The sequence below is a fragment of the Zosterops lateralis genome, assembly GCF_965231275.1.
Source record: "Zosterops lateralis genome assembly, chromosome: Z".
Lineage (NCBI taxonomy): Eukaryota > Metazoa > Chordata > Aves > Passeriformes > Zosteropidae > Zosterops > Zosterops lateralis.
Genome location: NC_139800.1, coordinates 17,696,014 through 17,840,192, shown reverse-complemented (window position 1 = coordinate 17,840,192; position 144,179 = coordinate 17,696,014). Strand labels below are relative to the sequence as shown.

Below are 144,179 nucleotides of genomic sequence, written 5' to 3'. Positions count from 1 at the left end.
TTCCTGTAATAAATATTGCAAGAACACTGGAATAATTTTCTCTGAAAGACATTTCTGTCCTTGTTTTACTTTCATAAACTTTAATAATTTGGGTGGCCTAGAGTGAATGTTTACATGATTGTGTTGTTTGTATTTGTTTAGCTTCTTATTTTAGTCTCTCTTTGATAAGAAGAGGCCACTTTTAGGGAGAGTGGAAATGGTGTGAAAACATCAGAATACTCTCTCCGAGTACTTGAAGTCGCCCACTCCTTTACAATGTGCCTGTATGCATGAACTTAAAATACTTGATAACAAACTGCCATGTGAATAGTTATACTGGTTTCACTTGAAATATAATGGCACTTAGAGAAGTACTTATTGGCAGATGGCTTCCAGTATCAATTGGGAATTAGCCAGGCATCGTCCAAATGCAGCTATAGGATTGTTGTTGCAGAATCCAGGTACATAAGCCATGTTCTCTGCATTATTGTTCTGTGGGTTTTGTGGGTTGTTTGTGTGTGTGCTTTTGTGGTTTAGTTTGGGCTTTTTTGGTTTGAGTTGATTTTTTTGTCTGTTTGTTTTTCTGAAGACTTTGGATTTGTATGTTCCTGTGTGAGTGGATTAACCTGATTACCTGGGAGATCAAATGTTGGATTCTTATCTTCCTAATGCTGTTTATGTTTGAAGGGACTTACTGGCATTAGAACACAAACTCTTAGAATAAATCAAGATCTTTCCCTCAATTGCAAACTATTGCTTTATATAGCCAAGCAGGGAGTTGGGAACTGTGGGTAATAGACCCCCCACTTGAAAACTATGAATCCAAAATCCACAAAACAGATAAACTTTAATGGATTTGCCAGTCAATCTTCTAAATAACCTCCTTGTCTTTATAAGCAGAATCTGAGTAATTTGGTTTGTAGGGTTGTACAGTTTTGACATCACAGGCTTAACAGCTTAGTAATGGTGGGTTGCACAGTCTGACCCTTTAAGAGTGAAGGATTTCAGTGATGATTTAGTGGACTTCTGTCTCATTTATTAGTCTATTCCCTACAAAAGTATAAATGCAGCTAATTTATACAGTCAGCTTTAATTATTTAAGATCTGGTCTTTGTTTGATCCTCAAGGCCAGACCTTGACAGCAACTGGACGGTAATAAGAGAGCAGATCCAGATGGAGTCCATGGTTCTCAAAGGACTTCTCCCAAACACCAAGTATCAGTTTGCCGTGCGAGCAGCAAACTCCTTTGGATCCAGCTCTGCCAGTGCACCCAGTGATGTCATCCGCACGTTCAGTGAGTACAGCCACCTTCTTGTTATTAAAGCTAAGCTAAAATTAAGTATATCTGTAAATAAAGTCTATCTGGGCTAGCTGTGGAGGCCTGCAGGTGGAAGGAGTTGCTCTCCAGTCACAGTCACTCCTACACTCACACCTCTCTGTCTGTCTGAAGAGCTTGCAGCAAGCACCCTGTGGAAGCTATGAGCTATGAGCACCAGGCTATGAGCAAAGATTTGAAAAGGCCCAGGCAGCATCACTCTCATGTAATTTCTTTCCTCTGGAGGTCATTGACAGGTACTTTCAGATCGCTACTTTCTGAATTTTGTGCTGGCTTCATGCAGAACTAAGTGGATATCATGGGGAGAAATGAGAGAGATGAGTCTATTGTTCATTTTTTCTGTTCTTTGAAGCTGAACCATATGTATTACATTTATAATTTCAGCAACTCAGGAAGACCAAATCAAACTTGTACAGTTTTCTGAGGAGTAAGACTCTTAACTGTTGAGCCCAGTCATGAAAATAATGATATAAGGAAGTAAGCACCCCTTTTTGATCCGAAGCTGCATAGCAAAAATATTAGGTGAACATGACAGCATACCAACTTGTTAACTATTATATTTACATTTGTGTAGCAATATAGACCATGCACACTGTAATAACTGTTGGTCCAGTTGCTGCTGGGCTTTGTTAGGATGCAGTCCTCTGCTAGTACTGGTGTCTCTGCTGACTTTAAGGGGCTGTTGCTCCTTATCACAGCTAAATTCGTAGCTTGTGTGTGAGAATCCCAACCAAACCAACACAGAGCATATTTGGACTCACACAAATCACATCTTCTAACAGCAAAAAACCCAATGCCACAAAGACAAACAATGGAGGAGGCAGAGCCAAAGCCAGCAAGGTGTGGGGGCTAACTGAGGTATATCATTAATGTTCCAAACTTCTTCTCTAGAAATGTATAGCAGTGTTTTTAAGTTTAGTGCCTTTTTTTTTTCCCCTCACTCTCTCATTTGCAAAACATCTCTAATTGACTAGTGAAAAAGAGCAGCAAATATTCAGGTAGGACTGTGAGCTCTGCAAGATTTGACATGGTGCAAAAACATAAACAACATACTTAGTGATCCACCAATTTAACTTGATGAAGATTTATTTCTAAACTGCCTCTCTGTTGTAGAATCTGTTTTTGACTCTTATATGGCAGTTATCATTCTTTTTGTCTCCTCTGTCATAAATTAGGTCACTTGAACAGTTTGCATGTAGTTTGCTGTGGCTGCTGAGATCATAAGTTTAGCTGCTGAAGTAAATGTTTGTGAAAACCTAGTGCAGTGTACCCTGGAGTTCTCAACCCATGGATCCTCCAGGGTCAGCTCCTGCTCTCTCAGGCACACATATACTCCTTGATATCTTGTTTATCTTTGGATGTTAGCAGCTGCATCCTTTGGTCAGAGAAGATAAAGTGTTTAGCTCTATTAATAAGGGTAGAATTGTCTTCATGCTGTGCTTATTACTGCAGTGTTCCAGGGAAGGCACTTTGCTTTGGAAACTGCTTGTTCCGCAGAGGCCTGTCACGATGTCTCCAAAGCATGGGTGTCTGTCATTAGAGCTTGGAATCAAATTCACATCTAGTGTCTATAAACATTGATTTCTAGAGAGGTCCGTAAGGGACATGAGCATGGCTCTCTGTGCCTGGATCAGAGCTGAAAATGCAGTATATTATGCATCTTGCACTGCTCTTTGAATGAGCTTAAAAAGTCTGTGCTGGCCCAGGGTAGGCACTTGGGTGCTGCAGTGGCTGAGAGGTTGGTTTCCCTGCTCCAAGGGCTGAGAGGTTGGTTTTCCTGCTCCAAGTGCCTGGCAGTGCTTGACAAAGACCCTCATGACCAGGCAGAGCCCCTGCAGGCCAGGGCCATGTCATGTCAGTGATGTACTCCAGCTCTCCTCCAGGCCACTTGTACTTGGGGCTGCTTTGGCAGTCTGGACCCTTTGGCAAATGCAAATGTTCTTTTACCAGTGTGTCGTTTGAAAAAGTGGCTATATTCTTAAAAAGTGCATATAGCCAGTGCTCAAGAAAGGCAGCATTTTCTTGTGGATACTTGTCACAACAACCAGATTTGTGCAGAGCAAGGAGTGTTGCTCAAAAGTGTCAGGGATGCATGCCTTTAGAAATAAATGATTTGGTTTTCTGAAGGGAGAAGTGTAGTTGAGATGATAGTCTAGCTGATAGTAGCTCTCACTTGTCTTTACATGTGATGTCTGTGTAGGAGACTGACTTGATGTTAACCAGATACACAAGTACACTGTGCATTAGTAGAAAAGCTAAACTTTTGTTGGGAGAAAATTGTTCTTCATTGAAGCTGTGCGTAGCCTGAACATTTATTTTCCCCAAAAACATTAAAAACTTCTGAAGAATGATTTAAACCACAGACAAGTTTCAGAAAAAAACAGAAACAGAAAAAAACCCAAACTACACATTTTGTTCAGGGGCATCCAATTAAAACTTGCTCCTAATTCACATTATGTATCTGAAGGTACCCTCCTGCTTCTAGCAGCCAGAAAGCCTACTTTTTGGTCCAGTTGATCACTCACTTAAGTTGCTCAGGTGTAAGTGTACATCAGATTTGAGGTCTTTGAAGTTTTGTGGTTTTTAACAGTCCCTGCAGGAGGGCATGTGCCATTCCCAGGCACCTGATAGACTCCTGGGGCTGCCTCAGGTACACTGATGTATCTCAGGTGGCACCAGTTGCTTGACTGTCTCAAAATGTGAGCAGATACCTCTTAGTCAGCTGGTGTTTTTGTAAGGGTGTCAGACAATTGGCATCTCTGAAACTGAAGCACCTTTATTCTTCAGAGCGCACATAATAAGAATTCCTACCTTCCTTGTTACTGTGGTTCCTCCTCCCACCTAAGCAGTGAAACATGCTTTAAGCCACAGATTTTTGATGCTATTTTCTGCCTGCCTATGTATGTATTCTTCAGAAATTCCTGAAATATCATAGAAAGCTGGCAAAAAGTTCATACAATATCTGACTCCTCTGCATTACATTAGCTCAGATGGTGCTGGCACTAAGGTCCTTAGTATGTTTGGATTTCAAAAATGTAGTTTTACGCTTATATGTGCTGGATTTTTTATGCATGACTTCACATAAGTAGTGCTTTTTTGATGTTTATTTTAATTGATTAACAAATTCCCTACATTAGCTCAAAAGCATGGACCTTCAGGGTCCATGATGTCTTGCACAGATTCTCTTGCAGCTCTTTTAGGCAGGTTGAGGCAGAGATAAGTCCATGCTACTCAGGGTTGTTTTCTGTTGTGGTTTGTCTCATTCTCACAGGTAATTCACACATTTTTTAAATGTGGGGGGGGGGGGGGGGAGGGAGGGAGATTTGCAGTACTCTTGACTGCTTTGTTTCTGGTCAGCATAGGAAAACATCATCTTTGTGTGCTCCACTAAAGGGATGCTGACAGTATCACCTAATGTGACAGACCTCCCCAGGTCCTTGAAAATAGAACATGTGGCCTTGATTATAAGCAGTTACCCCCTTACCTAGTAAAAAAGGCATGCTTCGTTAATTGCTCCATTTTCAGGGAGGAAAGAGAGGGCAAGTTTCCCCAAGGGTTCTCTCATTTATTTGTGATTTCGTTTCATTAATTTTTTTTCTGGAGGGAAATGATGCAATAAATCAATTTTTTGTTGCCTTTCTTAATTATAGTTGCACATTGTGGGTATTTCACCTACATGGTTGTTGGGATTTTGTTGTATAAAATCTTTCAAAGTGTCATGGACAATTCACTGGAAAATAAGAGATTGCACATACTCAGTTTAGAAACAACAAAATAAACTGTCCCAAAGAATAAACCAAAAAATAGATGTCATCACCTGCATTGCTTAAATACCCATCTCCTCGGGAAACAGATGGAGTTTGCACTGTGCCTGCAAGGTCACCAGCCTTGGGCTTTGGCAGACCAACAGAGGAAGTGTCTTCTGTTAAAAATACCCTCCTGCTTGTCTCCACAGCAAGCGTGACAGGAGTGACTGCTTAAGCAGGGCACATCCCTTCCTCTGGTCCTGGCTGTCACTGCCAGGATCACACAGAGCAGGGCAGTGCCACAGGTGCTTATGTATTCTGCATGGAGCTTGAATGTGTCAGCTGAAGCTCAGGCACAAAAAAAGGGCAGTCTCTGGGGCCCAAACCTTGATTTTAAATGGTGGTGATGTGTCCTGGAGATAGTAGATGGAGAAGGTTTTCCACAGTACTGTTTCCCACACATCTCCAGAGACTTTACGAAAGTAATTTTAGGGACAGTGACAAAAAGTGACAGCCAGGCTAAGCAACAGGCAGTGTCGCACTTTGAGTCACTGAAAAACATAAAATGTATTTTAAAAAGCTCCTGATGTATTTTGGATTAAGACCTTTGGGAGGTTCTGGACTAAGCCAGTCGGTCTCTTAACACTTCCATTCAATCTGTCTGTGTTACAGTGCCCCCTGTTCTACTTCTACACTCTCTCATATCTCTTGGTCATTATGATGATGGCAACCTAATTAGCAAAACAAAAGTTTTTGTGGCTTTACAGTTATTTTAAGAAAGATTTCTTTAGTATAACTTAATCCCTAATTATTTGGAAAGAGCCTGTCTAAAGTTCGTGACCCCCACAAGTTCTTCAATTATTTGTAAAACAGGATTATGGAACCTAGTAGAAGGTCTTAATCAGACTTCATCTCCTTGTACACTGGAACACTGATTGAATTAAATATAGCCTGCTTATAATCTCTGCGGTCATTGTTTTGGTATTTGCAGAGTACCACTTTGCTTAATTGTAATGGTTTACCACCCATTATGAGGTGAGCTCTCCATGAAAGCAACACAGGGCACTTAACAGATGGGCTGATGTGGGGGTTTGTCTACAAAAAGTCCTGTGAATTTCTCTGCATCCTGTTTTGTAGTTATACTGCATCATGTCACACATGGCTATCATGTTATGTCCAATGAGCAAAGGCCAAATGTAGGGAAGAACAAGGCAGGTGAGAAGCCAGTGGTCTGATACCTCATCAATCCTGTGTGTACTCACCTGTATAAGTTCAGACATGGTCAGGAGTGAGTGCATTCAGCAGCTGCCTTGCTCCCAAGTGCATTACATCTTAGCAAAACTGCTCACAGATCAGCGGGTAGAGCAATGTAGCATGTGCTGGCTGAAATGCATATAGCTAGAGTCAGGAATGGGAAAAATTGGAGAGTATGAGGCCTGTGGATATTAGGACACCTTCTGAAGTCACACTTATTCTGATGACACCAAACTTATATAGTGAATCTCTTTGAAGAAGGGCCTCAAAGCAGTCCTTCTACCAGACACAATAAGCCATACCTTCTTCGTTCTCTCCAGGTTATAAGTGTTGTACCTGTTCAATAACGTGAAAGGAACCATTGTCCGGTTTAAAATAGTGGGTACGTTTTGTCTCCCGAGGTCTTCTGTGGACGAGCATGGAGAATTTTGATCTGCTGGATGAAAGAGGCACACCTGCTGTTTGGGGAGCTGCCAGTATCTCCTAAGGCAGCACATCCATTGTGTGCTGGTGGTTATTCATGTATTTCAGTGATAACCACTCAAATCAGGAGAGTTACATTTCTGTGAAACTGGCATGGCATTAAAATCATATCCATACCTGCAAATGTGTTTATCTAAATATGAATATGAGACTTTACCTTTTTCTATATATGAATATATAGATACTTCATTTTCTGCATTGCTTCACTCCTGCCATGCTTATTGAACTTACATCTCATTAAGCCAATAGAAAGTTTGATTGAAAAGAGAAAAAATGTGACAGCATTTTGACCATAACAGATGTTTATTTTGTAGCTTCTAACTTTTAAGTTAGAAAATGGAGTTTGAGTATCACAGCTTGTTTGGGTACAAATTAGATTGTTTCCCCTGATACATCATGAATTTTCCTTTCTTTATTCTCAAATTATCTTTGTGGCTTCCATTCCTCTTAGGAAAATTACACTTTCATACATTAAAAGAACAGAAATAGCTCAAAATACCGTCAGACACATAATATAAAGGCAGTAACTAGTACTGTTGGAAATGATACTAAAATTTTCTAAAGTTTTTAACTAACTTTAGTCAGGGATTTTGTTCATCTTTACCCGGGGTAAGAGAATGGAAATTTCTTTTTAAGAGACTGTTGCCTGGGCAAGCCCTGATGAGCTTAACATCTCAGTGGACTGGGAGCTGCCAGAAGATGCACATGAAATAAATAACCATTAACAAACCTCAATGCCCGATCATCTTTCCTGGTGTATATCTCAAAAAGCTCGCTGAAAATGCATGGAAATTTAGTTTCCCTGTATTTTCAATGAAAATTTGTGAACAGTGTTCAGTGTGCCCAGATGGCCAAGAAGGCCAATGGCCTGGATCAGCAATAGTATGGCCAGAAGGACCAGAATAAAGATTGTCCCCCTGTCCTGAGCACTGCTGAGGCCACCCCTCGAGTGCTGTGTCCAGTTCTGGGCCCCTTGGCTTAGGAAGAACATTGAGACGCTCGAATGTGTCCAAAGGAGGGCAACAAGGCCTGGAACACAAGCCCTGTGAAGAATGGCTGAGTGAGCTGCAGTTGTTTAACCTGGAAAAAAGGAGGCTCAGAGGAGACCTTATCACTCTCTACAACTACCTGAAAAGAAGTTTTAGTCAGCGACGGGTCACTATCTCCTCCTAGATGACCACTGAGAGAACAAGAGGACACAATCTTAAGTTGCACCAGGGGAAGTTCAGGCTAAACATTAGGAAGAAATTCTTCACTTAAAGAGTGACTGTGCACTGGAATCATCTGCCCAGGGAGGTGGTAGAGTTACCACACCTAGACATGTTTAAATAAAGGCTAGATGTGGCACACTGCAATGGTTTAGTTGATAAGGTGGTGTTGGGTCATAGGTTGGGCTTGATGATCTCAAAGGTCTTTTCCAACTAGTTAATTCTGTGATGCTGTGATGAGCTGTGATGAGCTGAATTTCTGCAATTGCTGGGAGCTGAGTTAGAGCTGCCCTTTCCAGCAGTGTCAAGGTGTGAGCACAATGAAGCCACCAGCTGCCAGAAGCTCATTGAAGTGGACAATGGGTACAAACTAAGAAGTGGATGAGAAGTGGATGGCCATGTAGGTCCTGGCTGATTCCCTTGGTGAGGAGTGGGAGGGATGTGTTGTCTGAATCAGTGGTGACAGTGACAAAGGTGTCCTGGATGTGTCTGCCTTCTGCCCAGCCAGGGCCATTCCTGCTATCACTCCCACGGAACGGGAGAGGAAAAGTGCAATTCCATTTGCAGTTGCATTGTTGATGCAAACTTGAGTGTCCTGACCTCTCTCATAGTGAGAAAGGGTGAAAAGGGCATTCTGGGCCTGACTGACGCAACCCTGTCATCTTGGTCCCAAGAGGATCAGCAGAATCCACAAGCTGTTCAACCTGTCTAAGAAGAATGACATTCTCCACTATGTTGTGAGGAAGCCACTGAAAAGGGGACAAGAAACACATTACCAAGGCTCCTAAGATCCAGTGACTAGGGATTCCTGCAGCATAAGCACAGGCATATTGCTGTGAAGAAGCAGTGCACTCAAAAGAACAAGGAGGAAGGAGCAGAATACAAAGCTCTTTGCCATGAGGATTAAGGAAGCCAATGAGAAATGCCAGGAGCAGATTGTGAACTGGAGCTGGCTTTCTTCGTTGAGAGCTTCTACATGTAAGTCTGAATCATGACAGAAGTAAGGACATTGTATGTGATACTAAAAAGATACTGTACATGGTATTACCAATAAATCCCTTTTGTGGTGAACTTAAAAAAAACCAAAAAACAACTCAACACTAAAACTAAAATAAAATCATCACAACACAGAACAAAAAATGAACAGTTTACACAAAAATCCACCCCTTGCTCCTTCACCACAATTACAACAAAAATTCCCCATGATCATTCAACTCTATAAACACTTAAGATTCTCAGTACTATTTTTGCTTGTTACTTCTCCCAGTTAGTATCCTTATCTCAAAATCCTCATGACTGTCTTCATTCTCCAATAAAAACACTGGGTTAACCTTGCCCAGATGCCAGCCCCCCCACCCAAGCCACTCTCTCTCCTCTCCACAGCTGGACAGAGGAGAGAAAATTTAATGGAGGGTTCATGGGTTGAGATAAGGACCAGGAGAGATCACTCACCAAATACCATCAGAAGCAAAACAGGCTCAACTTAGAGATATGAAGTGAATTTTCTATGAACAAAATCAGAGCAGGATAATGAGAAGTCAAATAAACCCTTAAAAATACTTTCCCCCACCCCTCCTTCTTTCCGAGCTCTATCTCCTACCCCAGCAGAGCAAGGAGACAGGGAATGGGGGTTGTGGTCAGTTCATCACCCGGGGCTTCTCTCGCTGCTGAAGGAGAGGAGTCAGTGCCCCGCTGCACCACGGAGTCCCTCCCATGGGAGACAGTTCTCCATGGACTTCTCCAGCATGGCTCCAGCTCAGGGGCAACAGCTCCCTGCAAATTGCTGCAGTGTGAGTCCATCCCATGGCAACAGCACCCCTCAAACTCTGCAGAGTGGGTCACTCTTCCATGGGTGCAGTCCTTCAAGGACAGGCTGCTCCAGCCTGGGAGCAGGGCCCTCTTCCCACAGGTGTCCCACAGGCTCACAGGCTCCTCTCAGGCACCCACCTGCTCTGGTGTGGGGCTCATCCAGGGGCTGCAAGTGGATCTTTGCATCCATATGGACCTCCCTGTGCTGCAGGGGCACAGCTCCTCACCATGGGCTGCACCAGGGGCTGCAGGGGAATCTTGGCTCTGGCACCTGGAGCACCTCCTGCCCCTCCTCCTTCACTGACCTTGGTGTCTGCATGTTGTTCTCTTCACATATTCCCGTCTCCTACTCTTCTCTGTCTGGAATTAAAAATGTGTCACAAACCTTGTTTTAATTTCTTCTTAAATATGTTATCATGGAGGCGTTACCACCATTTCTAATTGGCCCAGCCTTGGCCAGTGGCATATCCATCTTTGGAGCCACCAGGGATTGGCTCTGCCAGCACAGTAGAAGCTTCTGGCAGCTTCTCACAGAAGCCACCCCTGCAGGTCCCCTCTACCAAAACCAGGCCATGCAAAATCAATCCAACTGCAAATCATATTTGTAATGCATATATTCGTGGTTTTACTCACTGAAACTCTTTTGTAGAAATGCATGTCTTACAGAATCTCTGTTACCAAATAAGAGGATTCTGATGTAGTGATGGGTGGAAGATACAGCTTGACTAGATGATCATTGTAGGTTCCTTCTAGCAGAATAATTTTCTACTCAGCTCTGCTCTGCTCTACTGTACTCTGCTCTACTCTACTCTTCTTTAGTCTCCCCAGCGTCCTACCTGGAGTAAAATTATTCCAGATGATGATTAACCTGAAGGACTATAAAAGTGAATACTAAGACTAAGAGGTTTTATTTACATTTTGATAGTACCTATTGTTTTCAGCATGGTGAAATTCATTCCAGTGGTTGCAGAACTGAGACCAGTTCATAAATGTGCAGTCTGATTCTCTAACAGTAATTTGCCTGTGCATTCATAGTCAGTAGCAGAAATAAGCTGGATGTAGTTTGTCGTATTTGCCTCAAATCTTGTTACCAGTCATAGAGCAGAGTTCTCTGCTTAGCTAATTTGGTAGAACTTAGTGCTGAATAATTCTGTTTAATGTGCAGATAAACTGTATTATTTACAGGATGACTAGGTATGCATTTTAGAGTGGAAATACACACATTCTCTCCCTGTCCAGTATGCTTTCTTGGTTGCAAGTGTGTATTCCTCATTACCGCTATTCATTTGCTTCTAATTTTTCTGTATGCTGATGTGATGTGAAAAGCCCATTGATAAGTAACCCCTGCAGAGTATATGGAGTGTGGCCAGTTAGTCAGCCAGGGCACAATTCATCTCTGGTGCACATATGTTAGATTTCATGACTGCCTGCCAGGACTTCTGGGTTGCAATCACAGCAAAGGAGAAGACAGTACAAAAAAAAAATTGAGGTAGGTACACTTCAGCTCAGTAGAGAGACTTTGTAAACTTAAGGTTGCTTATGCTGTTTTTAAGTGATGGCAAAATACTGTATGGAAAAGGCATATATGAATCTGTTGTTTTAATGGTTTAATGGTATCTGTTCTCAACCTTGCTGAAATGACAAGTAACTTTAATAATTTGGTTGCTTTTACTATGTTTCTTCATGACCTGGTGAACTTTAATAGCTAAAAAGCAAAAAACATTGTTTAGGCAGAATTTGCTATGTAAAGTGCAGGAAAGTACAGATACTTCCTATGAAATAGAAATGAGGATCCCATTACTGTTTAAACCATCCATTCCCAACCCAGAGTCCTCCAAAGCACAGTTCAGCACTCCGGGAAGTGGCAGGAGTAGATTATGTACATGAAAAACACAAGATCATAGAATCATGGAATATCCTGAATTGGAAAGGACTAACAAGAGTCATTGACTCCAAGTCCTGGGCCTATATAGGGCAGACCCAATAATCCCACCATGTGCCTGAGAGAATTGTGCAAGTGCTTCTTGAACTCTGTTAGGCTGGTACTGTGGCCACTTCCCTGGGGAGCCTGTTCCAGTGCCCAGCCATCCTCTGGGTGAAGATGTTTGTGCATGTTTCTTCTTTCAGCTGCTAAAATGTATTTTCAAAAATAGTCTAGGAATACACATTGGACACTAACTGCAGGAGTTTTGGAGTCAATGGAAGTAGATTAAGTCGTAAACAGAGCGTATCTTACCTGTGCACATCTTTTTTGCTGTTCCAGTAAGGGAGATACAAGATTTTATTTCCAAAAGGGAAAAGTTTGACTTAAAAACAATTCAGTCATTAAAATTTTGTCCATGCCAAAAAAGTCTGAAATGTCTGTCCTGGAAAAATTATGAATACAAGTCAGTTTGCAGAGAGAGAACTGAACTTTGCCTCCTTTATTTGTTTAATCACCTGGTAGGTGACTAAATGAAGGTCTTCACTGTGTTTTAAGTTGTGTGTATATCATGTGGACAGCATCTACTCTCTCCAGATTGACAGTTGTGTTGTCTGTACAGGATGAGCATAAGCATCACTTCAGATTTAAGTGTTGTGAATCAGGGAGGTGGTAAAATCTGAGTTGCTGTGTGCAAAGAAAAAAGGCTATGTGAACTGAAAACACTATTTATGTCTTTTCAGGCTCTGAGGAATTAGGAAGTGGAAGCTATGGGCATCGGTACATCACAGACACAGTGACTGGTGATGGTGATGGATTTGATATTGATGATTCAGACTATGACATCTATATAGAAGAGGTAAATGTTAAGATTTCTCTTTGCCACTTCCATTTTCTTTATAGTCTGGATATTGTAAAGTGTCCAGTCCTGTCAGGAAGTTTAATATCTGATGTTAAATGCTTAAGATATAGTGATACGGTCACTTCACATTCTTTTTCATTCTTTGAATTCTTTTTCTTCACTGAGGATGATTTCTTTGCCTCAGATCTGTATCTTGAAAGGTATTAGTTTAACTTGTCCATAGCATTTTAGTTTTACTGAATTGGTGTTCCTTTACTTCCTTTCAGCTCAGACCACTTCCTGCTATTAAAGGAGGCAACAGAAAATTTCTGGTCGAAACTAAAGTCACACCAGGGTCCAGTTCCAGGCTCCTGTCACGGGTCCTTACAACCACTTCTGAACCCACTACTTCCATCACACAACCTTCAACCACAGTGAGGGGGAGCACCGTGTGGGCAGCGAGGAGGGGCAGCGTGTCCCCTGCCGCACGCCTCTTGGACCTGTCGTGCGACGAGGCTGTGTGCTCTGCCGACAGCTTCTGCATCAACGACTACGACCGGGGCGGCTCCCGCTGCCACTGCAACCTGGGAAAAGGAGGGGAGACCTGTGAGGAAGGTGGGTTTCTGTGTGCCCCCTGCTGCTGCTGGCTGCTCTTTGTCTGAGTCGAGGAGTAGCTTTGCAGAAGACCCGCCAATGTGTGCTTTGGGAATAGCCAGCTGGGCTTTGTGAATCCCTGCAAATCGCAGTTCAGGCATCACCACCTTTGCTTTTTTTCTTCAGTGAGATGGGAAAAAGTTATTCCTTAGTACAGCTGAATTGCAGAACCTGTGTGAGGATGCACAGGGGAAGTTAATTCTTCTTCCCCCACCTCAGAGTCAGGGGATGATGGAGCAGGTATGTTGTTGATCACCCTGGTGTGGCAGGATTCAGTCATGGCACCCTCAGCTGGAAGCTGAAGACATTCAGCCCCTCTTTGACATTTGCCTTTTGGCAGCAGCTAAGCCCTGAACCACCCTTATTTTCTGTGTGGTCCAGATGATGCTGGTCCCACAGCAGGGATGTGAGAACACTCCCATTGTAAAATATCTCCAGAAGAGACTTTCCCTATGGTCTGCAGGTCTGCAGTGCAGCACTCAGGTCAGGCAAACTGGGACAAGGGAGGAGCAAAATCTCATCCCCAATTCAAAAAGCATGTCCTGAAGACTGAGTCAATGTGAGGAAATGTGTTTGACTCAATCAGGACTTGCCACCCATCCTATTGCCTCTTTTCTGGGCAGCTGAGCTATGGCAAGAACTTGCTGAGCTGAAGAAGGCTGTCCTGCTTCTTCTTCCCTTGTCTTCCTATTCTTTCCTTCTAGAGACCTAAACTCACCCTTTCACTGAACAGATCACCTGGTGAGCCAGTCCAGCTCCCTCACTAGGCCATAAGCAGGTCACTTTTTTCCTCCGAAGTAATTTTTCTTCTGGTTTAGTGACTGAGGGGTCAGATGAATGGGGTCAGATGAATTTCAGGGCACACGAAAAGCAAATGTCCCCTTGGTTGTGGTGGTGCTGTTCCTCCAGCTAAGAGAGAATTGTCCATCCCTCTGCATGCTGATCTGATGTGCCAAGACCCCATCAGGGACCCATGTTTTTTCTGCAGGGTTGTATTAGATCTTCATGTTGCACAGTGTCATGCTTCAGGGATACAGACACTGAGGGTGATTTATCTTCTTTGTACTGGAACAAAAAGAGCTCCTTCTGAAAACAATCTGTTGTGACTCAGCGACATGGAACAGCTGCAGATGTGATTTTAGGCCTTGATCAAGTATGAAGAGTTGGGGAGTTATTTGAACTGACAAGGCCATATACAGCTTGTAAAGTGGTCTGTTAGCATGAGTCTTAACCCTCCATTTTTCACAGGGGAGCGTGTTATTCCAGAGTAAGAATCATGTGCCAATACTCCTTTGTACCGAGTTTGTCTTCAGCAGCCAATATTGTTAAATAATATGTTAATCTGAATGGAAACAGACATTTCTTCATACTCAAGAGCTGCATGGCGGTCTGGTCCAGTCAGTTCTGCTTGTGGTCAGAACATGAGATAATTGTTCTCTGAGGTTGCATTCAGATTTGTAGCACCAGTCCTAAAATGTACGCCTTGCAAGCCAAAACGCTGGGAGAACTCTACCTAGATTTAAAAACTGAGTGAGAAAAGCACACTCAGTATTTAAATGGGACTCCTCATCCTTCCATCCTTGTTAGAGTTAAATTCACTGTAAATATAAAAACTCAGGCCTGAAACTGTGTCTGTCCTCACTACTTCTTAGGAAAATAAAGCTGCAAAGGTAATTTTACAGCTGGCAGTGGCTAGTAAGCAGTAAGATGTCTCTGATTTTCATTTTCTTTCAGAGTCAGGGAGTAACACAAGACAGCAAAGCGTGAGGGCTGATAATGCCATTTGACAAGAGGAATAAGAAGAGCCATTGTTACAGCCAGGGATGGAAAGATGCCTACAGGGTCTCTCTTCTCCCCATCTCTCCTTTCAGCTTCTGCCCTGAGCTGACTTGAGAGAAGTGTTGGAAGCTGCTGGGCTGTTAGGAGGCATCCAGTGATTCTCCAGATGCTGGCTGCAGAACTACAAAGCAGCAGTGACTAAGGCTGCCTAGAGTCTGGCCATGTTTCCCACGTGTGTTTTTGTAATCCTGCAGAACAGAAAATTACTTTGTCCTCTTTTTCTTAAATGAATTCTTAAAAGAAGATAAATATAAAGTTGATGGGTTCTGTCTTCTATAACAAGGATGAAAACCTGGAGAAATTTTCTTTGAACGCTCAGATTAAACTATTGAGCATTATTTGGCCCTCAGTATCCTGCTTCTTTCCAAGTTCACCAGGTCCTTGAGAATAAAGGAATTAGCTGTAAAAAGTCGTGGGAGTTAAAGGCAATAGGTTAACTGATTGTTGACTGCTGTTGACAAATGGTTATCTCTGGAGGAACTCTGCCTTTCATTGCCACTTGATGTTATCTAGTACTAAATGTGTATATTGATTTTTATATGGAAGAAAACTAAAACTAAATAACGTGCTTCCCTCTTTGCTTTTCAGACATTAGTATCCAGTATCCTCAGTTCTCTGGCTACTCATATATCACTTTTGAACCACTGAAAAAGTCCTATCAGACATTTCAAATTACTCTTGAATTCAGGGTAAGTTTAAGCAATTCTCACATTGGCGCTTTAAGTTTTGTTTACTTACTCTGATGCAGTGGACAATAGAACAGTAAACTCAGCTCAGTATAGCTTCAGTGTAATTGTAGTGAGCCTGTGCATAACCTTCATCTGCAAAGATCTGGCTTAACCCTCAGTGAATGTAAATGAAGTTCGTAAGCCGCTGAAGGGTTTTCTTCCATTGTTGGTAGGCACTACATGAGAGAACCCAAGGGACTAGTAACTGTGGACTAGCAGCAATGTACATTGGCAAGGTCATAGTCACGTGGACGTGCTACAGGCTGAAGACCACACAGAATTTTTATGAATTAGTTTGAACATGGTATGCAGTATTTTTGTGGACAAGAGATTATGATCCTGTCATTCTTAGCAAAACACTGCCGTATATGTAGCATTCCTCTCCGACCCTACAGGATTTCAGTGAACATTATTTTCTCCCTGTGAAGTTTGGGACATGGGCTACTAATACATTCAGGATACCATACTACTTAAAATACAGTGGGGGTACATCCCATGCTGGTTTGTGTTAGTGCTGTCTGTTTATTATGGACAGAACATGCAGAGCTGCCCCTAGAGAGGGTGGCCAAGCTCTTGGATGCATCCCCACCCCCATATAAGGTAGACTCACCAATCTGGGAAGGAGACTGTTACTAAAGCAGCAGCAATCAGTTTCCTCAGTGGTGATCTTACACCCCTCTGGCAAGTTGTCATTTTAAAATGCAGGATGGCTGCAAAAAGCCACTGTGTCAGCTGCTACGAGCATATAAAGAAATGCTGCCAGCACATGTTGTTTGGCTTGAGGAGTGTCAGTTTTATGGAACATGTGAAGTTGGGTGTATGTATTCATGCACAGTGAGTCTGATGTGTCTACACTTACCAGGCTTACTAGGACATTCTTGCTAGACTTTTTCTCAGGAGTCTCATGTGGGATATGTCTGACAGTCTTTAATATTTCCAGGCTTATTTTCAGGTCTGATAGTATCACACTTTAAGAGATGGTCTTAAATTGTTTAACCATTAAGGTAGTGATTTGCTAGGTTTTTTAAATGTAGGATTCAAAACTGATCGAACAATTTCTGATTCTGCAGGTTAAAAACTCATTCTGAAAAATGATTACCCTTTTCTGGAGAAAAGTCCCCCACTGCTGCTTGCTTTTATCTGTAATTGCAAAGCTTTGATTTTTTCATGTTGACACCCTGATTGCAGGCTGAATCTGAAGATGGTTTGCTGCTGTACTGTGGAGAAAATGAACATGGTCGTGGTGATTTTATGTCACTGGCAATTATCCGACGTAGCCTCCAGTTCCGGTAAAACCTCCATCCTAAATCTGATGTAAAGAGAAGGGGCTATTGCTGACTCCTGGGACTGCTATATGTGATGAATATCTCCAGTGTCTTTGACTTCTGCCCCATACAGTGCACCAAATGGACAGTATAATTTCATTTAAGTGTTCTACAATTCCTTTTTCTCTCATCCTTCTTTAGCATGTGAACATGTGCCCTGTTGAGCTCTTTTATTCAGGTCTCAGTTTAAAGGCAAAATGATCAATTTTCTTTAAGGCACTTGTCTGGGGCTCTTAGCTATGTTACCAGAAATGCCAGTGAGCCACTGTATTTGCTGAGCTGACGGTATATTGATGGTATATTGAGTCAGAGCTTTTGCTTCACAGAAAAAGACTTGCAGATAATGTAGCAAAACAAAACAATGTAATGCCAGCAAGGGGCCAGGAACTTCAATTTACATACAGTCTTTAGATGATACCTTGTTTAGATGATACCTTGTTTGGGTTTTTAAATGGAGATGAAGAGTGTTTCTTGCAGTCTGATAGATACTGTAGCAAGTGAAAGAGTATTTCCAGGATCTCCTTACTTGGGAGGGTGAGTGCTTTGAAAGTGGGGAATAACAAAGTGGGTGATGTGCCTTAGTTGTGTTTCTGTTCACCTACACTTCATGACAGTCAGGGAAAATGGGACATTTTGTTCACATTCAGCTCTCCTGGAGGTCTTCCTGTCAATCAGTGCTGAGTTTCAAATAGGCTAGTGGAGTTATTAATGTAGCACTGCCTTTCACCAGGGAGCTAGAAAAATTCCCAGGAGAAATTACTGTGATAGCAGGAACTCAGATTGTAATACTCTCCATCTTGAAACAGTTTCAGCTGTTGGCAAGCTTAGCAATGCACTTGTATGGACAGAGAATGCAAAATCTTCTCCACGTTAGAAAGACAGTTTGAAACTTGGAACAGATCTTATGTAGACTTGATATCTGATTTTTTTTTTTTTTTTTTTTTTTTTTTTTTTTTTTTTTTTTTTTTTTTTTTTTTTTGTGGTGGTATTATGTAGTGTGGAACAGAGAGGTCCCTGAGTGCAGAAAGAATATTTGGAGTAAAAAAACAACTTTTGGTTATTTGGTTAATAGAAGATTATCACTTTGCCCTCTCTGTCTCATGCTCCCAGGTTCAACTGTGGCACTGGAGTTGGAGTCATAACAAGTGAAAACAAAATCAAGCTGGGGAACTGGCACACTGTCACATTGTTCAGAGATGGGGTGAATGGCTGGCTCAGAATGGACAACAACGCTCCAGTGACAGGAAAATCTCAGGTTGGTAATCCTGCCTCTGTGGCTCGATCTTAGGGTCTCTAAAGGTTGTGATGATGTTTCTTTTCTTGCTACCAGAAGCCTGATTGGATTTAAAAGGTGCAATTTTATTTGTTGGTGTTAGGACATTTAGTGAACTATGATCAGAATACAGATTACTCTTTCAAATACGTAATCTTGAAATCACAGAGATAAATATCTCAGAGCTGAATCCCATGACAGTTTCCTTCTTGTGCTCCGTGTTTGCTCTGCCACCCTTTCACTACCGTATGCCAGTCTCAAATACAGGCTGTTAGAAGTTTACTAAATTGTACAGCTGCTGTCCCTGATTGCTTTCTTTTTCAAGCCTTAGAGAGCTGCTCTGCTTCCTCAGATATAAAAAATTAGATGCATATGTGTATATGAGTATATATTTATGTGTAATATGCATATTCCCACACGAGATTTGTGTACAGAGATGTAATTACATGTAAATACATGTAATTAAATGCATATTCTGGACAAAGATTTAAGCAGAGTAATGGAGATAGACATTCTGCCCTGACTTATGTTAACACTACCAAGTTCATATAAGGCTGACAAGATAAAATGTAATACAGGAAGATGCTTTGACTTACTCATCTGATGCTGGGCCAGAAAACAAAATTAAGGCACTGGAAGAAATGGCAATTTAAAATTGTTTCAGATGTCTTTCCTTTGACAGCTACTATTAACATGCTTTCCCTAGCCCTGAAAGAAAGCAGCTTCTTACTACTTTCCACTTTAATGTGCAGGCACTGAAGGAAAAAAATTGCAGTGCATTGAGTTCTCATCAGCTGGAAATGACAGAGGAAAGAATTTCAGTGTGTCATGTGTTGCTGTTACCATTGCTATGAGGCCATGCAAGGGGCAGATGTGAATCAGGAGAGATATGTACAGTTTCTGCAGTGTACTGTGCAAGTGGACACCTGCAGATTCAATAACCTCAGCTTATTTAGCATGGTGAAATACAGACGATGGTGATAGAATAGGATTTATTGTTATAAACACTATGTGGGCAGGGCAGGGATGAAAAATCCTGAAAGATTTTAGGCTAAAAGTCAGTGCTGTCAATAGCACAGGTTGGTAAAAACTGGCCCTGAATAGCTGAGAATTTTGAATGTTTTCTTCTGAAGAATGTTTCTTCTAAAGATCTGTGGGGTTTTGAAAGAACTGTTGAGTGGGAGACAAGAGTTGTATTTTGATCAGTTTGTGAAAGGAATTTTGACTCAGTTGGCCACAGTAGCATGGAGTTTGGGTCAGTAATCCAAACAAGGTTCTGTTGGTTTTTGATGGTTTTTGTTCTTGCTTCTGCATTGTAGCAATTTTAGTAAGCTTGTAGGTTACTTGTAGTAAACTTATGTAAGTTTCTATAGATTTGTTGAAGAGATGGGCTGTACATTTAGCAATGGCAAAATGAACAGAATCCTACTGAAGTTGTGATTTTATTGGCTTTTGCCTTTTCTTTGTTTTTTGCCTCTTTTTTGTAGTTTCATTATTAATCAATACTGAACACTTGCTGGGTTCTGTCCAAAAGACAGTATCTCATTGGTCTGTCCCCCAGGGATTAGAGTATAGAAGACAAACAATTTTTGGCAAAAGGAAAGCAAGAAATTGCATCAAAAGACAGACCATGCTTTCTCTTCAAAACAGTGATTTTTAGTCTTTTTTTATTGTGCTTTCAGTAGTTCATGTTATCATGATGGGATGCAGGTGAAAAAGGTCGATTTCAAATGGTGGACTGATTTGGGGACTGACTAATGGGAAGGAATTACCGATGAACAACCTACATATTCCCTGGCAGAGTTCTTCGTGGAGGAAAAAAATTGATTGCAAACCACTGTGGCTTAATGATTTCTCCTGTGTTATATCTGTTACACAGCGTGCTGTGCTCTGCTCTCCCCCCAGGGCCAGTACAGCAAAATCACGTTCCAGACCCCGTTCTACGTCGGTGGCGCTCCCAGCGTGTACTGGCTGGTCCGGGCTGCCGGCACCAACCGCGGGTTCCAGGGCTGTGTCCAGGCCCTCAGCATCAATGGAAAGACAATCGATATGAGACCCTGGCCATTAGGGAAAGCTCTCAGTGGTGCTGACGTGGGTGAGTGCAATGGCGTGGGGTCTTCAATCAGTGACTAACCCAAGGCTGCTTTTTATTTTGTTGGAACAAATGGAGCGAAGGGCCAGGTTTGGGAGGTGGAAGGGGCAGTCTCTGTTTTTGGCCTGGTTTTCCTCTGTTCCTTTGCACATTGCTCTTGCTGGGTCTGGAGTAGGACAGTTCATCACACTGCACAGGGAAGCCCTTTGTAGACACACTTACTGTGCACAATAAATAGTAAGCCCATTTCCATGGGCAAACAGTAAGATCTGTGTTGCAGATATTAGAATTGAGCCGGTACTTCTGCCAGAATCTCTCAGGCCACCTCTTCATGCCCCTGACTGACACAGTCCTGTCATCAGAAATCAATAATATCTATGCTGAGCTTGCATTTGAAACAATACGGACCCAATAAAATGTGTTTTGCCTAAAGACATCATTGCACTTGGCCAAAGTAATACATGGATCTCTCACACCCATAGCAGTCCTGTGGATGTTAGAGAGGGCTTTCTGTCTTACACCCAACCACTGATGAAGCATATAGACTTTCCTATATACTATCCTTTGTTTTGCTATCCAAAGTCATGGTGTGATTTAAAAATAGCTTGGAACAAATACTTCCAGCAGCTTTATGAAGTGTTACTATAACATTGATTTCCCTTCTCTTTTACCTTCCCTGCACAGCGTAAAAGATGGAGAAGTAGGGAAGCTAATTAACTAGTCCTGTCTCATTTATTTGTCTATTTCATCCATTTAATGGGCACTTGAAAAAAGGCAGGGTAACAAAATCCTTGCTGTTATCCCAGTCTAAACAGTGTAAGAGTAAACCCCCAAGCCAGAAGGCAAGTGGTAACAGTGAGAAATAGATTCCATATCACTGAACTCTCCCTGTGTGCTTCAGCCACAAAGTCATCTTTCTTCTCTTCTGTGCATTTGACATCCCAAGAAGGAAATGATTTATGAGAAACTTCTTAACAATTGCTCTGTATTCTCTAGATAACATGACCAAACTTCTGTGCAGTTTAGGGGTAGAACAGACAGGCCCAAGAAACAGTTGCTGAAAAGAGTAAGATTTTGGAGTGTAATTTCACAATAGAGTGAGAATATATGGAATTTAGACAGATGAAAGCCCTGCTAGACTTCTGTAGCCTTAATCTCTGTTGCCTTTTGGGATGCAGCTAGCTTCATTCCCATCCATGAATGCTCCACATGCTACTGCATTAACAATCAACATCAATGAAAATAAATGCTCTGCTCTGCCATGTGTGACTTGAAGCTGACTGATAAAGCCTTACTGTCCTTGTGTGACTACACACATTTATATGAAACTGTACAGAAGAGACTTGCAAACAATAGGTCATGTAAGTACAACTTAAAATGAAAAAATTGCAAGTAAACTCCACTAAGGTTTAGGAATTACTTTTATCAGTCAGTCACTTGGAATTTTTTTTTCTGTTGGCACAGTGTATAAATCAGGAGTGCTGTGCTACATGGATCCCAGAACTGAGGATGGAAAGGAGAGGGGTCTCTCCATCTCTGTGCTCTCTCTTCTGGCTACAGGAGAGGTCCCACTGGACCATGAGCTGAGGGACTAAGAGAGGAGGCACTGCTTGCGGTTTGGAGTGGGCATAGCAGGATCCAGGACTCCTGCTGCAGCTTCTCTCCTTCTTCATCTGCCATTGCAGCCAAGCAAATGCAGCCACCACACTTGTGGTTTGCCTCTTCAGCATAGTCACCTCACCTATGCTGGCCCAAAAGCTGTGAAAAGTCACTGGGATACTGGGAGAGCAGCCTGTCTTTAAATACCAAGACTGCTTGAATTCAAGCTGTTTCTCAAACCAGGCATCCCATGACTGGTCCCATTGCTGTTGTCTTCCTTATTTTCTGTTTCTCAAAGAACAGATACTAACAGATGTTTAACTCTGATCTGTTTGAACATACTGCCAACATTGATTAACACTGGAGCAGATGCAGAAAAGATGAGTATTGTCTTGGTTTTCTGTTTGTATCTTCACAGTTGATGCATAGAGATCCTTGTTTACACATACCTTGGCTCTGTTTCCTTGCCTGTAAAACAGAGCTAGTGCTATTCTGTCAGTGTCATGATAATTGAGTGACATGAGTGTATGAGGGATCTGAGGGACAAGGTACCTGTCCTGCCTTGGTTCATTTGTGGCCATTACAGTGCAGAGCAGAAGGAGAAAAAATAGCTCAATGAGCACTGCCAGCACCCCAGATCCTGTGGCTGGGCTTGGGGCAGATGTAACTGTCCTCTTCCATGGAGAAGGAGCATTTTTTCCCCCTCTGGGGGATTTGTGTGTTTTGTCTGTTCTCTACAGGTTAGCCTGGAGTCCTGTGTCATGGCTGCTGTACTCAGACCTTCCCTCCATACAATAAAAAATGGTCTTGGTAGGAGATTTTTAGATGTGCAATAGGAGACAAATCTGGTCTATCAGGGAATTAATTGTACCAGACAACCTGTGAGTTGTTTCTTCTTCTGTCCTGTGTTAGTTAGAAAAGTTTGTTTTCCACTGTGGAGAGCAGTGTGATTGGGATGGAACACCCCATCAGCCATTTATATCTGCATGTTGGTTTGTGGTTTTCTTTCTGGCTTCAGGATGGGAATTCAAACTGTAGAGCTGGTGCTGTACAAACACCAGCGCCTTACTGAAGAAGTAGAGACCTGCTCTTGAAACTGTCCTTGCAATCAGGGTGCTGTGTTTAAACAAACAAGAAAGTGCATATCCCATTCTTGCAATAGTTTTTCAAGACTTCTCTTAATCACCTCAAATTGCAAAACTGTTCCCCAGTGTTTATGGTCAGAGCTGCCTCATGAAATCTTTGTCATCTCAGAGGTGATAGTTCAGTCACAGTCCCTCAAAATAAATGTGTAGTTCTTAGTTTGCAATAAAACACTAAGCCCCTCCAAATGCTGTGATTACCATTGTACACCACAAAAGTCTTACTTGGTCTTTCTTAATGTATGCAATCACTTTGTTACTATTGACAAGGAGACAGTTGATCAGAAACTAAAGAAAATAAATTCGACAAGAACTTCAATAAGATGTACATTTGACAGTTGCATAGTCTGAGAATGAGAATTTATTTGTTCTACAATAATTTCAGCTAAAATCCAGCAGGAAGAAATAACCCCTTTGTTATTTAAGTTGATGTGCCAGCATAGTAGAGATGCTTCTTAAAAACACCATATGTTGATGATATGGATCCCTTTTTGTGTGGACAAAAGGGTTGACAACCTCTTTCTGGCTAATAAGATTAGTTGATGATGATTAACACCTCCCATGCTCAGCATGGCATGAATTCCCAGTGAGCAAAGAAGCACTTAAGATAATTTAAATTAAACAAGGCATGGTGCTTGTAAACAATTCAGAGAAATTTGTATCTTAGGAGAAAATAGGAAGAAGAGCAGACAGTAAGTAATCCAGGGAATGATTGAAAGTTGCAGCTATCCTATCATGGTTTGCTTGTAAGAGCTACTTTCTGCTATTTATATTTCTTGCTAGTCTGATATTAAAAAAATACTAATAATCAAGTTTCCTTGTCTAATTGCGCACCATTTGACAAATTGAGAAAGAATCTAGGCAGAAGAGCAATTTGTGTTGGTTAGTAGCCACGATCAACAGCCAAATAAATCCTCTTTGACAAACTTCTCCAATAAATTGATGTTCTGATTCCTGTGTTTAGGTGAGTGTAGCAGTGGCATCTGTGATGAGGCAGCCTGCATCAACAGTGGGACCTGTACTGCAAGCAAAGCAGATTCTTATATTTGCCTTTGTCCTCTTGGATTTAAAGGTCATCATTGCGAGGAAGGTGAGTGGATGCTGGGATGCCTCTCTTTCTTTGTGTGAGTTACTTAGTGTTCAATGTGTTTTCCACTTGGAGACTCCGGAGGACATCTCATACTGTTACACTGACAGAAGGGTATACTTGTTACTTCATCTTTTTAAAGTCACATACTAAAAAACCCTTCCCTTACTGCTTTGGAGCTACATCCAGCTCCTGCATAATCTGTTATTAGATCTGTGATTAGCTCTCAAACCTCTTTGCTTATTTAAAGTAACTCCTCCCACTGTGTGCATTCTTACTATGTTGAAAGGCACTATTATTAATCACCAAAGAAAAGGTACACAATGCTTTATGAAATAGATCCCTGGAAGAGGAAGGGATTAAGTAGTATTGGGTAAGATTAAAAATATTTTTAATTTAGATGAAAAAGAAATCAGATTGTTTTGCTAAGCATTAGCTTAAATACTTAACACAAGGAAAAGACACTGGTTGGTAAGAGTCAAATCTTTACATTCGAGCCTCAAGTGACCTGCTTGTGATTTCTGGATTTCCAGCACTCACCTTGGCCATACCTCAGTTCAACGAGTCCTTAAGATCATTTGCTAGCACACCCTGGCCCTTGGAACCACAGAATTACCTTTCCTTCATGGAGTTTCAGCTGACATTTCGTCCAGATTCAGAGACTGGTGTCCTTTTGTACAGCTATGACACAGACAGCAAGGATTTCCTCTCCATCGTCATGGTGGCTGGCTACGTGGAGTTCAGGTTCGACTGTGGCTCAGGAACAGCTGTTATCAGGTAAATGGTGTTGCCTAAATGTTGTTCTGCTTCTATCCCAACAGTGCCATGGTCCTGATCTGGGACAGGAGTGGACTGGAAAGAGTCACAGCCTATGATGAGGTGTACAAGCCCTTTGGTCTCTAGTGCCTGCTTCTAAGGAAGCACAGAAGCACTAAAATTGTGGTCAAGAGGACAGGATGTTCTTCCTACATCAGTTTATGTTTCAAAGCTTTGTCCTTAATACAGATGTTAGATTTGTGTCTATATGGTATTGCAGTAATTCCCTTCTTGCCCCCATGACATTGCACCATATTTAGTTAGGGGATCTATAAATATTTTATATATGTACTTTCTAGCCACAATATTGACACTTATGTGAGCATCCTCATTTCTGGTTTCCAGTTCCAAGCAGGGGTGCCAGGCTGGAGGTGGCACAAGAAAATACACCTCCAGGTCCCTCCATTTCCTCATAGTGCTGTTTTTGGGGAGACATGAGGCTAGTATCTTATTTATACAATGTAAGCTGTCTAAAACATGAGTAGGTGGTTTATCCTAGTCACCAAAGTTCCCAGACAAACCTTCTGCGAGTGATTCATTGCATCCTAAAAATAATTCCTAAATAATTAATTATTAATTAATTAATTACTTATCCTCTAGGAGGATAGAAGCAATGAAATGCCTCAAAAACACTGCTCTCTCTCCCTGTGTAACTGAATGCCCAGTCACTGGGCAACTGTTCCTGGGCTTTCTAAAAGGGCACTGGGCTGAACAGAGGCACTCAGTATCTTGGATATGGCCTAGGAGGTTGCCAGTTTGACCAGGCTGACCTGGTATTTAGCAATGATCTATATAAAGCTTACACAAAATATGTACACTGTCTGCAAGTCTTGCATACCAATGATTTCTGTGGATGGACATCAGGAATTTTAACTATACTGTGATTAGGGAAAATGTACTGATTTTACGCTGAATGACGACTCAAACAAACAAACTCATTCAGTTTTGCAGACAAAATGAGATATGAAATTTCAAGGGAGCAAATGCAAAATAATGCACAAGCCTAACAATGCACAGCTGTGGAAAAACTGCTGGTGTTGTCAGACAGAGAAAGATCCTGGAGGCATCATGGATAGTTCTGTGGAAGCAACAGCAAACTGTTTAGAGACAAATACAGAAACCTAAGTACAATGCAGAGAATTACTAGGAATGGAGTAAGGAAGGATGTCTCTGCTGAAGCCCACAATGCACCTTCTCTTGAAAACTTGCTGCTATTCTGGTCACATCTTTTCAAAAGAAAATAACAAAATCAAAAAGGAAGAGTAGTTTTGACATCCAGGACAGGGAATGAAACATCTTCCACAAAGCTTTTCCACAGCAGGACCTTTCAGCTTAGAAAAGAAGGAGTTTGGTGGAAGTATGATAGAGGATTTAAATAACGAGTGGCATGGAGATTAATGAGTATTTTGTATTTTTTTCAATATGCAAAGAAAATAAGGAACCAAAGAAAATAAAACTTTTTTCTTTGGGATTGGATTTAGTTGTGTGGTTTTTTTTTTTTTTTTTTTTTTTTTTTTTTTTTTCAGAGGAGTGCATAAATAAGTTGTGGAAACTAATTGTCAGCAACAGCAAGTTACAGATGCCAAAACTATAAATAGGTTAAAAAAAAATTGCACAAATTTGAAGAAAGCTCCATTGAGGGAGATCAAAGACAATTGTACGGATGCAGCCTCTGACTCAGGAAATTGCTAAATGACAAGTTGCCGGAAGCTGGAAGGATATATCAAGGGAAGAATCACTTCATACTTGCCCTATTCTATTCTCTTGCTGAAAAGTGGCAGAAATAGCTAATTTTGGAGACCTTTTGTCCAACACAGAATAGCCCTTCTTACAACAGCCTTCAATCTTTACTGATTGCAGCCTTCTAATTCCTGTTACTGGCAACCATAAAATATTAAAGTAGAATTTATATTTTTTCTTCCTAGAATATTGTAGCACTTCAGAACACCTTGTACTAAAGTTTAACTGATAATGTAGGGTTATAAAATATAGCAAGAGCCATGAGCATATGCCTGAGAGTAGAAACTGCCCCTTTCCATTGGAAAGCAGAAGAGCAAGCTGGATGCCAGCTACTGCCTGAGCTACATGCACTGGAGGAAAAGAGTGTGGTGAGATGGCTGAGTAATGGGCGAGACTGAGGAGACCACCAGGCTTCACTGGAAGTTGTCAGGCTGTCCTGTTAGATCTTCTTCCTAGATAAAATGTGCAACTCACACCTTGTCATCAGCTCTGTCAGTGATTAAATAAGACAAATAGATTCCCTGTTTTTTGTTCCTGCCTGGTCAATGTCCACTTAAAAGTCTGTCTTAATCATACTACTTCATGCCTACTCTTTGTCTTTAATAGTGATATAGCTCTGGTCATCCTGCCATAGGACCACCAGGCTGTTAGATATTATAATATAATCAGAACATAGCCATAGTAACTTTATAATTAGGATGAGGCAAGCTTATTTGTGTAAGTCAGCAGCAGCAGTAGAAGAGCTGATGCTGGTGAAGGCTGTGATTTCCTGATGTATCCCAGGACGGAAGCAGCATAGTGCTCTGGGGGCTCCACGGGGAGAAGGGATGCTGAGTGGGTGGCCAGATGCAGAACCTGAACACTGAAATGTCTCAGAGAAGTTGTTGGGATTTCCCTGGTTTTTCCCTTGGCCAAGTAGTCACAGGATCGAGATATTCATGATCTGGTATATTTTTTAAGCTTTGATTTACATGGGGAAAAAGTGACCCCACAGCGCATGAAAAGGCAAGAGTGTTCCAATGGCAGAAGAAAGTGTTACCAAACTCATGCTGGTTTCAAAAAGCCTGTGATTACAAGAAAGAGCTTGCAGCTCTGAAGTGATGACTCCACAAGGCTTAATTGTAATTAAATTAGCAAAGCAGCAGGGTTAGCATGATGACGACCTAAGCAGCAGAGGAAATAATCTTTGTATTGCCACTTACTATGTAGCCAAACCTATCTGGTTCCTTTATATGCATACGTTGGTTTCTTCAAGGTGATTAGATTTCCTTAGCTATTGATTTATCTGAGGTAGTTAAACCCTAAATGGTGCTACATATGAAGGAGGACAAGTGACTGGCATTGCTTGATGATATTTTTAATGGAGGTTTTATGAACCAAGTGTCATTCAGAAGTAATACTGCCAGCATCATTGAAATAGATAAAAATGAGCTTTAAGAAAGTTTGAAGGATCGAAAAAAGCATGACAGAAAGATTTCAAAATTGATATTGATTGTTAAGGGAAAAAAAAGAGTAAAATATTATTTTCACATTTTCAAAATTATATAAGTTTTTAAATCAGCATTTGAATCACTGTTGACTCACTATTTCAAATTACTTTTTTTCCTTTTTTTAATTTCAAATTGGGGGGAGGGTTATTTTTAAATGTAAGTATTCTGAAAATACAAAACATTATTTCACCCTCAGAAATTCTGTATTTTTTCACTGAAGCTAGGAAGTCTGAGAGGTCCTAGATAACACAGTTCTGATTTTTGCAGCTTGGCTGGTAAATCAAACACAAGTTTTCAGTCCTCCTGGAGGAAAGGCTGCAACATGTCATTTAGACATAAAATGCTTTAACCAGTGTAGTAAAATGACATTTGAAAACAAGATACAAAGATCTACAGAACTTGTGGAGGGGAATGTGGTTTTGCCCTTCATACAGGCTGCTATTCATATTAGTCCTGTGCCAGTAAAGATTGTTCAAGAGCTATTTAAAAATACTTCCTTTGAGATTGGTGAATACTTTGCACAACTGGGGATTATTGTTCCTAGCCAAGACCTCATCACATCATTAGGATAATTTTTTAATTACTTCCCTTTTATGTACAGCATCCGGGCTGCATGTGTGTGTGTAGATGTCAATGTAACAGGATGCATAAATAGAGCTGATAAGCCAACACAAAGTAGTTCTGTTTTAAAAGAGGCTGAAGAATGTGGGGCTAGACCAACCATTAAGTGGAAAGCTTTTAGTGAAATGAGGATGTACAGCTGAGACCAAAATTCATTTTTACGTCTTAGAAATGACTGAGCAGAAAAGCTAGCACAGAGGTAGTTAAAGTGTGTGCTGGTGATAGTGTTTCATTTATAAATAAAACCAGAGCACTTGTTATTTGCTCTAGAAATATGGTTTTGCTGATGGGGCTCAGAGGATTGTTACTACCTTAAAAGGGAAAATCACAGTGGCTGATTTTTTTTTTCTTTTTTTTTTAAATTTAGAAAATCATCCCAGAGGACTTGACTTTTTAACATTACAGAGTATCAGTAAGGTACAGTGTTATATGCTTGAAAATTTTCTTGCCCTTAAAACAGGAGTGAAGAACCTGTCAGTTTGGGCCAGTGGCATGAGCTGCGAGTGTCTCGCACGGCAAAAAATGGCATCCTACAGGTGGACAAACAGAAGCCCGTGGAAGGGATGGCAGAGGTGAGTTTATGGCAGACTTCTCTTAAATGCAGCTGTTGGACTGTAAAGTGATTGTATGATGGACTGCACAGCCTGCTCTCAAAGCTCTTACTAGATTAAAACAGTATCCTCATGGGGGCAACATTTTCTTAAGCCCAGAGTTGGGAATTTGTGCCTAAGGTCTTCCCTCTGAGGATAAGGATACCCATAAAGTCAGGGATACCACTGGAATCTTAACTGTACCTGTTCCTGACATGTAACTGGACTCACATTTTTGTGTCTGGCTCATACATCTTCCTGAGATAAAGACCTTCCTTTTGTTGGTACTTGTTGCGGCTAAGTCTGTTGAGAAACCTGTGCATTATGAGAGGTGTAATTTGGAGAAGTATCGTGCTGAGAACTATGTGCCCAGTCTTTTTTTAGCTCTTTCTGAATATTGTCCTGGAAACATAGGCCTGAAGAGAATTGTTTCTTTGTCTTCTTGCAAAAGTAATTTGCAGGCCAGAGTAAGGGCTGGAACAAATAGACAGTTGATGACTTGTTTTTTGTTCTTCACTCACCAAGTGATCATAGTGAGTCAAATTTATAATAAAGTGAAGTTGTATTTGTACCAAGCAGAATATCATTCTAAGCACTCAAATGCATGCACAGAGGTACGTTTTCTGTCTTGATAAAAGCCGAGGCTAGACCTAAGAGAAAATGTCTTTTACCTAGTGGAGAGTGCAGAGAGAAAACCAGATTCCAGATCCCTTAGCAGAAAAATCCCATAGCAGGCTTTTCTGCAAACTAGGCAACTTTTATTGACTTTTCTTCAAAAATTTAAATAAATTGAAATTGCAGTTGTCTGTCAAGAAACAAATTGAGTGAGAAACATTTGACTGGAGCTCTCAAGACTTCTTTAGGTAGATGTGTTAAGGTGAACACTCCCATTTTTTTTCTCTTAAGTGCTCCAGTGCAGTGCTTCAGGAGGAGGGTGGCTGGGAGCTGCCAGCCATGAAAGCACAGAAGCTTCTGCAGGACTGGAATTACACAGTTATTCTGTCTTTAGCTGTTAAATGTCTTTCAGTTTACTCCAAGACCCTAAATATTCCCATCTGGTACCTGAGCAACTGCTTCTGGTAATTGATGCAAACTCAATGTTTCTTTCATTTAGCCCCATAACTTATGGTAGGTTATCTCTTAGATGTTGGAAATACTGAATGTGTCTCTGTTGCCTGAATTTTGCTCTGATTTTAGCTTTATGAACCTAATTCTGGTTGTAGATTTACATCAGCGTACCTCAAATCTTTGTAAATAAAGCTAGATGTGCAGTCAGAAAATACAATGAGTCAGTTTCCTTTCTTTCTTCATTCAGTATTGCCATTTTGAAATACTTGAGATTTTTCAGCTGCTTCTGACTGGGATAATGTAAAGCCAGTCAAGAGTGTCCTACAATGGATTTCTTGACTGTAGAAAGAAGAGGCATTGAAATAAGCTATAACTAATGCAGGGATATCACAACTCACGCAGGTTGATCTGAAGCATGGTTCCAGCTACTCTAATAAAATGTTATTCTATGTTTCTTGCAGGGGGCTTTTACACAAATTAAATGCAGCTCTGAAATATTTGTTGGTGGAGTCCCTAATTATGATGATGTGAAGAAGAACTCTGGGATCCTCAGACCCTTCAGTGGGAGCATCCAGAAGGTGTGTGCCCAGAGAAGCACACGGGGTGGGGCATTATTTCCTTCACATCTAGTGCATGTTTTTTGTGCAAACCTGCCCTTGTTTGACTGGAAATATTTAAAATAATCAAGGATTTCACCTCAGGATCCCACCATGAAGTGGGTAAATCATTATTTAGCAGTGAAAAGTTCACCTAGTGCATTCTTACACCACAATGGGGATGCACGCTGCACTGCTTTCCCCTTTTATAGACTTTATAGTGGTCTTCTGCTTCCTAGAAGAGGATAAGATTTCTTTGGATACATGGTGCTGGAATTATGCAGAAAAAGACATGATGAGAAACAAGGCCTGGAAACTGAATATAAGTTTAAAACCAGAAACAAAAGACATATTTTTATGAGTGGAGTCTTGTTAACCTCTGGAACAATCTAGTCAAAATTTAGAAAGAAGATGAAAATATAATGGAGTCTTCCCTGGTCCATTACATGACAGGACTGAATGTTTTTTCTGCTCATAGAGTTGTGTAGTGCCTGATGCAACCTCTTCTCTGGGTAGGATCCCCTACCGTGCATTGCCCCAGTTATGCAGGAGCCAGAGCAACCATTATCATTCTCATTTCTGGCCTTAAAATCTATTGTTTGTTAAGATGTACTTATTTTGATGTAGCTGAGATCAGGTGCTGTGCCTGCATGCAGCCTCTCTTGCCGAGATGTCAGCTGAGATTATACAAATGTTGGTTTATTTTGGAGAACATATGCTGCTGACATATTGGAAAAATTCCAGCATTTAGCAGCTCTCTTCCATTTATATACAGTTTTATGAAGTCACTATTTATGTTTTTCATTCATCTTAACTAGCTTCTTTCAGGCAAGATGAGATACTAGAAAGCAATAGAAAATATGAAAAACAAACTGTTCTGCTTAGTATTTCTGTTGTCAACACTCATCTCCTGGGGGGTTTTCTGATCTCAGAAATGCTTTTCCTCAGCAGTGCTCATCTAATTTTACCATCCCAGCTCAAGGTTGGGCTACAAAGCACTGCACCAGTGTTCAGGCACAGGCCTGGTAAATTCCACACAGCTTCACCCCTTACAGGGCTTGCCTAAGGCTTTTTCACAAGACACAAAAGAGATTATTCTCCAGTGGCTCAGGGGGAGCAAAAGTATGAGCTGGACCTCTGCAACTGGAAAACACACAAGAATAGGATTTGAGCCAAGTTTTGAGAGTTACATTTCTCTGAAGTCTTTCTGGAGGTTTTACAATGTGTTTTCACACCTTTTTTTTTTTTTTTTTTTTTTTTTTTTTTTTTTTTTTTTTTTTTTTTTTTTAAACCATATAGATTATATTGAATGACCGGACAATTGATGTGAAACAGGATTTCACTTTTGGAATCAACCTAGCAAATGCTGCCCACCCCTGTGTGACCTCACCATGTGCCAACGGGGGCACCTGTGTTCCCAAGAAGGACAGCTATGAATGTGACTGTCCCCTGGGCTTCGATGGGCAACACTGTCAAAAAGGTAACAATGGCTGGATACCAACCCACGGATCTGGAGCTGACCACAAAAATAAGGAAGATTTAGCACCTACAACTGCTGCTGTGCACATGCCTTTAAATAGAAGCCCCGGAGGCCAAAGCTCCCCTTTCATCTGTGCACTTTCCATGTATCTAGGGAAGAATTTGTTTTGTTATTTAGGAATGTGGTAACTGTTATCCCAGCACGGGGCTAGGATAGATAGCAACCTGGTATCTGGTTGCTTGTGGTGAACAATACTGAACGCTAACACTTCATACACGTCCCTAATTGTGCAGGGCTGTGCAAAGGGGGAATTCCTGCCAGGGTTCTTCAGCCAGCAGTTATCCTGAAGCATGAGCATGGATAACCCTTGTAATTTTATCCTCCATACAGCTGACAGCAAATGCTGTTCTTACACACAGAAGAGTCTGCTCCTGTTTGAGACACTGACTACTCTGGTGGAGATTTCACCATCTGCAGAGATCTTGCCTTGGTGGGGCAAAAGAGACCACCAGGGAGGAAGACTCATCCACATGCACATTACTCTCATTTCTTCAGAGCCACTCTGATAGTTCAAACTTTAGATTCAGGAAAAGAATAAGGTTGCAAGAAAAGTGTTTAAAAAGCGTGCTTTGGATTATTCCACTAGATGGAGTCATTTCACTTCTGTCAAGCTTGAGCTTAAAAAACTCCTGAGGGAAGGTTTTGTAATGTAACAGTAAACTCGGTTCAAAAGAGCTGGCTGACATTATTGTCTTCACCCACTGCTTCATTTCTCACAGTCATAAATTTCAAAGTTAAATGTAGTGGTTTTGGTTAAATTGTGATGAATAGATTGGCCTTTTCTTCAAAACAGACAATATCTTACAACAAAAGCATTGTATTAAAATGCAGTGCAAGAAACCCCTTTGCTTACGTTGTTGTGGTCTAACTAAGACCAGAAATGACATCATTTACCTTGGCTTTTTTGGAGGGAGGCAGGATAACTGGGATTTTGGCTTTCTAGGTATGTGCAGGGTGCTAAATTCCTGACTTCAAGATGGTATCTGCAGCTGTACTGACACATCTCCGGGGGCAGTCAGTCAGGGGAATGCTTTGCAGCCTGGGTGTGTGACTGCCTCCTGTTTGGTGTGCACTGCTAGGGCTGAAACTCCTCACCCCTGCTCAGCTCCTGGCCTCTGCTGAACCCAGGGAGGGTCTGAGCTCATGGTACCAGCACCACTTGGCTGGCATATCCTCCTTGTTGCCACCTCAGTGTGTCCAGGCTTTCAGAGACAGTCTGAAGCACCTTTTGCCTATGACTTGGACACATCCTGGGTGCTGCTTCCTATGTGAATCCAATCTTTGTTAATTTTTAGGAGTGTCCAAAAGCATGAGCCACCTGGTTTCTGTTCCTGCTACCTGTGGCTCCTGTTCAGGTACAGCTCAGCCTCCCTCCATTTGTGCAGCCTCAGCTGCCACTAAAAATAGAAGGGTTTTCTGATAGGTGTGCAGAAAGCATGGAGGTCACTCCTGAACCTCAATCCATGACAGCCTTTTTGAGAACCACCTGAAAACAGATTCCTCAAAATGATCCTTACCTGTTGAGGTGTGGGCATGGTTAAGGTGAGACGCACGTATGTGTCCACTTCTGTGTCACAGCATGGTTTTGGTTAGTGCACTCAGAAGGTATGTGAGGTGAAGGTGCTGTCTCCATCCTTCTTGGTGGTAGGCTGCTGTAAAGAACCCTAAAAAGCAAAGTGCTTGTGAGGAACTGCACCTCATTCTTCAAAATTACATACACCACTTAAAAACTCAAGTAATGCTGATATGAGGTATATGAGATATTGATTTGTATTGTAATGGATCATTAGCTGGCATTGCTAGGTTTTATGTCTTCTGTCCAAGCTTGGGGAGTGCTAAAGATATTTTTATACTTTAACTGTAAGATGGTATAGAACAGCAAACTCTTTGTTTTCCCTTGGCTGAAGCTGATCCCTGGATAAAACCTGATGAGTCACTTGGATTTGAGAAGCAGGACTAGCAGAAGGATTTGCTGCTGGTCCCACCTGTCTGTCTCTTTGTGTGTTTTGAGCAGACAAATATAGATACTTGGAGCAAACCAATAATGAAAACAGTGGTACCTTCACAGGTGATTGTAGTCACTTACACAAATGGTAGGTAGGAGACTACACATTTGCAGAAAAGTGGGCATGAAATTGGGCTAAAGGAGATTTTTATGCTTTAGAATAATAAACCCAGAATGTTCTTGTCTTGTTTTGTGCTGACTCACTGCAGAATGTGGAAGTTACTGCCTAAACAGTAAGTACTACAAATTATGTGAAAACTGCTCTGTCACTCTGTGTGAGTGTGTGTGTGTGTGTATGCTGTGTTTCCATTAGGCCTGGCAAGTTTCTGTCATTAAGCCAAATTATTTTCTAAGGTTATATAGTTCTTCCTTAAACATCATGCTGTTGATATTTCAAACTGCATCCAAAGCATTTGTCAAGCTCAGAACAGTGGCTGTAGAGCTGGTCCCTGTATTTGCAGAGCCAGAGGGGCCAGGCAGCTGGTTTTGTGGTGTGACTTCAGGCTATCCTGCAGTCCAGAGCTCACTCCTGCTTCTCATGACAGCTTTTGTGCTTGTCTGCTGAATTGTGATGAGCAAAGAATTGATGTGTTTAGTCCTAGATCTCCTTACCAGCCCTGCTCCCTTCCGGGTGCAAAGATCCTGGCTGCATCAAGGGTACTGCTAAGATTTGCTTGTTTTTCTGCACTCAGATTCAGTGAAACAAATGAAGAGCAAGCAGAGGTAAATGCCCATCACGCTCTCTAGAGGAAATCAGAGTACTGTGGCACAGGCAAGGGTTGCTGCATGACATGAGCACCTTCCCCTGCTGAAGGCAAGAGCAGTGGGGCTCTAGTGCAGGATGTGATGGGAGAAGAGGGGCTCTTTTCATACTCTGCTGCCCTCAGAGACTGTTCAGTGCAGGAAGTGTCAGACCTGGTGAGGAATATTAGGCCAGTGTATCATAGCTTTTGCAATTTTCCAGCTACACTGGGAGGCTGCAGGCTGGACATGGCCTGTGGTGGTTTCTTTAGACACATTAGGCAGCTTTCCTGATTTCACTGTGGATGAAAACAGTCACTCATCACTATCTAAAATTCTCAGTCTTGGCACCTGAAGCTAAATTTCATATTGCTGTTGCTGGCTGCCAGACTACACCAATTGTTGCATATCTGTGTCACAGTGAGCTCTAAAATCCCAGCCAGACCTTGTGTTGCATAAAGAAAGCAAGTATCTTTGCCCTGGAAAGCTTGAAATTTATATAGATGGGATTAGCTGTGGGTTGAAGGGATTATTCCTCAATAAGAAAATAGGATGAAGGCATCTATTTTAAGTAATTTATACAATTGGCTTGTATTCATGCAGCAGTCAATTATGGGAGATCAGCAACAAACTGTAGGATGTTCACTCAACAGAAATGTCTGTTTGGGCCAGTGCTCATAGCCTGGCAAAGGGCTCTGCATCAGGGATGTCCTGTGACTTGTATCACACAGCTGAGTTATTTTGCCAAAGTCTTCCCCATGGGCAACAGTGCACCCACTCCATTTCTGGCTGCAATGTTTGCCACTGTCCCAGCCATACTCCATAGGGAATTGCTATATGAGGGACACAGAAACAACCCCCAAGGCCACAGTGCAGTGTTGAATACAAGGGGGTCCACAGTCTCTGCCATGCAGCCTTTAGCATAGTCCCAGTTGTTCTCAATAGACTGAAGTGATCTAGGACTCTGTAACTCCTCCCTGGAGATAGTCTGCCCCCCACACTGCACCCCAGGGATGAGCTCTGAGCAGGCAGCAGCCCCTCTGTGTGGTCACATACATTGAAAGAGAGAACAGGGTGCTCAGGGGTTGTCTGTGCTGCCTCTCAGCCTCTCTTTGCAGGGTGAGAGGTCCCTGATGTGCTCTGCCTATGGTGCTCTCTTAGCAGCTGGGCAGCAGTTTCTTAGTCTATAAGCAAAGGTAGTTAATGCATAAGCTTTGGCAGGAGGGAGCATGTAACCACATGGAGAATCAAGGAATGTGGAAACGGGGGTAAAGAGAAATCTGCAATGTTTTCCCAATATTTCATAATTTTCTGCAGTAACATTTGTGGTGGAGCAATACATTAGGCTCCTGACATGGAGGCTGTAAGTAGAGGGACTATCAGCCATTTAAACTCTCTTAACCACTGGCCCTACATTTAGATAAAATCTGTCCAGTGCCTTTGTGCAGAGCAGTGTGGGCTCAGCTCGGGTCTGTGACACTGGCAGGTACCTGCCGATGCAGGAGTAGATCAATAAAAGAGTCTTCTCTCTTTTTTTCCTTCCATTTCCAAGTCAGCTATCTGACACTCATCTTCATTTTTTGTATTTACTTCTCAGCCATTACAGAAGCAATTGAAATCCCACAATTTATTGGTCGCAGTTACCTCACATATGATAATCCAGATATCCTGAAAAGGTAATGTATATCCTGTGGACCTAAGTGTTCTGTTTCTTAAATGTTATGATGCTGGGAGTCTTATGTGGGAGAGTCTAATATATTTACATGTTTTAAGCTGTATTTATAGTATTTCTAACTCTATTCCTGCCATATTTTTAAATTTCATGAAAAAATGCATTTTAAATGCATATCCTTGTGGCTTAGTTTGTTATATTTGAGCGTTTTGCAGCCTGTTAAGAAATAGTACACGTATGTCTAGCATGGAGCAGGACTAGTTCTTCCCTGAGGGCACAGAACAGACATACAGAGCCTGTGTCTCAAAAGAGACCTTTTTTTTTTTTTTTTTTTTTTAAATTCCTGCTTTAGCCTAACATTTAGATCCTCAGAGTTACTTGTTTGACTGCTCTGTACCCTAGAACATCCCCACATTCCAGCAAATTCCTCCATCTGCCATTATTTCAGCCACTGACTAGAGAAGGGTTCACCAGTGTCCTCACCTGACATTTGGTGCCTCTCAGCTACCAGGACTTTCTGATTTGCCTTTCTTGTGCTTCAGCCACTGGCTTCTGAGGGCATCCCATCTACTGGGTGTTCTCAAAATCTGCGTTTTGGGATGAATTTCACACTGGACTAGAGGAGAGAAAAGATTTTCTCTTATTTGTATGGAATAACCTAGCAGCTATTGTGTTTGGGATTCTGAAGAGATGAGTTAAATTCCCCTGTTCTGAAATGATGGAAATGGGGATGTGAACCAGAATCCTTCACAGATCAGCATGTAAATGAGTTGCAGAACAGTAGTCCACCAGAACAACAGAGAAGAAATACTGCATCATCTTTTATGGTTTTTTGAAAGAAGACTGGCACAATTTAGTGTTTTACTATTATTTCCTTCTTCTACATTAAACAGGGTATCAGGAACAAGAACAAACGTGTTCATGAGGTTTAAAACCACAATGAAGGAGGGGCTTTTGATGTGGAGGGGAAACAGCCCCATGCGACCTAACAGTGATTTCATCTCTCTAGGGCTTCAGGAGGGAGCATTAATATTCAGGTAAACTTTCTCTCCCTTGTTTGTGTAGCACACAGTGCTCAAAAGAGTTTCTACAACACATACAGTGCACTCACTTGTCTCTTTGCTCAGTGTGAGACAGTCTCATCCTCAAAGTTTTGTTCAATAATGGGTCCCATTTGCTGTCTGGAAAAGGATATAAGTAGAAGAGGTAATGTGCTGCAAGATTTACATCACTCCTCCTTCCCAGTTTTTCAAACATCAGAGCTTTATTGTGATTTTCTGAAAGATTTATTTTGAGGGGATGAATGCTGTTGGTAAGCCGCATGCATTCCTCTTAAATGTATCTCAGAGCAGGGTAGGGCTGGCAGGGGTCAAGGACAAACTTTGGTGGTGCCAGTGCTCACTGTGCACACAGAGAGCAAGACTTCCACCACTTCTGAGCCCCAAATATCCACACACAGAGCTGTCACCACACCTTGTTTCTGGCAACATCCACAGAATCACTTCATTAAGCAGTAATACTGCTGTCAAAATGGTGAAATTGGGGAGTATTGGGAAATGCTGGGGTGTTGGTGCAGAATATCTTTCGCCCTTGCAGACACTCAGGCAGGATTTTGTGTGGTGCTTTTAGGGGACTCCTGTGTTTTGAAAGCCTTTTGTTTCTCATGGTGCTCCTTTAGGGTGTGTAAGGCAAATACTGAAGCAGCAAACTACAGATGCCATCACTATTGTGGATTGTTGTGAGACACTATCGATCATGTGGGCAGAGAGTTTATTATATAAGCTTTTTTTTTTTACTTTACTTAACTGGCTGTTCTTTGCTATTGTGAGTGTATAGATAAAGTTTCTATTTAAATTAATTCCTTTTAAGCTTTTTTTTTTTAATGTTATTTATCAGTGGCTAACTTGGCAAAAACTCTTAGTTTCCTAATTTATTTATGAACAAGGAACTGACTCTGCAGAAGTGGTGTGTTTTTAAAATGTTTTTGGGAGGGACTGTCTTTCTAAGATGCATGATAGTAAATGGCCACTCTGTTCTGTTTCCGAAGCACAGTGCAATTTTTATTAGGTTGTTGCTCTTCTCCAGAGATGAAGATAGTCTTTAGACCAAACCAGCTGAATTTTACTGAAATATTTGTACCTTCCACATTCATTTAGGAAGGTAAAAAATTAAGCTACCAAAATAAAGCCCTCATAAACAATCTCTGCTTACTGAAGGGGAGCACCAAAGAAGATGGTGAAAGGACAAATGCAGAAAAAAAATCATTCTGAAAGGTTGATCCTCGTGCTAGATTTTCACCTCTTGAGAGGTGAGGTCAAGAGACTGTCAGGGCTGTGAATTGGCAGAAGAATTTTACTGCAGCCCAAGTTTAGATGTCTGTGTTCTGATCCAATTTGAAATCCAAAAACCACTTTTACTTTCCCATTTTCTATGGCCTTACTCCCTGTACAGTGTACCTGCTGCTATAAATTCTTCTGTTCCTCCCTGCTACTGTTGAAGGTCATTTCAATGTTGCAGGGGATTAGCTGTTGTAGAGGGATTCATTAGGGATATGAATCTCGTTTCTCTTGTCAAAGGTCTAATGTTTTGATGCAATCCTGAACACCCAAATCCTCTTCTTTTTTTGACCTACACTGGTATCGTCATCCTGGGTGAAAGGGGGTGCTTGTCTGAGACTCACATAAACACCTGGAAAGGAAACAAATTTAGGGTAACCAATTAGCCCTGAGCAGCTGACAGTTTAATGTGCTGGTCTCAGGGATCTCACCCTGGCCATGAGTTTGTTCCATGTTCAGTCTTTTTGTAGAGATAGTGATGTTGCCATTAATCCCTCCTGCTTCATACAGGCTGAAGTCCAGCAGCACCTAGTTCATCCTGAGCATCACTAGCCTGCTATGCTGTAGCAGCTACTTCTCTTTTTTCAAGGTTGGCCCAAGTTTCAGGGATGCAGAAATTAAGATGCCCAAAGTGTAAACATGATAGGGACATTATATCTGCTGAGTAATTTTAATAGAAGCAAACACAAAGAAATAATTAGAGTGGCAGCTGAAGCAGCTGCATTTATTAGATTTCATCTTTTCTAACATCACAGGTTTCAACTTTCCTTATATTTCAGATGATTTGTATGTCTGTTATAGGTCACATGCTTATTTGCTCTTGTGAAAATGTTTTTATTAATCACGTTTGCAGCTTCCTTCTGCTGTCTCCCATTAGGCCCAAGATCTGTAGATCACTGACTGTCATAATCCCCTGCTTTGGGGAAGAAGGGCCATGCAGAGACTCTCTTCTTGCTCCCATGGGAAGATGGTGATGGTACCCACACTGACTCAGGGAGTTTTGCCTGCTTGTCTGTAAGCCTGACTTTGCAAAATAAGAGCACTGCTGCTGGGACTCCAAAGGACTCCACCTGCCCCCAAATCTGAGCCAAAAGGGAGTAAGGAAGCCTGAGCAACGGTCCTTTCAAGGAAGCCAGTAACATTTCAATTTTTTTTTTATTTGTAGCTACAATTTGGGCAGTGGCATTGCTTCCATCACAGTGAACGGCTCATTCAGCGACGGCCGGTGGCACCGAGTCAAAGCTGTCCGGTGAGTGGGCACGCTTCCTCTGGGAGACACCTGGGAGCCACCCTGGCATTGGAGATGCTGGTTGGCATATCTGGGTGCTGGTGGGCTGTGAATCACTGACGCTCCACGCTCACAAGTCACTCAGGAGTGGAGCTGTTAGCAGCTTGGCTGTTTCAGGATGATGTACACAAAGATTACTGTATTTGAGATGACAGTGCCAACTCGGCACAGCTCAAGGCAGGCTGCCAGAGTCATGCAGGGCTATTCTGGGGCTGTGACAGACATTCTATTAAACCCTTACCATTTCGGTTAAGAGTGTTTTTCTTTAATGTCTGCATTTTAAAATTCCCTGGTGAGCATTTTGCGGGCTGGCACAAGTACTGGGGCACAGACAGTGTAAACCTAGTTTTTCTATTTAGAGGAGGTGTAGACATCTTGCAGTATATATATAACTCATATTTATAACTCATTACCTCATGGGAGGCAACTGTGTCCAGCAGGGAAGGCATACATTTCTCTCTCTTCGTGAGAGGTTGATTGCCTGGAAATCACAGTCTGACATTTAGCACAACTTGTTACCAAATTTAGTGAGAATAGGAACCAATTAGGTTTTCTGTCGATACTGTTATTGACCATATGTAAAATGGCTCTAGTGAGAAAACAAACAGCTTAGAAGTAAGTTTTACCATAGCTCGCACATTTTTTTCCCTGCTGTTGAAGTTTCTGCTGTTAACTTTGAACATTACATTTGATTTTTAGCAATCAAGTCAGAATGTGTCCATCTCCCCCTCTCCCCTCCTTGTCCAGTTTGATTCTCTTCCAACACTTTCTGCTCTGCAAATGTGTCTCGCACACTTTGCAGGTCTTTGACATCTATAAAAAAATCCTAAAACCTGAAAAGTCTGGGTTACCACAGTACGCTGTGTCTGTGGGGCTTCCCAGTTCCAAGCCTTCACCATGAATCCTGCTAATCTCTGAGTTGCCCCGGTCTCCTGGTGAGTGGAAGATGCTGCTGCTCCTCTTCCCATCCCATTGCAGGCTGGATGAATGAAACTGGTTTGCTTTTCCTTTCAGGGATGGACAGTCTGGCAAGGTAACTGTGGATGATTATGGTGCCAGGACCGGTAAATCCCCTGGGAAGATGAGGCAGTTAAATATCAATGGAGATCTCTATGTAGGTGGGTGCTAATTATTCACATTTGGGACACAGATGCAAGGGCCGCTGCAAGGTAGGGCTTTCCAGCTCTGTCCAGCTCCTGGTGGGGGTGTCACACAGCAGCCTCTAGTCTACCCACAGCCTGATCTTTGTGAGGAGGCCTCTCTGACTGGGATAAGAAGGGATTCCCTCTCTGGGGGAATAAGAAGGGATGAGCACTGTGGGATTCCCCAAAGTTAGTCCTGGCAGGTACATAGAGAAACAACAAGAGGCAGCTGGAAACACCACACTTAGGCACAAACGTGGTCAGCTCTTACTGATGCTACAATTTCTGCAATAAATAATTAGTGTCCTAGTTCAGTACTTCCTGCTTCCCCCTCTGTATTTTCAAGTGCTTAAAAATGTTCTTTAAAACAACACAGAGCTACCTAGAAATTAAAATTCCCTTCTGAGGTGCTCTAGGAATGGCATTGCTGGGTGTGCAGCCTGCCAGGCAGGAGCAGGTGCCCGTGTTGGTGAGGAGTTTCTGATGGCTGCCCTTCCTGCAGGTGGCATGAAGGAAATTGCCCTGCACACCAACCGGCAGTACCTGCGGGGACTGGTGGGCTGCATCTCCCACCTCACACTCTCAACTGACTACCACATTTCGCTGGTGGAGGATGCTGCCAATGGGAAGAACATCAACACATGTGGGACCAAGTGACAAGAGAGGAGTCCCGGTGCTGAGGACCCGTCCTGTGCTTGTGTGTGTGGCTGAGCGGGAGCTGGCTGACCCAGTCCTCTACAGCTGGACCATGTTTGCCATCTGGGAAGGTGACAAAGCCAAAGGGAAGCCCAGAAACAAAAAAAAGGAACATTTTTCCTCTCTTTCCCTCTCCTTCCCTCTCCTTTCCTGTCCAAATGAAACCAAGCATTTTGTGTATGAACCGTGCCCTCTACCCCTTAAGTGTTAGTGAACGCTAAAGGTTGTGCGCAGTGCAAACGGCAAAGTGTGATGTTATGAGTAGCTCAGTGACTGTGTTTTGTGGTCCTTAGGTTATCTTTTGTAGTATCAGAAAAAGCAATCTTGAAACACCTGCAGTCATCTCACCCTGCAGGAATACAGTGACTTTGCTGTTCAACGAATACACCATTGGACAGCATATTTATACATTCACCTGTAGGTCCTGGAACAAGCAGTTCTCCTTACCACTCTCTGATTTAGCTAAATTATGTTTCATCCTGTGTAACAGGATTACAGTTACACTGACTTGTTTAAAAATACTGTTGTCTGTTGGGGAGGAAAGTTCTTACAAGTCTACTTTTTTATTACAAACAACAAAAACAACCAATTTTGTAGAAGTAATTTTATACTTGTCTATTTTTTATAGCAGCAGCAGACCTGCTTACATGGCATCTACATGTACTATACAATTAGCTCTTTGCACACTTTCCTAAAAATAGAAAAGTGACCTGTGGCTTAATGTCTGTATTATACAGTTTTAATGGGGATATTTGTGAGTTATGACCAGTTTTACATTTGACTCTTTTTGTTCTGTAAATTTTGACAGTTTGAAATTGTACATTATGAAGCTTTCCTGTCTTAAACAGATTAAAAGATTAGGAAAAAAAAAAAGAGCAAATACTTGCTACGGTGGTATTACTAGTCACTTTTTTTTTTAATAAAAAATGAGAAAAGGGATTGCAAGAGACCTTGGTAGGTCACTGTCCTCTTAAGATGTTTGTTTTCTAGGCACTGGATCAGCACTTATGCAACCTTGATAGCCAAAGTATAATTTAAGCAGGCAAACAGAGTGCTGTTGAGACACTGAAAGAGTGGTCCAGAATTTCATAACTTGGAGTTTTTTCTTCCTTAATTCTTTGTTAATACTGGATGGGTGAGCCTTTGAGAGGGTGCTGGGGAGGAAGAGAGACCAACCATGCAGCAGGGCACCCCACAGCCTGCCACATGCCTGTGGTGGGGGGACCACAGTCTTCTGCAGGGGCACAGGCTCATCTGAATGCCTGTGAGCTGAAAGGATGTGATGTGCTGAAAGCAGTGGAGGTGAGGAAGTTTCTGCTGCAATCTTACTGTGCTCAGAATGCTCCTGGCTCCCTGAGAGCTCACACACATTCCTTAGATTCATGCCACCTACAGCAAATCTAGATAATGGAACAGGCAAATACCTGACAGGGACACCTGAAGTCCTGTCCTGCATGCTAAAGGTACACCCTAGTCTCTTACATGAAAGATCTTGTGGTCCTTGTAGATAAGGGAGCAGTGATCAAAAACAAATTCAGGCACTTACTAGAAACAGAAAGTAAAAGAAAAATACGTGGTGGTGCCATCATGTGATGTGCACCTGTGCTCTGCCCCCTGTTCAATTGATACTTCAGAAAAAAAGGCCTGTAGAAGACATGGGCAGCTTGCAGAGGATCTGGAGACACTCATGGTTCTCCTCCCAGGAGAAGCAAAGTTTTGTTTGGCTTCAGAAGCCCCATGGGGAAGGAGAAACCCTCTGTGGCTGGGAAAATGCAGAATAAAATATACCAGATCAAGATGTGCCTTTGAAATGAAAGTAAATGGAATTGGAAAATGTGTAGAGTTTGAAAAAGGGTGAAAATTAAAATCTCTGGAGGCTGAAGATTTTTCTGTGTGCTCAGTGTAGCCCTGTGGGAGTGACCTGACACAGCCTGTGCCTGGGTCGCATCTGAGCTGCTGGCTGCCTGAGAGGGAAAATTCACATCTTGTGGGCTTGAGGGGTTTTCCAGATGCTAGTGGCCTGTCCTGACCTGGCACACAGTAGGGAGATTTGACTGGCTGTACTCCTAATCCTCTGGACATGTGCTGGTGTTGACGAGGCTCTACTATGGTCCACAAAGGGCATCATCCTCTGCTCTGACTTACGTGCCTCGCCTTTCCCATCCTTTCGTTTCTGTCACAGGGTTTGGAGACCAGTTCCAAGATAAACATCTGGTGGGAGAGGTCTCTATTTTAAGATAATTTACTGCAGAATACCGGGCACTTTGGTACAAAATAAAAGCGCCTCCTTTGAAATGCCGGGTAGGGAGGGGGGCGGGTAGGAAATACCTCTGTTGTTGTGGAAAAAGAAGAGCAGCAAACGGCGGCTTCCCAAATGCCTGATTCCAAGTGTGCTTATCACCGCGCGGGAATTCGGGGCTGGCGGCATCACCTTGCAGCGGTGTGGGCTGAGCAGGAGCAGCACAGCTGCGCCGCCGGCCGGGGGGGAGGCGTGCATAGCAACGATGCTGAGCGTTTTAAATAATTTTTAAAAAGATCCTTTCTGCATACTTTTAAAGATAATCTGAGAAACATCCCTCATCTACGTCTCCACTCTTCCTGGTAAAGATTGGGGATGGGTTTCTACTATGGTTTCCACTTCAGGGGCTGTGCAGGAGATGGGTGCCAGAAAATCAGGAGCATCTGACCACGTGTAGAGGCTCTGCCCCTCCCCACTGATGCTGGGTCAGGGAAGGAGAAAGTAAAGGTGGACAGTGCATGGCAGAGTGATTAGTCATGTTCCCAGGAACTGGCCTGCATGTGCTGCTCGCTGTCTCCAGGAATGTTTATTAGTCACATTACTCATTGCTCCGGCTGACTCAGATGCAAGGCATGACCCCAGTGCTGAGCACGGTAAGTTCTTGCTGGCAGAGCCCCTGTCCCTTTTGCTGCAGTTACCTGTGCAAGCCAGCAGTGAAGGCAGCAGCCACAAGAGTTTATACCTCTCTTTGCAATTTAATCTCCTTCCTTAAAAGGCAGTTGTTTTTTTTCTTACTAGTTTTCCACATTATTCCCAAAATATGTAACATTCCACTTAGTATGGCTAAAGACCTGCCTCGATGCCAGCTTTGGCGGGCTGAGTCAGGCTTTGTGCTGAGCACTGGCTGCTGGCCAGAGCTGCTGCCTGGTTGCCCCTCACTCTACCCAGGGCAAAGTGTGTTTTGCTGCTCTCCACTACCCCTCCATCTCCATGGGAACCAGCTAATGGGAATCAGCAGTTAGATTTAATCTGCTTCATCCTAAAGGAAAATAAAAAAGATGAAGAAAGCAAGTCAAGGGGTTCTAAAGCCAAGTGAGACTTAGCAATGCTCACTCACTATGGCAGGCAAATCCTTGCTGCACTGGTTTGTCCTGGGTCAGCTAGCAGCTCATTTCCATCCCAGTCCTCCCAGCCTGGCCCCAGGGAGCAAAAGACTGAAGAGGAGGAGAAGGGTGCTGCCAGAGTTGGGAAGCTGTCCATTCCCTGATGAAGTATTATGCTGCAATAGCTGCCTGGTAAAAGTTACTATTTTGTCAGCCAGGCTTTCCTTTTGAGAAAAAGTTTTCATTCTGTTTGCACAGGAAAGTAAACTGGGTGGGAAATATATTCTTACAGCTCTGCATGTTCAGCTCTCTCCACAATATTTGCCCTTTTGAGGGGGCAAATCCCCTTCTTTAAAGGACTAGATAAGGTACAGTCATGGTTTACTCAGGGAGAGCAATAGCCACATTCCATCAGACAGATATATCTTTTATTACCATTTTATTTCTTAGGTGGGAGGAGAGTCCCTTCCCCAAGTCTCTCCCACTCCATTTTTTTGTTGGTTTGAGTCATTGTGGGCACCGTGGGGCAAGGGATGTTGTGCCCTTGATTCTGCACTTGGGCATTTCATTCCTGAATAACAGCCTGGTGCCAGCACCTGTGGTCACTGAAGCTTTCTGCAAGGTCGTGGCTTTCTGTCCCTGTGGGCAAGACTTGCTCATCTGTGAGTGCCCTCTTATCAAACCCCTTGTGATGGAGACTGCCTGGCAGTGCTGTGACCGACTGCCCTGATTTCTTTTGAATATCCATTCACTGTCACAGCATTTTCCTTTGTTCATTGTGCACTAGGACAAAGATGACATTGTTACTCTTCCTCTGCTCTTTCTTTTTAAATCTTCCCTCAGTCTTTCTTTCTAGGAAAACAACCATGCCAGTTCTTTCAACACCATCCCCACAGGCCATGTTTTTCAGCACTTTTTGTTACTGAGATGTATCGAGAAGTGTGGAAGAAATGGAGCTGCACAGACACCCTGTGTTCTGTCTCACTAAACAGCAGCTTTCCAACCCAATTTTTTGTTTTTCAGACTCCTAAATAGTTTCTATTGGCAGTAGTGGCAACCTACATCATCACTTTTTGTAGACATAGTGGAATTTTCCTAAATTTTTCTGTCTTTTGAAATCATGGGAGGAGCAATATCTAGTATTTTCTTTACCATTTCACTTGTTTCCATTTTTTCCTCTCTACAGTTTTTAGTTTGGTGTCAGCAAAGCAGAGCTCAAAAATGGAACCACCAATTTATCATCATGTTTAGGCAGCTTTCATTTGAACAGATTGTTCTTACCAAAACACAGATTTCTTTTAATAGCTAACAAATGTTTCATACAGAGGGACTTCATTTATGTTTTGAGAGAAACTTTCTGTGGTTGTAAATCCAGGGGAGTGGTGTACTTTAATGCTTCAGCCAGTGCCACACTGGGAACAACCAGCACTGGAAGCACAGGGAGAGTCAAACAGAAGATAAGGATATGTGCTGGAACAGGGCAGAACAGGGCCAGAAAACATGGATGATTTGACTCCCGTTCTTCACCCTGACTGTGATGGTGACATATGGGACAGTTCATGATCCCTGCGAAAAAACCCTTCTGCTTTCATGGTCCTCTGCTGCTGCCATTGTGTGAGTATCTCCATGATGATTGTCTCTGTACTAATTCCAGCTGCCCAGGAGCTGTGTTAAATATCCAGCCCAACTGGATTAGCCTGGTTTTGCCAAGGATTGAATGACGTATATCTGAACGCTTGCAGTATCTTCAAAGATGTTACAAAGTCATCATCCTGTTAGTTCTTTTAGATCCAAGACACAGATGATGGAACAAGATCTGTCTGGAAACCCTTCCCTGGTGTCTGTGCTCTGACCAGAGCAGTAGCAAGGCTGGAGAGGGCAGCTGTGGGTTTCACTTTTGGAACAATTAAGCCTTCCCTCATTTCCACAGCCCTAAGTGTTTCAGTCTTTTCAGAGCAGTACCCTTCAGTCCCACTAAAAGACCTTGATACCACACCTCCCCAGTGCTCAGAGGAGCTCCTACACCCTGCCTCGTTGTTGTCACATTAAGCTGCACTAATCTGCTATTGTGAGATAAGGAGTTGATTCTGACTTTCAAGAATGCCTCCAAAGAGATGGAGAGAGCACAATGCCACCATGCCACGATGGTTTCATGTGACCATGCTGTGATGTAGTACTTGTCATCACACACATTGCTAAGTTCAGGTGCCATTCCCAAGTAAAGGTGTGGGTTAGATGAGCCACAAAATTCTTTGGCTGTCACTAAGACACCAAATGACAAGACAAATAGCCTCAAACATAAGGGCCATGTTACAACTACCATGTTAGCTGGTCATCTCAGTTCCACTAAAACATGCTGAGAAAGTGTCCTATGCCACCCAAACCAACCCCACAGTGCACAGCCTAGGCCCCTTCATCCTGCCACTCTGCCCTTCATCCCAGCACAGGGATGTCCCTCGTGCAGAGTCTGCCATGGCTGATGTCTGCATCCATCAGCCCAGGCATGCAGGGGGATCACACATCCAACCCCAGCTGTGCTGGAGCCACAAGCCAAGCAGGACACAGGTAAGTGACCTGGACTTTGTCCTATTACTGCATTGTACAGAAAGAACAGCAGGGTTTCAGAGGGCTTTAGACATGCTGGGGTCTGCTGTGCCGAGGAGAAGCTGCTTGGGGAGTATCTGTTACTACCCACTCTGCCTATCAGGAAGCCAAGGCTGTGCTTGCTAGATCCTGTGGTTATTTATTCTGGCCCAAAATTCAAATAACTCTGTTTGTACTGGAGCATAAGCAGAAATTAACTCTTACTTAAAAATAATTAGAAAAGCAAAGAATATGAAGACATATAAGAGTGTAAGAAAATATATTTATTAAATTTCATGGCAATACTATGGCAAAATTGTTAAACACATGCTTACTTTTAGACACTCAAGCAATACAACAGGAGTTACAACGAGCAAGCAAACTAGATTTAAATTGTATGCAAAATTGTATCTTAATGTTAGGTTAGTCTTAAATGTCAACTGCCACACTGAAATATTATATCCCCAACATGATCCCATGCTTCCTTTTTTAAGCATGCATTTGTCTAACTGCTTAGCTGATAAATTTTCATATTGATACACTTTGTTGAAACAGTATTTTACTTGGCATGCTACAGCTTCATTAAAGTGCCTTGTGATGATTTTGCTAAAATTGTGAAAGAAGTAATTTTTCAATAGCAGATTTGGAAGCTGGAAAATTTCAGTATCATTCAGCAACAAAAACATGTTGAATGACTTATCACATTTAGTGTGTTATGAAGACCATTTTTGTCAGCTCAATACATTGATTTATTCCCAGAATTAACATCCATAGATTACTATATCAAATTGGCAAACAATATTTTCACTAGCATTAAACAGAAGTCCATTAAAATCTTCATAAAAACAGAACATAAAAAAAATCTCTAAGCAAATTACTTATGCTGTAAAAAATATGGTATAAAAAGAGCTAAAAAAACATTGAACCTGTTCACAGTATATGTTTTAAAGTTACAGCATTATAATACGATGGCATGTGGTTTTTTTCAGGTGACCTGTATGATTCCACCAGTTCTGATGTTTTGTGCGCCACAACAGGCTCAAAGTCCAAATTACTGTTACCTTCAAGTAGGATTTCAGACATGAGTCGATTCAGTTGTCTTCTCTTTTTGTTATCCCCAGCTTTACAAACTTTTGACCCACTATCAAATGTAAAACGTTGTTCATCCAAAGCCATTCTTAAGCTACATTAAGAAAACACTGACAGAATGATGTTCAAGGATTCTTTTCTTATTGTATTACTACTAAAGAGTGTGACCTTTCTACTTTACTTTGCCCTACCCAAGCTATTTATTTTTTAATTTTTCTTAATCCAAGTAATGAAAATGAGAATATTTCACTTTTTGCTTTGTTCCTGGGTTAGTTTTACTCACTACCTTTTTCACAACATGAGACCAAGTGAGTGGCAAAGGTATTGAGCCTTCTAGTGAAGTTGTGCATGCACCTCCACAGAAGCTTGCTTTCAGTCAAAATTCAGATTTAGGACTGTCCTAGAGATTTTGTCAGGTATCACATTGAAAACCATGGATTCCATCTGCTCTGGTGCACCACAAATTCACCTAGACAGTGCTGTGGCAAAAAGAGGGTGAGACTGGAGAGGGGTTAACCTAATCATCTCATGAAACACCTTGCCATTAGACCAGCTTACCTGCATGAGGATGCTGAGCCTCTGCCCTCCAAAACCAAAAAGTCCTCTGGAGGTTTTTTTTTTTTTTTCAGTTGTAAAAGCAGAAGGAATTAATAGATGTTTTTGTGGGGGAGAAGTATTGTCATGCACCCTGGGACAACTTATTAAGTTACAGAAAGCCTGCCAATATCATCTGAGGTTTGTTTGTATAACATGCAAAAAGGAAACAAACACTGGCTATCTTAGAAACACTGGGGGAAATCCGGAGTTATATAAATTGGGTAGGGAAAAAAAATTGTAGTGGAAGAAACTGTTTTCCATCTCCTAATGAGATATCCAAGACAGTTTTAAACATAAGGGAATTAAACACTCAAACATTTCTGAATCCTTGTCTACCATTCGGGGTCTGGGACTGTGTTTCCAGGCTGGCTAAGGAAAAGGCAAGGGAAAAAACCAACAAATACTACAAACTGCCAACAGCATCTTTGAGCATTGGCCACACAGGGCACCACTTAATGCACAGCACCACAAGTGCTGCAAAGTGTGTTGGGAGGACCACAAGATGGCAGGTGCTTCCTCTAGACAAAACTGTCTCAGAAGGTATATTCATGTACAGGACTCCAAAAAAATCACTTTGGCAATTGCAAGCCGACTTCCTCTGCCATATACACCTAGGCACATTCTGATGCAAGCACATGTGTGCATAAAGGGTTAGGACTTGGTGTTATAAATATTAAATGTCATTTGCACTGAAGTCTTCATCAAAGTCTGTGGCAGGACAGAAGATGCTATTTACATGGGAAGCTCTTCATAGATTTAGGGTACACAGAGCTTTGTTAGCAATCTCATTCTCTAAATGTTACATTTTTCTAATATATTTCAGAATCTTTTACTATGTTTCTATCTACTTGTAGAATACAAGTATTCTATTTACAAAGCAGTATTTATTTAAAACAGAGCACACAATTTATCATTGCCTTTTCAGAGTGATATTTAAACACCTTCTCTCTCCAGTGCACCCCATTGCTTTCACTTTTGCTCCTATTCATGTTCAACTGAGTGCCCTGTAGAACATGACCACAGGAAACACCACAGCACTAAGCTTTACCCAGCTGAACCTACCAACAAAAACAAAAAACGTGGCCTGAAAAATGCTTCTTCAGAGCAGCCTAAAGCTCGAGGTCAGCAGCAGTGTGCTGCTGCTGCCACGCTCCTAGTAAAGGAAAGTTCTGGTCCCCCACATAAACCAAAGATGAAGAAACATGGCACATCTGCCAACTGTGCCATGACAAACAACACAGCAACTGGCTCCCTTTGGAAATGGCTTACCCATGAAAGCAGCAACTAGAGATTATAAAGACAGCAAATGTCAGTTATCGGGTTCTAGATCTGCCTATACAGCCACTGCATAGCAGGGGAGGTAATTCACTGCCTGCCTGTAATATTAGCTTACTATTTTGCTGATATATTAACTAGTAGTTCTGTGAGGTATATCACATGCAGAGCTACCATCCCAAAATCTAACACACAAGCCTGAGATCCCAGATCTTATGCATGTCAGAAAAACAAAAATAATGAATGTGTCAAATAGGAGAGTGCACAACAATACAGCAAATGTGACTGATGTTCCACACATACAGTGAACAGTACAAAAACCCATTACAAAACTTAAATTGTCACATATGACAGGCATGGCTCAAAAATAAAAAGCAGCAGAACCAACGACTTTCTTCAGAAAGCAACTGCTTGGCACTAATACCCTACATCTCTGAACACTGATCCTGGAGGACTGAAGCACTGAGTTAGGCATGACAGTGACTTGGACACAATCCCTTCTGCTCATATCCCTTTTGAAAGTTGTTGGGTTTTGTTGTTTGGCTCTTTTTATTTTTTTTTTAAAGCTGCAATTTCTACTCTCCTAAAAATGAAGTAAAAAGCCAAAAGAACTAAAAATAAATGTTCAATAAAATGATGGTAGAGAAATGTAGTTTAAGCTTTAGGATTCCTAAGATGTTTTTCAGAAAAAAAATTCTCCAAAGAGGCTCAGCAGGAAGCTAGAAGGCACTAGTACAAAGAATCTGATCCCCTCTGAAGCTTATAATTGTTAACAAAGCATTTAGAGGCTATGAAAGAGCACCATGCTTTGAAAGAGTATTTGGTTCAAAGACATTCCAAAAGATGCTTTACTGGTTTAACATGGCACTTGGGCTCAGAAAGCAAGTCTGTACCCGGGACTGTCCTCCTCATTCACCCCTACTGCTCCATGCACCTAGGGGTGGCTGATCACATTAGCACAGCACCTCTCTCTATGCATCTGAATTCACTGCTGAAGTTCTGAGATAAGCATTTGAAAGGCAACACTGAATAAACAGGCTCTAAGGAAACCACAGAAGTGAAGCAGCTGAACTTTCAAGTGCTGGAATGACAACTGCTTACTGGCTCATCAGCATTAAGCAACAATGATGCTAGAGATACTGCACAAGCCTGTGTCGCCTCTCTCACATCTGCCCCACTCTTCTGTTACTGAAGCCATTGCTGTGAACAGGACCTTTCTGACCTGCATCCTGAAAGTCAGAACACCAGGTATACAGTCAAGAATTAAAAAGAAAAAAAAAAAAAAAAAAAAAAAAAAAAAAAAAAAAAAAAAAAAAAAAAAAAGGGATGACTAATTAGGTAAGAGAGTTTATAACATCGAGGCAGAACACGCATTTGTGGAGCTTTTCCTTACCTAACCACTAAGAAATGAAGCAATTTAAAATGTTGTTTTTACTGAATAGGAAGAGCAGCACACCGGGAAACCTGAGTATGTGATGGTTATGTCTAAGTGATTCACCATGTGAACACTGAGAATGGTCCTAAACAGCTTTCTTGTGAGCTCTGTGTTTTCTCTGCAGCTGCCCTGATTTCAAGTCTCCAAATTAAAATTTGCTAGTACTCTCAAACTGCAGTTTGATTTTGTTTGTTTCTTGCAATACACAGCCATATGAAAAGCACAGTTATTCTTCATGGTCAGTTGTTCTGCTACAGAGGTTTTCGCGTTTTTTTCATTTGGATCACCATACAATACTGACTGCTCCTCTGCACTGAGAAACTGCTCTATTAAAAAAAAAACACCCAAACCACTACCCATACACACTGTCCATGACATCATCTGCTTTCAATTAAAAGCATATAGCAGCAAAACTTAAATTCATCTCAGGAGTTGGACACATTAAGCCAAATCTACACTAGAGAAAAGAAATATTCTAAAAAAAGAATTATTATGAAAAACAGTTGTTACTATTAGGATTTAGCCTCCTCCCAGCTATCAGTCACAAAGGGCTTAACTGCTTCTTTTCATGTGTTAGTCTAATGTTCTAAGTAATAGGCTATGACACTTCCCTTGTGCCTGGTCACAAATGGACCTTAGCTTTTTGCACTGCCTGTCTTTTCACGAGCAGCCCTGCTAATCCAAAGACTCAACAGATGATTCCTGTGCGCACTTTCTGTTCTTTCAGAGACACCTTGCACCCTGCCAGGCATGCAGACTAAACTGTTTTTCACTTTTTCACTGTTCACTCTTCCAGGAGGCAAACACAGGAACTTGTTACCTATTATTGTAAGTATTCAGTGCTTTGCCCTTATGTCAGTTTTGAAACACCTCTATATTTTTTGTTCGATGAAGATGGCAGAGACATGCCAGCCTCTGAAACTGAACCATTCATTGCTGTGATTAACCTTATGCTTGGTTTTATTTTGATGGCCAGATCATGTGGTTTGGAGACCAAATGTCTCTCAAAGTAAGTCATTCTCCCAGTCTACTCTCACACCCTTACAACCAGCAGCCTAGATAATTCAGTCTCCTTAACTGTTTTATTTAGAAGACTATTCCCATGTCTTATTTAAAAACAAAAAAACCAAACAAAAACCCAAATCAAAACAAAAAAAAACAACCAAACCTGTCCCCCACAAAAAAAAACCAGCAAAAAAAAAAACCCCAATGAAAATAATCCAACAACAAAAAAAAATCCAACAAAAGCCAAAACCAAACTCTAATCGAAATACAAAGTAGCTAAGGAAATGGAGATTAAAAAAAAAAAAAAAAAAAGGTTAGGACTTTATGGAGACCCTTTCTGATCAAGCTCTTTTAACATCTGATTCCTCCCCACTAGTTTTACAGCAAGAAACAGGTAAATTTCTCAAAAGTTTCTCCTGTGAACTAGTGAAATTCATGTATGCCACAGCCTGAAATTTACACAGTGAAATGTTACAGTTACAGTTGTCTAGAGATGTACATGTGAAAACAAGCATTTTAAAAGATGATTGTTCTAAACACTCCTTTAAGCACACAAAGGTACATAATTTAAGCTTTCTTTGCATCACATATCTGGTAAAGGAGAGGTAGAATTAGCGGCACTAAAACCTCCCTGGGTTTCTCCCTGCCACTAGAGAAATCCTACCTTGTGCTCCCAGGTAGGATTCGTATAGAAGGTCCTGTTGGGTAGACACCTAAGATAAGCCAGGCAGCAGGTAATACAAAGCTGATACAATAAAGACCATCCAAAGAGCAATTTCCTCTCAAGGAGCTAGTCCTATTACCTCTAATTTCATGTGCCAAACTGCTTCAGCAGCTAAGGTGAGTAGACAGAGATTTCCCCATGGCTTACATTACTGCATAGTGCAAAGACTGCTGAATACTGAGGGTGAATGGACTACTGTACCACTTCAAAGCAGGAGATCTGGAGCAGAAGCTATGAAATACAAAATGTATTAGTGCAATACATTAGGAAAGATTAACTCCTTAACCAAAAGATAGAAAAAATATAGAGCATTCGAAGTTTTTTTTTAAAAAATGAAGTTTTAAACTTTATGCAGTTCTTGTTGAGGTTTCAATCAGTGTTACACTTCTTTTCCCCAAGTTTGTACCCCTGAGTCAAACAATTAATAAACATTGTACAGTAGGTACAGAAATTAGTCTAGTTAAAAAGCAACAGATTTGAATGGCCATTGCTTTGTAAGTGTTAAACAGTGATAACAATCTTCCATAGAGGAGAAGAAAAAAAAATAGCACTCTCATTTGTTCTTAGTTTATAACTAGGTAAAAGATCTCAACAGTTTCCCACCACATTGTTTCCATGTCTTAGGATGAGATTTGCTATAAATTAAACCTTCAGTAAGGAAACCTGTTGGCGCTGCATCATTTGAGTCGGCATGATTGAGAACAACTACAACAAAGCAAAGCAATCTTTCCAAGTTATAAATTGCATGAGACCACGTTAATCTTGGAGCACTAGGTGAAGGTAGGCAGAGTTCTTTGACTATAATTATCAGGGGCTGTAAATTCAAACCCCCTTACATCCAATATATTTTATTAGAGTAACAACTAAATTGCTATAATTTTGGCCTCTCAGCCTCTATTACAATGGAATATTAACACTTTGACTAACTTAAACACGGTAACATTCAGCTCACTAAACTGCTGACTGTCTCCAAGAATAATTCATGCCTTTTGCACTTTTTTTCTTCCTTTACAATATCAGGAATAAAAGCTTATTCAGAAGGCAGGTTCACATGCAATGAGGACTCACTGTTAATCATTTGGTTTGTTCTGAAAAAAGTGTGTGAAGGACCACCCTGTGTTAATGGGTTTAGGAGAGTCTTCATCATCTTTTGGGGGAAGCAGAAACTGTCGGGAATTAATTGAACATGGGCTCCCAAAAGATGCATTTTCATTGTTGCTTTCAACTGATCCAGGAGAGTCTGGAGTGCCCATGTTCCAGGCATTTGTGTTTGTTTGAGGTCTGTAACCTGCAGTTTTATCCAATTCTTCTTCCACAGGTGAATGACCTTCTATTTTCAGAGCACTGATAGACAGCTGCATTTGGGGCTTATAGCCTGCTGCAGTCACTAAGTCTATTTCGGGCTCCTCCTCTGGTTTAATTTGAGGCTGATACATTGACTGGATGTCAATGTAAACCACCTGAGATGACCCCCCAGGCTCATCCGTAGGGGGATTTGAGATCTCCTCTTCAATGATAGGGGGACAGTAGGACACAACAACGTGGTTCTCCATTTCTGAGTCAGAGCCATCTTCAGGCACAGTGGTCTCTGCTGCTGGGGACATCATCTCTGTGTCTGCAATCTTTGGAGCTGTAGGCTGTGTTTCCACCACTTCAACACTGTTCGGGGTGCACGGGTTCATTTCCAGTGTTTTAAGTGTCTTATTCCCCTGAAATGAGAAAAAGGAGAAGAGGGAGACACTAAGCTAAAAGATCTGGAAAACCTGAAAGCAACAGCATGCCAAAATTACAGCAGTTTGGTGGCTTGTGGATTGTACTCATGCCATGGCTGCTAGTACAGTACAATAAAAAAAGAAAAAAAATGTGTTCATCATTTTCTGTCTCACATTCCTGTTAATGCTAGAAGTATTTTATGCAAATTAAAGAGACTTGAGATCTTGTAGTAAGTGTTGGAGAACTCCCCCCAAATCTCATCTTTGTATAACCCATTCCTGAAGGCTGTTTAATTATGCCCATCTCCAACTAATGTATCTACCAGGAGGATGAGATATGGCAGATCTCCATACTTTCTGCTTCTTCTAACACTTTGACAAAGATGGGTGTGTTACTCCTGTATTATTATCAGGTACTGACACTTCTCATTAGCTGGAAGAAGAGAAATGCAGCAGTCCTTTCCTAGTTCAAACATTGCAAGTAACTACATTAACAAAAACAAAGCTGTAGATAGCACCTGACAGAAGTTACTCAGTAAATTGGCTTGTTTCACCCTGCCACAGAGGTTTTTCTACAACTGGAACAGATGAGTCAAAGTTTGCAAAAGAACTCTTCAACTTGTTTTATCTTTCAGAAGATTAAAATGCTAGATTTAAAATAAGGGTTACCTCACAGATGTTCCTCTGAAACTGAAGTGCCTTACTGTTTTCAGGATTCGGGATTTCTGGATAAAATGTTTCTTTAATCCTTTAAAGAGGAAAGAATAAACTATTATAAAGATAGCAAGGCCTGAAACAGATTGTGAATACACAAAAGGAGTCAGGGCACTTCCCTTTAATTCAGAATACTGAAGACATCTGGTGCAAAGATTTAGTGTGTTGAAATTTCACTGAGTATAATGGAAAAAACCAGCAACTTTTTTTTTTAAAGTTGGGAATTTAATATGCCACATTTACTAGAAGATGAAGATGGCATATCTACCTTTGTTTGTAGAGAGCACACAAATTACAGTATGTCACCAGCTTATTTCCATTTGGGAACTATTCATAAATGGTGCTCATTGGAAGACAGGCTCCTGCAAAAACTTTTTGCATTCCTTCCTCTGACCTCTCTGCAACTCAGTTTCTCCTTCATCTTCCACAATGTTTTTTGCCATCCACCTTTAAACAAAGCCCGCTAATATCTTTGGGTGTTTAGAGAAAACAAGGTGTAACTAAAACCATGGAAAACCCTATCACTGAAGCAAACACTTCCACGAAAAGATGAGAACCCAAGGCAGGCATTTACCATTCCCTCTTTCGGTAGCAGAAGATGCTGGCCAGCACTCCAAGCAGCACCACCACTGCCACGGGGATGAGAATTGCAATGATTAATCCTACAGCTGAGGGATAAGAAAAAGAAAAGACAGTAAATATATATCCAATATTACCAGCAAGTTTAATGCCTTTTCTAACGTTTCCAGCAATTAAAGACCATTCCATTAAATCAGCTAATGCAGTTGTCTGCAGTGATCTACACCACCACCCTTCCCTTTTGCTGGAAGAGCAAAAGTTCACCCATAAACAAATTCAGTGATAACTACAGGAATCAGCATATATTTCTCTCTGATTGTTTAATTACAGAAGGCCTTGTGTGCAGCACAAGACTCATTGATACTATGGTTCTATTCTCACTAAACACTGGCATTACATTTTCATGGTACCTGAGCTGGCCAAGTTTTGGGTAATTACTCTTCTAGGCTAACAACTAATTGCATAAACAGCATTGTCTTTTACATGTTTTACAATACTTCCAATCCCTGGGCTTTATCTCCAATACATCCCCACTGCCTTCCTCCATTGATATTAAATTCCTCAAGCTTGATTTTTCATGTATTTTAGTTGCACCCCAGTGTTTAGTCCTTCATAGGAAATACTCTTTTTCTCTCGTTCTCCAAAGTCATTATCTTTTTTGTTTTTGTAACTGTCTTTCTGTGTTCGCTTCTGTCAAGGGATCAATAAAACTGAATTAAAAGCAGAGAAGCATCTGTTTAAACTCTGAAACTGACAAATAGTTACACGATGTCTTTCTTCCCATTATGTATTAGAAGATATTCATCATGGGAAACCTGACAAAAACAACTGGCTGTTTCAGAAAACTAAGCTCAGACTCCACTACATTTAGTAGCAGGTTAGAAGGTGTTTTTAATACATACATTACCATGAACTGCAAAGTAGTTGTAATAGGAAAGGATCTCTCCCTCACTCTGAGCTGTACCAATTTTTGTTTATAAACAACTAACCAAATAAAGGGAAAAATTAGAAAGTAGGCCCAAACTACCTAAAGAACCAGAAAAAAAAACCACCAAACCAACAAAATAAGCTCAGCTTTATATACATCATACAGTCCCTGTGTTAGAGACAGGGAAGTGTCTGAACAGGGGTAATCAACTTACAGTCCTCCTTTGTCACTACGTAGAGGCTGTTTGGAGGGCTCAACCCACCAGCAGTGTAAGCTTGCAGTTCCAGCTGGTAACTCGTTTTGCCTTGAAGATCAAGTATTTTCATAGACTTCTTTGTTAAGTCAGTGATATTGTTAACTTTGAGTTCTGGATTCCCTGTTTGTTTGGAAGAAGTTAGAAAAGCATAACTTTGTAAGAAAGGATTCAAAAAGACAATCTTATCTTTAGCAAAACTTTCTTGAAGTGAGCAGATGAAACTTGAAGACAGTCCATGTACAGGAAAACTGAAATAAAGAACCCTAGCAATGCAGCTTGCTCACACAGCACCACAAGGACAGGAGTGTGGTGCTGCTGCTGCAGATTGACTTAATTTCCTTACCCCCCACCCCGCTTGCCCTCTTGTGAGTGTGAGTCAGGCTTCACTCCTGACAGAACAGACACTGGAAGAATATACCCTAATAAATATGTAACCTCCCCATCTCATCTACCCAGGGTATCTGAGCAGAGGACAGCATGACACATTGCCACTTAGTCACGGCATTACTTTATGGCCCCAGTGAGACAGGGTTTTCTCTAACTTTGCTTTATATTAAAAAACAATTGTGCTAATCACAAAGGGAGCTGATTATTTTAAATGCCTTTGTCACATATCAGGGGCCAATTATAACAGTGAGTAATGTAATGGAATTATTATTAAAGCATCATTTTCATTAAAGTGAAATTAAATTATTAAAAAGTAAAAAAGAAAGATGTAAGCAAGAAATTTTCAGTCTATACAATTAACTTACCTGATTCTGAAAGTCTAGGCTTTAAAACATCTTTTTCACCTTTTGCAAAGGAAAGAAGATATCCTTTTAAAAACCCTCGGCATTCATCAATAGGAATGTCTTCCCATTTTACCAGTATAGAATCTGAAGAAGTTTCTTCAACAATAAAATTTGGTGCAGTTTTTGGAGCTGTAGGGAGAATTATGAATGAAGAAACCAGTAAGAAATAAGCTTATCATAAAATGCTGAAACCATGTAAGTGTTTCATCAGTTTTATTTCGGATCTAGCATTTTCCAACCTATTCCTCAAGACTCCTCACTGTAAAGTACATGTGAAAGACTTAGCAGGAGGAGCTACAAAAATACAGCTATGTTGAACTAGTGGTTAGTAATTACTGTTGTATTAGCTGCTAAGAGATGCTAAAAGAAAAAATTCTCTTTGGTCAGCCTTCTTACAGACCCATACATGTGAATGCCCTTCTTCCTGTAACAAACCCCAAAAGATTGTATAAACATTCAGAGGATACATATTAGCTTTTACAGGCTTTAACTCCGTGACTTCATTGCTCGTCTTAAAATTAAAAAGACTCCACATTTCTACCATCTCAGCTTAAAAGAACTACTCTTAGCAGTTTACACAAGTCCTTATTAAAAATACCTGAAGCTTACTGAAAGTGTTACAGCAGATAATGCATATGATTATGTATAATGTCAGGACTTAGCCTGACATTTGGCTTTGATCCTGCAGGCTGAACTCATGTTTAAGAACACATCCATTTTTCTCTTGATGATTATCTGTCCAAAGGCAAATCTGAAGTTTTGAATGAATCTGTGCTCTTCTGCATTTCTCAGTTTCTAATAAGTTTCTTCTGTACATCCAGTGCATTTTTAGTTTCTCAAAGTCTTTATATCTTGAAAGCTTCTGTCTGATTTGTTCATAATACACATGGAAAACTCTTCTGGGAAACCTTTCATAATTTTTGCAGATACAAATGGCTGAAAATTGAGTTTCTGGTAAAATTGCTTTAACCTAACCTCAGCAATGAAATAACGCCATTTCCAAGGACTCAGATTATGTCAGCAGCTCAAGTTTTCTAGGCAAACTGTTTTAGCAGAAAACACATTAAACTTCAAAGTGAAATGAGTGCTGTAGTTACAATACAATACAGCTGTAGTGTTAAAGGGTAAGGTCATGTCCAGACACCTGGGAACCGAAAGCATTCAGACACTAATGTATCTTCAGGCAGCAAAGCTCAACACTGGGTCAAACTCCAGCTACCCAGACAGGGTTGGTGTGGGATAGAATACAAGTGCAATTCTCAAAGTGGTTTGTGCTCTAGGATCTAGTTTGGATCCAAAAAGTGTTTTCAGACAGAAATGTTATGGATACACTTCACATTTGCTGAGCTGTACCAAATGTGCTTAGAAGTTTACTGGGACTTGATGAATTGAAAAGGTTGCCTCCTTTTGTGTAGAAGAGATCACAGCAATGTGGTTCAAATTATGGCTGTGCATTGCTGTGACACTTTGTGCCACCACACAAGCTGGAAAACACAGGGTTTTGCATATGCTTGGAACCCAAAGTGGCTGGAGACGTGTTACAGTTATACACAGAGAACAAACAGAAGTCAGTAGTACTGCACGGGGATTCTGGTGTCAGTCTTCTTCTGCCAACGCTGAGTTAAAAATAGACATGGACTAAGTACACTTTGAAATCCTGAATAATAAAAGTGTACTTACGCAGCTCTTTCATATACCCAGTTACGTTTTTCAACAACTGATAGCCCATGGATTTGCAGCCATACAGAGAAAAGTTGTATCTCACACCAGGTTTGAACAGAGCTGCAAGAGAAAACTGCTGTTAAGAATATTTCACTTCAGAAGAATGACGCTTTTACAGTTCACATGACGCAGACATATAAATATGTATTTAAAAAATTACAGAATATAATAGTATAAATACCATCGCTTCTTGTAATTTCTACAAAAGCTATGGCATCAGATGTGGTTTAGAAGCAGTAACCAAATCTAGCTCCCAGAGAAAGTTTAGTACTAAACAAAGAGGATTCAAAACAAGCTACTCAAATTGCATAAATTGCCCTTTCCATGGGGAAACACAAATTGAAGTTACCAGAAATAATCCCCTTCCTTTCCTCCCACAGCAGCCATGTACATTCTGTCTCCTCAGAAACACAAATGCATTTTGAAATAACCATTAAATAGGTTTAATGGAGTAAAAGGACAAAAGATATGCAGGAAATTCTCAGAAGTGACAGTGAAGCAACTTAGCAATGAACTTCAGGTCTGAACTGACTAAAAAACACAGTCAGTCATCAAATTTATGCTTTCCATGTCTTTAGTGGCAGCATAGGTATTTGATGCTATAATGTGTAAATAATTTAGCACTTTCTGGGATTTTCTCAGGGCTGCACACTACTTTCAAGACTTTTTCTAAACAAGATACCACTGTGAAACTACACAGAAGTCAGCTGGCTTTTGCAAGAGTTCAGGTCCAGCCTGAGAGATTCTCCTAGCAGAACTAAGAGCAGAAGTGAATTTGCCAGCTTGAGGCCAGCCCTAGCAGCTGGAAAATTCACACAAGAGTCACATTCTGCAAGAACCATCCCAGTGAAGAGCTCAGGAGTAAAGCAGTGCATCATTGGACAGACACAGTATTGTCTGCTTAAAAAAACCCGATCTTCAACTAGCACAAACGGAAACAACATGGACACAGTGTTACAGACAGAAAAACATATTGCCCCCACCCTCCCAGGTCTCACTCCCCTCAACTTTCCTATGTACACAGCTCCAAGTGGTTTTCTCGAATGGAGACTTTAATACTAATTCTTGTAAAAGGCAAATACATATCCTTATAGACAGCAGAGGAAAAAAAATCCCACATCTTTAATGGCTTCTCTCTTTCCTTTTCTGCTGCTACTAGTCCCACCACAGCTGAATTTCATTTCCCTGATCTGCCCACCAGCATCTAGAGACCTGGAATGTGCCCTGTTCCAGGAAATTTCAATAGTTGACAGCAAGCCAACACATGGAGGTCACACTTAAAAAAAATCTGCCTTATGTAAAAACAACGGATTAGTCTTCTCCCATCCTGAGCAGCACTGTTTATGCTTAGAATCCAAATAAAACCCCAACCTCTAGATTAACCATTATGCATTAGGCTGAGTTAGGAAATTGTGGGGAACAGCTAGAAGAGGTAATTTCAAAACAGTTAATAAACACAGGATGATAAAAGTTAAGTGAAGACTGATATTTGGATTTGGCAAGACTGTGTAAGAAATTAAAATAAACACAGTACCAAGAAGAATTTCATTTATTTACACAAGTACACAGCAATCAAACAATCTGCAACCTATAGCTTCATGCTGCTTATTCCACTTGCAGCTCAGGATCTCAACCAGAAAGACTCACGAGAAATCATTTCTGACTTACCAGATTTTATCACTGCATTTGTTGTATTTGAAGGGAATTTCTGCCAGTCCACACTACAGGGTTCAGACCCAGATGAATGACACCATTTTACTATATAGCCACATGTCATGTTGGGGTAAGAGTCCCAAGAAATATTAATTCCATTCCCCATTGCCATGGCCTGATCTGTTGTGACATTGTCTGCAACAAAGATGACACAAAAATCCATCAAAGAGCAGACACTTATCTATAGTCCAAGATGAAAGAAAGCCTTCCAGCCACAGCACAATGGCTTTATAAACGGTAGTCATTTCTATGAATGAGAGGCACGAGTGAACTGTGAAATTCGAAGCAGTGCACTCAGCTGAGCTTTCTGGAGTGCTCAAAATCAGACATAGCCTGCAGCAAATCCCTCAGCCAGCCTTAAATATGATGACGAGAAATGCAGCAGCTCAGGACTGGCTTAAAAAGCACTTTTTCAAGGTAAAGATTTACAGCAGATGTCAGGTTCAAATATGAATTGACACCAATCTGGCAGGAGCCTCCAGCTATAAATTCCTGCTGTCGTTTCATCCAATGGTTTGCTTTGTGTTTCTTTCAAAGTGTTTTGCTGTCACTTGCCCAACCACCGACATTTTTCATGAAGACCATATTTCATGAAGAATCAAGAGCAATAATCATGTCCCTGATGAACTTTAGGGAGGCTTCAGTCTACCAAGGGTAAATTATACAAGAATGGGGAAAAAAAAAAGAAAAAAGCTTTGCCTTTAGTCTATTTTTCTTGTTTCTAATTATCAAAGGTGTAGCTGCCCTTGAAGTGATAAGATCTGGGAACAGCTTCTGATTCCTGCAGCTGTCCTCCGCATCTGTCCATCAGATGGGACCCTGCAGAGCTAAGAGATAGTTTCCAAAGGCCACCACAAGAGTGGTGGCCCCATGACAGATCTGCAAAAACAATCTCAGGGTTTCAGTTTTCCTTTTTCTGTGTTCTCATTTAAGCTCCCCATGGAGACTATTATTCCATTTTATTAAAGCCATAAACTATGGAAGGCTGAAGGGCAAGGAACATTTTTTAAGAATTAGTGCTATGAAAACTTTACTCTCACAGATGCGCTGGGAATGTGAAATTACTGTCTATTTCTAAATAATCTTAACATACAGTTAAGTGTACAATTGTTTTGCAGCTTGCTCATGGCAAGAAAAAGACACACACACAAAAAAAGCAAATCAACTTCACAAGGGCTTTGAAACTGTCTGCAGAAAAACTACTATGCACCTATGCAATATGTAGTAAAACTATATTCCTATGATGCTGGAAAAAGATCATATTTCTAATTATTCGACTAATTTTTTTCTATTTACAGAAAAGTTTTTTACTGACAATAATTATGTACTCTCCAAAAAGTTCTTAAAAACTCCACACTCTATCTTATTTTCTGAACTAAATGACCAAAAATTCACCATGGGCAGGACTGCTCATTTTGATGTATTTCTGTAATATGCATATATTACACTATCTACATACATACAGTCTGCAACTTAGACTAGAAGAACAAATAAGTACTAGCACTAGAGCACTAGTGTGGTAGTGGAGTCTGGATCAGCCAGTTCACACGCCCCAACTCTCTACAAAGCACTTTTCAGAGATAGCAACAAAATAATTATGGCAGTGTATCCTTTGTTTGTGTTTTTAGTTTTCAGAAAAACCTCAGCAGATCTCCCCCCTCAGACCCTCTGCTCTCTTATGGACATTAAAAGCACTTACGACTGCACAAAGGAAGCAGCCAGAAAAGATGTCTGGGCAAAAAAGTCATCCAGTTCTTTGAATGAGTCATCTTGTATGACTCCAGTCAGTGACTCAATTCCTATACCAACTTGGGAGTGAATCTTTAATGAGAACAAGTTGGGTAACACCAAAGGGAACCTCAGACATCTAAGAGAAAGCTATAAATAAATGCAAAGCTCTAGCTGCCATCAGCTATCCCACACCAGAAATCTATTACAGAGACCTCTTTGACTCCCAGAGTCTCACTCTTTCTCTGGTGAAAGAGAGCCATAAAAGCATTTCAAATCAACTGTCCCATATGCTTACTTTTCCCTCTAAAGGGTAGACTAAGAATATACTACCGGGTATTTAGCACTGGTGCTGTGCTCAGTTCTGGGTTCCTCAGCACAAGAGAGACATGGAGCTCCTGGTATGGGTCCAGTGGAGGGCAACAAAGATGCTTAAGGGTCTGGAGCATTTCTCTTATGAGGAAAGGCTGAGGGAGTGGACCTGTTCAGCCTTGAGCAGAGGTGACTGAGAGGGGACCTTATCAATGCCTGTCAGGGTCTGCAGGGAGGGGTCAGAGAAGGGACCAGGATCTGCTCAGTAGGGCTCAGCAGTAGGACAAAAACTGAAGCACAAGAAGTTCCACCTGAACATGAGGAAGAACTTTCTGGTGCAGTGACCGAGCACTGGGACAGGTTGCTCAGAGAGGTCGTGGAGTCTCCTTAACTGGAGATACCCAACTGCCACCTGGACAAAATCCTGTGCCCTGTGCTCTCTGATGGCCTTGTATGGGTGAGGAAGTTGGACAGTGGGCCCTTCCAACCTGACCTATTCTGTGATTCCTTGTTTTGGAGAAGCACAAGAAACATTATATTTGACATGGTTTTTCTTCACACAGAAACAAACTTGTGTTTTCATCTCACTGTGAATCTCAGCCAGAACACATTTCTTCCTATGAGAGATGCCCATGTCTTATCAGAACCTGAGCTGCCAGACAACCAGCTGTGACACCTGTTCTCCAGGTGAGCAATGTGAAGCAGACCCGTGAATGCTCCTGGTAAACAGGCAGAGATGGCCTTGCTGCGTAAATCTGTCCTCCCTACAGAGCATCAGCCAGATCTGGAGCTAAAGGTTTGGGCTTTGGGAGATTACACTGTCTGGTGTGCAGGGACGTGTGGACTCTCAATAACTGCTTTGCAATATTATCTACCCTCCAAGCTCAGTGTTAGGAGCAGAAAATAATTATCTGGCTTAGCTATTTCCCTTTACAAAGCCTTCAACAAGAGTAGCAGTGTTTTAATTGGGAAGCTAAAGCCCTACCTCCTTTTCAAACACTGGCTCCCTAGCACAAGGATGCCAACACTTTACCAACCAGTCCAATTAATATTCTCCTGCAGAGCTCACAGGCAGTGGACTGACAATTCTTGTCTTAAAAAGCCACATAACACCTCCAAAACTTCTGAATCTCTTTAGCACGTAACACTTCTCAGTGTCTCAACAAGAACACACAGAAATTATACTAAGCTCCCTAAATATCAGGGATCTACATCAACACTTTTAAAGCCTCATTCTTGCTCCTGAAAAGTGCAAATAGCTGTAAAGACTGCACATTATCATCTTTATATTATGTAAAGAACACAATTAATTGGTGAGACACTACTCTAAAAGCAAAGCATCATTTTTTTTCCCCACCCAGCAGATTTGTGTGGGGAAATTAACACAAACAAACAAAGCATTATTTTTCAATAAACCAACTCTCCTCCGTATTGTCCAAGCTTTGAAGGTGTTTAACTCTCAGCTGGGAGGACTCACCACTTGGAAGTTCCACGCTTGTTATCCTTGAAGGGGGAGATGAGCCCGCACCGTTTCTGGCTACAACTCTAATTTCACAATCACTTTTTCCAAGTTTTATCTCAGTACTGTTTGAGGGTTCAGGGACTGTTTTACGCTCCAGTACAGTCTCTAGCTGGTGGCAGGACACTTCATGAGACACTATTTTTCCATTGGTTTCAGAAAGGGATAAGGGCTTTGAACAGACAAAGTGCACATTAAAACCAAAATTCAATATAAAGAAGACATGAATTTACTATTCCTATCTAGTCTGATGACTGTGTAAGACTATAAGGCAAAAAAGCAAGTCAAGTGTGACTTTGAGAATTAACATGAAAGTTTCTAACTTTTTAATTTTCAACTGAGACGTATAAAACACTTAATTCTTCATGTTAAATGCTTCTCAAAGCAATGTTTAAACTATAAAACTTTAATAACATTCTTATTTGGGGAAAAACATTTGTCTCACTGAATGGTTCTATAAAAAGTTAAGAAAAGCAGGCTGTTTTATTGACTATAAATTCCACTAATTTATAAATGTGTAAGTAAACAGTTTTTTGTACAGTTACATTACATGTTATTATATCGTCCTATCTACCTTCCAGAAGACTCTTAGGCTTTCACCAGAAGGACTTCTCTCTCTCCAGATATCTGGTCCTCTTGCAGGAGCTAAATAAAAAAAATAAGAGTGTTAGTTTTTTCCCCAGTTGCACAGTAGACAATTTGCCATCTATTGAAAAGTTAGGGGTTTTTCAGATGACTAATTTTTAAATATCTATCTTCACAATTTAACATTTTATCACCAAGAGCAAGATGAACTTACGGGCTTCTGATGTTGTCTGCTCCACCCCCCTGCTCCAGTCACTCCACCTCCAGAAGTGGTCAGCAGCCGAGCAGCGCACCCTGAACTGGTATTTGGTGTCAGGGTGCAATGCATTCAGCTCAGCTGTGTAAGTTGAGAATTTCCGACCAGGCACGGAGACATTGTGCTGTTAAAAATTTACAGAAATTGACGTGACACACATATTTTTTTTCTTCTAGATTATGCTGCTAGTCAACACCTAAAAAGGTTGGGGTTTTTGTTGCCCAAAAATACTGACAATGTCAAAGCTGCAGTCAAGTCCTATGAAGAAAATAGTGGGGAAAAAATGTCCCATGCAGTCACCCTAAACAATGAAAAACCCTTCAGAGATCCACTAAGATAAAGTTCTATACAGACAGAAATTGAAGAATACAGTAGGCAGCACCTTTGAGATGTAAAGTGTGAAAAGGAGAGGCAACACAGATGATTCTTCAAGAGGCTGAGCTCTGCACACAGTAGCAGAGAGTTGTTTTCACTCTATCCCATTCAGTCCCTCTCTCTCCCATATGCAGCCAAACTGTTCACATGGGGAAGGCAAGGATTTCACCTCTGGTGTTCAGAGCCCACACTTCCACTGAGCACATGCACATCAGACTGTGAGGACAAAGGCCTTTTTTCTATGAGACATGTACAGAAGCACACTAAAGACAGTCTGTTTGAGCAGGATGTTTATCATGCAGTCTGCTCCCTTCATTTTTCCTTTAAAAGATAGTATCCAGGTCTTACCCAGATGATCTCAGCTCACAGCTCTCATGACAGGACTAGTCTCTCTTACTATTCTTGAAGTGGTGTGAGTCTACGGAGCATTTCAGTTTCACAATTTCTTAAACAAACCCTAAGACTGGGAATATTTTTTTACTGAATCTAATTATAACACATGTGCATCGCAGCTTGCAAAAACTGGACTCCAAGTGAGTCTAAGATGCAACTAATTGTGCATTTCTAAAGCCAAATGACAACTTGAATAAATACTAGAAAAGCCAACAATCTCTCATACGGATGGAAATGCTTCTGAAAACATCCTCAAAATGCCATGTAAAACCTCATAACAATTTCACAGCTACTTTTGTGACAGGGAACTCCTGGAGTTTTTTTATTAAGCAACCAGCAATGATATAACAAAGCTACAAAAGCTTCTACCAAGCTGTTTGTTGCATACAAAATATCTGTGGGTAAGGGCTCTGATACAGGTGAAGGGAATCAAACGGCTGTGGAAGTGTAAGTCCTAACCCTCTCCCACCATCCCAGATGACTGGTGCAGTAGCAGGGTTCACAAATGAGTGCATTGCCCCAGGTTTTGAGCTGCTTGTTGTTTGTTGCATACAAAATATCTGTGGGTAAGGGCTCTGATACAGGTGAAGGGAATCAAATGGCTGTGGAAGTGTAAGTCCTAACCCTCTCCCACCATCTCAGATGACTGGTGCAGTAGCAGGGTTCACCAATGAGTGCATTGCCCCAGGTTTTGAGCTGCATGTTCCAAAAATATCTGAGTTCTTTTTGCAGTACCTAATCTCTGGTATTACTTAACACATGTTATTACAGAGAAAATATAAAAGCTTAAGGATTCCACACTCAGTAAGTGCTTTGAAAATATTTAAATACTCTTACAGAGCATGCACCCTATTATTTTGGAGGCATGTACATAACGATTATCTTCAGTCTTAGCTGCATCATTTCTGTGGCTTGATTTGCATTATTCAAGGCTGTGCTCAACAGCTGTGCCCAGCTGGCAACTAAGTGCAGAGGGTAACAGAATACTGTTAAAAATCAAACAAGCATTGCAAAAAGAAGTCTCTGAGGTTAATGCACTCAAATTAAAAATTCAGGCTCTGTGAACCAAGACCTACCTGAGAATTCACTATGTGCCTACTTGAAATGGTCAGAGATATGTATGCACAAAGAAACTGGGGGTAAATCTCATGCCAGCTGAAAATGCACTTCTCATTAGGCTTCCCCAGTGAGACAGGTCACCCCATGCTAAGTCAGGCAATACAAAAGAGGATATATTCATATCACCTACACTCAGTATCTGATGCTGGTGTCTAAATTAGTATTCTAAGCTCCTCTGACAGTCAGCAGAGTAAATATGCAGTTCCAGTCTATGATGCAAAGCACCAGCAGCAGCTGGACACTTGACTGGATGAAAATCTGAACCTCACCCAGAAATACCAGCTTCTGTTGTGCTGCTGAGGTCCTCACTGGATAGATCCCATGGGAGAATCCTTTCCTATCCTGCCTCTACATCACTGACATATGAGCAGGTTTAGCAGCTGCCTATTACGGCCACATGGATGTCAACTGCTGACAGCAAACAAAAAAAAATGTTATCTGAGGGAAAAAAATAAAGGGAGAAATTCAGATGCAGAATTCAAGATCTGAAACAGCCAGTGTGGGAGTCTACAGGGCAGCAATGCATACTGGAACAAGAGTGTGTTAATACAGCTTGCACCAGGAAGAACAAAGCACAAGGAGTGTTACCTAAAAGACCAGCATAAAGCACTATCCAACCCTTTTGAGTACCAAATAATACGGTGCATAATTTGACTTTTCTTTAGTGTTCAAAACAAAACAAAAACAAACCAAACCAACCAACCAACCACAACAACAACAACAACAACAACAAAAAAAAAAAACCCACCAAAACAAAACAACTCCAAAACCCCACAAAAAACCCCCAACCAATCAAAACAGGCAATAACAGAGATGAGTAGATTTTTTTCTGATTTTAGTAAATGAACTTCTACTCATTACTACAGTAATCATTTAATAAGATTGTCAGAATGAAGCTCTTGATGAGAAAAGAATTTGAAATGTGTTTAGTTCAGTGAAAAAGATCAGCATTTGTTCCAAAAAAATTATCTTTTAAAAGCAATGCTTACCAGTTTTCTGTCAGAGTGACTACTTGTAATTTCAATTTGACACAGAAGCCTGATCTCAGCAAAGCTGCCATTTATAAACCAACGGAGTTGGATGCTTGTGGAGTTGTTCCCAGTAACAGTTAACTTTTCTGGGGTTTTTGGACGAACTTAAAAGAGAAAGAAAAAAATCTTCAGTTATAAGAAAAAAAAACCATTTACTTTAGTTCAGAAAAATCTTATTTTAGAAGATCAGAGAGAATCAGAAGGATAAGTGTTTCAATCAGCAACTCGAAAAACTGGTGCTGGGAAAGCACCTATAAACAGTCTCATTCCTGACTCTCTTCTCAACTATCAAACATGGAAACAGATTTACTTAAGACTGAGTGTCACGCACATATGATAAGGAGGTGAGACACAGAAAAACGTTTTTCCTCCTACTAATTTTATCAAAAATGTGAAACACCAGCTATTTCAGATGACCACAAGTGATGGATTAAATTTACTCAACTTTGCTCAACTTCAGTGATTTTTTTTAGATAGGACTTAAAATCTGCAGCCCAGGACAAAGGAGGATTCCTAAACAACCCCATCCCAAAACTCACAGAAGTTTTCAATAATATTCAGCACTAACATTCACAGCTATCAGAGAAAAAAATATCTGCTGGTGGATTTAGTCCAGATATTTCAAGGAAATATGTGCTATGCTTTGGAAATTAAGTGGACCGTGCAGGAAAGAAAGAAAAGGAAACAAATAGGAAATAGCAGCATATCACCTGGGTGTGAAACAGCCCAGTTTACAATTAACATAAACAGATTATGCTTCTCAACTTTGTCAATTAACTCTGACAATTCTAATCTCAGGCTAGTTGAACTGGGACCTGAACAAAAAAAATTGCATTATTCTCATATTTAATTCAGTTTCTTGAAGAACAGAAGAATACTCTAACCAATAGGAATCCCTGAAATTTCAGCCATGATTGTGGAAGAGAAAAGGGTGGTGAAGGCAGTGCTGGAGAGGTAGTCATCTTCCTTTCCCTTTTTAAACTGGAGGTCTAATGAGACAAGTTACTTCTTCCTCCAAACCCTGACAGCAGATGATCATGGCTATTACCGATAGCATGCAATAGTCCTGATATTACCTCTGTCTTCATGTTTTTTTTTAATGCTCCAAATCCTGCTGCTGTAAAACTGTTTAATATTTTGCCCTATGAGCAGGCACTGAAATACAGGGTCATTTACATAGAGGTTCATAAAGTTACAGTTAAAATTTAATTGTGGACGTGTCATAGAATATGAAGCAAAACATAAACTTGCCCAGAGAAGTTGTGGATGCCTCATCCCTGGAAGTGCTCAAGGCAAGGTCGGATAGGGCCCTGAGCGACACGATCCAGTTCACGGCAACCCTGCTCATGGCAGGAGGTGAGGCATGGGGAGTGTGTGTGCTGTCCTGGAACTAAATGATCCTTAAGGTCAGATGGCTAATTATTAGATCACATATTAGCCTTTATCATACAGCACTCTCTCCAACATGGCAGCACTGCTGTTGAGAACTGGCATCTCCCTGTACAGTTCATCATTGCCTCATGACATACCTTGAGTCATTTACAAGTTCAAATTATTGAATATGGCAATAATCTGGTCACTATTAAGGAAAATAATGAGAAGTATACCATGTCAGAGCTCTTCACACCCAAAACTAACAAACAGCATGCAGGAAACATCTTTTTTCCCTTTGTAAGTCATAAATCTTACCTCTTTGAGTTATATCAACCAAAAGAGATGACTGTGCTTGCCCAATAGGATTGGAGACACCTAATATGAAATCATAGGGTTTTTGATCAGGCAGTACTGGAAAGCCACAGACATGGTCTTTGTTCACTTCACTGACTTCGCATGAAACATTTTTACCAGATGTTCTACAAAGTAAAGAGGGGAGGGTAAAACTTAATTTTTGAGTAAGTTAATTTCTAGCAACAATTCAGAAGTCTAGACTGAAAACATAGTACAGAACAATGGATTCAGTTCACATGGCTTACAGAATGATTTGATTGCAGAGGCATATCTAACACCACAACGCAGGTTAAAGTGGCATCAGTCACTTGCCCTGTTCTCATGTGAAACTCTCCTCTTCCACTAGCTTAACATTTCCATACTTCTCAAAAGCCTGGAAAACAGGGAGGTCCTGTAAAACCACCTCACAAGTCACAGCTAAGATTCTGATTTAAAGTATCTTTGTTCAGATCAGCATACATTTGCATTTAAAGAACTTTCTTAATTGCTTTCTGAACTAGTGAGATGTTACGCACATTGTCTTTCTATCAGCCCTGTCAAATATGAACTAAGGTTTGTTACCTGGAATACATCCACTAGTCCCAGTTGTCTCAAGACCAGGAGAGGCAGTCTGATAACAGACAAAAACAGTGGTGGATCTTCAGGGAAAAAATCTAAATTGTGTATCTGCGTGTATGTACATATGTCTGCTTTAACTACAATCTGTGTAAGCCACTCATTCAGTAGCACAATTTTAACTTCTTCAGGCATTTTTGCTGTGTTCTAGCTGAGCTCTGAGCTCATTGCACCCTGTGCTCTACTTCAATAGTTCATGTGGACTGACAAAAAGGATGAGAGTATCTCAAAATGCATCACATTAATCTCACAGCTTTGCGTTGAGCAAAACAAGACTGGACAATGTTCTTACTTATAAGATGAATATGGGCAGTCAGTGACTGAAGATCCTTTCCTGTGAATACCTGCCATGCTTTGTCCACCTCTCTGCACCCTACCCAGTGGCTTTTTTAGCACTGGCACTCTAGATGACATCTGTGACTGTAACTCAAACCTCACTGCCTCCGGCGTGCTTCTGAGCCACCATGAGATTCCATTTCTCATTATTTTGTGTGACTCAGGCCTCTCCTGGCTTCTTTCCCTGACTGCTCCTTTGGAATGACACAAGAGCCCTCCTCTCACCATGGGAATTTTGTTAACTCCTCACTAACTTCTAATCACATTCCAATGTTTCTTCTTTTTTAAGGCTTCACATGGCCTGTCCTTAAAGACAATGTAGTAGGACATTAGTTGACTGCCTCCTGAGGGTGAAACCAGCTTTATTTGTCTTTTTCAATGTTTTATGGATAACATTTACTCTGCTTGTCCTAATTCTTAACAGCAGGAGAACAGGCTAACTGCTATTTTCCCCAGCGGCATTTGGGAACACGACCTGTCTTACAATTGTTTCTCAGGGAACTTCTGTCATCCTGCTTAGCAGAAGCTCAGTACATGTCTGAAATGATCTGACTCAGGTTTCATATAAAAAAATAAAAAATTCTTGACTGACTCCTAGGATCTCCCTGTATTTTCATACTGGGCTTTGTCTACATGTTGGCAGCAGCATGATACACTAAGCCCTTTATCTAATTGTGGGTTCATAATGGTATAAACCTTTGGGAAAATTCACCTTTAATTCCCATTGGAATTTTGCAGGGCTAGACAAGGGTTTTCCAAACTTAGTTTAGGTGCAGCTTCCTGAAACTCTTGGAAAGTATTTTAGGCTCTAAGATATCACATTTAAATAGGTATGGTGCAATAAGTCCTAGGCAGCAATGAAGTATTCCAGCTGTATTCTTTTATTCCTTGTAGTACTGATTAATTTTACCTTTCAAACAAACTGTACGTTGTTCTTCGATCTCCATACAGTCCACTGGGCCTGCCTGGTTTCCAAGTGCATTTTATTATCAGAAAGTTGGGTGTTTCACAGCTGAGGTTTTGGGGACTATCAGGAGCATCTGTAGCATGAAAGGAAACCAAAACAGTTAGCTGATGTTTTGCCATTCTAGTGTGACATTTGGGTTACTGGCTTCCTGAAAGCATTGCTCTTTTGTTTTGCTGGGTCTAGATTGCATGCTTCACAAATACATGGCAATAGTTATACCCCAACCACAGGAGTAATATGCTTCAAAAAAAAAAAAAAAAAAAAAAAAAAAAAAAAAAAAAAAAAGACAATAAAATAATTATCAGCCCCATCTGACTAACACTTGACTCCAGAATTCTAAGTGAGTGGGTCATCTGGCAAATCACATGCAAACATGTTCACAAGCTCCAGGCTCTGACCTGGAAGTGTTTCACTGAAACTCTGCCAAGAGTTTTCTGAAATTCTGAGCATCAGTTCAGCCACTGAGCAATGCAGGAATGCTGTTGGCTGTGCGTCACATTTTCTAACATGCCAGCCCCACCACTGCTTTGAATTCTCCAAACAAGTCGTGTCAAGGAAATGCTCTCTTTAGGATGAATTCCACACTGAATTTGAAAATTAAAGCAAGCCCTGAATGGCTCATTCTCTTCACCATGGCTTTGGAAGTGTCCATCTTTTCCTTTTAAGTCTTGCTCTTTGTTCCCATACTATAGCAGCATTGAGTGCCTTGCTGGAAAAATGGGCAGGGCTCCCAACAGAGAGATACCCTCTGGTTACCCATGCCAACATGAGACTAGGGCAGAGCACTTATTTCAGGTCTTGTACAACTGAGGTGTATGAAAATGGAAGGGTGTATGCCAAAGGTAGAGCAACAATACCCACATATCTTCTTCTCTCTGCCCTACAGAAGGGGAACTAAAACACAAGGCCACATTGCGAGGCATAGTTCAAATTAGGAGCAGTGAGCCAGAAAAGAACAAATGTTTTGCTAGACCTAGGCTTATCCAAAGTGTTGGGCATACATATTTACTCCCCCCACCTTTTCTTCCGCTCACCAGCAAGAGGGCCATAACAAGACCTGTCCCCCCTAAGCAGGTACTACAAGAAGCACTGATAAGAAACAGACTTGGCATCCCATCTGTTTAAAAAAAACATGAAGGAAAAACCTATGGGATTGTCACAGATTTCATTCTTGAACCACGGACTTATTTACCTGGTAGATTTTCCCACAAAAGCAAATTCTGCATGAATAATGTAAAAATGATATATCAGTGGGAAGTCATAAAAGGCTGAATTCTGTTTTGCATTTCCTAGTGCACACTTAACAGACCAAGTCAACGACAGGACGCACTGGCTGGAGATCGGAAGACGCTTTCAAAATTCCAATTTCTCCTGTCCTTTTCCTCAACTCCAAGGACTTCAAGTTCAAATATAGGCATTTGTAATGAGAAATGGGATTCTAATGAGCAGCTATTGAAAGATGATAACTCTCAAATCCTTGTGAAGAAAAACCACACAAATCTTTAAAATGACCAGTTATGGGGAAGAAGAATGAGGCACATTAATTCACTTGTTTTAATAGGTATCTGTTTCTGGAACATATGTCTGAGCCCTGCATGGTTACACAGAGAAGATACACAGTGAGTCAGTATCTTTAAAGAAAATACTGAAAGGATGTTTTACAAGAATGTCCAGGAAAGAGGAATTATTGCCTAGTTTCCTTTGCTGCAATTAGCTCCCAAGGAGCTTCTGCCTTGGATGAGTATCTTTTGTTGTTGCAAATTTAATTGTTGACTGACTGATAAATGAATGTTTGCACTTACAATTCCTGCTCTTACTCTTACCTAGTCATGGACTATACTAGAACAGATGTAAACCTAAACTGATAGAGACTGGCAGAGGCAGGGGTTGAATATCCATATGGCAATAAAGTAGTTGGCATTCCAGATCAGGAAAAAGTACCTCTGAAAAAGAGACCAGTGAGAGAAGCACTGGGCCAGGTACTAAAGAGGGCTTATATGTGTACCTTCTCATCCTTCCAGACTTGGTGTCTCCTTCATGAGCTGGCCTTTCTACAGTGAAATCAAACAAGTACAATCCCCAGTTCAACTTCAAAACAAGGGACAGGAGGGAAAAAACCCACAACAGTACAGTACAAAAACAATACAACAGTATTCTAGCAGAACCCTAAGAGTCTCAAAACAATTTTGATTTTCCTAAAGTTAGTAAACATGATACATACATCCTACAAACGCGACACTTCCTTCCAACCCGTTTTCGAGTCTGCACACTACATTTGTCCCGCTGCTATTTGAAACACTGGCATTTAGCACTCTGATGGCATGGCTTCGACTGCTCAGTCGCATCATTTTGTAGGATTTTGATCCATAAGTCATATTTGTTATGCGCTGGTCTTCTTCATGGACACAACAAAACGTCAAATCTGAACCTACAGCCACCACAGGGTCCAGAGGAAACACTCCACTCTCACCGGGCTCAGTATCTTTTCCTAGCAGAGAAGGAAGAAAACGAACAAACAAACAAAAAAGAAACCTCATATGAACAATTTGCTATAAACACAGTGCTGATCAGCTAAAATGTGACTGAGGAGCACTCCAATGCATATGAATAAATGTTTGCTAGGTTTCATTAACTAGAGATTGCATTATTTCTCTAATCAAAATAGTCTTAAAGAAAGCAGCCCATCACTGCCTAATGCTCTTCCTCTGACCTTGGCTTAGTTCTTGTAAGAAATAAAAGTCCATATGGTTGCAAGGGAGCACACATACCAGGGATCACTTTTTCTGGGCTCCAGTCACTCCAATCCTTGGGGCCAAGAAATTGTGTTGCATTAATGTAACGGCGAATCTTCACATAGTGTGATGTGCACTCCAAAGGCATATCTGACGTCCAGTTCCAAGAAAGAATGACATCTTCATGAGTCAGTTTTGAGTAGTAAGTAACCTGCAAAGTTTTTGCACCAAGAAATCAACTAAGAGCTTATGAATACCTGTTAATAATGACATATAATCTCCAAAGTGTCAACAGAATGACAAATCAGGTGAGGTAAATAATAAAATCCTCACAGATTATTGGAGTGCTCTACCTAACTTTCAGTTGTGCTGTGAATTTACCTGGACAAAAGCCTAAGTTGCTAAACAGTCCACCAGCTAGGTATCCTGTCAGCCAGAAATAACAGAGGGCAGACGTTTGAGGGAGAGTAGGGGGATTCCTAAGCATTTAAAGAGGTATATTGAATCCATAGGCAATGAAATATTCCAACTTCTCCAAAACAGAACTCTTCTAATATTAGTCCCAGGCTGCACATTTCATCTTTTTTCTAGTATTAAAATTTACAGCACAGAGCTACAAACAGGCCTGGAAGAACTCTGGTTACAAAAAAAAAAAAGAAAAAAAGCAAGCTGAGCATTCAGAGATGACCAAGACTGGAGACACTGTTGAAGATATAGAGATAAAGGTGTAAAGTATCTGCCAAATTTGTAACTAAGTTCTAATTACAAAGCCCCTACACCAGAAAAAAAACAACAAGCTTGCTGTGAGTAAGTTCCAACAGTACAGTAGCCAGTGCTCCCAGTGAAATTTAATAAGAAGTTACCTGCCAGAAGCATGACTACACTCAGGTCCTCCAAAGCTCTACTGTGTTCATCATTCCCAGTCTTTTTCAAGTGACCTCTCAGAACATCACCAAGGGCAAAAACTGTACAAATATTTTTCATAAAAGAAGAAAGGGACTTACTTGTGTGACTACTTCCATTGCTTCTTTTCGGAGTATCTGAATCTGCCAAAGGGCATCCAGTCCATATGGGAAGTCTGATCCATTATCACTCCACTTCAGATTTAATGTGGAAGTCCGAAAGTTAGGCATTAAACTAAGAATGTGTGGAGTGTCAGGAACAAAGGCTTGAAAAAGAGGCAGAGGAAAAAAAAAAAAAAAGCCATGTTCAGGTCATTTGTCAGCAGCATCAGCCCTACAGTTTAACAGCCACATCTCTCTGCTCTGAACTGGCTAGTACCAATACAAACATGTAACTCATCTTCTGTAATTAGAACAAGGCTCTGTGGTTACTTGAGCATGAGAGTTCTCAGGAAAGCACAAGTGTTGATGAATCATCAGGTAGGATTCTCTTTTAATACCTCAGCATGTATATGAGTGAGTAACTGATAGTGAATATGACTCTTCGCAATGCATAGTAGGGAAGATATCCCATCTTTCCCAACCTTCCTTCAATAGCACAGTGATAAAGGAAATATGGTGGCAGTCTTTGAAGGGTGTATGAGAACACTTCTAGGGAGAATGGTGGAAAAATATCCCCAAAAGACGTATGTTTTGGAGACCAGTAGGGAAGTGGGGACTGTGGACTTGCAACAAAAGGGAGACTGACGAGGAAGGAGAGAAGCAGCACAGGATGGAAGAAGCTCACGTGAGGTTCTGAAGATCACAGGGAAAGTGATTTTAAGGTACAAGAAGTATTAAGGACATGAGATCCTGATGGGGAAAGGACAGGGAGATTAAACAGAAGCATCTCTTCTACAAATGTGATGTGGTAAAGCAAGAGATTGAGAAACAGGGAAGAAGAACCTTGGTAATACAAGGGCTATGGCAGTTCATTTGGGCTGGTGCAAGCTAAAACATTTTAAAAATGTGTGTGATATATCCAACTTCAGTCCTAACCAAGGATCTTCGAGCTTGCAAAGTGATCAGCACAATCAATACACTGCCCACAATAACCTGTGATGAACCTGAGACTCATCGTGTTGACCAAATATATTTTGAATTGCATTTTGTTTAAGTTCTTGAGCTGCTCTTGACTGTAAACAGAACCATGGATAAGAAATGTTACTGACATTAGAATTTGACTACACTGAAGGAGTAAGCAGGTCAAGATTGGAATAAACTAGACCAAGATTGGCAGATTGTGTCACTGCCATTTTCTGTTTACAATTTTCTTCTTTGCCTGGAAGAAGTGGGAAAAAGTCTAATTTACTTGTGTATGTAGATTAGTAATTTGTTCAAATGCTTCCTAATTTATAAGTAGGACTAAAACAGGCAAAGAGTGATGGATGTAATATTGTATTTTGTTTTCTTCCTGACATTCTGCCCTTGATTTTTTCTGCTATGAACTATGGGTAAGAGGAGTATTCGTCCTCTTCAGGGGTTAGAGAAAACAACATATGATATATGGAACCTTCACATGGAGTCAGCATATCAACATTCTACATACAGGAATGCTGCCAAATAAACCTGCAAGCATATACACATCTGAAGAGTTGGTAAACATAGCATAAAGGCTTTAGGTACACACACTTACGACCTGATACTTACAGATGTCTTTCTGGTGAATTACAAATTCTTTGGTAGCAAAAGCAGTTCCAGAGCTTTTGATTGTCACTGTGATGGAGCTCTCTGGGATTGGAATCTTCATTCTTCTCTCCTTAGTTTCAAAACACATTTGAGGGGTAAGGTCACTAAAAAGAGAGGATTAAGCAGTTATTTCAACTGATAGGAAGCTAAGGCAAGTTAAATCCTATTCTTGCACACTAATAAAACATAAATTCTCTGTAATAAACAGAAAGCTCCATATCAAGTTTGCGAAGGGGTGAGACTTGCTTGGTCTTTGGTTAATCTTAGATTAATGGCATTCCCTCATCTTTCAACTCACTTTTATCATAGTGGTGGGTTATGCACTCGCTGCATAATGCAACCAGCTGGTTGTTAAGAGAATACTTCAAAGTGAAAATCTTGCTTTTAACCAAAATCATAGAATCGTAGAATTGTTCAGGTTGGAAAAAGCCTTCAAGGTCATCAAATGCAACTGTTAACATAGCACAAGCATTATGTTCACCATTCAACCATTTTCTTAAGTGCCATATCCACATGTTTTTTGAACACTTCCAGGAATGGTGACTCCACCACTTCCCTGGGCATTCTCTTCCAATGCTTTACAACACTTGTGAAAAAAAATTTCTTAATATCTAATTAAACTTGAGGTCAACAAAAGACACGTTTCTGAAATCTAGTCACCATGATCAACATTTCAAAATAAGGAAAATAAAAACCTCCAAACCAAACCTAATTGTATTGTTCCCTCCCTTTGTGTTTCCTGACTCACTCTCCCTCCATTTCTTTCCAAAGTGAGGGCATATGTGTTGAAAAAACAGGATTACCACTGGTGTCCACATCTTAGAACAAATCTTTTAACTCTTCTGCTGCTCAGGTCACAGAGAAAGAGCAGAGCGCAGGGCAGAGGATTCCTAAGATCCCAGGTGAAAATGTAGCCTGTGCTTAATGTTTGTGCAGTGCTCAGCACAATGTGATCTGGCTTTTGTCTTGAAGATGTAGATATATACAGGAAACAATAATGCATAGGTCAAGTCCCTTTGCTCATTATCACTGATATGCAACTAGAAAGGCAGAAAGTTTGGAAAAATCCAGACCTTCCTCTTGGGGGAATGACGGCAGGAAGGAAAGCAGAGAGAACAATGCCAGACTTCCTGCTGAGGGACTGTTACTCACTTATGAACTGGAACAGGACCCTGGAGCTCCTATCAGATGGAGTCAAGAGTTTGGTTTGAACTCTTAAGATTCATACAAGACTCTGGGCTAGCAAAGGACAGCTGAGACTTGAGTGCTCAGAAAGACTGTTCCCTCTTTGGTACTGAGATATTATTAGAGGACGCCTGGGCAACTGCAAAACAAAACCTCTTTCTCTCACGGATGTCTGCACCAAGCTCATCTCAGACTCTCTGCTTCAGGGACCCCAGCCCGTCCTGCTTTCCAAAGGAGAAACAGCCGCAGCTACATGACAGTTCTTGTTCAGAGGGCAGTACCTCATGAACTCTGCACTTCTGAACTCTGGCCACAGAGTCATATATATGCTGTCTTTTAAATAGAAATGATAGCTGGCAGTGCAGCAGGAATAATGAGACACAGAAAATCAAGCATGTAGGTGGACTAAGTGCAGCCAAGCCCTGGGACCCCAAGGAAAAGTCTGGGCTGCCTGCAGAATTTACAGGAAAAAAGACAGTACAAATATCTGGACTAAGGGCAGGATCAAGATGCAGAATGGATTTGAACTCATCCCTAGCACATGATAAGTATTTGGCAGACACACAGCATGGGGAATTGAACATGTAGTTCTCATTAGCGAAAAAACACACAGAAGATTTAAGGGGTTTTTTTAAAACTTTTCTCTAAATTCTCAACTTGCATTCACTTCAGAAAAGCTGCTTCAATTATGAAATAATTTTTATGTTTCCTCTAATACAGCTTAAAATTTATGAAGGTTATAAGACAGCTGCTGAGAGATTGTTCATGTTTTTCCACACGAAATCCACGTGAATCTCAACACTTGTGTCATATATTCTACTGCTTTGGCCCACAGCATCAAGATTCATTGCTTCCAACTCTCATTTCCTTTTGGACTGAACCTGTTTTGAAGACATCCCTCATGAAAACTCTGAGCAAGGGATAGGCAGACACACAAAGAAGTCTGAGTAAACAAGAGCATCTTCCAGTCCTTTGAAAACAGCAAAATGATTTTGGCAGGCAAACTGTTAGCATGGAACAACTTTGCCAGAAACTCTGCCATTGCCTGAGTTAACGGGGCCTAGGGGGAGCACCACCCAAGGAAAACTGATGGGGAGATGCTAGGAAACAATAGCATCACAATTTCCATGGGCAGTGACTAAGGAAAAACTGTACTTTCATCACAATTTGGTATTTTTTAGCCAGGTATGTGGGGGGGACTTACTTGGTAGTGTAGCAAAAGTCAATTTGTCCATGTCTTCCTCTAGAGGAGAAGTCCCAAGTACAGAGCATTTCTTGTAAATTGTGCGTTACACATTTCAGATTGTGGGGGTCCCCTAGAGAGGCTGAAATCATTTAAGAAATACAGTCAAAAATTGCAGGTCAAAAATAAGCGACTGTAAACCAACTGCTATTTTTAACATCTGTAGCCATTCTTCTTACATCTTTATTGCATGTATGTCTGGCCAGTTGTCCTGGGTTGCAGTGTAGGATGTACACAAAGTATTTATTCTATCACCATCTTCATGAACTGTTGAAACCAGGTGGGCTAGTGTTTTCCCAAGCCCCCTGCCTTTTCTGCTAATGGCCCATTAACGCCTTTGGGGTGTTTTCTGCTAATGACTTCTGGGGTGTCTCCTGCTAATGGCCCATGAGTCACAGGTAACTCCCTTCAGGGGTTATCTCTGTTAATGGGCCATCAAGGACACATTTCACACTTCTCATGCTATTGTGAGGTGCTCTGCCCAGGGGGAGGAGCCAAGCATTCTCACCTGGATATAAGCTGGGATTTGGGACAGTGCAGTGGGCATTTATCCACTGGATTCCCTGAGGACCAGAGCTCCCAGACCTCTCTACAGGATCACTGCTTCAGGAAGAGCACCTCACCTGGACTGCTTCCACCATCCTGCTCAGGTTGTATTCTGACTCTGTCAGTGATCCTTTGTGTTATTGTATTTATTTTATTTTACTTTTACCTTTTTACCTTTCTTCTTATTAAATTATATCTCTGACTTGGAGCCTCTCATTCATTTTGCTTTCAAAACCACAATACCAGTATTTTAAAACTGTTGAATGATTTGTGTGCCTGATTAGACAACCACAGACTCACAGATTCTAGAGGTACTTGAGATCTGAGTTCATACTTATGTGTATAACAGAGGCAGTTGCCTCTTTCCACAATATCCATTCCTTGCCTAGCCTAATAAGCAGGCTTTGGGCCAATGACAAAACCACAAGCTTTGATTTTAAACTAATGAGATTTTTGCTCTCCTTCATGTCATACACGGAGGGCAATTAATGACAGAAGGGCAGTTAATGATAATGTGTGAAATGGTTGAAGAGAGCCAACATATACAGCAAAAAGGTCTCAGTGCAGACATTTACACCAGTGCATATGCAGACCATCAATGGCACTATGGAGAATTTAACAACCAGTTTTGCACTGGTTTGCAAGATACTGCTGGGTGCTGGACAGCAGAGACCAGGCCTGGAACCACCTCCATCCCTAGGATGGTGTGGGGCAGAGAGGTGACAGGTTTTGAACATACATATAGTAGGAAAGCAACACAATTACAAGGTACAGAACCTACAGAGAAGAAGTAGTTAGTGCATTACATTGCAATAAACTTACCTATCTCTTGGCTATACATTAAGCTTCTTAAGCATAAAATAGCTAGTGCTAAAAGGCAGCGGAGGCTTGAATTCTTCCACATTCTTCTACTGTTTGTTTTAAGAATAGCAGCTTTAAGCAGGAGTAAACATCATCTTCCAACAAGCTGGTCAGTTCTAAAATTAAATACAGAAATTTAAAAAAAAGACCAAAGTTTTAAATTCTGGACCTGGTATACCACAAATGTCACTTTTTGTTCCATATACTTTTCTTCTTCAGTATTGTTTCCAGGTATAGCAACTCCTTTTCCTTCATCTGACAAACAAATCTTTTCTCTGTTACAAAAACTCCTTGATTAATGCATTTTCTGTAAGACATTTCCTCAAGAATCAGACATATAACATTCTACAGTTCATAGGTACTCTTCAGGACTAATAGCAGAAGAGAACAGACATGACAGAGTATTACTCTCCTAGGATAAGCCTCTTCAACTTAGACGAAATGTCATATCTACAAAGGATATTGTATATTGTGAATGGAAATGTCCTCTGATTCATTTATGCACTTAAGACCAAACACACCATCTGTTTTCCTCTTTCCTCTGCTCAATTTCCAAAAAGCTGTGATTCAAAGCTATGGGATGCCTGAGACATTGCAGAACCAGATCTGATCACCCAGGATCACTGGTTGAATCCAGTGTTAACTAATAATCCCTGGAGGAAAAATAATGGGTAAAAAGAAGAGAGCTATTTCTTTATCAAAAAGTACTTGTTGCTGCAACTACTGACCTTAGAGTAAAAACTTATCTGGAATATTATGTTTAGTGTGTTCACTGAAAATTAACAGGTTTCTTGTTTTAAAAAGAGAAGCTCAGCTGTTCAGCAGGACCCTGAGAACACACTCAGTTCCACTCACACATCAACCACCTTCGGATTTTGTTGTGAAAGGGAAAAACTGAAGGAAAATCTATCCAAAAGTTTAGTCAATACCTGGTGCATGGTTTTCCTGCTACCTGAAATCCGTGAAGACATAAGCACCCTTCCAGAGACCATAACTCTCATGTAGCCAGAGGTCTTCTCTCAGCAACCAACAGCAGGAGCTGGGTCAATCTCATGTGAGAATATGATCAAGCCTACCTGTCCTACAGAGTAGCTCTGTTGCCATTTTGTCTAGGCTCCTACTTTGAAACGCTCCTGATCTTGTCCCAGAAATATCTTCGAAAGCCAGACGAACATCATCAGACTAACAAACTTTGTCTAAAAGCCTCGGTAATTTTCAAAGAAACCCCCTTACACTGCAGTTCCCTGCACCACTAGGACTGTGCTCCCTCATCCCTGCAATACAACCATGTATTTTTATTAGTTTGGTTTTTCATGCACTTGGGTTTTTTGTTTAAGGAATCTTCCCTTAGCGGATAGCTGGAAATGCATTAAATGCTCTTCTGTCTGTTACCAATTTTCACTGCACAAGGAGAAACACAGCAGCACTACACCAAATAACCCAGAGCTGCTCACAAAAAGCCATTTCTCTTCTTTCTCTTGGTCTGCAATAACCAGGTTAAAGGAAAGGTCCACAGAGCACAAGAGATGAGAGAAATACTATGGTCAAGACCACTGTCACATATGGAGGGGCACTTATAAAGCTTAGTAATTAATTTAATTTCAGCATGTTGTCAAATTACTTGAAAACCTCATGAAACACATACTAATTTAAGCTACACAGCCCCCAGAGAGTCTCTTTTATATACTCCTTATTTGTAATCTTCATGCAGTGCAACAAATTAAAAGCCAAATCGGGAGCAGATGTTGACAAATCCAGGTAAAAATGAATAAAGAACCAACAGACATACAAAATATACTAATCTCTGTGCCAAATTCCCCCTCTGCATTCTGGTGTATCTCAGGGTATTAATGTGTTTCTCCATATTATTAATGAAAACATGAGATGTTAGCTCTAGGTTTAAACTTTGCTCACAAACCCTTAACTTTGTAAAAAGCGTGAAGATCACTCAGACAGGCCTTGAGAGTTACATGAATAAAACGGCTGATTTTTATTTTGGTCTATGAAGTATATGTAAATTTTATCTGTTTCTGAGGACTTCTTCAAAGGCTATTTCTGGTTTGCAGAAAAGTCCAAACCCAAAATTTCAAGTTCTATAGCACAATCAATTGACAGTCCCCTATCACGTGGCAAAGTCAAGGAAAGAATAAAAGGCACTGCCACTTGAAGGAGAGAGAACTGAGCTGTGATGTTAATTAAATCCCAAGCCTCTCATATTAATCCCAAGCCTCTAAACTCATTACCTGCGTAGATTTGTGCAAAACCTGTTTAGTCATGCCAGGTTCACGAGGTAGATTCATAGATATATTCTATGTATGTGTGTGTATTTAAAGAAAATCTGATGTTCTGCACCTCTTTCAACACGTAGCTCACTGACTTGTCCTCTTACTGCAGAAGTTTTAAGAGGAACATCATAGCAGTGCTTTACAAGAAATCTGAGTCATACCGAGTTCTCCTAACTCAAATACACTTTTAATTTCAGTTTCAGAGCCATACACAGAAGTGAACCTATGTAGTCTCATGCAGGGTATGATGAGAGTCTTGTAAATCACAATCTTTCTCATAAGAATAGACTCCCTAGCTCTTGTGTTCTTATACACATTTTATAATTTGCTGAAAAGCTGGCAATTAGAAGCCTCATGCCACATAATTAAATGCCACTAGTCAGGAGAAAAGATTCTCATTTTTAGGCTTGTTTCAATTAAAAAGTTACAAAACAATTGAAATACTTTAAAAATAGGAAGTTTGCTTTCTTTGGATGAAAGTTGCCTTCCATCAGTTCAAGATTAACTCAAACAAGGCAGGGTTTTTCCTTACTCTGACAGATATGAAAAGCGTATAATCCTTTAGACAGAGGCACTCTTAGGAGCAGGGATATCTGTTTAGGACAAGAGAGCTCAAAGCCTTGACCATGTTTGCCTGGAGTACAACAAGAACGGCTGTTACTAAATGTACATGTCTTTATACTGCAGGTCTTTGTTTTTAAAAACAGTATGAAGGGGGTTAAGCCCATTTTTCCACCACAAAAAGCTACTAGAATTAAATCACTTTTAATAGCTGTCCATATTAAAAAATACTAGCAATAGCACATCCCGTAACAATCTCATTTCCTTGGGCAATATATCCATGTCACTTCACTGGCACTATCATCAGTGTTCCAAATGTGCTCCACAACTATCTCTTGCTCCATTTTAAGCACAGTACTTTGTCCTATCTCCAGCAGACAAAGAACAGTTTATCCTCTGCCTTGCAGCAACTTCTTACATGGAAGAAAACTGATATCAGATCTCTAATAGCTCCTCCCTTAAAAACTCCAATTTGTTTTCACCACATCCCAGTCTCAGTTTTCAGATTTCCAATCATTCCTGGAATAAACATTTCTCCGTGAACCAAAGCTGCTGTATCCACAGTTTTGAAATATCTCTGCCCTGAGGCCTGAGCATTATCAAGAACAATGAAGGAACTTTCCTAAGACAAACCTATGTGTTTACATAGCCCGTGCAGTATTTGCTTTCTCCTACATTCAGACCTTGTTGACTCAAATTCAGTGTGTGATCCAGCCTCAGATGCTGTACCAAGCTGCCACGTAACTGTTTATTTAGTACTTCAGACTCCAATCTCATCCTCAAATGGACTGCAAAACCTCCTGACTGAGCGTGAGGGTGTTTGCACAGCAAATTCACCTTAAAGTCTTCGCCTGAAAAGGTCTTTCACTTTTGAAATTTTAAAATAGGGAAAGAACTTCCCATAAATCTATGCTAAGTAAAAAAACCTGTGGGTGCATAAAAAATGTATTCAGGCTATAACAACAGCAAAGGCTATGTTATGACAGACTCCAGTGTAAATTGCCCTTTTTTAAGAGCAGCTACTACAAGAAGGATTCCATGTAACTGTTGAAAGGAACAGCACATGGCAATGACCTGACTTCTGCCTAGGGCTTTATGTCATGCAGAGGAACTACCCTTGTGCCAGTGGTCAGAAAAAATCAATTCTGAATTTCTTTTTCTGCAGACAAAGTAGCAAAAGAACAGTTAGATTTAGATTCTTAAACACTGAAGCCAGCAGTTGGTGGCTGATATTTAAAAGAGCTCAATAGCCATCATGGACTTCTAAATTACTTTTAAAGATGTTTTGACGTAGTGGTGATCAGATAGATCAGAAAAGGAAAAGTACTCCAAGACAACAATGAGAAAATATGTGAGGACAGCTTTGCTTTAAAACCTTGTCAGCTGTAAAGAAGATTAAAGGTTGTGGTGACAAACTGAGAAAATAAGGGCAGCTAAGATATTACCAGTCTTTTTAGACTTAACCGCTAAATGGGGAAACCAGAAAATAACTGGTATGTCTCTTTTTGAGTGTTTGTTATTATGTATTCCTTGGCTTAACTGGTTCAGTGTATCTTTTTTTTAGCATAGCTCACCAAATGCTCAATTCTCTTTAAAAAAAAAAAAGAAGTGTTTTCTTAGTCAGTTGTAACAGGTCAGTTCTCTAAGCACAAAAATTCTGCAAAGCTTTGTTGTACTTTTGAGTTTTCTGGTCTCCGAATGTATTTCATTGTCAAGTGCCTGGAAACCACTTTGAAAACAAACAAAAAACAGCTTAAGGAAAAAAAAAATCAATAATCTTTCCAGCCTGCTTTGTGCCTGCAGCCTGATCTGACAGTCACAAGCCTCCAGATATGTTTTTTAAAAATGTCTATGAATTGAGGATTAAGTGCCAGAGATTTTTTATATATAATTCTGCTCCAGAAGCAGATACCTGAAAAGAAATGGTTAAAAATTCAGCTTATACAGATGGTTTAGGAAACCAAGTATAGAACTCTAGATGAAACCATGAAATCAATAAAATATATCTAGTAAATGCAAATGAAGAAGTCTCTTTGTCAATAAATTTTCTCAAGTTACAATTTATATTTTGCCTCTACAGCTAAAGGTATCATAATAATTTACCAACAAATGGGATATTAAAAGCTCTCAAGGAAAGTTGTTGAATAGCATATCACCAAAATACTGTACAGAATGATGAGAGGCTGCATTTATGGGAATACTAGACAGCCATCATCCCAAATACTGTCAGGCAGAAAGGCAGGTGCTAAGTATGTGCCTAGATCAAACCTTGCAAGAAAAAAAATTACTTAGTAGGTAGAGAAAGATAATTTTACTTGTCTCTGCTGAAGGATACTAATTCAACCTTCAAAGTGAAAGAAAACACGCTCACATCCAGGTAAAAATGCATAGATCAAATTACACATTCTACTGTTGCCAACTGAAAGCTTCCAAAAAAATTCCCCTATCTGAAAAACCATGCCAGAAGTACACATTTCTGGGAAACCAAGCAAATGGCCAATACAGCTGACAGTAAAGGCAATGAGCACAGAAACAGAAGATGAACTGCCTTTCTTTAGGACAGCTGATCCCACAGGCTTCGGTCTTTGACTTTAAAGCTAGCTGAGTAATCTAAAAAAAAAAAAGAAAAAAAAAGAAAAAAAATTAATAAGATTTATTTGAGGGAGAGGGAGCTTGGCTGTTTTTCAATAGAGTACATTCTTCCACCTCCTTGAAAAAATTTCCAGAGTTGAGACAAAAATCTCTAGTAATCTAGATGCAGGCTTTCCCTCTCTGTTTTATAACATGGCACCATTCCACTTTCTAAAAGATTTGCAGGACATGAATCATCGAAACTCATTTATAAACGGAGATTGAGTCCCATTTGGGAATCTGGCTTTCCCCAGTTCTGAGGAATTAATTTAAAAATCTGCTATTTCTCTTTCTGAAAGCTGATAAAATAATTCAAGTTTCCTATCCACACCAAATGTCTTCTAATCTGCAGCAGAAGAAAAGAAAACAAAGACAGGGTGTTAATATATTATTCAGTAAATGTGCAGGAGTACACAAGGCCAAACTTTTAGTCCTATGAGACATTTGTTTTGTTGGGGTCTATTTGCTGTCAAGCATAAGAAGAAAAATTCCCTCCTCACTGCTTCCTCTAGCTGCCAAACAGCAGCATCACCTCAGAGATACTGGAAAGCCACTGCAGTTAATCTTGTAGGCACCCCAGCCTGCCTCTGCAAGGAGAAGTCAGGCAATGACAGAAGCTCAGCGCAAGGATCAACACTTCAGCTTTTAATTTTCAAAGTTCCTGGTCTCAAGCACCACCTACAGAGGCAAGCATTTTAGCAAGAAATTTTACCAACAAGGGTAAAAGTACACCCCAGATGGAGTAACTATGTCACCTGTCTCACTTTCTAAGGCAAACTTGCAATTGCACCTGCATTACAGTATTTTCAGTTCTTCCTTTTTCATTTTTTTTTCTTTTTTCCTTCTGATTCCAGGACTGTTACACTCTATGGAAATACAAATAAGCAAGCTGCAGACTGGGAGAGTTGCAGGGTATTTGCAGGTAGAGATTTGCATGAGAAGCACCTCTACCTGGCAAGCACATGAGATGACAAATTCATGAACAAGTGTGACAACTCAAGAATGATTTTATGAAAGCATTAAGTACCTGTTGTGTTGGACAGCACAACATACACACACACACAGAGATACTGAGACCCCCAGGACTTGCCTTTTGAAAGAAAGGAAAATATGTAGCAGAAGCAGATATCAAATACTTTGATCATAACAATGTATACAATTTTGAGGTGGATTTGGAAAGTAGGATGGAAGACTCCATGTTACTCATGCAAAACAAAAAAACAAAAAAACAAAACAAAACAAAAAACAAAACAACAACAAAAAAACCCAAAAAAACAAAAACAAACAAACAAAAAAACCAAACATACAAAACAAACAAACAAACAAAAACAAACAAAAAAACCCCAAACAAACAACAAAAAAAACCCACCACCAAACAAGAACAATACAGAGACCACTGGGAAGAATACCCCTGCTGGAACTGATGAGCTGGAGAGAAAAAAGCACAGTGATACTGAAGAGGTGGAGCAGTCAGGCAGAGCAATGGACTGAAAGGGCAATACAAAGCAAAGAAAGACTGTAGGAACTGATGATTTTTTTCCTATTAGAATCAAAAGGTACCTTATTAGGAGACTTCTCTTGTTTTTCAAGCAAAATATCCATTTTGCACACTCTGCCTTTTGCTCTCAGTGATTTATGTTTGTTTTCAATTAAACTGTAGGCTAATTTAAAAACTCAGTCCTACTAGAAAATTTTTTTCACGCATTGTTCAGTGTACCCCACACAAGAGTAGTCCCCAAACCAGACATTGCATTTAATGTTCGTAGCGTGAGATTTTCAGAAGAATGAAGACACATCCAAAGGAAAATTTGGTGTCTTACTCGTGATTTTGGAAGTCCCTGCATATCAATTAGTCACCAAGTACATGCTTAAATGCAAGCACACCAACTGAAAGGAGCACAGCACTGCTCTCCAGATGGTAACAACAAAAAACTCTTCTGAGAAACACAGCGAACCCGAATACTACCAAAAATAGACTAAATATGTTTCGGGATATTTGCAAGCCTGTTCATGATTTATTGTCGTTACATATTAGGACAATATTATTATAGATTACCCCTAGGCCTTATTAGACATCAGAAAAAGCATGCTACAAAGGTCTGGACTGCAGTACAGTACAGGTTGATTCGACTCTGCAGCCATTTCCTCAGCAGGGTTTCTCCATCCCGCTGCCAAGTATCACCAAGTTTGTAAGGACACGGTATACTGAGACTTCACCTCCTCCTCCTGACTGAAGTAAACCTGAGCAGTGTGTTCAAAGGTTACTGCAAGGGTGAGGGGACAGACAACACATTATCAGATAAGCCCAGCTTCCTTAGGAAGTCAGCTCAAATTAACAAGCACAGATTCTTCTGCCATAGAGGTGCAGATGGAAAACACCTAATCAGCTGAACAAAGAACAAAGCAAAGGGGTGAAGGTTAAGGGACGCTACTGGCCAAAAGAGAATTTTTGATTCTAGGTTATTGTGCTGTGCAGAAGGAAACAGCTCAGAGTCACTTGCACACTTGGGTTTTAACCCATTCAAAAATTTTCTTGATACTACAACTGGCAAATTAATATTGTACGGAGATGAAGGATGTACTTTTATAAATCTGGTTCGGCTACACACATTTCCTGATATGCTTGAATTTGGTGACCTCATGATCGACACACTTCCTTGAATTCTTGTGGTTTGCAGCACAGCATGGAACAAGCGCAGCGAGCAAATGCACAAGTCTGATTACTAAAAAATACCTCTTACCATGACTCCAATGACTACCCACTATGCCTTTTCAGTACCTAATACAGATGCAAAGCATAGAAAAAAATGCATCCACTTTTTTTTTTTTTTTTTGCAGTACATAAACCAAGAATCCAATGAAAACACACAGAGAGGTTTCCCATTTCTCTGGTGCTTATTGCATTTTACTGACACATAACTGGAAGAAAACATAATCCAATTATTTCAAAGCACATTTCAGTTTTGGAGGATACTGTCAGCCACTGTGTAGTTCTCAAAGCAGCATGTCTTCAGAGGAAAATGTCATTTGCCCACGTTGTCAACTGCACTTTACCCAATGTCAGGTTCAAGGGCCAGACCATATCACTCAGACTTTACAAAGACTGCAGAATAAAACTGCTGTTCCTTAGAGGAGTCATGTTATCTGCATAATTCTGCCCCTGCTAGTTCTCTTCAGCTCATATGGCCTTATGAACTCACAAACATTAAAGAAGTTAACTTTATTAATGAGAGTTTATTTTCCTTTATCTGGAAATGTACAAAAACTTATTTTGAACTATATGACCTTTAATCTTCTTTCCATCACAGGAAAAGCCTAATTAGTTTTATAAGAGAACACTGATAATTACTGAAGCAATTCCAAGAGTGTTTTTTTTAAAAACCGGCAATGACCCAAGGATTGGACTCCTTCATTGTTTACAACAAAACCTGTGGTATTCAAATTATTTTTAAGATACAATGAACCAAATCCAAAGAAACTCTCTCTTCATGTGTTCTCTCTTCTCAACTTCTCAAGTTCTCTCTTCTCCTCTCTCAAGGAGCACATAAATAGATCAAACGCTGAAATGCAGCCTTCACATTAAATAATATATTGAGAATAAAGAGCACCAGTTATGTGATATCCTTTTAGAGTGAATGTAAGGAATGAGAATCACTTACGAGAAATAAATTGATTTTTTTTTTTTTACTATCAAAGGAAACGGCCAATTCCTGAAACTATAGATCTATATTTTCTGACAAATTCCTGTTGTACTGATCTTTATTGAGACTAAAAGCTCTCATGACCTGCTGTAATTCCTCTCTTAATAAGTATCTGACAGATCACATGAAGACATACTGCAGCATGTTATCATGTATGACCACCCTTCCACTGGGGTGGGCAAACACTTTCCTCTGTTCCACACACAAGTTGCCCCCAATGCTGCCATTCCCCCTCCAATCTTAACAAAGGAGGAAGGTGTACAACATAGTAGGACATCATCAGAACAAGTCAGTCCATGTGTAATTAGATAGTAGTTGTATTTTAGTTTATTTTCTTCACATGCTGTTTTAATTGTACTTTTTTCCCCCTGGACTTTTTCACTTATGCACATTTACATGCACATCTCTCCTTTTAAGGTGGCAAAGTGTGGGAATTAAGTACTCAGAAATACAAATATAGACTTCTACAGTTGATATAAATCAGAGCTGGTCTCTTTCCTAATTAACCCATAGACACAGGCTATAAGAAATTAATATGAACCATGCATTTCATGTACATACATGGACTCACTCTCATGCCTGCTTATGATACAAGTGCTCCCTCATTCTCTTGCTGCTCACAGCTTCCACTGGAGCCAGAGACCCAAAAGACATGCAGGCACACTAATCCAGCTTTCTGAGGGCAACACAACTCCTTTTCTGCTGTGCCCCTCTCACCGAGGTCCCTGCAAAGGGCTTATGGTCCACTTGTAGGTCTTGTAGCAGCACAGAAACCCAGTGCCTCAATATAAACTGTGTCTTTCATATCATCCTTTCTCATCTAATAGACTTCGACGCTGCCAAGAAACACAGAGCCTCACCTCAGTTTTAGTGTGCTCCTTCCCATAGCACTTCCTTAACTGTATTGCCCTAACTGAAACAGATCACTTATTGTAATGCCAAAGGCACAAGAAGTAGCTGTTTTAGAAGTAAATTAACACCCAGCTTTCTGTTTCCAATAATTTAGACCGATCTAAAGTTAGGCAGCATATTGTCAAAAAATAAAACATGAAGCAAAGTTCAAATTTTGTTCTCAATTTTTGCTAAATGACTGCAAATAAAATCCAAAGATAGACTGAGATCCCTCAGACCACAAGAAAAGATGCTAAAAATGACAACATTTTTCACAATAATCTAAATGAGAAGATTATTTAAAATATTTTCTTAATAATATAAATCAACATTTTGTTGTTGACTAGGTTTTAATATCTTAGAAATTTCTTTATTTTCCTTGATGTAAAAAAATCTAGTAGCCCTTTAGGTGTTTCATGGAGGGTCTCAGAATAGAAAATACTGCTATAAAAGTACTTTGCAGGGATGTTGTCCTGGTTTCAACATAAATAAACTGGATAAAATAGTAAAGCAAACTCTGCAGCATTAAAATAATGCTCAGAAAAAGAAACAAAGCAATGAAGGTATGAACATTTTAAAATAATACACACAGTGGCTAGGATCCATGATTTTTACTGCTGTAAAATGAAACAATTTCTTTTAGAAGTTAAGAAAAGCAGAGAATTGAGTCCCGGTAAATAAGCCACCAGCAGGTGCTGAGACAGCAGCATCTGCAAGGGTAATGATGTTGAACCTCATTTAAAATTGAAAGCAGCTCATACAAAATTGAGACTGCTACTAATAGGACACAGAGTAAGTCAGTTCCACAAGTCTCTTCTTACATGATTCATGCTTAGAATAAGAAAACTAAACAGATATTTTCAAGGCTGCGTCTCACATCTTCACACCACTTTCACATGATCATCAATACTGCATCTGTAACTTGCATCTGCCTCTTCCCCTTCACTCCTCCCTTGAAAGTGAGATTCACCTCCTGAAGTTTTCTATTTTTTTTTTCTCTTCTGAAGGGTGATTACAACAAAGGGCTGAGGAGAGGAAAAAACAACCTTGGATTTTACACACATAAGTCATTCCAACTTTTCTATCTATGTTTAACAGGGTTCTTCCTTCCTGCTATTATTAGTAAATCTCAGAGTTTACTTCTCTTGGTATTGAGCTGGCAGATAAAGCACAAAAGAAGAAGCATTTCTTACTTATTAGCTTCTGACACCAATAAATTCTGTATACCTACACAGTAGAATGGAAAAATCTCTTCCTGTGGAAGGTTGTTCATCACATTTTTCATGCATTGTTGCTGATATGTTTAACTTCTTTGTTTCACAAGTCAGCAAAGAAGCAGCTATTGTTTCCAAAGTGCTGAGCAAGTCTGACTGCGGGAGCAAGAGACGTGCAACAATTCTCAGTGGTCTCTCTGGTGGCTGCAGATTGAGGTGGCCTGACATGAAGAAAAGGCAGGGACAAGGGGAACCTGAAGAGTTGGGGAACTGGAGAAATCAAGTCTGAGTGTAGTTATATGAATCATAAGTTCTGTTTCAGTTTCTTTTCAGTTTCTATTCCAGTATTCTATTCCTTAGGAAAAATTCTGCTCTTCATGAATCTAGCCAGGTCTATCCAGACACACAGCACCCAATCAATGCACAAGGCCAAGCACATCCTAACAACTTCACCTGTCTAAATCCAGAGACTGGCAGAACCCTTAATTCTATGGCATGGAACACCAATGAATCATTATTTCTTCCTTGTGTGAAATATTCTTCTACAAAAGCTCATGCCAATCTCACCACAAAGCAAGTTATTATAATTCACTAAGCATTATACAAATAGCACCACCCCAAACATCTTTGAAGAGTACTCTGCTTTTCCCATTTCTGCAACTTCCCATACTAAAGAGCTATTCACAGAATCAGTACATGGACTATAAATGCAAAACATATTTTGATGCCAATATATATGCCTCAGGGATATAAGTATTTTACTTTAGAATATTATATACAGAAGTATTTGTAAACCACAAGAGAAGAGCTTAAAAAGATCAGATACCTATGCAGGTACTAGGAATGCAAATGACAAATAGCTTATTTTATCAAAAAACAAAACTTTAAAAAACTAAAACCAAACCAAACCAAATGACTATCATTAAATAGGGCAAAAAATAATGGTCATTACTTCAAAAGAAGAGATAGAGTGGAGGCATTTTTTACCAATACTTGTTAAATTCTTAAAGTGATCAGCTCATCAAAAAGCTGGGTTTCAATTGCAGCATCTTGTTCATCTTCTGTTCTCAGGTCTCACAAAACAAGCTGCTAAATGCTATCAGAGATCTCCTGTGTCCCCTGAGGAGAGGGCATTTCACAGCTAAGGACTGCTGCTCATGACTAACTCACTTAAGCCAGATAATAAGCCTCAGTAACCACACATATATACATATTACTCTGGAATTTGCAAACACAGAAGTATATGACTAGTTCTAACTTATGAATGAAGGTATGCACAAACTCACATTTGCACTGTTGGCAGAAGCCCAACTGCAGGAGCTCTTTCCTTCGGTACAGGAGAGCTGAATGGTGAACTGGGCAGTCACATGAAGCACCTGAAGTTGAAAGATTCATATATAAACCATTGCTAAGAATGCTACACTCGAGGATCACTCAGAAAAACGTGAAATTTTAAGTATACGTTCTGTGTTTGAGTGTGTGGAGAGGAAAATTAACACTATTTTGCTGAAAGCCTGTTAGTGACCTAATTCTACAGCAGCTATTGTAATGCTGAGTGCTTGCTCCCATTTCTGTCTGCAGTAATCACTGTCCAAATTCCAACCCAGAGCTACCTACTGATTAGCAAGCATGCATATACCGGGGCAAAAGGATAGCAGACAAGAATCTAGCGCTTTCAAGGATACGTTTTTTGCATATTAACTCCAGCTGCATCACTTACTAGTTGAAATATGAGGAAGGAATAGGAAAATGTTCAGTTTTCAAAGTATCGGTTATCACAGCTCAAGCAAATAAATACATAAAAGATATTGAAAATAAAAGTCCTAACAACTTTTTCTGTATGGATCAAGCTATCTTACAAAAGCCGTTGATCCAAAACAAAGAGAAAAACTAGACATTCATTAGCAATGGAAAAAGTTTCATCCAGTACAAAGTCGATTTATACTCAGGATCAAATTAATACTTTGAACAGTTTGGGTCTGTTGTTGCAAAGGCTAACACAATGCAACTATTTAGTTCAGAGAGGTAACTTTGTCACAATTCTCAATTACCTACAGAGAGAAATTATTTAAACTTAGCCCACCATAAAAGACGTGAGAGGAAATGCCATGTATTAAACCTCCACTGAAAAGTGAACGCTGTGAAAAGTAAAACTAATTAAGCATTGGCAAAGGTTTCCACAGGAGGAGTGAATTAGTTGAAATAAGATTGGATATATCACTAAGAAATTCTAAATAAGGGTTCAATGCAAATTCTTCCTATATTAAAGCCTTTAGTTCACATTACTCCAATGTAAGACTAGATCAGCACAAATCATGCACAGATCTCACCTTAATATGGATTTTAACGGTGAAGGAAGACAATATGCAAAGGACAAAATACAGACTTGGAGGTAAGACTTAAAATAAGGGTCACATAACAACACCTTGCTGGGTTTACATCCAGAACTGACCCTGTGTCTTTTGAAATATGTGGCAACACTTGGTCAAAAAATTTCCCATCATCTTGATAAAAGAAACAGACCAATCACATTTAATTTGGAGAAGGCTGTTCTATATTGGGAATTGTGACAATGCTGCTCCAGTAGATGAAATGTAAGTTACGTGCCTTGGGACCTGTGCACTTACGACTTCCCACAGCCATGACCTTTGGAAATGTGTGGAGCAGGGGGAAGGAGGACAAAAGGAAGAGGAACAGGTAGACTCTGGGGAACAGATATTATTATCCTCACAACCAAGAGAAGTCCTAAAAGAGTTTGACATTTATGTTTACCTCACACACACAGTACTCCAGTTCTTGTTGCACATAATCCAAGACAACATTGAAGTTTGCAATAAAAATAAATCAATCACTTGTTCTTTTTTTCTTTTCTCTCATCTACTCTCTTTTTGCTGCCTAGGATTAAACATTAGAAGCTCATCTCCTTGGTTTTAGCTCCAGAGTATCTGTGAAAACCTCAGAGGTCACACATCTCCTGCCACAAATGCTGAACTTGATCCAAAACATGAATTATTGTGAAAATTAGTTATAATTGGAATACTTGTAACTTATGTTCACCCTCTGGGCTTCAGATCTGCAGAAGCTCCACCTATAATACTGACCATTATAATTTTCTTCTGAAGTTCATTTGATTTAGAAAGCATTTTTTCCCTGCAGTAATGTTAAAACCAATTACTTGAGAAAGATATTTCGAAGCTCTGTCCTCACTGATTTTATACTTAAGAGAGGCCATTAGATCACCCAGTTCAAGAAGGGCAAAACCATGGTCTGCCATACAAACATAGTTACATCACATGACGAACAGCACTGCTGTCTTGGCACAAGAGCTTCTGGATGAGTGTGCAAAGTCCTCTTTGGAAAGGAGAAGGGCTGCCAGCCTAAGGCAGATACCACCAAATAACCCAAAAAGGCAACTGCCTGCCCAGACCTGCCCCACGCTGAGCAGAGCCAAGACTCTTTCTCTTGTCCAAATTTCCCTTTTCTCTGGATTTCTCTGGATTGATGTGCAACTCTCAAACATGCATGTAATTTGAAATGCAGCTAATAAAGGTACAGAAAATATGAATATCAGATATTCTTAGACCACTCTGATGGACTGCAGTGTGGAGGAGTCTTCACCCACAGACCAACTGCTGCAGATGGGCTCACCACACTGTTTGAGACCACTCTGGGTCTGGATAAGACAACAGTGCAGCAAGTGCCTGGGTCACCATCTGGCTACAAACAGCTTTTTCTGTGCTTCTGTGCTCAAAGTGTTTGAAATGAAGAAACAGCAATTTTTAAAGCTTTAGGCTGAAACGTGTGTCATGCCCAAGGGCACAATGTGGGGGGCATTCAAAAGCATCAAGCCAACTGGGAAGAGCTGGCTCGCTCTGCTCACCACCCTAGCCAACCTTGCCATAGGCCATAGCCACACCATCCAGAAAAAATGTTTAACAGTGCCTGAGTTACATACAGCCAATGAGCCTGCATTTCCCCTTGGAGGGAAGTAACTGATTTATTCAGGGAACAAAACTAGCTTAAGTGGATGGCTGAGGCCCAGAAGTAAAACATGGACTATTTCTGAGCCAGATTGACAGTGTAAACCACCCTCAACCACCCCTGTTACTTGTACTTTTATTATACCTTTAAGCAACTTGTGCAATAATGACAAAATTATGCAAGCATAAGAAACATTCCAGCATACTTTTCAGACAGTGTTTATCACCTAAAGAAAACACTCAAATACATTGCTTTATTTAAATTTCATGATTACGCACTACAAATTACCAGGCAACCTTGATAGTAAACTATCAAGGTTCAGTAAATATTATAAAGCTGTTATCAGTGCAGCTCTAGGTACAAAGCAAATACAAATGCATACCTCTATTTTTGCAATATACGTATATTCCAAAAAGAAAGTACTTTTTGACTGATGATCAAAATACAGTAAGTTACACTGGCAGAGAACACTAGCATAACATTACTCATCAATACAGAACCATCTGCCTCCAAAACAAAACAAAACATCCCCCCCCCCAAAAAAAAAAAAAAAAAAAAACAAACCCAAACTCAAAAAACTCCACCAAAAACTGAATAAACACCCCACAATCATTTTCTAACCAATGATACTGTGTCACTGAAACTGGCTGACTGGGGAGAGAATGCTGCATCATTCTCTCAAGAGGACCTACTTTATCTACCTAAGGAAATTTCAGGAGACTGAGGCTGGCTGAAAGGCTGTACTTTGGTTTTGCAGAACACTGCCCCTGAACTGCTGGGTATACAGATGAGAAAGGAGACTGCCCCCTGACAACACATGGCCCAACAGAGGGGGGAGGTGGCACTAAAACCAACCTGCCAACACAGCCAGCCATCCTCTGCTGTGGGCTGTGCTGAGGGTCTGATTTTTGGCAGGGTAAGAAGTGAGGAAGAAGGAGCAGGGAATTGCCACAGTGCTGTCCTTGTTTCCATGACATGCGCTTTTATAACTTGTGCTCCCTGAGGTAAAAGGCACAATTTGGACTCAACAGCTGACAACTCAGCAGTTCTCTGCCTGTGGGATAAGCTGGTTCTGTTGTAGCAACAGTTGACCTCACTCCAGTGCCAGCTCCAGACAGTGCACGGAAAGGAGGGGGGACATATGCCTTTCAAAACCTTACACCCTGACCAACATTCATACCAATGGCTTACGAGTTATTTTTAGCCTAAGCACTTTCTGCTTACAGTGAAACCTGCTACTAGGAATGATTCCAAGAGACAGCAGCAGGGAAAGGCAGACAGCAGCTAAGTGGCAAAAGCCTCTGTTGAGTTTCTGGTGCTTGCAGGAGTTCAAGGACCTTATGGACACACAGAAGCAGGGCTCCCACAGTCTGTAAATGTAGGGTCTGCAAATTTTCCAGAGGAAGGAGGATAGCAGCAAGCAGCAAAAAAATTATGATGTGTATGAAAAACAGACCCTTGATATATTTCTCAGCGACAGGTAAGAACTTCCAAAGATCATTTACTCTAATTAAAATCTGTTAGTTTGTAAGTCAGTAAGGAAGGAAGGCAAAGAACACAGGGGACTTCTGTGTTTTCTAGTGATAGATATCCTAGCTGCCTCTCAATCCCTCAAAACACAGGTAAGAAAATAGGTCTGTTCATCTAGGAATTTATATGGCCCTCATCATTGCCATGCTAGTGACTCTGGAAAAAATCCATACGATTCTGGAAAATGATCCCTGAAGACATTTAAGCACGTACAAAACCCAAACTTTTGATGCTTCAACCTAAAATCTCACTTAGCTGCAGGTAAACATTAGAGAAGAAAAAAAATAAAAGGAGAGGTGATGATAAATTTCATAGCATCAGCATGCACAGATGCAGTCTCATCTTTGACAGGGCCACACCACTTGCCTGATGCTTAAACACTCAAGATTCACAAAGCAATTACTCCCTGCTTGTATCTGCTGATAAAATGAACACAGAACCAAAGAATCCAAAGAAAAAAGCTGTTGCTTTTGTTTAAAGACATAGGAGAAGAAAGCAGCAGGAATGTTCCCCTTTTTGAGGCAACCCAAGTCGCTGCAGCATTTGCAGGAGAAACACCTCAGGCTACTCAAAATGACAGATGAGTCAGGATGAAGACTACAGCCCTTCTGCTGATGGTATTTCTCTCTTAAGCTTAAGTAACCACTGACTCAGTGTAACACTCATGCTCATGTCCTTGTGAGAGGGCACTTCACTGGAAGTGCAGGATCGTGGTCTCCAGATCTTGGTCCCAAGGATCTTTTTCATCTTTTACATTAAATTGTTTATGGCACAAAATGTATCAACCAGCTTTGGAGCATAGAACACTTCCCAAGTCTTATCTAGAAGTAATTTATTTTTCTTATTTTTAGACAGAAATTTGATGCCTACCAGTCAAGAAGTAATCATAAGTATATCTCAGGGAAAAAGAAAAACATAATCCATCTGCATCAGCCTTGTGATATTTGGCACTCTGCAAGATAGAGTCAGAATTTACAAACATCTAGGTTTTTTAAATACATCTTTAAAAATACCTTTTCATAAAGCACAAAATTTGCTGTCAGACACTCATTGGATTAAGCAATCCAACATTCATACTCTAAAAGAGCTGTCTCTAACATATTTAGAGATTCTGGGCTAGGATTACCAATGCATGGTAATAAATTCAGATATTTTTTAAACATTTTCTAAAGCCCTGAGCTGCACGACGCTGAAATAGTTGTGACCTTGTAGCCAGAGATTGTAACTCAACAAACACTTGAAATTAAAGTCATATGAATACCTGCTAGAGTAGCAGCAGCAGCTTTGCCACCTGTGAAAAAGCATTCCTCTCTGAGAAGAGCATCTCCACCCACATGGCAGTTCCCGTGTATTCCTGATTTGCCTTCGGCAAGTCTGTGAGCATGCCCTCACCCAAAGGTTAAGTCTCTCCCTTTCCTCAGCACACCTGTAAAGGGATTTTTCACAATCTAACTCACAGATAATGCTTGCCACTGGTTGCTCTAGGTGACTAAAGTGGTGTGTTTGGAGAGTGCACAATAGAAACTGTTATCATTTAGTAATGCTGATAAAAGTTTGAATAGGTGAAACAGCGATAAGATGAAAGGATGCAAAGACTTAGTAAAGCGAAAGAAAACAAAATCAGGTGATCTACTGAATCCCTAAAAGTTATATTCCAAACCAGCTCTGACTTTGTGATTTTCATGCTTTCCTTTTGTGAGCTTCTGCAACATTTTCGAGGGTAGATCACAGCCCTGCAGTCTACTGACACTAGTCTGTCCTTTCTTAGACCTCTCCAAAGTAACCTGCAGACCCATCTCCAGCTAATGGCCAGCAACTCATGCTGAGAAATAACAACCAAGTGCAGGTATGATGCTTGCTGCTAATTCTGTGGATACACTCATTGCATTTGCTCCTGTCTCTTCCACATCCAAATCCTTCCCCTCATCAAAGATAATTTTTGTTTTGGTCTTGATTCAAATTGTGGCTGAACTCTGGAGCCTTCTGAGTCTATTCTCACCTTTATGTACAGAAATCAACGGAAATCAAAGTTTATCTTTATCACCAAAATCATGCAGCATAAAATGGTTAATAAGCTAAGGATAACCACAGACTTTTTGCAGATCAAGGCATTCACGCATTCTTCCCTACAGGATGTGCAAAGCTTTATATATAAAACACGTGGGCACTGATGGATCTACACCAAAAAAACATACTGTCTCAGCTGGCACTGCCACATGCTGATTTGAGAGGGAACATAGCATGACACAGAGTTTAATCTTTCTCACAACTACTAAACCTGCTTAGTCTTATTAGCAGTCTGGGTTCATGCTGTGGGGTTGAACTAAGGGTTCCGGAAGAATTCAAAGAATTCTCCTACAGTTAAGGAGAAAAGGCAGAACGGACTTCCAGGTGAGATGTCAAAGGCAAGTCACACTGCCTTACTGAGGTAACAAGCAGAGTTTCAAATACAGAAAAAATCAACCCAATTCCCAGGCTTTCCTGAAGGAATTTTGACAGAACATGGCCTTGATAATGGAATGTAAATATTTGACTATTTTTGCAATAGTAATTTTAAGTGTGAAAGTCTGTCAAAAAAATCAGTGACAATCCTTACACAACAGCTCACCATCCCACCTCTCATCAGTATTAGGTGATTATAATACCTATCCAGATCTTCACTTCCATTCATAGCAAACTTCTCAGGCATTCACCACCGATGACAAGTGAGAAACAAACCATGCATATAACCAACTCCTACCGAAGTAACACACAGCGTGCCAGCACGGCGCAGTCGATTCAAATTTACACGCTGAATTTTAACAAGGGAATAACGTTCTTTTCAGAACTGCCTCAAAGGTTCTGAGAGATCGTTTTCAAGCACGGTATCTGCACACATTAGAAATTCAATCACTCAAAACAGACACACTGTGCCAGAGTCCCCGCACAGCCCGGCATGTCTGGATGCTCCCCAAACACAGAAGGGGCTCTGGAGTCCCCTCTTAACATCCATTTTTCAAAAGGCTGCTATTTATTTAAAAATAAAACAACAAAATAAAATAAAATCACAGAAAGAGGCATAAATAGTATTTACCCGCTGCTCAGTCCTCGAGCCGGCCAACCTGCCGGCCAGCAGAATGAGCTGTTGACAAAACACAGCCTCTATTTAAGTCGCAGGCTCCGGGCAGCGGCGGAGAGGAGCCGCCGGTCTCCCCCCGCGGCCCCGGGGGAGGGAGGCTGCCGGGCTCTGCTCCCGCACCGGCCCCGGCCCCGGCACCACCTGTCCCCTGTCCCCAGCCCCGCCGAGCCCCGGCCGAGCCCCGAGCCGCACGACACCGGGCGAGCAGCCGAGGGGCTCTCCCAAAATCCCGGCCACCGCGCTGGGTCCCGGCGGGGCTGCCAGCCTCCCCCTCCGCCCCTCCCGGCCGGCACCTCCCCGGGGCGGGCAGAGCGAGGGAGGGATGGAGGGAACATCCATCATCGCGCCCCTCGGGCCGCCCCCTCCCAGGTGCGAGCGGCCGGCGCAGTCCCGCACTCACCCGGCGCCGCCCGGCCGTGCCCTGAGGGGGCCGCATGCCGCGGGGGCGCGGGCGGTGCGCGGCGCGGCCCGGCCCAGCCCGGCTCAGCTCCGGCGGCAGCAGTGCGCAGCGCCGACAGGAAGGAGGGATGGAGCCGCGGAGGGAGGGAGGGAGGGAAGGAGGGAAAGAGAGGGAGGGAGGGAGGGAGGGATGGAGGAGCGGGGCTGGCGGGCTGCCCGCGGGAGGAGCCTGCGCCGCGCACCGCCCGCCGCCGCCCCCGGCCCTGCCCCGGGCACCGCCGCCTCCCGCCGCCCGGCACGGCCCGGTTCCGCCGGCCCGGCTGCCCGGAGCTGCGGCCCGAGGGGCGGGGGCCGTGGCCGAGGGGCGGGGGCCGTGGGCGGGGGCCGTGGCCGGGGGCCGGGGGCCGAGCGCCGGCGGGTGGCGGGTCCCCAGCGGGCCGTGGCGGGGGTGCCGCGGGGGGGGTGAGGGCGCGGATCTCATCTGAGCCTTTCGGGTTTTCTCTGCGACACGGTCAAATACCCTTTATAGAAAAGTACCTTGAACACTTCCAGCTCTGCCGGACCTCCGGGGTTGGACGCGGTGGGCCTGGCCCCACAGACCCAGGCGATTCTCGATTAATTTTATCTTTGTGTTTGCCACTAGTTTTTGAGGTCTGAGACTTGACCTCCAGCGTTTCTTTGAAGCCACAAGTGTTGCAAGTCAGCCTCTCTTTTAAATTAAACTTGAAATCCTCACAATCCCACAGTCTCAAGGGTCGGACAATTAAAAAAAAAAATATGCCGCGAGACCCATAAAATCAGAAGAGCTGGCAAGCCTGTGGCTCCTCTCTTGTGCCCCAGTTAACCACAAGAGAATGGGGAGAAAAAGTGAGTGCTAGATTTTCTTTGTATTTTTCTGCCTATATTTTTGTAATGAGATGTTCCAAATTGTTGTAGTTTGTTTGTCTCACAACCCAGATGACAGAGAGCTGCAAATACCTGCGTGGAATTCCTGGTCCAGGCTTGTGTCTGGTGATGGCTAAGTAGAAGGTTTCAGGTCCCCAAATACAGACTCTCCTGCCATCCTGCACATTACCTGCACATTGCACATGTGTTCACTTAGACTGCTAAGTGAACACAGGCTGTTCTGCAGAGAAGAAATCTGCCACTGTTCTATCTCCTTTCCAGCATTTTCACTTGTGCAAACAGAACTGAAGCTTCAGCAGACCAGCAAGATGCACGTGAGCCTTGTGATTCAGTCATGTATCGGATCAAGATATGTGACTTCAGATCTGTTCTACCTCAAGAATTACACTTGACTTCAGGCCTTGAACCCTGAGACACTTGTCTGTGTTTTGGCTTGTGTCATCTCAAGAGGAAGGACTGAGTCTCCTTATATACCTACCTATCATTCCTGGATTATTTTAAACCTGATTTGAAGAGAAGCCATGGGCTGTGAATCCCAAGCAGAACATTAATGCACATTGAAACACTCACAAAAACTCCAAGGATGGACAGACTTTAAGAAAAGACCCCTATTAGGGATCTTCTACTTAGTAGGTTTAAGCAGTTGCCTTTCCAGCACATCAGTCAGCCTTTCAGAGTACCAAATCTCTCCTCACTGGAAAGGATGTTGGATGGCTGATTCTGTGGTGAAGACTTCACTGCCAGTACAAAGAATTTTGATATTTCAGCTGCCTAAGAGCATTTTCCCATTAGTTCCCATTTTAGCCCAGAAGCCCTTCTACTTTCTTTCATGCAAAAGCAGCCAAATCACAAGGAAACTGGGAATACACATAGCACCACAAGGTTTGAGCGGAAGATGGACATTTCATTGTGCACACCTGTTCAAGGGAGGACTGCCTCTGTCTTTGTTTCCAGATCCATTAACTGGAGCCTGGTGCCCTCTCTAGAGTCTTAATTTAAGCTTCATGAGGATGTAGCATGCACTTCGTGCCATGGATGACACACACAAATGCAGGTTTCCAGCCATGAAAATGACACAAGAACTGCCTTTAAAAGGCAGTGAAAATGTTAAATGAGATTGTACCACCTTCCTTTTCTGCAGCTCATGTGTTTTCAACTTTTAATAAAGACGCACAGGCATCTCACTAGTCAGAAAACTGTGTACCATGTACGTGATACCATCAGTAGTTGCAGAGGACTTGGCAAATTTTCTAGATGACAAAACCAAGCAAGAGTAATTTTTACTATTTTCTATTTTTAATTAGCCAGATATCTTCCATGTATTTCACAGACATTTCATACAGGAGCTGTGTGTGTTTGAGGGTTTTTTAAGCAGAAAAGTGTGATTGTGAAATTAGAAGAGGCTTCCAGGACAAAACAGAGGTAGGGAAGGTTCCTGAAGTTGTTTTAGTGTTTTGATATTGTAATAATGAGTCAATTTTCAGTGACTCAGTTGGAAGTTGAGTTCAATTTACGACAAGTCTGTGTAGCACAAGTTTCAAGATGATAAGACTACAGATGGTTGGTATCAGTTATCTCCTTTTTTTATACAATGAAATATGTTAATTTTAATATAAACATCCCCTAGATAAACGAGTGGCCTAATTGTCCTGCTACTTCTGATCTACAGTAAATATGCTATGCATGCATCCAGTCTCATCATGACATCTTCTCCATAAAATATCATAGCTGTTATATTTTGTGAGGAAATTTATCTGCATAGAGTGCATACATGAAGACCATTTATTTTGTTTCCTGCCTTATCTCTGTTTTCCAGAAAACTGAAGGACAGATGCTGGAACGCACAACTGTGTCTTTATATAGTCAGTGTAGGATCTTGTCATTGATGTCAACAGCAGCAGGGCTGTGCCTTTCAACACTAATATTTTGGACATTGAGAGGGAGAGGTTTAAGTCTCTATGGAAAGTAGGTTAGGTTCAGTTTATCTTAGTAATACTAAGCCCTGAGATAGACTTAGAGAACAACAGATCTGCTGTCTACGTCAGAAAAAAGTTCCTGAGGCATGTAATTCCAAATGAAAGTGAGAAGTCCAGCTAGGACATTTTTATTAATGAGAGTTTCCTGGAGCCATTTAGTCTTGTGTTTAAGGGTGTGTTGGTTATTTATGGCAGAGAAAAGAAACGGATGTGTTGATGTTCTGGAACTTTTCCTTTGTGCATTGTTTCCCATTTCACAGTTGTATTTGGCACCCACTTTCCTCCAGCCAATAAAGAATATTAAAGAACTTCCTTTGCTGAGAAGTTGTGTGCACATTTTACAAACCATACAGTTTAACCAGAAATTGAAAGGTAGCACTTCTACCAGCGTTTACAGAAGCCAGAAATTGCAAATATATAGTATTGCCAGCAAAGGTCTGCCAGTGGTTGTTTTTATGGGCTATCTGTTCCTGTTTTCTTGAAAACAAAATTATATAATACAACCAACAAAGCAAATTTGGGTCTGACTGAATGTGTTCAGGAAGGCCAATAACAAAACTCAGATTGGCTGTGATAAACACAGGAGTAACCTCTGCTCATGCCAAGAATAACCTCGAGTACTGGGGATAGTTCATGTATTTTTGTGCACTTACAAAGCAACTGTTCTTTCCTATGAAGTCTCAGTGGAAGCATCTCTTGTTGACAAACTGACACAGAGCTTTTCTTGGAAATGAGGACACTGACCCCAGAGAAATAAACTCTTGGTAATTAATAATTTTCAAGTACAGAGCATTTTCTTCATCATTAAAGACCTATGCCTGTAAAACCAGGGACATGTTGGCAATATGTTGCTAAAAGGCTTCAAAAAATTCCCTGGTCTCTCTTGTCTGCAGGAAAACCATGTAGCCTATTGTGGTTTTTGTGTTTGCAGGGAGAAGCAATGAAGGACTTTGATCTACTGACCTGCACTAACTTTGATAGTGCCATGAATTTAAAAAGAAATAGAAAGAAAAATACTACTTGCCAAAACCAATTAAATTTAATGCGCTTACATTCCTTTCATTGGGAAAAAAAATCTACCTTGGATGCCTGGGAAATACATAGTGTTGAAATCCTGGATTCACTGCCAGTAATAGGACCCTTATTGTTGGCAGTGAAAGTAAAGCTTCTCCCATGCATTACAGAGGTGATAGGAGATGGATTACATTGCAACATGTTGCCAAGTGCCAAGATCTTTGTGTCTAACCGGGCAGTTTGTGTAGGATGGAGGATGAGGGTACCAACTGCTGAGTCTTCACTGAGTACCTTGTGTCTATCTTCTCTGGCAGCTACAAACAATTATTTTGAACAGATCTTTTGTATCTTCCTGAGTCAAGCAGCCGTGCAATGATCTTGCATCAGACCTTTCCTTGCCTTACTCTACAGAACTTTTGGAAAAGTGTCTGCCCATCACCTTATATCCTCATTTTCACATCTTTAAGACTACTGTCTGCCTTCCTGTTGTGAAGATGTCATCTGAGCTCATGTTATCAGACCACAGTTTTGGGAGGGTGGTGAGTAGCCTATGCTAAGGGAACTGATCTTTTGGTCTTACCTTGTGATCTTGATATAACCAGCACATTCCTCACCATTCCTCCATTTGAGTACAGTAGTTCATGCTGATTCATGTCCAGTAATGCTTATGCTTTCCACTCATCCTCTAGTGTGGGTTCTGATGTTCCCACAAACATTTTCGTTTGTATTTCCTTCAACTAAGCCTTGATACCTCAGTTAAACATGTCTACAAGGGCTACAGTGAACTGGTGCCTTAGAAGGGACTTGGTGCTGAAGTTCCCCTGCTACAACAATCTCCATGCTCTAACCAATTAAAGCAGGCCTGCTTTTCAATCTAAGCACTTGTGGTATCCTGCAGGTGGTTATTATACTGCCTTGTAAAGTACAGCACATGCTTAATCATCACCTTGGATGCATCATATTGCTGAGTCTAATACAGTAGCATGAGACAGTTGTTGAGACAGTGATAGGACACAGAATTGATTATTGGGAAGGAATAAAGCTAAATATACGTTTTTGAAGAAACACCAACAAATGGTAACAATCTTGCTGATTGTGGAAGAGTTGGAGTAATCAGTCGTAGAACTAAGATTTATAGATATTAAATTGAAGAGGCATATTTTGTACAGTAGTGGAAGGCCTTAATTACATAAGAAAAAGGAGGATTTGAGAGTCAGAAGCAATTTAGATTTGTAATAGCCAGAGGAACACAGAAATCTGAAAATAAAAGATACCAAGAACATCTCAGACATTCATATGCTTGTAATTTTACAAGACCCTTCACTAGTTCCCTGACAGCAGCATATCACATTCCAACATCCTGTCATGTTCTGTGCAAATTTCAACTATGTTCCTTATTTCGCAACTCTTTGTCACTGTTGTGTTGGCTCTTTTTCCAGTGCAGTGCCTTTCCCGTCAGTCACACTTTTCTGATCACGAATTTATCACCTAGCATTGCCATGCTTTATCTATTTTTAAGAGATCTCACCGAGAAATGCCTTCTGCACTACGAGGCTTAGTAAGTTGTTGCTTCAGATTTTCTGTGCATCAGTCCATGGCCTGAACATGTCTGATGAATGTTGGATGAATTTGAAGTACTCTAAGCTGTTATGAACTTTAGATGCACTCCAGAGCTGATCTCCACATCAACAGGAGCCATTCAACCAGAATTCATGTAAATTCAAGCTGAGCTGCCAGTTTCAGTGAATCCCAAGTAAGTCGCTAGAATTTTCAAAATTCTCCTTGCACATAGCTTCCAGGCAGCAACACCCTCTCCTCACATTGGACTGTATCCAGGGAAAGAAATATGACTTCTCCAGCACTATCCTTGGACAGAGCTGTTAGCCCACTCACTGCTTGGAAGCAAACTTCTATGCATGAGCATAGAAATAGACAAAGAGCTCAGCTAGAGAAGAGGTAAAGATATGTAACAAATTCTGGGCCCAACTTAAATACTGGCTTTTTTGTTTGTGTTTCATTTATCCTTGTTAACCACAAGTTCTCTTGTAGGCTAATAAAAGGTCTGCATTTGAGCACAAAGAGAAATGCTAACTTTAGTAAAGCAGGTAATTCCAGCATGTTTGGAAGTCGGGTTGAAAGAAGTTTTCATAAAAGCAGGCAATTGTTTACATGAGGTTAATTTTTGCAGCAAATTCTGTATCTATTCTAGGAGTTTCCATCAAGGTGGACCTATTTTTGTTCCCAGCTTTGTTTTTATTATTGTACAAAAATAACTCTATAATGGCATACAATTCTAACCTAGTATCAACTTAATATCTGTGAGCATCCTTATATCCTGCCATCTGGTGTAACAAGCACTTTTGTTTTCAGTAGTTTGAAGACTAATGGCAATTTTAATTTGCTTCTGCATAATCTGGTAAAGCCAAAGGAGCTTCAGAGCTGCAAGACTGAGCTTCTTCAGGCAGAGAACAATTTTCTGCAAAACACTTTAGAATACATGTGGACAGGAGTGGAGACAACAGAATTGTATGTACATGTTGAAAATTGTGTGACTTAGCATGCTTTGTCTTGTTCCCATTCTTGGCCAAGAATGGGAACAAGATTGGATGTCTAGGCAGCTTCATTCCCCACTGGGGTCCCATGAGATGCAGAACAACCAGGGGTCACAGAACCACATTTGTCAGCACTGAGCTAAAATGGATTCATATTCACACTTGTCTCTGTTCTGCCCTTCCTTTTCTGAAACACAGCTCACCGAGAGGCTGCAAAGAACGTTCTTCAGACAGGTGCTGCGAGTGCATGAGGCACAGGCTCATGCATGTTAATAAGTTGATGCATGTGTTGGCCTAGATTAGGGTTTGGCAGGTACATTTTCTGCTGTCAGTATGAACTTCAGCATCCATCATATGTCTCTTATTCTGTGATCTTGCATAGTGTTAACATAATGCTTTGTGTACATCCACGCAGTAACACAGATTGAGGAAACAATCACATCCCTTTTTTCATCTTTTTTCTCTTTTTTTCTTTCTTTCTTTCTTTTTTTTTTTTTCCTTTCTTTTTTTTTTTTTTTTTTCCTTTTTTCAGAGTGGTGGGGGTTTTTTTGTTTGTTTTGGTTTAGTTTTTGTTTTGTTTTTTAATTAACCTCCCCTCAATTTACTTTTTAACTGAATAGATTTCCTTCTGTGAGCTACACCGAGTGCAAACATCGAGCCTCTGGAAGGCTGGTAGGAGGTAGGAATAAACAGCCAAGGGCAAAGATTAAATGACTATAGGGCTGGAATTAACAAGGGCAGAAGCTGAAGGAGCACTCCTGCTGTGTGTCAAACCGCAGTCCTGGGCTCTAGGCTGACCTTAATCTGGTGGAGGTGATGAATTCAAACTTCACCTTATGCCTTAGCGATTAGGCTGGAATATTTCAGGCACAGCAAGCACACTTTCAATAGCCAGGATGAACTGATAGTAGGAACCTGAAGTAAAAAGGGAACTTGCCTTCTGTCCATTGTCTGAAGCACCATAGTTGAGGGAAGTGAGTTGTGTCCCTAGTTGCAAAGATCATCTGGACTCTGCTCTTTGTGAGCCTGCATCTGAGCATGACAGCAGTGCTCACCATCCACAATACTCTATTATCAACTCGCGTGGGTGCCCACTGAAACAGGGAAACTAGCTTGCTTGGGAGGAGTACCTGACTCTGAGGAGAACATACATGCCAGAAACTTTTTTAAAAGGAATTATTGCTCCTAACTGCAATTTTAGAGGTAGTTCAGTGTACGATGTGCTGGCTGTTGCAATCTCTAAGTACTGAATCCCCCATCAGCCTGTGCCTGTATCCTATTTAATGCATGGGGCTGCTGTGAAGTGCAGCCTGGGGCTGAACATGCTGAGTTATAGACACTGCAGCACTTGGCATTTTGATGTTCCTCATACAGGAGGAAGCTAGGATAGGCTGCTAGCTCTCCTTCACTTTAATGAAAATTGCAAGCTTAAAAGTCAAGGTCCTGACACACTCTCTGTTGAACCTGAAATGTATAATAAAAAATCCACACAGGCATCTAGTGGACAGGGGAAAAGGCTCACAGGAAGCAACCTGCTGAGCACAGAGCACTTGTTCTAGCCAAAAGGAAATTCCTGTTGTTTCATTTGTTTTCTCAGTTTTGCTTTCCTCTACAGAGCACTGTAAGCTGAGGTTTTGTTGTCTTTCGACTTTTGTGTACCAACAAGCAGCAATTCTACCATGCCTTGTTCCAGACCCCTGGTCTTACATGCAGTCTTCCCTCTCATGCCTGCAGCTGGCAAAACTGATGCCAAGGAGGACTCTGAAAGTTTAAGCTTTAGAATATACACATTGTGTGAAGTCACATTTAGACAGAGTCTCTTCTGGCTTTGGACATGATAGTATTGACATCAATCTTTTGTGTCACGTCTTGCCCTAACTACTCAACAGTTCTACTCAAGCCTCACTTAATTGCCCTGAAACCCTCTCTTGGATTTAAGCACCAGGGAATTTTTTTTCTCCATAGCCACAATGGAGAAACAACAAATGACATCATAAATGTACATACCGGGTTTAAAGGCTTGATTGGGAAGTGGAGGAGCTGGAGTGCAATGGGAAGGGGTACTCCAGAGGCTTTTCCGTGCCCCCAGGGTGCTCTGGCCGCCTCCTTAGGCTAGAGGGCACTGTCCACTCTGATTTTGAGGCATGGACATCCCTTTAGAAGCAACAGGGAAGCAGTGGAGACAGAAAGGACTGAAGCAGGAGTGAAGGTGGTTGTGCAAGCAGCTGTGCCCGGGTAGGGAGCGGGAGGTGCAAACTTCTAGTCCCTGCTCCAGGGCATGCTTTTTTTTTCTTTCTTTCTGTTTTTTTTTTTTTTTTTTTTTTTTTTTTTTTTTTTTTTTTTTTTTTTCTGTTGTATTCGGGTGCAGAAACCGTGCGTCTTTCACGCAGAACGGTGAGGCTTTCTCAGAAAGCTGGGAAGAAACTTGTATTTGCCCGTAACAGTCACACTGTGATTCACCCTGTCCCTTATTACAGGCAGCAACCTTGACAACTCTCTTGTGCAATCCTACCACTTTCCCGGACTTCACGAGAACACAAGCCTTTGTGTTGAGCTATTTCAGAATGGCCTGACTCCTCCCACCCGCAGATGAGAAAGTCTGGGCAGAAAGACTTGCTGAAACCCCTACATCTTCGACACTAACGTAAGCTGTGCCATTAACATGTTTTCTTTTGATGTCCAAGTGGTAAAAGCTTCTCCCCAGCCCTTCCCACATCCAGAGGAGGCAGGAGTTAACAGTAGCCATGGGTGTGTGCCAACCAAAGCTGCGCAGCAGTGGGGAAAGGTGATTCTCGGGAATTAAGGGCTGGGTTATTCTGTTTCCAGCTGGGAATACAGAGCAGCACTGTCCTGCAGTGATAGCAGAGCAAGCATCTCACAGCTCTAGTGCCTACAACCCCAGACAGAGGCTCTGGTATGAGGAGATAAGCTTATGTGCTGCACAGATGACAGTGGTTGCATAAATCATTGCTTTTTTTTGGCAAGAAGTGGTTGCCAGAGAGACTGCAGGCTGCTGTTATTGCACATGGATGTGAAGTCTGTTTTGGTAGTGCAACTGGCTCCGACTCCAGAAAGAGGGAGTGTACCAAAGGCTTCAGGGGGAATTTGTACCAGTTGGCCTGTGAGATAGGTTCTCACAGCTGGTAAGAAGTACAACAATAACTTTGCTTCCAAAGGGAGCTACTCAGCACAGTCTCAGATTGACCCAGAAACAAGCATTTCAGTTTTAGAAGGGAAAATCTGTGGGGAGTCACACTTTAAACACTAAAAAATGTTACTTTTGCTAACTACTACAACTGTCTCTGCAAATACCTCCCTATTTCTCTCCTTGTTTTGGTTGGATAGGTTTTTTTCTTTCTTGTTCTCCCTTCCTCTCTCCTTTGCTCTTTTATTTCATTATTCTGAAGCTGGTTAAAAGCTACTCTAGCACTTTCTTACAAAGGTGCAAGTGTGATGCTAGTATCATAGAAATTTCCAGGGAGCTAGCCCTCATTCTATCCTGCAGCAATCATTGACCATATGTGATGCTATTCTTACCTTTTGAGATAAACCACAAGCTGCAGAACCAACCCACTAAATAGCCTCCCAGAGATGCCTTATTTTCTCTTCTAATTTCAGCACTGTACAGAGAAATAACTTTCACAGGAAATCTCTGTACTAGAAACAAATGGAAAGCATGGCAATCTAAAGATTAGAGAGGAAGGTTATCTTTGTGTTTAGCTAGTAATTTGCAGCTTGGAAAGATAAAGCTAAATGTTATTAAGGGACATAAACCAGCTCCATATTTACTAGCATGTATGTTTATTATCAGATCTGGCCAGGCAAAGTGACAAATTCCTTGTCTTTGATGTATTCAGGAACATATTAGGCCTGTGCAAACCTTTGCTGTCAATTTTAGTGGGAAAAGAACTCTATACCATTAGACCTATACCTTCACAAAACTTTTCCTGAAAAAGATGAACAGAGCAGAGAGAATAACTGTAGTGACATTATCACTAGAAAAATTGTTACTTTACCACTATGACTTTTTTTTCCGACTAATCTTATTCTGAAAAGCCAATTAATGATGTTTAAAGTGTGTGTGTTAATGTTTGCTTTGGAAACAAATGTAATTAAAACATCATTTGAGATTTTGCAATTTTGTTTTTGAAATTAGTACAACACCTGAATAATATTTGCAAGTTTCAAAACTGCTAAAGTTTGATTTTTCTTCAGGAGGGGTTTTATGCATGAAAACTAACTTTGTTAGTCAAAAGAACAACAGTATTGAGCAGCTTCTGAATAATCTTGATAAAATTGTAATAATTGCTTATCAATTTATATCCAAAATGCAATCAATATCCAAATTTCACATATCACTGCTGTTAAAAAACTTAGTTTTCTTTTCGTTCCAGGCTGGTAAACTTTCTGTATTGTTTTGATTTATTATTATAAAAGTATTTAGTTTGGTTTTACAAAACTCAGAAAGAGATGCAACAAATGCTCTACCAAGGGACTATATTCCACAACATTTTACTTTTCTAGGCTATGTTTTTTGTGACCCTCAGAATCTCCTATTTAGGCCTAATAAGTTCTGAAGAATGAACCTATAACATCTAAAATAATACAAAATTTTTTAGATAATGAAGAATCTGCGACATTCTATGAACAGAAGAGGACCTCCATGACACTATTTTTACATGACTCCTTCATCCAGCAAAATCCAAGGTCTCAATGGCTTCTGAAAACCAAGAGAGGTTATGCAGATCCAGACCTAGAGAAAAGAAAACATGCAGAGCTGCCTTAGGCAGCTGTTTCTACCTCCCTGATGCTCTTTGGAGTGTGAGCCCCTTGACTTGGTTTTGATGACAGGTGCTTGGAATGTCTACAAAGTACATCTTTTGGCACTGATCTCTCAGGTTTGCAAAAGACATATAAAATACTGTGTTCTTGGTTTCCCAGTGAAGTCACAGGACTGTCTTGAGTGTTCCAGTATCCTTAAGAAATTTACCCATTTTCCCACTGCTTCAGAATAATGAAACTGAAGCAAATATTTGTCCAGGGAATGTGTGAGTCTATTGGTATTCTGTAAAAAAACTAGGAAAAAGTGTTTTCCCTACCCCAAACTTTTGCTAGGAGGACTTTTCTGATACATATTTGTGAAGGTCTGCATAGCCAACAAACAAATAAATGAGCAGGAAGAGAAAGTAGCATGGAAAAAGGAGAAGTCACTGCAGAAGCGCTTGTCATGAGCAGTAGAAAGTTAGATGAGAGGTCCTATGAGTGCTGGCTGAAAGAAACAGGGACTTAGGAGCAGTGAGGAGAAACCAACTGTTAGAGGCTGATGTACTCAGGAATACAGGTTTACTGATGTCTTTGCATGTAAACTAGGGTACATCACAAAAGGTTTGACTCTGTCACTACCACCTTCTCTGAATATGAATCAGCTACAACAGCCTAAATTTTGTTAGTTGCTCAAATGAAGTGGGAGACCCAAGAGGAAATATTACCTGTAGAGCTATGAAAAACTACCAGGAATGATAGGATACATGAATCTTAGGAATATCCTAGATGCAAAGTATAACTCCTGAACATTAAACATGTGCTCAATGTCATGTTTTGCTTTCAACCTGAATGATTACTCTGACACCCAAAGAGTTGGCAACTGAACTGAAAACTTAAATACAGAGTGCCCAGTCTTCATCTACAAGTAAGTTTGTATAAGCTGTTTTGAAGAGATTTTGGAGTTTTGCTCTGTTTCACTCAAATGATTTAGAAATGGCAGCATATATGATATGAGAAGTAATTTTCACAATTTCTGTATTGGGAACAATAATTGGAAAGCATGGGGCTGTAGTGGTTGAGCTGCAAAGGTGAAAGATTACTCACAGGACAGTGGCCACAGATTTACAATCCAGTGATTACTGAGTTCTGGCATGAAATATTGTTGTGCTTTTGCCACTGAGCTCAGCCAAACAGGATAATCACTGTAAAGACAAGAAGATAAATTTTAAAATTGATGAGCTCTCACTGCTGATTTTTGTTTCTGCAATCTCAAACCAACAGTTTTGAGTTGAGATCCCCCTTCTGAAATAATGCGCTTAAACAAGAAAACGAAGCAAAAAAACCCACCAGAGGGTGAGTAAAAGAGAGACAAACACACCCAAATGTACCTGTCACCAACTTCTGAATACAACTGTTTTCATCCTATAACAAAGAAAATGTATTTGAAAATAATTTTAAACAATAATCAAATGTCCATATTCTGTTACAGAAACTGTCAAGATCTTGATGTACCTCTGGAAGTTTCAGTGCAGAAAGAAGGCTAAAAATCATCTGTAAGAATGAACTGAGGTGCTTTGGCCAGCTTTTCTTTTCTTTTCTTTTCTTTTCTTTTCTTTTCTTTTCTTTTCTTTTCTTTTCTTTTCTTTTCTGCAATAATCCTACTTTTTATGTCTTCTGCTTGTGATTTTTCAAGAACACATTGCAACAGACTTCTCTGAGTGGCATAATTTGATAATTATAGACTTGAGCATTAAGTATTTAGTGATCTCTTATAATTTTCATTGGAGTCAAATAAAGAAATGCACTGGTGATTTTCATAGATAAAGGCTTAGAATAAGATCACAAGTTTTGAATGATTTCATATTTAATAACACAGACAGGTGCCAGCTTGAATGTCTGAAAAGCCACATGTGAAGATATGCAAAAAAATGCCTTTTAAAGATACTCATATTATACATGAAGATTATCAGCAAGATTGTTAAGCCAAAAGGTTTATTAAATTATGCTTTCATTGTTTAGTTCCTATTAAAAATAGAAGTCTAGAGCATATTTCATTAAAGTCTATCAACTCACACAAAAATGACAATGATAATATGACCTCAAACTTTTGAGGGGATGAAAAACCTTTTCTGAAGTCCTTGATCTAAAAATTGGGAGCTGTTAAAAGGTCATTTGTTTGAGAGATGATGCTTGCTGCAACAGATGGAACCTCCCAAGGAAGCCTGAGTATATTCAAAAGCTTCTGAATGATTCCAGTAAAAGTCCTTGTACAGAAAGTTCCAGCTCACTTCTTGTTTACTTGGTTAGCTGCTGTAGAGGAGTCACATAGGATTTCCCTAACAAATCACATGTTCTCATATTGCAGCATCCTTGAGCCAAATGCATAGAAAACCTTGGGTAACCTTTTCTTCTTCAATATACACAGGGAGACATAATCTGTTTTCAACATTTTTGGCCTCTGCATTACATAGACAATGGCCAAATAATGACCTATTTCAGAATATTTCCTCTTGCACTCTAAAGAGTATCTGTATAATTTTCTGTCAGTCTCATCCTTAACAAACTGGAATTTATAAGTAAGAGGGTCATACATGTGTAGTAACATATCATGAATGTAGGTTTACAATTTTGAGTATTAGTTCACAGGAAATTACTCTGTTCCAGATGCTGTGAGCTATTTTCTTGTGCCTATTGAGAGACAAACAGAACTGAGGCTGGAAGAGGCTTTGAAAGAGTTTTTGGAAAGTCTGGGTTCCAATATCTTCTTTCTTAGGCGCTTCAAAGTCACACATGGCCTCGCCCTTGAGCATTTGGCTTTCATAATTAATTCTCTGAGCACTGAGTGCAAGTGCCTTCAGTCAGTGTTCTTATTGCAAAAGATGCCTAAAGATAGCCAATACAAAACCAGAATAACATGGATTTCTCCAGATTCTTACTAGAATGTGTTAAGTTGAATATTTGTCAGGAGAAGGGAAGATCTGAATTCTAACCCCTGCTCCAAGGACTGTGCCCTGAATCCACCCACTTTAACATAAATAGCCCCTTAAGCAGGACCAAAAACCAGGGTTCCATTAGTCTATGAAAGTGCAACAATTACTGAATTACTGCTGTCTTTTTCCTGGTTGGTGAGACCTGAAGGCTTTCTATAGAATGACTTGGCTTTCACAGATGGGGTGAAAAAAGACATTGATTGCCTGTGTCACAACCATTGTTTAAGGAATACCTGCCCTGGATATGCAGTTTCCTATCAAATGTGTAGAACACTTTAGGTCACTGGTTTCTTTACAGTTTACACGAAAGAGAGCTGCACTTACACTTCAAAGTACTTCATGGCATTGAAAATATAGTATGTATCCTGACTAATCATAATACATATATAATTTCCAGTTCACATTGTCTTGCTGACTTGTGCAGAAAAATTTATATAGGCTTTCCTCTAATGTCTGTGAAAGATTTTCATTCCCCATGTAGAGAGAAGGGATAGCACACTCATGGCTCAGGAGGTGAGTCAAATAGGAGAGAAGGTGATAAGAATTTCTACTGATGTTTAGGGGCACTAGATTTTTTCATACTGTTTATTTATTTTTACTGATGTCATCCTCACTAACTTGTGTTCGTATCACATGTAAACCAGAACCCACTTAAGTGAAATTTATTCATTTTAGAAGACTGTTATGACAGATTTTTTATTTTCTTCGTTTTCTACAGAGTAATTCAGAAAATATTTTATGTTAATGATGGCTTTCTCACCAGTCTTCTTCCACAGAAGGTATTGACTCCATTGACACCACAATAACATTGATATTGATAAAATATGTCTTTAAGAACAACAACCATTCCCTCCAGGATTTCATGTTAATGCTAAAAGCTTTGTCAAATCATTGTCATGGAAAAGCTACCTTTGAATCCAGTGGGGTTTGGATCAGTTCCTTGGACTCTGAGGCCAAACAGCTTTCTTCACTAACATAGATCCATTATTTTGGACAAGTACCTGCAGAGAAGGTATGATATGTTCTCAGTAGGTGACAAAAGTTGCACAAAGAAAAATTTTAGTGATTCAGTGATGATAACAGCCTAAATAACCAGCCTGTGGCCATACTAGGGATCAGGGTTGTCTGATGCAAACTAGACATCTAATTCTTATGAAACAAATAGAATATTTACTCCATCATACTGTACCTTGAAATACAACTAGAAGAAAAGCTCTAAATTATAAAAAAAATATACTGGAAAATATTCCTTCTCTTCAAAGAATACTTTGCAGCCCAGGTCAGTAGTTCAGACCTCATTTCCAAGATGATCTGTGCAAGCTTTCAGTAGTACACATCCTTCTCACATTTGTACAGCACTGAAGAGTTAATGTCTTCAGTAGCTTTTCCATTTTTGCAAAGCATAAACTTTGCAAAAACACAGAATTTTGTTTAAATAATGTGTTTAGTTCTCCTAACCATCAGAAATTAAAGGTTTTGGAAATCATGTTGAGCTCGCTGTATAGACTGTGCACAAACTTTGTGGTTGCTTCTGTGTCCTCAGTGACTCACACAAAATAGTTTTGGTATTCTTAAAATATAGATTTAGCTTCAACTTCAGTTCAGCTTTTATAGTAACATTTGATGCACTCTGTCTTGAAATCTGGAAGATATTTGTAAAGTAATTTATTTTTTCTCTGTGCCTCTGACTCCTTCCAAAAACCACTAATGTATCTTTTATTTCTGTATTCAACTGTAGATAAAACTTAGCACAAAGCTAAGTTAATAAATAATTCTGTTATAAAATCACTTACAGGAGAGAAATACCCTTTTCTAAATTTTCAAGCCCAAAGATGCCACTTTCTTCAATGGTTTAATGAAAGAATACAGAATAAAGAATTTGGTATTCAATAGTGATCAGCTGCATTTGAGTGGGCAAGGAGAGCTTACACACTCCTGCTTTAGATATTTGGAAAGCATCCTTAAGCAGGAGCATCCAAAACTTACTCATGCTCTTAAAGTTAAAAAATCACTATTTTTCCCAATTTTGGGCATGTGACATGGTTGCATTAGGAAAACTGCAATGTAACTTCATAGCTCATATTGCTACTGAGGTACTATTTGGCACCAGGAATAATGTTTTAAATGCAAGAACCAGGATCATTATTATTCACTACTGTGTATTTCAGGGCAGAAGTAGGTGCATTTTCAAATACTTAGGCAAAATGCTAGAGTGTCCAGAAAATAAGTGGGAAAGACTTTTCTGTCATAATGGCAATTAAATCGGGCTTGAAATCCACAGACTCCTTGATAATTCTAGGCAGGAGAGCTTCTGCAGCACATAACAAATGAGCAGTGAGTTCCATCTCAATTATTACTTTCAATCCTGACTGTGTGGCCAGCCCAGCAATACAGCGTGCATGAGAAGCACAGCTCACTTTTGCCTCAGAGACACTGGGAGCTGGACATTCCCCTCATCTTTTTTGACTTGGGGAATCAAACTGTTTTGTTTAAGCTGAAGTAGAACTGCTTAAAATATAAGGCTCCTCCTTTGTTTATTTTGAGACCTAGATGAGTTAACTCAGGAATGATGTAAATGGTGATATGGCTTAGGATCTGGGTTGCCACCATTTGGCAGACCGTAATCCCAATGTACTTGTCTATTACACGCCTGTCTCCTTTGGCATGTGGGTACGCCTGTGAGGCATAAAGCTCTGCTGGTGGTCCATTTAATTCCCACATTCTTGCTGCCTTCCTTCCTTCGTGGATTTAGAGAACATAATAACTCATGACTCCCCACTTTGCCCCAAACTCCTGCTAGGGCACATTTTTTGTGAAGCTGGTCACACATATTAAGAACACAGTTTTAACTTAGTGTTTCCACTTTGCTTCCTTTTGATTGACCAGCCTCGAGCAGCAGCGGAAGAGCTTTACCCAGATGCTTCTTGGTCTGCCTTGTGTCATCTTAACCACACACTTTGACCACTAAAGCTATGGGGATTAAATGACTATTCATGTTCTTTATTGACGCCTCATTATTCCTAATGAATTATCTTACCCACACGTGCTTGAGCAGTATCTTATTTCTGAAGTTATTTCATTTATTTGTCTTTTTAGTAAATGACCAAGTGTCACTTCTATGTAAAACAAGATGAATTAAAATTGTCTGGTATATTCTAAACTCTGGTATTCTGATTTTAAATTAAAGTAAGACATATTCCTAATATATTTACCTCCTCAGATTGATATTAATTTCAGTATTGCCACTGAAATTCTGATTGCCAGTACTCTGAGGTACTTTAGCTGCCATATTCTGGTCTCTACAAATATCAGCTGATAGAAAACCCTGTGTAAAATTCTCTTATCAGAGTTGACTTTATTTCATTGATCCTAATCCCATTTTTCCTTTTACTTCCTTGAGGTGTCCAGTTATCATTTGTATCTTATTTCTTTCCTTCTGCAAGCACCAAAGTTTCTAGTGACATCAGAGGGACTAGTGAAGATCACCTAATTTCTTTTCCCCAGAATATTTTATAGTTGTGCTATGACTCCCAGGCCACCTTAAGAAGACACAACAAAGTCAGTCTTTCTGTGTACTCCCACTCCTATTTTCCAGAAACTACATTTCTAATTAGCTATTCTCTTCTGTGTAAGAGAAAGGTGTAATACAATGTTGCAAATGGGAATTTATGATGAGTAGGAAGTTTTATGACACTTATTACTGTTTATTTCAATATTTTTTAAAAATGCTGGAGAAAAAGTATTTACAGTCCAAAAAAGTCAGCTTCTATAGTCATTAATCTATCTTATCCCACGATCCCACAAAGTTCTTTCCATCCTCTCTCTGGTTACAATTATTTAGTTCTAAATTTCCTCACACTTTGTTGTTTTGCTTTTTTCTTGATGTGAGCTTAAACTGCCTTTTAAATCTCTTATAAATTTATCTTCCTCAAAGAGCTCAGCTATCTTTAACACATCTGTACTAAGAAAGTCACTAAAACCTCCCTCCCTCCCTCCCTCTTTCCCTCCATCCATAACTGCATTCATGCTATCACACTCACAGCTGATCTTGTGTCCAAGTGTTGTAGCTCTCATAAAATACTTCCACATTATGTGCCTTTTCGTTTTGCTTTATTCATTTCACCAAATTCTGAAAACCCTGCACAGTCCTCTTTTTTAGACACTTTTTTGCCTTGTCATGCTTATATCACACAGCACGAGACCAGCTTGAGAGTTCTGTGCTCACTGTTACATGCCTGTCTCTAGTTACATTCCCATGAGCTCTTTCAGTGCTTCTTTGTCCTTACAACTAAAATTCTCCTGAATTACTTGAATTATCTTCTTTGATCTGTCACAATGTCTCCTGAAGCCTGTTTTTACTTCCTACCTATTCCAAACTGTCTTACAGATAGCTCCAGGATGTTGTGTTATATCTGTAACTTGCTTACTGATTTTTCTTACCATTTTTGTCTATCACACTTTTATAACTCTTCTGTTTTGTGTCTTGAGACAAAATATGCAATCTGATTACTGGGAACCACTTTGATCAATAAATGGATATGCTTGAACATTTTTATTAAGAATATTTTTGTGTTATTTAGCTGTATCCTTAACTGTGACAAAGCCAATTTATAAATATTAGATCCCTGTCTTCCACATATTCCTTTGCTACTTTCATATTGGAGCCATACATCACTATTTGGTAACACACTTTGCAATTTTCTTGAAGCCTATCACAATCTGGTAGAATTAGTCTTGTAAGTTGTTGGGATTTCTTTGCTGGGAGTATATTTTTATATTCCCTATGCTTGGAAAGCTCCACTAGCTTGAGGTACTGACAGTCTGCTTGTTTTTTCCTTCAAGGATTATAAAATGCAGAATATAATTTCAGAGGATTGATAACATATTGGTGATGATATAGAGAGACATAATCATATCCTCCTTGACTTTTTTCCTCCTTCTGATCACTGCTGCTAAAATAGTGATGATCCTCCCTAAGAAGTAGAAGTAGTCTTAGATACCTTCCCTCCCTTTGGCAGAAACCCCTGTGAATGATATCTTTCTCTTCATGGCACCACTCACCATGAAGTTTATTTCAATTCAACAATTGACTTGTTTTTAATAATAATTTGTAATATATTTTGTTAACTTGTCTTCTCCGAATAAACCAGAAAGGATATAACAAAGCCTTTTATTAAAAAAGGCTATCACGTGCAGGTCATTTTATGTTTTCTGCGCTATAGTTTGGAGTACTCCTGCCCTGGGTAACAATGTTGCTTGCATGCCTTGTTAGGACTTGTAGAGCAGAGAATATTTCTTGCGGCTTAGAATTGAATAGTAAGTCTAAGCTTTGAAGGCATCTAATGAATGAAGGCCACACTTCACAGAATTTGAGTACTTCTGTCCTTACTTTCTTTGAAAATTACAGCACAAACACAACATTAATATTTTGTTTAGTTTGGGCTGAAAATTACAGCCCAAACACAACACGAAATTTTTGCAGCTGTCAGAGATTTTGAGACATCTTACAGAAAATACATTTTCATGGTCTTTCTGTCAGCACTCATTACGCCAGAATAAGAGGCATATTGTCTTTTACAGCAGTTGTTATTCCAGTATTCCTTTTTCATAACAAAATCAATTGAAACTCTTTAGGCAAAAGACAGCATGCTCTCATCATGTCATGTCTAGAAGTCTGTGGGAATTCCTGTAAAGCAAAAATCACTATGTGGCCTGCTAGGTAAAAAGAGCATTAATGCCTTTCTCTGGATATCTGTTTGTATGTCTGTGTCTGTGCATATCTGTAGAGTGGTATGGCCACTGTAGATCTAATTAACTTGTAAAAGGAAACCGTGGCTTAAAATTTCTCCTCAGAATGTTTTTATCTCAAATTCTCTTGTTTTTTATTTCTAGGGCACAGCCACTCTTTCCTGCTGTTGAGATGCCAGGATCACAGCTACAACAGAATAGGAAGGGAAGCCGTGCAAAATAAAATCAGGCTGCTTCTAAAGGATTGATTTGGCAAATTATATAAGCATATTTTAACTCAAGCGGATCTTTAGTTTCTTTGTTGAACACAGGTAGATTTTAAAAAAAGGCATCACTCTATTCTGAAATTCTCTGTTAAGTCAGTATCTCAAAACTAATAATGACCCAGTGCAATAGAGAAGGTTTGACAAAGTCTTCTGCTACACAGCACTCTGCAGCTCAAATCAAGTTACACTCCTGTGTTGCACATGGAGAGCTTCTCTATATGTTTGTCACCCAGGTGTCAGTTGCAGAAGTGTTTCCATGGCTCTGCTTCTTAACTGCCCAGCTATGAAGAGTTCTGCAAGACTCCTACAGGTAAAAGCGAAGGGAGATGAGGTAAACAGACTGGCATTGGCAAGAAGGGCAGCAGGAGGAACAGCAGCTGTCTCAAAAAGCCTTTACCTCAGAGGCCAACATCCTGAAGTACCCAGGGAATATGCTCTGCTCACATTCTGTGCTATAAAAGCTTTCAAATTTTAAAGGAGAGAAACAAGGGAAATTGAGGAAAATTCTGAAATGGATAAGTGCTTGGGATGTTTCTTTTGCCATTATAATAGGTGCATTTCTAATCGATTTTATGGTAAATTATTATGCAGGAATACAGCCACAGGATATACTTGATTGCAGATCTGGCCTCTGTACTTTAAGAATTGTTTCTATAGGGAAACAAATGAGTAGAGGAAAAGAGCAAGACACTGGCATGAAAATTATGTCTGGGCTCAGCTTTACATAATTCCACAGCTGTAAATCTTTGAGAACATGACTGGTGCTGAATGCTGCTACAACATTCACCATTGTGAATGAGTAACTTCTTCTCACCTAGATAAAAGTAACAGGCTTTTGTTGAACACCCAGCATCTTTTGTACGTGGCAAACTGAGAACTGGAGGTGCACTAGCTGACAGAGACCCAGGAGTTCTGGAGCTTAGAACTGCCTGAGAAGAAACAATAAGAGTACGTGTATTGACAGCACTGGTCACAACCTGCCTCTCCCTCACAACTGGCACCATTTAGTGGGATGTGTTTCCTATCACATGATAGGGGAGTTTGTGTGTGCGTACCTCCAGTTTCTGGGAATTAGCATCTCAGCTGGATCAATTTGTGTCCAGATAAGTTGTTCTCATGGACACAAAAACAAAACAAAACAAAACAAAAAGTCTCCATTAATAACTTAATGGCCTGTTAATTAAAACACTTTGCCTGTGACCTGGAATCTCGTCTTGTTCAAATTTAAGAGTAGATCTCTCCTATGTCAAATGGGATTATTGTGTTCCATTTCTCCTATAGAAGTTATCTCACTCCACACTCCATACAAACTTTTGAAATAGTTTTTGGGCAAAAAAACCAGAACTGCTTCTGTGTCTTCATGCTGAGGACACAATTCTGGAGTGATAACAGTCCTAGCCCTCCTCCCAGCAGGTACTTCAATATTTTATGAGAAGCAGAAAAACTTAAGCCATCTAAACCATCTAATTTCAGAGGGCAGTGACTAGAGACCTCAGATGGAAGCTGGCAGGACCCAATTTAAAATCTTTCTTGTTTAAATAATTTGGAGCAAGAATGTAAAAACAATTCTTCCATTTACAGGGACCTCCTCTAGCTATCTAATTTTTGAGTGAAGGTCAATAGAGAGGCCTAATGCTTGATGGTGGAAATTTTAGAAATGTTAAAGTCAGGAAGTCAAGCACAGTGATTTTAAGCAGAGAAGCAGCTGCATAGCAACTGATTTTAGAAGCTCCTAGTAGTAACATGGCACTGAAATCAGGGCCCTAAAATACAGGAACTTTATTGTTCCCATAACTTTAGCTTCTGTAACTTAAGAGACCACGCTGAAATCTTTTTATTTCCCCTCCTCAGTGAGATTCTGCATTGTCACAATTAGGTAATCATTCCTACTTAGAGTGAAAATTTTCCTAGTGGAGATCCTTATTAAAGCCTCAATGTGTGCCTCAATGCAATAAAATGATCATCAATGCCTAATGCCTAGTGTGGCAGTTCTGGGCTGGCAGTCTTGAGGTACTAGGTGGTGAAAGTTGATAGAATCATGGCTTGTATGTGACTATGGTGAAATTGTTTTCTCATGTACAATAGATAACTAAGTAAAATATGTAGTGTTTAATCTGTAAATAGTCTCCTTACATACATCTTGGTCCAAAAGTTTGAATGTAAGATTTTTGAGTGGAACTGTCCTTGTTCCATTCCCGGAAAGCTCATCTGCTTTTTTCGAGCCAGCAATGTGATTATTCGTTCCCCTACAATTCTTGCCCCACTTAGCATAGAAATTCTATGACTGCTAATGATGAAGAATTACAGTACAATTAACTGTAATATAACTTTTGGAACTGTATAAAAGTAGTCATTAGGAAATTGTGAGCCTTCTTCTTTTCCTCCAAAACCTTGTATAGTGCTAAATAGTGTGTACTGCAGCACTTTTGAAAGTCATCACTTCAGAATGGGATTATTTGGTTAAAACAAACTCAGGAAATGGGTTTGTTCACTGTCTAGGTCATATAAGTAAGGATGAAGTCTTCATTTTCCTTAGGACTTTCCACAAGCACTGAATAGGTAAAACAAAAATTAACTAAGCCTATCTATGGGATTCTTTATCAAGTCAAGCATGCTATTGTTAACTACATTCAGCACTTGAATAGGTAAACAGGAAGGTGTGGTGATGGTTCTCATCGTGCCTTACAACTGCTGTCTAGATATGTTTACTGTGGGCATGTTCCTCATGCCTGTATTCATATTAATAACATTTACATGCTTTTAGTAACATGGCTAAGAGATTCTAGTCAACAAAAATATACATGTGATTCCCTATGCTTTAGAAATATCCTGAATTAACTGAATCCTAATAAGCACCTTAGTATTCAAGTACCAAAAGTACTTGTAGTGTACATGTGTAAATGTGTAGACATTTACAGCTTTTAGTCTTCTTTACTGCATTCCTCACGAAGAAATCCTCTTAGGAAGACCACTTTTTAAAGGCATAGAAGATAATGTAAATGCAAAGTGTCATTTGAGAAGCTTTACTTGCTTCAGAAAAATGTAATTACGTGAACTGAACAAAAGAAGATCTAGAGCTAATGTTTGTGTGATGTTTGACTCAAAGAAAATATTTACTGAAAGAGATAGGGCAGGGTGCTGAATTTGATGCATCTGGAATTAAGGACAGTAAACAGGATATGCATTCGCTCTGAAAGTCCACGTGTTATAGAGACTATCTCTGAAATAACTAAAGGAAAAGAGAAATAGGAAAATAAGGTAGCTCTGCCAGTCTCCTCTGTAGGAGTAAACAGGATTAGGTACAATGAGATTATCAAGTAATTGTGTGTGGCAACACCCACATAAATCAAGAGAGGGGGGGAGGGAGATGGACGCACGGAAGTAACTGTTAATAGAGCAATGTACCAGACATAAGAATAAGGCTCCCTCGTCTCTTGCCCCCTCCTCTCAATGTGGAATACTATCTAGTTGTAGGACTATAATTAAAACTGTAACCAAGCATAGTGTCTGATAGCAAGAGTTTTTCTGTCCAGCAGTCAGTGTGTTCAAGCAAGACAACAGGACAAAAAATGTTCCCATGTTGACCTTTTCCATGAGTCACTGTTTGTTTTCTCCTTAATTCTCTGTAAGCATATCATTTAAGATATACAAAGCAGAAAAATCAGGGTAAATGTGGTTTCTGTCTGTTGCCACAAAAATGGCTCCATAATTAGGAGAGTATGACCCATCCTGGTAGAATATCCTCTTTATTAGTGTTATTCTACCTGTATCAGAATCAAGCTTGTGATAACCTCTGGAGGAATATAACCCCACTGTCATTCCTGTTACCAAAGTATTATCTGATCTCCGTTTTTCCTTTTCCTGTGCTGTCACTGGTGGACTCAGAGTTCATCATGTTTCCTGTACTATTTAAAGAACTTCTTGGGCTGGTGCATTATTTTAAGCCTGCCTCTGTATGCTTTAAAATACCAACAGGAAGCACTCACCCTACACAAATCATAGTTACTGTACAATGCTCAGTTCATACAGAGAGACCAATTTGGCACATTATATATATATATATGTATGTATGTAAACAGGATAAAGTATGAAAACAGAGGATTCTGGACCACGTAACATTTTCATTTTCTGCCCAGTCTTCAAATATACTTTCTATATTGGGGAACCCTACCATGACTGCTTGGGAAGGTTTCTGAATACAGCTTGAGAAGTGGCGTGTGTATCATGCTGAAAAGCTGCTTGTGTTGTAGCAGAGGATGTAGTTATGACAAAGGACAATGAGAACTCTAACTTCTGATACAACTGGTGGTGAAAGCAGAACTGTACTATGCCAGGATAATTTGGGTCCACCATTTGCAGAGTTATTTCAACCAACATGAATCTGAGATTTTCTACTATGTGTGTTCTGTTTCAGCTCAGTTAGAAAACTACTCATACTAAGGCCCCAAAATGATTTATCCCTAGGTCATTTTCATATGATTTCTTTTCTCCTGCTCAGTCCAAAAAAATAGAATGTCAGCTTGCTTGAAAGTTTCATGAAAGATATTTTTTCCTATCAAGTAGGGAAAATTATGGCTTATTATTTATCTGATAAATTTGCATGGAAAGGATCTAAGGTTCCTTGCAAAAGCCAGCAAGACTCCGTAGTGCTATACGTCTTGGGTCACAGGCTGCCACTTTTGAGAAAGAGGAGTAACCTGCATGCATAGGATTTCTTTCAAGCGTGACTGTAGGAGGATATAGGCCAAGTGTTTAACAAACACACGTGGTATGAACACACCACGTATGAAAGAAAATCTACTTAATACTTAATTCATTGTTGTAGTGAAATTAGCCTTCTCCTTAGTTTGTTTTTTGTTTGTTTGTTTTGTTTTGTTTTTTGTTTTACTTTTTGGGTCTATGATATTTAAAAGGAAAAGCAAACAATAGGTCAGCTAAACCCAAACCAGGTTGTTGGCAGCTGGGTTCCAGAGATGGAAAGATGCCAAGGGAAGCTGATTCCTGAGTGTGAAAACAAGTATCAGGAACAATGAAACAATTTTTCTCAGCTATTCTGTTTGCGTAGGAGGCATGCAGCTCTACAGATCCAGAATCCTCCTGCAAATGTTAGTGCTGTCATGTGTGTTAATTCCTCAAGAGCTTGCAAGGAGAGCAACACCCAAAGATAAGCTGCAAGTGATCTCTTCCCCTCTAACATTCTCTTGCATGTACAAGGGCAACTTTCTTGTCTTGAGCTTTAACAACCACAAATCCACAGATGGTCTCCAGGCTAACATATATAGAAAATCACAATGGCTAAGGTTGGAGGTGACCTCTAGAGGTCACCTGATCCAACTCCCCTGCTCAGGCAGGTCACCACTTGCCTAGGACCATGTAGACTATTAGAGCCTCCAAGGCTAGAAACTCTACCCCCTCTCCAGGGAACCTGTTCCTGTGCTCAGTGAACCTTCCAGCAAAAAAAGAAAAGTGTTTCTTGATGTCCAGAGGGAACCTCCTGTGTTTCAGTTTGTGCTGATTTCCTCTCAGCCTGTAACATGGCTCCTCTGGAAAGAGCCTGGCTCCATCTTTTACAGATTCCCTTCAGGTTTTTATACACGTTGATGTGATCCCTCCATGAGCCGTCCCTTCTCCATGCTGTACATTCCCAGCTCTATCAGCCTGTCCTAATAAGGGCAGTAATCTAATATGTTAATTACCTTAGTTCTTCTCTGGATTCTCTAGTACTTCTGCACAAGGGTTTTATTTGCAGCAATAGCAAAGAGCATCCTACTGGGTCATTAAAATTGTGTTTTCTATCACAAACATGCTGAAAGAGGTAGGGTTTATAGAAATCCTTCTTAGTTATAGTGGAAAGAAGGGTTAAAGTGTCTTCTAGTTCCTGATGCAGTGGTCTACTCTCCAGCACTGCAGAAAGTACTGCTCTCCACATTCAGGACTTTCCTGTTGTGAAAGCGTGCTGGCTATGAGCAATGACAGCATTGCCCTTCTGGTGTTTTTCAATACCTCCCAAAATAATGTTCTCCATAACTTTACCAGGCATTGAAGTGAGAGACTGACAGGCCTGTAGTTTCCTGGGTCATCCTTCTTGTCCTTTCAAAAGCTGATTCTCTTGCCTTCCTTTCTGTTTAGGATTAATCCATTCCCGGCTCCTAGCAACCACTTGCCATTACAGCTCCAGCCAAGACAGCCTGTAAACATCCGCTGTGTAAGTGCCTAATGCAAGTGGAGTTAATGAACTGTTCCTAAGTACAGTTCCCTCTAGCTAGCACAGCCTAAGATCTGCACCACGCATGCCTCTGTCAGCACCCTCAGGAATGAGATCTTGAGATTATCAGCAAACACAGCAACTGATAACTCGTGCTTGAGTAACTAGGGAAAAGTATGCTCTTCCCTTGACATACAAAATCCAGATGGACTTGCTGAGGACCCTATGAATGCCTTAGAGGGCTGCTAAGGTGCTAACAGAAATATGTTCATCCCTTTAATCAGAGTACCTGCATTTAGTACTTATATATTCTAGGATCCCTCAATCATCAGGGGAGATATGGAGAGCAATTTAAATCCAAATCTGAATTAGTCTTTGGGGTTATCCCTTTCTCCACTAACTCCACAGTGAGTTAAAACAGCTGGACAACTAACTTGGACATCTCAGCATCTGAAGCTGGATAGGATGAATCTGTGTGTATATCAGGAATCCCTGATTTTCATCTATATCATTATCTCTCTGTAGGAATACGCAAAGGACGTATAAGCAGGTTGGTGTCATCTGATATTTTCTCTGCATAATTTGAGGACCTGAACTGCCCTGAGCATCTCCAAGATGCACCTTTATGGAATTGTAGAACCATAGAATAGTTGGGGTTGGAAAGGACCTTAAAGATCATATAGTTCCAAGCCCTCTGTCTTGGGCAACCATTATGTTATGTAAAACTGTGATCAGTGTAGATGCTACTGAAACATGAACATTTACATTACACAGTTTATTTAACTCCTCCTGGGGGGGGGTGCCCTCTAACAGTCTAGCCAGCTGTGTTTGGAGGAGGCAGATATCTACTCTGCTTATTTTACTGATGAAGTCAATTCATTCACCTTTTAACAACTCTCTGCCAAATCAGTTCTTCACACTCTTTCTAGCAACAGAAACTTTAGCAGAAACATTTATTGATTTAAGATATTCCTGCCTCTTGTCCCATGGAATGGTCCAAAATTCTTTTGATTGTGCTAACACTACTGTCTGTGTGATCACATTACAATGCAGATCAGTGAACAAAAAATTTTAAAAAGAACCCTTAAAAACCTGAAGATCTCTTACACTTAAGATTGTATTTAGAAAGCACATGCCACTGTAATAAATGATGAAATTGTTGGGTGGAAAAATTTGTTATAATTCTTGTTTGGATTCAGATCAGGTCTTCTCACTGGCTTTGGCAAGTGAACACCCAGGTCAAACAAAGAGCACTGTAAGTAACAAATAATACAGTAAATTGCATGTGGAATACTCCAGAGAGCTCAGACAGGAAAGGTGGGATTCATCTTACTTCATGTTACACCTCTGCAAGAAGGATCTCTCCTCATTTACAGATAATGGCGAGAAACAGCCTTTTAAGAAGATGATTAATTTCAGATGATAAGATGAATTGTGCTCTGCTAAAGTGCCTGACTCTCACCACTGATTGTAAGGAAATGTGGAGTCACTGGCACAGTTGTAGATATTTAGCTATGGATTCCTCCCTGCCTTTCCTGGCAGAGACATGTCACACTCTTGTGTGCTGGTGCACGGGCACACACACACACACACACACACATGCCTACACACACATACACACATACACAATTAATTCCAAGATAACATACAAGTATGGATGTGCTAGTTGCCATGTATAAGCCCTTTCCCCTGCAGTTTGCTGCCATTTCTCTAAATAAAGTGACCATGATATGTGGTACAAATTATGTGGGTTCTTCAAAACTGAGAAGAAAGGCAACAGATCAGGCTCCTTTTTTTTGCCCAAGTTCTCCAACTTCACACCTGCTCACGAATAGCAGCTCTCAACTGCTAGCAACACCTCTCTCCTTGCACTCAGTTATTGGGACTGGCTAAGCACAACATCAAAGCAGCAACAAGTATTCGAATTAGCATGAAAGGCAGACAGTCCTTGGATGTTCACGCTGCAATAGGGAGTTTAAGCACTCCTCTTTGTTAGCTCTATTAAATGATGTAAGGATGTACAAACTCCAAATGTTCAATGTTCTCCCTCTAACTAAGAGGAAATTTTAAGTTAAAGAAGTTAGCTAATAACCATGTGGTGAGTCAGAGGTTGTTTGCTGTGGGTGCTATTTGCTGTTTATTCTCCTTGCACAAATGTTCATATCTCCTTCACTAAGCACTAGTGGTTAGTATGAACTAACTACCCTTTCCTATGCCTTGAAAATTAATCCACTCCGAATTCAGTCATTTAAATGGATGGAAGTTCTAGGACTTAGCCACCCTTGATACCTAGAGGTATATCTTCAATCTTCAATTACTCATCCTGAACTTCACTGTGGCTGCTCTCAGCCTGGAGGCAATAAGTGTGCTGGACTTGCAAGAGCCAATGGCATGAGAAAAATTTCCAGTACAGTTTCATAAGCAGAAGTGAAGACTATTCTCAGGTTCTCCAGCACATGGAGATTTCTTGGGCCACCTAGCTTCTTCCCATATGGATACAGAAATACAAGGGATGAAATAAAATTTTGATCTCCTTCCTGCTTCTTTTCTATCTGTTTGGCCTAAACCCAAGTTCTGCAGTACACAATATATTGCTTGTCAGAATGCTTTCCTGCCAGAGTAATTTGAAAACTCAAATTATGCATCACAACACTCTTGCAAGGTGGAAAGGAAATTAAAAAGCTGGCAAAAAAACACCACTTGTCAGAGCAATCTCATGTGGGTTGGAGCTTACTTTTGGGTCTAGGTATTTTAAGTGATGGTTCAAAGCAACACTGAGGCAGAGGACAGGATCTCCATACTCCCATCAGTGTGAATGGGAATGGAGGCTACTCGGCTATGCCATCCTCCCCTTTGATGGTTTCAGCCCTCAGTCTCAAAAAGCCAAACTCTTAAAGCATTTAAAGCAGCAGAATAGTGACTTGTAAGGTCTCAAAAGCACCTCCCATCTAAAATTGCATTGGTTCAACCTGACTCTTTAGACAATTACATACTCTTTTAACATGGCCTTAAATAAGGCAAATGTAATAGAAATCCTAAAGGTTGTGATTCTCCGTGTCCTGAACAAACACCCTGCCTCCAGAACTGGTTCTTATCCCTTCTACAGTATCCCATTGTCTCTCTGCAATGTATGCAGACACTGTGGCACCATTTGGGCAATCTCTAGAGGTCGTCTTCTCTGCCAGTTCAGTGTTTGTAATTTTTATTTCTTCCTGGTTTTGAAGTGGCTTATCTGGCATGACATTACAATGTTATTACTTGCTGGCCCAAAGAACGTATGATTAAAGAAAAGAATATAAACAGGCTTTGGAAAAAGATGTAATTTAAATTCTTCCTGATAAATTTAATTCCTCTGTAGACTACCACTTTAGAGTTTAGAATTAGAGGTGGGCCTCAGTCAGTTTTAACATCTGGACCCATAGCCGCAGGATGAATTCACAATAGTTCTTCTAATAGTCTTTACAACAGAATAAACTACTCATTTATTTAACCCTAAACTTCACAGAAATTGGTACATTCAGATGCCAGGGAGAATTGTGAAATGTCAAACAAGTGTCCAGAGCCCTATTGCTCTGTTGTGACTGATTCTGCTCAGTTGTGTCTGACTTTACCTCCTGGGAGGACCCTGGGTGATGATGCTTTCCAAAGTTATAGAGTACATCAGAGGAAGAGTTAGAAATTGCCCACTGGTAAAAATGAAGTGTAAAACATCTTTTCTTCTATTACCACTACCTCACCTGAAAGTCAACTCTCTCAGTGAAAATTTGAAGCAGAAAGAACTTCACTATGTACAGTCTTCTGGGAACTATCAGATTTATTCATCGTGAATTATTCTCAGCTGCCCTTGCTGGGAGGAGCAGGATGAAAGAACCTATAAGCTTTTTATAATTGATTTGTGACGGGTCAGGTTCACATAGCGTAAAATAAAATAAAGAGCCTTCTATTAGGCTGAAGTAACCCAGTCACTAGTGCAAGGAAAAGCAAACAAAGAGCTTCCCTTAGCTCAAACACTGCAGTATTCTCAGCCTGTGAACACTGACTGACTTGCTATTATGCACATATAGCCAAGCTCTGGCCTTCCCCACATTTGCCCTTTCAATAGCCACATCCTGGCTAGCCCGCAATGCACAAACCCAGCAAAACCACCCAGGCTGGGAGTGTGAGAATGGCAGATGCAGGAGGGAGAACAGCAGCTGTGGGCAGCATGGAGAAGCACCCACTTCAAATGGCATAAAGTGCTGGATAAAAGATGCAGACACGGAGAGAGCTGGAATCCACCAGGTCGAGGGCATTCTCCTCTCCCCACCAGCTTGGCTGGGAGCCACATTCCTACATTCCTGGCTCTGCCACAGAACAAGCCAGTGTTGTAGAGGCAAAGGCCGAATGCTTTGTTGTGGGTAATGTATGTCAGGACAGCTCAAACAAAAAGCTAAAGTTCTACAGTTCTTCTGCTGGCCATATCCTGGGACCTGAACTCCACAAATGATTACTAGATTAAGTTATTCTGTAGCCTCTTTTGATACAACTCACTGAATTTAAAACCGTTTCTCTTACACTGGAAAGATTCTCCTCGGATTAAAATACATTCTTCTTTATTGAAATGTTTATGACTTGATTTAAAAATGCCATGACACTGGAGCATCAATGATTTTCTGCTGGGATAACTAAAGCCAAACTCTGAAATTCACCATTACTTCACACAAAATATGACAAGAAACTCACACTTTCATCAGCACACTTTCATATGTCACTAAAGCCTGTTTCTTTCATGTGCTGAAACAGCAGAACAGATAAGAAGTAGGAACAGAAACAGTGTTCTGGTATTTACTGTATTTTAGCCAGTCATGCCTTAGGTGAATTACTCATCCACCTCTTTTCCAAGGGGTGAGAGGTATGGGAGTTTGATATTTGAATATGATGTTTTTGTGCATTGATGTGATGGCTGAGACACACAAGCAAAGGAAAAACTGGGAGGCTGGATGCTTTCTTCACTATATTCCTTTTCCTCTTAATTTATAAACTCTAGGGAATAGAGAGCTCGCCAGTATCCTCCCCCCCCCCCTCCCCCCTCCATCTTCCTTGGCTAGGTGTGTATGGGGAGAGGAGAGATAGATCAGACTGTCAAAATGAAACTTCATGATTATAACACAGAGACCCTGGAACCCAGAATATATTTTAAACCTTTACTGCAATTTTTTCTTTTGCAGTCCAGCAAACAACTAGGTTGTCTTCACAACAATAAACAAAGCAAATCCAGGAAACTTGTGTGATTCTTGATCAACTGCCTTCACTATTCAACTGTTCAAGCAGGTGGGCAGTGGGGTATGACTTTGTCTAAAGACAAGTAGGGGTCTCCCAGACAATTCTCAGGTATGTTTCAAGGAATCAGTCACAGCTAGTGGCCAATACATCTTGGAGGGCTTAACTGCATAGACACAGTTGTTCTGCACCAGTTAAACTTAGTGCCAAAAACGCTTTTTGTTTCCTAATATAAGAAATTGCTAGTCTACATTTAGAGACTAGCTGAGAAGCAAAAAAGAAGAAAAGAAAATTGATAGAAATTGAATATTAGAAGATTAGCTTTCAGATGCTTTGTTCCCCTTTCCCCAATTCCTTCTGCTCTCTCCCTGCAAAATCTGTTTATACATTCATGCAGCGGTCTGAAATGTGTTAAAATCTGTGTGTTATTTGGGTCCTGATGAGGAAAAGGAGATAGGTTTAGGTCTGGGGTCTGGGGGTGGGAGACAGCAAGAACTATTGATCATGGAAATTCTGAGAAAGCAGGAAGGACAAACAGCAATAATCAGAATGGATGTTTTTGTGTGTGAGCAGTGCAACTGCAGTTTCTTTTTAGAAAGATATCCACCACAGGCTCACATACTATGACCTGAGCCAGAGAACTGCACATCTCTTTAATAATTTTTTTTTCCCTGAAATAGACGATACAGGAAAATTACAGGACAATTCCAAACTTTTTTTTTTTTTATTTTATTTTTTTTTTTTTTTTTTTTTTAGTCTGAGGTGGCTGGATCAAAACTTTTGAATAAAGTTTTTTTCTGAAACATGATCTGAACCAAAGGCCATTCAGAATAATTTTCTTCATGGAAACAGTTCTATTTTTGTTAAATTTGATAACAGCTTGTTTTTACAAAATAGGACATTGATGCCAAATTGAAGCTGGCAATATCATCTAAAGAAGTGTCACTCTGGATATAAACAGGAAATGTTTAGAGTGCTGATCCAATGATTAATGAGTGTTTCCATGTCTATATAGCAGCCAATTTTCCCTTTCCTTGGAGATTACTCCATTACATAAACTACAGAAGGGCCAGAACTTTGGTCCCATGTATTGAAGTATACAAAAAATACTTCTGTACAAATGCTGGCATAGTTTTCTCCTTTTGAAATTAATTACAGGCATCTTCACTGACTCCAGTGGGAGTGAAAAGCAAGCCAATTTTGGAAAGGTTCTTTGCTCACACCTCTTTTTCAAGGCCAAAGCAGTTTTCTTCTGCAGGATTTCTTAGCCTTCCCCCAGTTCATTCATAGACACCACTCCTTAAAAGTCTGACTACAGCTTAGTGAGAAACTCTTCCCTTTCCTCTCTGTTAAACATCTTTATATTTTTTACTGACTGGAGGGAAAAAATGAATTTGACTGAGTACTTCTGAACCCTATTGTATGGATCCAGCCAGACACCCACAGTAGTCTTTTTAGGCTGCCCATAATCTAAGTACACATTAAAAGGGAGCCTAACAACAGAGCCCTCTAGTTGCCTGATCTAATTGTCTGACCAAAGAGTACCAATTTAGGATAACAATAGCAAAGGGCAGAACTTGTTAACTAGTACATGCTGTCCCCAGACCAACAACCAGTGGAAAGGGAAAAATAAAAGAGTATGTATTTTTGTCATCATCTCTATTCTTTTTGTAAAGACACAGAAACCTCAGGCACCCAAGGGAGCCCAGGACCTTCAGGACAGCTGCTTAACTTGGCAGTTTAAGTTGCAAGCCAAGCATATCAACATTTATTTAGTGGAATTTCTGAGAAGAAAAACTGCACTGACCAAAGCCTTTGTAGGCAAACTGAAAAAAAAATCAGGTGGAAGAAGAACAACATGCTAGTGTTTTTCTAGTGAACTCATAGACAAGTTGAGACTTACCCTTGAGAGCCAGCCAGATGCTCCTAAGCTTCTGCAAGGTGTCAAGAGAACTCTGCTTATGCTGGAAGCAGTAGAAGGGAGGAATATTTCACAGGAGACAGGATTACAAGTCAGCATTTGGTTTCCTTTTGTCTATTCTTGTTAGAGATGTTTTTCTTCAGTTTTATCAAGCCCAAGACTGGCTGATTTCTGCTTTTGCCATATTCTGGCTATCCAAACTCTCCAGCAGCCCTTTTGAGAGGAAAATGAATTCATGTAAATATTCACCTACAACACAAAAACTGTCTGAGGTAATAATTTGGCAGAAAATCTGTCTTATGTAAGAGGAGTTGCCCCAACCTAAAATGTCTCTACCACATAGCTTTCAGGAATGAAAGGTGTTTAAAGTTAATCACTCACTGTGTAATCTTTAACTTGCAAAAACGTGATTGTTCATATCTGAAACAGGTTGCCTTAGGAGAGGAAGAAAAAAAGAGAAATGGCATGCGTAACCGTCTTTATTAATGCTAGGTAGGAAGGAAAAACTGTATGTAATATATGGCTTCATTCTGTAGGAATATATGCATTACATATAGATTACAGATTTATTTTGTGTATGTATGTAGCAGCTAAATACTCCCATTAAGGACCTGATCTCAAGCTTGCTGAAGCCCATGGAGCTGCTATCCACCTAAATGGCTTTGAATAACTACTAGTCCCAAGTACTTAAATTTAGAAGTCTCCAGTAATGACCCTAAAATAACTACTTAATTAAGGCTTCAAACTGAAATGAGACTTGGACATTCTGAAAGTCTGGCTTATTTCTTGAGGCACATTGACACAAACCACTTCTCTTCTGGTTCTAACCAAAAGACTGCCTCACCTATTTGAAAAACAATCCAAGCTATGACACTCACTTTCATTGGCAACCAAGTAAATAAACTGAACTCTGTGTTTATCCTTTCTATTTTCCCTGTTCTGCTTGAGTGTGTGGGAATGTGTGCATTTTCATTTCTTTATTTATTTTGTGATCACTTTTTGCTTGCTGAAGCCACAGCTTTCAGAGTCATACCTGAGTGCTCCCAATATAGTCAGACACTATTTCAGGGCACAGACAGTTTCGTTCTCCCTGTTCAAAGAGATTGGCTATGTTGTCATGTATCTGTAGCACAATTTCTTTTTCAAATACTGACAGTAATTTGCTCCACTACATCCCAGTAGACAGCTGTCAGTTTAATTGTCTCCTTCTCATTTAAGCAACTTAGGCCATCCTACTAGCATGAGTATCACAGATGTATGAAAGAATAAAGCTCTAGGACTCTGACTAAAAGAACGGGGCTGCATTACTGCCACACATAGAGTTATATATTTAGAGGAAAACAAAAGAAACTATATTAATCTCTGCAAGATAGCAGCATATTCAACCCAAGAGTTAGGATGCACTGCTTTTAGTCAAATGACCTAATAGAAATACACAATTATTCTGTATTGGAGCATTTTGTTCATTACCAGTCATTAAAATATTCTGCAATAAAGTCTTTGCACTATTTAATGCATAAATGAGATTTAAATCATGTGTTTGAAATGTTAAATGGATAGTTTGAGTTTTCCTGTAACTGGAAGAGAGTAATTCGGAAAAACAACAGTGGTAACAGTGCTTTGGATAGACTTTTCAGGGTGCAGTGAGGACTGGCTGTTCCTTAAGGGAAGGGGAGCCAGGAGTTGAGCACAATACAAGACTGGCATGGCAAAGCCCAAACCCCACACTGGCCAAGGAAGATGAGCAGTATGGGCTCAGATATGGCAGCCATAGTCAGCAGAGGATTCAGATTATCAGGTGAATTCATGGTAATATGGTAGATCTGAGATCAAGCCACAAAGTAAATCCACAGATCAGGACCAGGATAAGATTTGATGAGGGCAACACAGGGCAAGACACAGCTCAGTAATAATGGAGCAGGTCCAGAGTAATGAGACAGGTCTGAGAACAAGCAAAGGAGTCATTCTGCAGACAGGGATCAATGGAATCCACTGTTAGGCTAGGCTGTGGCTGAGCTAGAGATCAGTATTCCCACAACATAATTCCATCCTCCAATCCCTGACATTAGCATAAAAGAGTCATCTAGCTACAGGGGCAGAGTGTGTGTGGAGGTCCCAGGTAAGGCTGGCCAATGCAGTTAAGACCTAAGGGTACTCTATGGGAATTGACAAGATCCTGTCTCAATGGCCACAGTCCTGAGGGTTAACTGAGTTATTCAGTCTGTAACAGTAGTTACAGATCCTGCATGTTTGAGGAGTCAGTTCCTCCTAAATTCATCATCTGATAGTATGATTTTTAAAAATAAAACCCACATTTAATATTTTAAATCTTTGTATTATGAGTTTATTTATATAATGAATGTATAGTGTAATTTTAAAATAATAAATATTTGACTTGATTTTTCCTTAACTATTTTTGTACTTCAGTCCTATTTTTATACTTTGTACTTCAGACTCATTCCTGCCTTCTGCTCAGCCTTCATTCAATCTCATTCTGACATTATTGGAAGAAAATTCATTTTCAGTGGTGAAAGAAAACATTTTTTCTCCATGCCCTTATAACCATAGCACTGTTTTTGGTGGATTGAGCTATCTGATTTATTACTGTTCATGGTCAATCAGCCATCTGTCACACAAGAATCCTCTCCAACCAGTGAATATTTGGATGCAAGCTTCAGCCAAAAACTGTTTCAGTAATAGAGGTGTCTGGCAAGCTACTGCATGGTATGTTTTTTCCTGCTTGCTCTAAATAAGGGGTTTATGATGGTAACCAGCAATGACCTTGATAATGAAACAGACTCTCCGTGACAGGAGCACCACAAGTAAAACTGCAGCAGGGACAGAAAAGAAAATGAAGACTCAGAATTATAACAAAAAATAAAAGCTGAAAGATTTTTTAATGTCAAAACTTCAACAAATTTTAGAGCAGGTTTTGTGCATGTACAGCTTTGTAGTACTTTGTCCTGTATTCTTTCTAGCATGTCTGGTTTGAGTCTCCAAACAACCAACCCAATATTTCACAGCAGCATTTACAATCAGCTCTCTCATTTCAGGCTCTCATTCAGAGTTAAGCTCAATCAAGAGTTCAAGAATGCAGGGTCTTTCTTTGTAATTGTCACAAAGATTTCATGTTTATTAACAGAGAGTTCACTTCAAGATGCTTCCAGTTACACCAAGCACCATCTCTTTTGTTTATGTGTTTGTATGACACAGGCATAGAGTGTATGGCATTGCTCTGGAAAACCTTGTCCTATGCCAGAAAACATGGAGGCTGAAGGTTAAAGGAATGGGAGAACTTGCAGATTTATAATAAGATCTTTTCCCACAAGATAAATTTTGGACTCAAGAAGCTACTATATTCTTTTATACCAGCTGTAGCTGCTACACCACTTAGAAGGAGCACAGTAGAAGGGATACTGACCTAAACCTCTATAAAATGTTTCATTACTATTTATACCACACATAGCTGCAGAAAGTTAAGCCAAATAGTGTAAGTGTACCTTAGCTGGCTATAGTCAAGCATTTTCTCTGCTGAACAGGACCATAATTTTCACTGGATTGTTTCAACTCTGGAAGCTTGTGGCATTGTGTATGACATGGAAATCATTAGTTCAGCAGCCTGGTCTTGTTAATACATCCCTGAAGTAAAACAATATCCTGATTTCTTGTTAGGAAATCATCCAGAAAGCTTGTTTGTCCTGGCAATGATTTGCATGCAAGTTAAAACTTAGCTATCCATCTCTGCACCTTCCTGTCTCAGCAGATTCTGTATCTGTTAAGAACAACAACCCATCAGCAGCTACAGTCTCCCAGTCCTTTCTGGAGAAATCAGACTTGAACCCACGAGAAGAATGATTTTTCCCACAGCCTTGCCCTTTATTTCTATAATTGCTTAGCCTGGTGGCTAGTTTTCCAGCATGCCTTTCCTTATTAAGAACCATTAGTCATGCTTTGTCCATCCCAAAATTAGGAGGACTGTTTCACCTATGTATACCTCAGTTTCTCCTCAGTGCAAGAGTAACAAGGATTTAATTATGATAGCGGTACTTACACAGACCCTTCTTTTCAGGTAACATATATTCTGCACAGAGATTAAAAAGCCCCAAACGACAATGCTAAACAGAGAAAATGCGCATGATTTTTGCATTTCTATGAAACAGGAGAAGGGGGGAAAAGTAAGGTTTGTCCTGTATGGGCTGCTGAGAAAACCACTACTGTTCTATATCCCAGGACTAGAAGGCTACAAAGGCAGTAACAATGGACTCTAAAGTGCAGCCATAATAATGAAGCTTAAATATTAAACAAAATTTTCTTATGAGAATAACAGTGAAGATATATGGCTAGGTGACAGAATTCAAGGCTGAAATCTCCATGTCTGGAGGATTTAAAGAGTAAGCTATGAAAATTTCTTTCAGGAATGGGAAAGAAGGAAGAAGATGCTATTAACCCAGGAAAAGTAGAAGGTCGAAACAAGCTCTAAGGGTCTTTTTTGCAGGATTATTTTGTGGTTATTTCTCCATCAGCATGGATTATACACAACCTAGAAAAACAGGCTTATTAAAGGAGATTAAAATAAGTTGACCTTCTAAGTTTGTTAAAGAGATTAGAAACTCCACAGGGTTATTGTCTTAGCATATACCATAAAGAGCAGAGTTCTCATTTATCTAAGTCACAATTTAATATATCAAGGGTCTGGGCAAGTGTTTGTTGTGGGAAGCTGTTCTTACAAAAAATTAAAATATGATATATAAGCAACAGTAAATAGAGTGCTGATGGCACGTCCCCACACTAGCCCTTGGGATGGCTCTTAACATTATTGCTTATTAAAATCTGTCCTCAACTAACTGTCTAGGTCCCCTCTAGAGTCAGTGGGGAGAGACAGATGGCTCTTGAGATGATAGAGCCCATCATTCTCAGAAATGTCAGCCTTCAATTCCTATTTCTCTGTCAGCTGGAGAGTGAACCTATACAAACACTGAACATTAAAGCTGGAATGATGTTAAACAAAGTTCACCCATAAGGTCCTTACACTGATACGTTTTCTGAAAAATAAGGTATAGCTCAAGTGCAAGAAAAAAATTATCCTTCTCCTGAACTGTATGAATCAAAATAAATTCCCCATCGTCTCCATATGTCAGAGCTCCATATATCAGTCAGTCATCTGTAAAACACCAGATTTTACTAAAGTAATTACTATAGTCCTATCCACATTTGAGTTCTGTTCATAATAATAAAAAAAAAAATTATGGAGGCCAATTAGATCTCCTAGTTTTTACAAATCAGAGTTGATGCACAGAGATATTAAAGATCAGATTTTTAAAATTCAGGAGGTTGATATAGATAACACATTCTTTAAAAGACTTGTTATTAGAGTTGAGAAAGGATGCAAGATGTTGTAAATTTTATGACTATAGAACATCTATAGTAAAAAACCCCCAACCAAACAAACCTATATCTTGAAATAATCTCATGAGAAGCTTTTCTCACTAAACAAATCATCCAAAGGGAAGAGTTCTGTAATGATTCTGACTTAAGGTAACTAACCTAAGTTTTCCATGCTGCTGAGAAATGCTCTGTAATTGTGAATTTCAGAACCTTTGGTTCCCGCTTTCTGTACTAACAAGTTACATAAGATTGTAGCTATAGCCAGGGCCTGTCAACTACCAACAGTAAGCTGTCAGTGAATTCTCTCATCACTGCTCACGGTCCTGTCTCACAAATGCACCAGCTAATGACTCACTGGATTAAGTCAGATGAGAGTGAAGAGAGGGTTACCTCAGAAAGAATTGAGCAGGTATTCAGCTGAAATTAGTATCACCAAGCTGCAGGCCAGAATGTGTTTGTTTAAAAGCACAATTGAAAAGATCTTATCACACAGCTCGCCATTTTGTAGAATCAGGATGAAAAAGATGTCATACATTATATTTTGTTCTCAAAACATATGTGCTGCACTAATGATTAAAACTCATCTGGAGTTAAAAACTGCCACTACACCTTTCAAAAGTCCTACTGCAACACCGAGTGTATGTCCTCAGCAATGCCTCCAAAGTATCAAACACTGTTGACTCTAAGAGTCTCTAACAATTTCCTGGCCCTGAGGATGCAGGTATCTGGATAGGGAGAGCAGTGCAGTGGAGATGGTGGGCGTATGGCCAGAGCAGAGGAAGCTTCTCAGTGTTTCCAAGCCAGCTAGACTCAACTGACATTTCTAGAGCCAGTCACAACACAGCCTTTCATTTTCCCTATGAGCTATGTTTTGTTCAGAAAGCAGTTTACTTGCTCCACTGTTTGAGGCCAGCCATAGGGCAGAAGTGTCAGAATGTCCTGTCTGTTGGGGTGGACAGTCTCCCTCATGACCTCCCCACCCCACACCCTGAGAGCAACTGGAAAGACCAAGGCATATGTGCTAGGCCAGTGCCAGAAGTTCAAGAGAGGTACACATGGTACGCTGCAGAAACAGAACAGATTTCATGTGAATAATGCCTTTATTTTCCTTAATGGTGAGGCAAAGCCTTGCTAGAACGTAGAGTGATTCTCTTCCAGCAACCAGTGTTTCTTAAGTCTTGCTGATGACAGCAAGTTTCTGTTGCTTTGAAAGAAACCAGTATAAAAGATTACAAGGTGATACAAAACTTAGCTTTTTATGTGGCTTTATTTTCCACAAGAGACCTGCTTTACCCAAACATTGGGAAATCAAAAACTTGCCCCTTTCCTTTCCCTTTCCTTTCCCCTTTCCTTTCCCTTTCCTTTCCTTTCCCTTTCCTTTCCCCTTTCCTTTCCCCTTTCCTTTCCCCTTTCCTTTCCCCTTTCCTTCTCCTCTCCTCTCCTCTCCTCTCCTCTCCTCTCCTCTCCTCTCCTCTCCTCTCCTCTCCTCTCCTCTCCTCTCCTCTCCTCTCCTCTCCTCTCCTCTCCTCTCCTCTCCTCTCCTCTCCTCTCCTCTCCTCTCCTCTCCTCTCCTCTCCTCTCCTCTCCTCTCCTCTCCTC

At 40.5% G+C, this 144,179-nt stretch overlaps 2 protein-coding genes and 1 long non-coding RNA gene across 8 annotated transcripts in view; 2 read left to right on the top strand and 1 right to left on the bottom strand.

Annotated features, from left to right (window-relative positions):
* EGFLAM (EGF like, fibronectin type III and laminin G domains) overlaps window positions 1–44,541 on the top strand; it is a gene marked incomplete at its 5' end in the record, with an annotated part of 73,616 nt that extends 29,075 nt beyond the window's left edge. For all 3 annotated transcript variants that reach the window (XM_083884175.1, XM_083884174.1, XM_083884176.1), the window contains 17 exons: window positions 1,107–1,273; window positions 12,480–12,595; window positions 12,865–13,192; window positions 15,659–15,759; window positions 16,987–17,087; window positions 18,234–18,378; window positions 20,302–20,491; window positions 24,194–24,319; window positions 24,850–25,093; window positions 29,444–29,555; window positions 31,103–31,219; window positions 32,537–32,717; window positions 37,121–37,199; window positions 38,089–38,232; window positions 40,697–40,780; window positions 41,834–41,937; window positions 42,464–44,541. In XM_083884175.1, coding sequence (XP_083740301.1) covers window positions 1,107–1,273; window positions 12,480–12,595; window positions 12,865–13,192; window positions 15,659–15,759; window positions 16,987–17,087; window positions 18,234–18,378; window positions 20,302–20,491; window positions 24,194–24,319; window positions 24,850–25,093; window positions 29,444–29,555; window positions 31,103–31,219; window positions 32,537–32,717; window positions 37,121–37,199; window positions 38,089–38,232; window positions 40,697–40,780; window positions 41,834–41,937; window positions 42,464–42,618 — 2,494 coding nt within the window. In that variant the 3' untranslated portion in view covers window positions 42,619–44,541. The remainder of the gene's footprint in view (window positions 1–1,106; window positions 1,274–12,479; window positions 12,596–12,864; window positions 13,193–15,658; window positions 15,760–16,986; window positions 17,088–18,233; window positions 18,379–20,301; window positions 20,492–24,193; window positions 24,320–24,849; window positions 25,094–29,443; window positions 29,556–31,102; window positions 31,220–32,536; window positions 32,718–37,120; window positions 37,200–38,088; window positions 38,233–40,696; window positions 40,781–41,833; window positions 41,938–42,463) is intronic.
* A 4,304-nt stretch (window positions 44,542–48,845) lies between these two features.
* On the bottom strand, window positions 48,846–137,540 carry LIFR (LIF receptor subunit alpha). 4 transcript variants are annotated; one of them, XM_083883311.1, is made up of 24 exons: window positions 137,178–137,540; window positions 129,844–129,998; window positions 118,706–118,797; window positions 115,911–116,008; window positions 95,853–95,942; window positions 83,245–83,399; window positions 81,838–81,958; window positions 79,410–79,552; window positions 77,823–77,986; window positions 76,855–77,029; window positions 76,308–76,574; window positions 74,030–74,159; window positions 72,130–72,293; window positions 70,399–70,544; window positions 67,481–67,646; window positions 67,256–67,326; window positions 66,640–66,853; window positions 63,078–63,257; window positions 61,368–61,469; window positions 59,649–59,816; window positions 58,855–59,016; window positions 57,708–57,801; window positions 57,089–57,167; window positions 48,846–56,416 (listed from the first exon to the last, which is right to left on the bottom strand). In XM_083883311.1, the coding sequence occupies exons 6-24, from the start codon at window positions 83,324–83,326 to the stop codon at window positions 55,778–55,780; spliced, it is 3,267 nt and encodes a 1,088-aa protein (XP_083739437.1). In that variant the 5' UTR covers window positions 83,327–83,399; window positions 95,853–95,942; window positions 115,911–116,008; window positions 118,706–118,797; window positions 129,844–129,998; window positions 137,178–137,540; the 3' UTR covers window positions 48,846–55,777. The 4 variants fall into 4 exon arrangements, with proteins under 4 accessions (XP_083739437.1, XP_083739435.1, XP_083739436.1 ...); XM_083883309.1 differs by lacking the exon at window positions 129,844–129,998; XM_083883310.1 differs by lacking the exons at window positions 95,853–95,942; window positions 129,844–129,998.
* Window positions 104,057–110,654, top strand: LOC310922629. The gene is made up of 2 exons (XR_014592457.1): window positions 104,057–104,461; window positions 104,552–110,654. It is a non-coding gene; the product is annotated as an uncharacterized lncRNA (long non-coding RNA).
* Window positions 137,541–144,179: the final 6,639 nt, after the last annotated feature.

Coding starts and splice junctions, on each gene's coding strand:
- LIFR (XM_083883311.1), bottom strand. CDS start 83,326: ATGTGGAAGAATTCAAGCCTCCGCTGCCTTTTAGCACTAGCTATTTTA. Junction 76,575..76,854: donor CCCAGAAAAAGTGATCCCTG/GTATGTGTGCTC, acceptor CTTCTCTGCTAG/GAAAAGATACTGAGCCCGGT. Junction 59,017..59,648: donor GCCTAGACTTTCAGAATCAG/GTAAGTTAATTG, acceptor CCAAACAAACAG/GGAATCCAGAACTCAAAGTT.